The sequence below is a fragment of the Ictidomys tridecemlineatus genome, chromosome 8, assembly GCF_052094955.1.
Source record: "Ictidomys tridecemlineatus isolate mIctTri1 chromosome 8, mIctTri1.hap1, whole genome shotgun sequence".
Lineage (NCBI taxonomy): Eukaryota > Metazoa > Chordata > Mammalia > Rodentia > Sciuridae > Ictidomys > Ictidomys tridecemlineatus.
In genome coordinates this window covers 74,463,534-74,607,712 of record NC_135484.1, presented here as the reverse complement: position 1 = coordinate 74,607,712, position 144,179 = coordinate 74,463,534, and the positions used below count along the sequence as shown (strand labels likewise).

Here is a 144,179-nt window from a genome sequence, read left to right as displayed (position 1 = left end):
GCTTTGAGGCTTTGGGAGTTAGTATGAAAGATGGAGTGGAGATATGAGAGCATGGATCGGGTTGACATTGGGGATTCTGGTTGGGGGATAAGGGGTGCTAGGGTACAATATGGGGCAAGGGCTACTAATCGGGCTTCCTGATCAGCCCTTGAATTGCCTCTTGTGATAGGTGAAGAGTCATGTTGGTGTGAGCGACAGTGTGTGATCCCGATTTTAGTGGGAAGGAGTAAGGCTTTAAGGAGATCAGTGATGAGCTTAGCGTTGGTGACTGCAGAGCCCTTAGTTGTAAGGAGTCCTCTTTCTTTCCATATGGCAGAATGGGAAAGGATTATGTGATAAACATATTTAGAGTCCATGTATAAGTTTAGGGAATGGTCAGCTGCCAGATGGAATGCCCTAGTGACGGCTATTAATTCAGCTTGTTGGTTGGTGGTGTGTGGAGGCAGGGATTTTTGCCTCTACTATAGAAAATTTTATGCCAAGTGTGTCAGCCAGGGAGATAACAGCATAGCCTGCATAATGATGACCATCTAGTGTGAAGGCACTGCCGTCAGTAAACCAAGTGTAAGTGGCATCAGGCAAAGGCCCTTCGTGGATATGAGTGGGGCAGGGCATAAGGTTTTCTAGTACTTCAAGGCAGTGATGGGAGGGAGGTATTTCAGTTTTGGTAAGAATATTTGCTGGGTTTAGGGATGAGCAAGCCCTAAAAGAAATAGAGGGATCATGGAGGAATGAGACTAGAAGGGAAAGGAGGCGGCAGGGAGGAAGGGTCTTTAAGCTTTTGTAGGTGAGAAGATCCTCTAGAGTGTGAGGGGAAATGATAATAGTTTGTGCTCCAAAAGTCAGTTTCTTTGTCTCCTGTAGTAAAACGTGTGCTGCAGCTAGAGCACGCAGGCATGGGGCCCACCCCCTAACAGTTGGATCTAGTTGTTTGGAAAGGTAAGCCACAGGGGCAAAGGAGGGCCCTTTATTTTGACCTAACACCCCAAGGGCTAAGCCTGTTTTTTTCATGGACATAAAGAAGAAAGGTTTGTTGGATATCTGGGAGATGTAGGGCTGGTGCTTGGAGGAGGGCTTGTTGTATAGAGAGAAAATAAGATTTAGGTGATGAGGGAAGGGGCTCCTGTTTGTCCCCCTTGGCCATTTCATATAGTGGTCTGGCCAGGAGTGAGAAATTGGGAATCCAGGCCCTAAAATATCCTGCTAGACCCAGGAAGGATAAAATTTCTTCCTTAGTTTTTGGGATGGGGTAGTCACAAATTAGAACTTTTCGATCTAGAGTGATTGCCTTGGAATCTTGGGAGAGTTGGACTCCAAGGTAGGTGACCTGAGGTTGTGATAATTGTACTTTTTGAGGAGACATCTGGTAACCCGTGTCAGCCAGAAAGTTAAGAAGCGTGTTGGTGTCAGTTTTGGAAATGTTTAGAGTGGGACTGCAGAGGAGTAGGTCATCTACATATTGGAGGAGAGTTGAAAGGTGGAGGTTGAGGCCCTTTAGATCGGGCAGACAATGTCCGACGAAAGAGGTGTGGGCTGTCTCTAAAGCCTTGAGGGAGGACAGTCCATGTTAATTGCTGAGATTGTTGAGTATCTGGATCTGTCCAGGTAAAGGCAAAGAGGTCTTGGGAAGGTGGAGCCAAGGGAATAGTAAAAAAAGCATCCTTTAAATCTATAACAGAAAAATAGGAAGTTGAGGCCGGAATAAGGGACAGGAGAGTATATGGGTTTGAGTGGCCAGGTCATCCTGCAGCTAACTTTGTTTGGCATGCCCTGCAGACAGCTTACTCAGCCTGTCCTGCGCCTAACAAATTCCTAGGTCCTTGATGTACTTTGAGTTGAGATTTGTGCATGGTAAGAGATAGAGGTTTAATTTCATTTTGTTGCATATGGATCTCCAGTTTTCCCAGCACCATTTGTTGAAGAGGTTATCTTTTCTCCAATGTATGTTTTTGGCGCCTTTGTCAAATGTAAGATAACTATAATTATGTGAGTTAGTCTCTGTGTCCTCTATTCTGAACCATTGGTCTACCAGTCTGTTTTGGTGCTAATACCATGCTGTTTTTTGCTACTATTCCTTTGTAGTATAGTTTAAGGTCTGGTATAGTGATGCCACCTGCTTCACTCTTCCTGCTAAGATTGCTTTAGCTATTCTGGGTCTCTTATTTTTCCAGATGAATTTCATGACTGCTTTTTCTATTTCTATGAGGAATGTCATTGAGATTTTGATTGGAATTGCATTAAATCTGTATAGTGCTTTTGGTAGTATGGTCATTTTTGCACTGTTAATTCTGCCTATCCAAGAACAAGGTAGATGTTTATATCTTCTAAGGTCTTCTTTAATTTCTTTCTTTAGAATTCTGTGGTTTTCATTATAGAGGTCTTTCAGCTGCTTCATTAAGTTGATTTTTTTAATGCTATTGTAAATGGAGTAGTTTTCCTCATATTCCTTTCAGAGGATTTGTCACTGATATACAGAAATGCCTTTGATTTACGCATGTTGATTTTGTATCCTGCTACTTTGGTGAATTCATTTACTACTCTAAGATTTCATCTCACTCCAGTCAAAATGACAGCTATTAAGAATACAAACAACATTAAATATTGGTGAGGATGTGGGGAAAAAGGCACACTCATATCTTGCTGGTGGGACTGCAAATTGGTGCGGCCAATATGGAAAGCAATATGGAGAATCCTTAGAAAACTGGGAATGGAACCATTATTTGACCCAGCTATCCCTCTCCTCATTCTATAACCAAAGGACTTAAAACCAGCATACTGCAGGGACACAGCCACATCAATGTTTATAGCAGCACAATTCATAATACCTAAACTGTAGAACCAGGTTAAATGCCCTTCAGTAGATGAATGGATAAAGAAAATGTGGTATATATATATATATACATAATAGAATATTATTCAGCATTAAAAGAGAATAAAATCACAACATTTGCAGGTAAATGGATGGAGCTGGAGAATATAATGCTAAGTGATATTAGCCAATCCCCAAAAACAAAATGCTGAATGATTCCTCTGATTTAAAGATGCTGATACATAATATGCTGCTGGTGGGAGTGATTTAATGAACTCTAGATAGGGCAAAGGAGAAAAGGGAAGGGAGGGAGCATAGGAAAGATGGTGGAATGAGATGGACATCATTACTCTAAGTACATGTATGAAGACACGAATTGGTGTGATCATACTTTATGTACAATCAGAGAGATGAAAAATTGTGCTCTATATGTGTAATATGAATTGTAATGCATTCTGTTGTCATATATAATAAATTATGATTTTTAAAAAAAAACTTAAATAAATAAATAAAAATGCTCACTAGAGTTGATTTCACCTCCAATAAAGTATTGAAGACTTTGGGGAAGAAACAGTGCTATTTTCCCAGGATCCAGCCCCGACTCAAATATGACTCCGCTCCACCCATTTGATTCATCCTTTGGAGTAAAATCATAGAAACACATCTCTGTGGTTTCATGCAAAACAGAGGTTCTTCCACTTGCGTCTCTTTCAAGTCCCTTTCAAAGAAGATCCATTGTCCTCTAACATTTCAAAGCCCTGAAAAAGATGGCTTTGGTCAACCAAACAAATTCTTAACTTGAAGAAGGCAGGAGGGACTAAGCATCATTTCAAACAGCAGTGTTTCTAGAACACAACCAGAGAGCTCCCCACTCAAGCTAGCATACTCTTCTCCTTTTTTCCTTCCTTCCTCTGTGTTCAGCAAGTGGGTTTTACGAGCAACTTGAATATGTATGTTTAGCCCAGATTATTTGGTTCTTAATAATGCACTGGCACATTTAGATTTCCAGAGCACATTTTTGCTTTCTAAAAGTACTCTAAGAACTTTTTTTCCCCCTGATATGAATCCCCAGAACCTCTGAGTGAACAGAGCTGGCATGGGGCTGTTATGTGACAGTTGTCCAAAGTTAACAGCTTTTAGAAATTTTTATTTACCTTATTCTTCTGTTTGAATATACTTAGTGTTATTAAATTTCTGTCTGGCAGCAAAAAAAGTAAAAGGGGGGCGTTAATAAAAGTGACCACTTAAGCAATTTGGCCACTGTGACAACAGCTACCTAATATTGTATTTTATGTAATTGGAGAAGGATGCAGGAAGTCTGTGGAGGCATTAAAGGAAATCAAAGTTTGGAAAGATCATAGGAATTTTCCTTTCTGTTTTATTCCATTTAAACCACCATTATTAAGTAATTTCTTGACTGTCAACAATATACTAATTATTTTTTATGTTATTTGAAATGAATTGGTCTAGGAAAAGTCATTTATTTTAAACTCTTTTGGAATGCTTCTCCAGACCATATGCTCAGTTGTCATTAAGGAATTCCCAAGAGCTTTGGGGTCAAAGCTAAGCTCTTGAACCTCCGCCCTCTGGCCCTAGTCTTGCTCCAAAAACTCCTCCACCAATTTGATCTTCCAACCACAGCAAACTGCTTCTCCTAGTGCTCAGTTCTCAGTACCCTCTCATTGCCCAGGCTTGGCAGCGGCTCTTCTCCCTCCTTGGCAACTGTCCCAACTGGACTGCTGGTAAACCTCTTATCCCTTGAAATAAGCATTAGATCCAGCAATTCCATTTCTGGGTACATATCCAAAAGAATTGAAAGCAGTGATTCAAGTGGATCTTCATAATTTTTTCATCTTAATCTTATGTGGTCATTACCAGGACAGTTCACAGATATTCAACTTTGTCTCTCCTGATGCAAGATAAAATTGACTTCCCCATTGTGAATTTCTTCGGCCAATTAAATATAAGCAGAAATGATGTGCTTATCAAATCAGGAGCTTTAAATATAAATTCATTTTTCATGTATTCTTTTCCCTTAACCAGAAAGGTTCTGTTTGATCATCATGGTGCACAAATAAGAACTCCCTGGCACAGAGGGACCCCCAACAGACATGTAGTAAGAGCAAGTAATAAACTTTGGTTGTTTTAGGCCATCAAGATTTTTGAGTTGTTTGTTAGTACAACTATGCCTAACCTATCCTGACTGATAAATTACTAATGCTTAGTTTAGTGCATATTATATGGCAATTACTTGAGAAACTAACTTTAAAAGGAATGACTAATCACCCAGCACCTTGGGAGGCTAAGACAGGAGGGAGGATCCTGAATTCAAAGCCAACCTCAGCAAAAGCGAGGTGCTAAGCAACTCAGTGAGACCCTGTCTCTAAACAAAATACAAAATAGAGCTGGGGATGTGGCTCAGTGGCTGAGTGTCCCTGAGTTCCATCCCCAGTACCCCCTCCCCAAAAAAAGCATGAGTAATCAAACTAGTAAATTCATGAATACTAATAAACTATCTTCAAAAGACTAAATAAAATGGGTAGATTTTAAAGGTATTGGCAATTTAATTAAACTTAATTTGTAAATTGAGTGACCACTTGGGAATCAAGAGCAATAATGAGTCTGTAGTTCTATCTTCAGCCCTTATATCATTATTTATTAATTATAACAATAACTTCTTGTAATGCATTTTCATAGCTAATGGAGATTGTGTTATGTTTTTACACGCATTATTTCATTTAGTAATTGCAATATTTTTTAAAATGATAAAACTAATAACTAGAAAAGTTAAATAAATTTTTCAAGACCACAAAGCCAAGAATTGATAGGACTAGGATTTAAAACAGGTCTAGCAGTTTCCAAAGACTGTGCTTGTAAACTAGAGCCCAGGAGATTCTTTTCTTCCAAGACTGAAAGTTCTCCTTGAAGCTACAAATGTGAAAATAGCAATAAAAACAATGTTGCCCACCCATCTGTTTGGCAAAAATAAAAGACTGCTGTCATTCCCTGCTGGCAAGATGGCAGGACATTCTTCCATTATAGGTAGGACTGGGAAATGCTACATTTGTTTTTGGAAAGTAAGTGGTAATATCTTCTAAAATACACATACCCTTTTCCCAAAGAATCCAGCTTTGTAGAATCTAATGCCACACACACAAAAATAATGGCACTAATATGTGCAGATATATGTACAAGGATATTTTTAGTATCAAAATCCTGGGCTGGGGCTAAATGTCTATTAACAAGGAAGTGGTTGAAGAAAGTTCATTGGATCGGTTTGCAGTGGAATTAAAGATAACGAATGTTGCCCAGAAAGAAGTCCATGAAACATGATTGGGTAAACAAAAGGGTATTTCATGTAATGCCTACATTATAATTTATTTTTTACCAAAACAAATTCAAAGAGATCAACAGTAAAAATAACAACTGTGTATGTATGTTCATATGGAATGTAGAAGGACACACACCAGCTATTGTTAGTTTATGACCTCGAAGGAATGAGAAAGCCGAGGATTAACATTTTTCGCTTGTTATTTATGCAGATTCAGATCATTTCACTAGTTTCTGAGATCTGAAAATTTAACTAAAATGACTAATTGGCTGGGGCTGTCTTTTTGTTCCTCTCTTCAGTACAACTGGTATTGAGAGGCTGGCTCAGCTTTACTCTGAGGCCCCAATTTCAGACTCCACTCTCTGACAGTGAGAATCACTCTCAGTGAGTACTCCTGGGCCAGGACCCAGTCTACCCTACAGGCCTGACTTCTTGAAACTACAACGTTTGCCTTGATCTCCCAGATGAGGCCCTACGGTTGTTCACTGACAATCCCACCCCATGGAGAGTGTATGGGGTGTGTCACTCTGGCCCACAACTTTAAACTTTCAATAACATAATAACATGCTGTTTGCTTTTCATAAAAATTAAAATATGCAGCCAAAGCACTACAAGCATACTGCTGCATTTCATTGAACTGATTTTTATTTATATCTATTTTTATTTTTGTTTATTTTTTTAATAAAAATAAACCATTACCTCATGTTGGCAAGGCAAGCGCTCTACCACTGAGCTACAATCCCAGCCTGAACTGACTGTTCTTAAACTGACTTCTTAAAGATGAAGCTTTAAGGATCAGTCCAACTTTCTCTGAATGCAAGGAAGGCAAGCACCAAACACGTAAGTATACTTTTAAAATGCCTATGTCCTTGTAGTGTAAGACAGATGAGCATTCATCCAGTAATGTAAATTAGAAACAGTTTGATTCACCAAATTCTAAAAGCAAATTTCACAAGAAGTGTTGAATAAAAAGGTTATCTATTTAAAAAAAAAATAGACCTAGTTGCTTCTCTGTCCCAGAAGGAAGAAATAACTACAGTAACTGCCTTCTTTTCCTCTGTCCTTCACCAAAGAATTCTAATCCAGAATTGGGCTACTGTGGTAACTTGTGCTGTAATAGGAGTTGAATGAGCTCTTATAAAAATATTTCTTGACTGGTAAACTTTTGACTGTGTGTGTGTGTGTGTGGCACAAATAAGTAAATAAATGACTATCTTAAGAATGTGGTCATCATATTTTCATTAATAATCTATTGGATATTGTTATGGTTTAGATTAGATGTCTGCTGCATTGGGCAAAGGTACAACATATGCAGTTGAGCGGAGAAATAAAGAATTTCCACGTACTATGCCCTTTTCAATGCTTCATTCACTCAAAATCACTCAATACAATTTCACCTTATTGGTTCTTAATCAAGAAATGACAATCCTTAATGCTGAGCACTACAAACACAATAATTCAGACTAATGAAAGGAATAAACACAACTAATTCAAGGCAAACAAATTCTAAGTTAACTCTAAGCACTGCAAGCACTCTTAATCACAACAGACCTATAACAGACATCCCCTCTGCATGCTAAGCTTAACTGCTAGATTTCAAATCTTAAGTCTTAGATCTTAAGTCCAGCAGATGCACACTCACTTAGACCGCAGAGAGGGGGTCAGGAACCAATGGAGGCTTCTCCTGGTATGAAGTCGACAGCTGGCTGAGGAGACAGAAGTAGGGAGAAGTCGTCTTTCTCACCAGGGTCAAGAGGCTGCTGTAGAGTTTGAGAGCAATGAGGACGATGCAGAGGATCAGGCAGATGATGAGAAGAGTTGGGACATCAGTACAGGTCCTCATCAGACTCCCTGGCATGTGTGCATTAGTGTCGGCTGACTTGAATGTCTATTCATTTGTTCAATTTTCTATACTAAATTTTAGGGCTTCTGTGCACCCTTGTGGTCCCTATCAGCTATTACCAAGTTTCTTAGTGACATCTTACATCTTAGAATAGTCATATGGTCTGGTGGTTTCTGCCCTGATATTATCCTTCTGGCTCTTATCAGGGTTAAGGCAAATGACATGTTTTTATCAAGTGACTTCACTCTGACTCTTATCAGGGTTGTGGAGAGTTGACTATGCCTGATGACGTATTGGAGGGCTGTGTGGGCTTGTGCCTGGTGAGACTGCAGGTTTATTTTAAACTGGAGTTGCTTAGGCTAAGACCATCCAATGTCCCCCAAAAGCTCATAAGTGAAATGATGCAAGAAAGTCTAGAGATGAAATGATTGAGTTATAAAAGCTTTTAACCTAATAAATTCATTAATCCCCTGAGAGGGATTAACTGGGCTTAGCTGTGGGCGGACAGGTAGGGTATGACTGGAGGAAGCTGGGTCCCTGGGGGCATGCCTTAGGGTTAATATTTTGTCCTTGCCGAGTGGAGCTTGCTTTCTCTCTGCTTCTATAATGTCCTGAACTGAATCCCTCTACCACACTCTTCTGCCATGAAATTCTGCCTCACATGGATCCCCAAGGAATGGAGCCGGCTGTCTACGGATTGAGACCTCTGAAACCATGAGCCCCCAAATAAACTTTTTCTCCTTAAAATTGTTCTTGTCAGGTCTTTGAGACACAGCAGAAAAAAAAAAAAACTCACTAGAATAGAAAACTAGGATAAATTCCAAATGTAGTCTGGGACACAATTCAATCATCAATAGCAGACCCAGTGTACTAAACATAGTGAGTATGAGCTGGAGAATATTTTAGGAAGAAATAGCAAGAGATACCCGTCTCTTGTTGGTTTTTTAGAACTACTACAACAGATTGCCACAAACTTGATGGTTTACAACAACAAAATGTTCACAGTTCTGGAGGCCTGCAGTCCAAAACCAAGGCTTAGCAAGGCACAACCCCTGGAGAGGGCTCCTTCCGGCTTCCTCCAGCTCTGGGGACTCTCAGCAATCCACAGAAGCATTCTTTGGCTTGGAGTTACATCGTCACTCCAACCTTTGCCTCTGCATTCCTGTGGTTGTCTCTGTTAATCTCCTCTGTTCAAACCTTCCTGGTTTTCCCTGATGAAGGCACCAGCTATTGGACTTAGCCCCACCCTAAGTCTAGAAGGATTTCATCTCAAGATTCCTAATTAATTCCTAATTCCTAATTTCATTTGCAAAGACCCTATTTACAAATAAGGTCACATTCTAAGGTTTCAGGTAGAAATGATTTTTTTTGAGACGCTATTTAACGTTCACTTTCCAAATGTGAATATGAAATTAAGAGATGTTATCTACAGGAGTACTTCACTCTTCTCATTGAGAATGAGATGCTTTTATCATCTCATTTAGAGAGAGGACTATCTTCCAAATCTCAGCAGATAAGCCACAAAGTGTGATGAATAGCATCAATGTCATCCAGTTACTTAGAGTTACATCAAAAGAAAGAAAATGGTGTTCAAGGAGGCCAGAAGAAGGAAGTTCTATGAACCTCATGGTAATTTTGATACCATCCTAGGAAGAGAACATTCTGTTTACAATTACCATTATTAGTCACGTAGGACAGAATTGCTCAAACTGCATTTCATGGAAAACCAACTGTTCGTTTTGGGGAGAGTTTTCTTTGGGGATGGTACTGGGGATTGAATCTAGGGCCACTCTACCACTGAGCAACATCCCCACATTCCCAGCCCTTTTTTTTTTTTTTATAATTTGAGACAGGGCCTCATTAAGTTGCTAAAGCTGGCTTTGAACTTGCAATCCTACTGACTTAGCCTCCCAAGCCGCTAGGATGACATGCACCATCTTGCCCAATTCATGGAAAACCAATTCTATGGGTACCATCTACACACACATGCACACATAATTTTGTGCTCAACACTCACTAAATTTCATTTGTGAGGAGCAAAGTTGAGGATCTGTTCTTACCCTACTGTGACCTCCCCACAGGGACAGTGGTTTTGGAGGGCTGCACCACACATCCAGCTATGTTTCTCTCCCCAGTTCCACCCTTTTCCTATAGCCCACTACTCATGAAAAATGTGCACAGTTTCCACTAGTTTATAACTCGTAACAAGAGACTGAACTTTTCAAAATGTTTAGTCTCTCTCCATCAATGAACTGAAAGAAGCAGCTGTTCTCCTAAGTAAGAGAATAATTATTCATGCTAATATATAAATAAAGTGAAATATATACTTCAAATCACACAATAAATTTAAAAACTTAGACATGTAGACCAATGATACAGAATTTTAAGTCCCAAAGGACTTAAAATCAGCATATTACAGTGATGCAGCCACATCAATGTTTATAGCAGCTCAGTTCACATTAGCTAAACTATGGAACAAATGAGTGGATAAAGAAAATGTGGCATATATACACAATGTAATATTACTCAGCTTTACAAAATAATGATATTATGGCACTTGCTGGTGAATGGATGGAGCTGGACAATATCATGCTAAACAAAATAAACCAATCAAAAAACCAAAGGCTAAATATTTTATCTGATATGTGGCTATTAATTCACAATAAGGGGGTAGGCTAGGGAAGAATAGAGTTACTTTGGATTAGACAGAAGGGAGTGAAAGGGGGGAGGAGGCCTGGGGGTAAAAAGATAACAGAATGAATCAGACATTATTACCTTATGTACATACAACCAGTGTGATTCTATGTCATATACAACCAGAATAATGAGGAATTATGCTGTATTTATGTATTTATGTCAAAGTTATTTCTACTATCATGTTTAACTAATTAGAACAAATTTTAAAAGTGGGGAAAAATCCCAACAATAGTGTTTGGAAATGTGGACCTAATCTGAAGCATTCTGAACTTCCTCCTCTTTTCATTTAAGGTAAAGGAGATGTCTATATGTACCTCATTTAAAAGTTGCCACTCTTGGCTTCTTTGGCACACTCATACACACACACATGCAGTTGCTCATGCCACTCACTCCTGGCGGGGTGCCATGTGTGCTGCCTCACCATAATCACCTGATCACAAGAAGGAAGACCCTTGGGGCTGGGGATGTGGCTCAAGCGGTAGCGCGCTCGCCTAGCATGCGTGCGGCCCGGGTTCGATCCTCAGCAGCACCACATACCAACAAAGATGTTGTGTCCGCCAAGAACTAAGAAAAAAATAAATAAATGTTAAAATTCTCTCTCTCTCTCTCTCTCTCTCTCTCTCTCTGTCCCCCTCTCTCTCTCACTCTCTCTAAAAAAAAAAAAAAAAAAAAAAAAAAAAAAAAACAAGAAGGAAGACCCAAATGCTGGTGTATCAGAACAGAAACCATAAGACCAGGTAGCAAGAACAGGTCAATAAGAGGGGGCTAGGAGTGAAACCTGCCCTAACCATGCTACTTAATAAAAATCTATTGCATTTGGGACACCTTCAAATTTCCAGAGTGTTCTAACCAGTCTTCACAATTTAGACCATTCTTGTCAATGATCCTAAAACAGGCTTTGGCCTCTGAAACCAGCTCTGTTGAAATCATCCCTTGTTGGCAGAGTAATAGTGAGACAAAATTATCAGAAGTCAGTAGGATTAAGTAAGTTCACACCTGGGTGGAGAAAGGGCATCATGAGGGAGGTAGACATACTGGACCCCTAATAAGTATTTGTTGGATAGATGTATGTATGTATGCATGAATGGATGGATGGATGGATGGATGAATGGATGGACAAATGGATGGAAATAATCCCTGGAAGACAGAAGGTAGTCTAAATTTTCAATAACACAATAACATGCTGTTTGCTTTTCATAAAATTAAAATTGCTTAAATGTTACTTATCGAAATAATCAGTTAATTAGAATAATATAACTTTAGTTTCACAATAACTTCAAGCCATTATGTCTACATGTGTGTGTATTGATGATCTAGACCTATGTGTAAGTTTATTGCTATTCCTTGAGAGGTAATTAAGATTCCAGCTACTACCAAATTTCAGAAAATTACCTCTAATTTGTTGCACTTTAAGAATACTTCTATAATTAGTCCCCTTGCTATTAGTTAAGGTAAGACTGTGGTTTTGTGGTATGCTTTTTGTTTGTTGTTTGTTTGTTTTGTTTGGTGGTAGTGCTGTAGATTGAGGTAAGACTGTTTTTAACCTCACACTCATATTAAGTTTAAAAAAAAAAAACACTGAGCACCACAGATCTGTGCCATGGTAAAATGACATCATAGATGTCAAGGCTATACACCATCTGTGGGTTCTAATTCTGCATATGTGACTTTCCGAGAGGCTGTTAGCCTGGCTGGATCTTAGCCTCCTCACTAGTAGAATACTGTGTAGTTGACTGAAATAACTTCTTAATTCGATTAAGAAATATTTCTACATGGCAAAAAAAAAAAGTAATATAGCAAATGCTTTGTTCCTAGGCCCAAACATCACAACTGCATTGGTAGCCCTGTGAACTGCACAGATCCAAAAAAGTCCTCGACTTATAAAGGAGGCTCAGGCTGAAGCCAGCTCTGAAGAGCAAGGACACACGTGCCTCCCTATGGCTGCAATTACAGATACAGGATTCTAGACAGAGGTCCCCCATTTAGAATTCTGTTTTCACAGGGGCACAGACAATTGTCCAAGAGGTAAAATAAAACATGTTCTATTCATTCTAAAAAAAAAAGATACAAAGTCATTGAGGCAATGCTTGCTAAAGGTTACCTAAAACATGTTCTGCCACCTTACACCCATAAGTCTCCAGGCTACAAATGAAAGACCTAAAAATGCCCTGAAATTGTAACTGAGGATCTCTCTGAACAGAGTTCAGGGCCTCTCCCACTGGCCAAGGGTTGTAGGTCACCCATTCACTCACTCCAAGTAAGGGCCACTGACAGGACACCACACTCTACCCCAGAGTCTGGAGGGCACAGAGACTGACAAAGGGAGAGGATGCCTGGCCCAGAGATGAGAGGTTTCCACTAAACAAGCTGTACTCCCCAACATGATACAGACGCATGTTTCCCATAGCAGGAAGGAAAGGTAGCACAATGTCGCATCCAGAAGCCACCCCACTCAAGAATCCCAGAAGACATGGCTTGGTGACCTGGGCAGAGAGGGTCTTTGTGGGTGTGCACCACCAGGAGCAGGAGTGGAGGAGGTGTCAGAGCAAGTACCAGAGAGATTCCCTCATGGAATAAAGGTCTCCAAATAGCCCCAGATGTGTGCCCACATCACATGGGCATCTGCCACTGCCAGAGGGCACCAACTCAAACCACACACCAGTTAAGAGAGATGTTTCCTCCCAGTCCCCTCTGTCTTCCCCACAGCCCCTGAAGGTCAGGGGAAAGCACAGAGTGGGGTAGAGAAGTAGAAAGGAGGCCAGCACTGAAAGTTTCTGAGCCTGTCACATTCCAGAAAGGGAAGATGGAGGATGCTTTAAGCGTCTGTTTAGATCATACTGGACTCTTTAAGGACTTTTAAAGGAATTGACACCTAAAAGTGATATAAAAAACTGTAAGATCTACCCCCGCCAAAAAATATCACTCAGGCATAAGAAAAGGAAGTTTCCATAAGGCACATATGAAACAAGTGGTGTGAGAACATAAAATCATTTTGACACATTTGTTACATAAATATTTTGCCATATTTGCCTTAATTCATTAATACATTAAAAGTTCCCCTTTCCCAATCCCTTTCACCTTCCTCTCTGCCCAGGAGCAATCTCTGTCCTGAGGTCAGTGTGTAGTTTCTGCCCAAGTTTTTATAGTCTTCTAATTTCACTATGTATTTGAAAACAGTTTATAATATTTGTTTAAATGTTTTACATGCTATCCAAAATCCTTTCTAAGTATATTGTATATTGTGCCTTTTTAATTTTTACTAAAAGAAATAAAGGGACTTTTTAAATTTCTTATTTGCACTGTGTCTCACTGATCATGAATGAAAAACTGAAACTCAAGACATGACATATGGTCAGAAGAGTTAGGTCTGAGCAAACAGCTCTATCAAATTAAATGAAGCAAAGCCAGAAAGGTGCCCTGAGAGAATTCACTTGCAGATATAGCAGAAATCCAGTAGGGGGAGATATCGTCCAATAAAAAGTGCATCTACCAGGGTGGCAGTTTAAGATAATAATATGGCTACCTGCAACCTAATCTGCTAGAAGGTTGCATTAGAAAATATAAGGCTGATCAAGTGAGTTATTTTCCCAAGGTCACAAAGTTAGTGAATATTTTCTACTACCCTCTGGTCCTGTGCTCTGGTAGGTGTGTTAGCATCCCTGCTAATGACTCAGGAGACAAAGAATCAAATTGGTCTAAATCAGATCATTATACTTTTTATTAAATTTCTTATGATATTTTGTGCCAATTTTAAAACCTCAAAATGCTCAACTGAAGGAAAAAAGACAAATAATTTGGAATAAAAAATTACTAAAAATTATAACATTTTGCTGAAGCAGGATTGTTTTTTACTCCAGAAAAGAATTTTTATGGGCTGACTCTTTACATTTATTTGTTCTAAGCATATGTTAGTGTTGTATGAAATTTTTAGAATGACATCAAAGTTACATTCTACTGAATACCCAGATGACATAAAAGTATTAGATTAGAATAGTTTATACTAAAAGTCTAACATCTTGGTAGCTAATACTAGAAAGCAGAAGTCAACAAACAGGGCCAGAGTCTGCTTTTATAAATACAAGTTTTACCAGAACACAACTACACCCATTCATTTATTCAGTACATCCCATTCATTTATCCAATACATTGTCTTTAACTGATTTTGAGCTACAAGGGCAAAAAAGTAGTTGCCACAAACACATGATATCTTCAAGTTAACCTCTTGGCCTGAAAACCTAAAATGTGTACTACCTTTCCTTTACCAAAAGAGGATTACACTCCTATTATAAAGCAATGTTGTCAAATAAAACTTTCTATGATGATGGGAATGTTCTATATCTGTACTGCCTGATATAGTAGCCACTAATATATGGCTTTTGAGCACTTGAAATATAACTGGCAATTATACTTTGAACAGCAACTAAGGAACAGAATTTTTCATTTCGATTAATTTAAACTTAGATAAACATATGTAGCCAAAAGCTTGGCAGAACTAGTAGTCTAATAGCATTTGTCAATCTCTTGGCTTCCCACACTGCTGGCTGGGATGGTTCACAAAAACAGGTTGTAGGGCAGATTGTCTGAGGGTAGTGTCTCACAGACCCATGACTTTAGCATTAGCTATCCTAACTTGACTCACACATTCCCACAATTCCCACCTTCTTGAGGAAGATTATAATTTAACTCTTCTGAGAAAAACTCAGGTAAAGCACTCTCCCATTTCTGTCTTACACCTCTCTATCTAATCTCTATCAGTGCCTCTTTTAGAAATGCTCTGGCTGCAAGTAATAGAACACCTGACAGCGGCTTACACAATCAGGACTGGGTTTTCCCACACAAAGAAGTCCAGAAGTCAACAGCTTCTGGTATCTATTCAGCAGTTCAACAATGTCAGAGCTGGTATCTCTTCAGTTCTCTGGAACTCGCTCTCTTAGTTATAAAATGAGTGCTGCCACATTTAAGGTCAAGATTAATGGGACTCAGTATTGCACAAGAAACATTTTTTTTTTTAATCAGAAAAGTGAATGCTTTCTTAGATGACGCTATATACAATCCTTATCATATCAGTTTCTGGGAAAAACCAGACCTACATCATTTGACTACCACAGCTGAAGAGGCCCAGGAAGCAGGGAGCCATCAGCATAGACCAATGATGGTTGTCATGTAGGGCTGAGCATGCTGTCCCTCTGAAGCAGGGAATGGATATTGGCTAGACAACTATGCATTTCTATCAATTACAGTATGCCTTAAACCCCAAGGGTATCCTCTGATATAAGTTTGCAGGATTTCATGAATAGTTATGTGTTATTTATATCTATTTCTTAATTCAAAAATTACTTACTAATCACCTATTATATGCCAGGCATTGGGCCAGGGGTCAGGAAGGGGCAAAAGATGAGGCTGGACATGCTCATTTAGAATACAGAGAGTCCATGTAAAAGTATAAATGGAAGGTTTATAAAATAACATAAAGAAATACCAAATAAGCCACAGATGCATTTTTGAGAGGCTCAGTACCTTTGACCTGCAAGCTCTTCCTGAATAACCAAGATTTTTATCACATTTATTGCATATTTATCAACCTAGTTCTGATGAATGGTTATTTTTACATTTTCTAGTAAGTACAAATCTCAGTGATGCCAGTGTTTTAAGAAATATGCTACATTTTTTGTTATTTTTCTATGTAAATCTTCCATTGTTCTGGGGTGTCAGAAACTTTGTCTAGATGAATTTGTGGTTCTCTGGGCTTATGCCTCAGTCCAAGGGACAGGAAGACGCCTTTTGAAAGACTAAGCAGTCTAGACACAGAAGCACCAACTTAGGTGGGATCCCATTAGCCCCCTGCTTGTTGAAGACACATCCTTCATTCCCAGCTTTGTGGACACTTTGTGGACAATGTGTGACTTGCTCTGCGCTTCTGTCTGGTGAAGACTATCTGCAGCCCCTCCCCATGGTGATGACCCTGTGAGTCTGCTAAGACCCCTTTAGGCTCAACTGTCAATGTGGTGATTTCTACCCCCAAATTCTGCCACCTGCATGGGATGTAGTAGGAAAAGAGGGTACAGACTCACTTTTCTTTCTTTTTAGTACTGGAGATTGAACCCAGGAGCACTTAACCACTGAGAACATCCCAACTCCCCCTCCTTTTTTTTTTTTTTTTTTTTTTAATATGTTTTGAGACTAAGTTGCTCAGGACCTTGCTAAGCTGCTGAGGCTGGCTTTGAACTCACAATCCTCCTGCCTTAGCCTCCCAAGTTACTGAGATTATAGGTGTGCACCACCGTGCCTGGCTCATGGCCTCTCTTTCCGTGTTTCTGAATCCTATAGCTCAAATGAGGGTTTTGGTGCTCAATGGGACTCAGGCAGGAGAGCGAGCAAGGGGTTTTTTCTCTACCTACTTTTATCTGTACCCTCACAATCCCCATTCTTCCCCCCTGGAAATTCAGCAAACAACCTGATGCTGTTAGTTTTAATTTAGTTTGGTTTAGTTTTAATTTAGTTTGGTTTAGTTTTTTTTTCATATATTTTTGGTAATATAGTTTGTCCTCAAATATTTTCCATCCTAAATCTTTCAAATTGCTCAAAACCAGAGTCATCCACAAGGATAGAACCTCAGGAGTGTGGAAGAATTTCTCCAAAGGGGAGAAAGAAGAAAAACACTACCATGTCAAACCATCCCACTTCTCCCCACAGGACCTGCTCAATCCCAAAGCTCCCTTCCACATAAGCACGATCTGCACTTCGGAGATTTTGAAATTATTCTTCAGGGTTATATTAAAGTAATCATGTGCATATTCAGAAGAAATTGTGGGTAAAGCTCCCTATCACCTAAGGGACAAATGAATTAATGGATTACATCTTGAAGAATGAAAAGGGGCAGCAAATTGAAGGAGCTGGAGAAAATGCTTGCCAGATGGGACATGATAAGGCCCAGGTACAAGTTGTCACTGAGCATATTTAAAGAATTATGAGTCATTTTGCATAAGTTTGCATCAATTCTTGTCATTTGCAATAGTTACATTACATAAAGTCTCACAAACATTGAGTTAATGAATACTGAATCATTGCCCCTACAAATTCAGACTTAGGCCCTCAACAGCCTCTGGTCACAACACTATCATTAACCAGTCAATCCATAAGCTTTCTTTATTTTAATTTCTGTTTAAAGACACTTTATTGGAGATATGTATGTGTATATATATATTGTTGATTCATAAACACTGGACTCAAAGCCAGCAGCACCTTCATTCAGTGCCTGCATAAAGCTTATCTAACACGTGGATTTTCTCTCGAAGGCATGTCACAGCCTTCCCACACATCAAAGCACCCCACGGCATTTCAGCACAGCACTTAGGGACTATTTTACACAGAAAAAACATGGTACTAAATCAGCATCAGAAAGGACATTTGTTGACCACGTGAGGGCTAAAATCAGAAGGCAAAGTAGTCAGTACGTTGCACTTCAGCTAGCAACTTATACATCCAGGGACAAACTTTTCACCATTCTCTGCATGCATGTGTTCACCAATCACTGCCAAAATGCCACTGATGTTGATTTGGTGTTTCAGATGAACTTTTGCAAGCAGGCAAATTTGTAAATATAGAATAGAGCAAAGGGCAAGTACCATTGTGCTTTATGTTTGGGGTATAAGGCCAAAAGGCAGGTTATTAAAAGCTTTGCACATCAAGTTCATGAACATGCCCTCACTTGGGATGGGGTTTGTGGAAGAAACAGGTTGGAGGCATGACAGCGTAGTGAGTCACTGACCTCAAGAAATGGATTCCCTAGTATGAAGAACCTGGGTACTGCTTGTGGCTGGTAGAGAGACATTATCACAAGTTGACCCTAATTAATACTATCAGGACACACTCTGGTTTCATCAATATCCGAGGAGAGGAGTGTCATGATTCCTTTTTATGTAGCCACCAGAAACTGACTAGCTGCAGTTTCTTTGGGCCACAGTGTTGACAGTGTTAACATAAGAGCAACCTTTGGACAAAACTGCCCAAAGTGGGGCCACCAAGTAAAACTGCAGGAGGACTACAAATGACTCATGACTCCAGTGATTCCCTTAGGGAGGGACTTCAATAGTTTCTAGTGCCTCTGTGACTGTCACCTCTGTTCATTATGCTTCCCAGACTCAAGCTAGAGAAAGCAAGGGATGCCCTGTAAACTATCACAAACCATTTAGCAACTTCTGCAAGAGATTTTCTGGGAATTTCCATTTGACACTTGGGGTCAAAGTAAATATCCGTTAAAGCTTTACAATTCCTGGACAATGTTAGTTTTCCTGAAAAAAGAACTCTTTCCTGCAAGGCTCCTTATGCTTTAACTTTAAGGTTTAAAAAAAAAGTCAAGAAAAACTATAATTTTGGAAAACTATTCTCCATTTTCAAATCCTAACAATGAGATTTGAACAAATCAACATTCCAAATTCTTTACTGTAATCTAATAAGATGGGAGTAGGTGTTGTTTAGAGTCCCCTCATTTCTGGAATTCTGGGATGTCTGCTCTTTGCAACTTAGAACATTAAGCAAAGTCCACATCACATTTTAAATAAATATCCAAAGTCTGAGGCTCGAATTGCCATTGACAGATAAGAATGGATTCTCAGATGAAGCTTCTTATAACTTAGATCCACATTTTTTATAGCTATAGGCTATGAAAAACATGTATTGCCAGACTTTGAATATCACAAATGCCTGGGATAACCTATACAAAGGGGTAGAAGGCAATGACTGCCTAGGAGAGACAGAGCTCTGTGAATGTAGAAAATCAGAACTCCTGCTGGATTCTGTTCAGCTTTTCATCACTGGAGACTGTCTTTTCAGTGCAGGACACATTCCATTAGGACACAGCAGAGTTGTGAGTAAGGCTGGATTTTTGCTTTTGGTTAAATTGGAAGACAGGTGAGTAGGTCTAATTTAAGTGCTACTCATTTCACGAGAGACAATAGTGAACTGGGAGTGGCAGGAAAGAAGACAAGGAAAATAATCTTCACTTGGATTTGTGAGGGAATAACCTAATCAGCAAAAAGCAAAAGCTATACATGGGTTTCAGAATTGTGTGAAAGAATTCAGGTGGAGGAGTCTCAATACCTGCTGTTCCCCAAAAAATGAACCAATAAAATGGTCTTTGTGACAGTTCACATGGCAGCATGATTGACATGGTCACACCCCAGGTAAGGAGGTGGAGGTGGACTCCTGCTGCAGAGTGGAGCTTCACTGTACAGCCTGAATATGCTGACAGATAAAGCTACGAAAACAAAAGAAGCAATTATGGAGGAGGAGGAGGAGGAGGAGAGGGAGGAGGAGGAGGAGGGGGAGGAGGAGGAGGAAAAAAGCCAGAAATTAAAAGCCTGTAGAACACAGAATAGAAGCCATAACTGGTCTCAGGTAACTGTATTTTATTTTCTTGAGGTTGAATTTTTTAAAGAATTTTAATGTGTACTTTATGAGTGAAAGCCTAGAAGTCAGCTGGGCAGAAATTCCAGTTGAACAATCATGTCCTTGATACAATTCCACTCTGGAGTGGGGTGGGAAGGATATTAACTTTATGAATCATGTATTAATGAAACTTCATTCCTTTTGATGTATACTGAACCAAAAATTTTTTTAATTTCATGGGCAGATTACAGTAAGGACATATAATGTCTCTGAAATTTTACATGAATTCTTATAAATATATAACAATTATATAATTATAATACATAATTATATAATTATAATAATATATGTACATTTTTTTCCTGCAGTGAGATTTCAACAGGTTTCAGACAGGTTCAAAACAGGTGACAAGCGCTGGTGACAGTGGGAGGTGTACTGGCAAAATTTCATCCACAAAAGATATTAATCAGCAGAATCAATGTTTTTGGCACCTGAGACAATCCTATGAAAGGCAACCCTGTGCATGTGAGAAAACTGGTGGCTTGTTGGTAGCATCTTATCAACTGACATAACTACGGAGAGCCAAGAGATTTGTGTTTGGACCACACTCAGGATGCAGTTAATGATTAAAGAAGAAAAGATCTCCACAAATTAAAGACCTGATAGGTGGAATCTCAACATCTCCCACTGTGATACAGAATGAAAGCATTGATGTTGATTCAAACAATCTCTTTGCTGCAGCCACAGGAACAAGAATTAGTCCATCCCCAAGATAGATGCCTGTAGGCAATGATTAACAAAATGATGGTGGTGGGAGTGGGGCCAGTTATTCAAAGAGGGTTGAGGGAGGGTGTTCAATTATTTCCATGTTAGGAATCTCCCAAGCACAACAAAACCTTACCCATGTCAAATACTTTCCTCATCAAGACGCCTTCTCACAGAATCATAGGATTAAAGAGTGTTCTCACTGAAAGGAATGTTAGAAGTCATCAACTGAAGTGCTCTTGTTTTAAAAGACGTGGAAAAGTCCTTGTTAAGAGCAGGACTGACCTTTCACATCCATGATCTCTCCTTTGCATGCTTCCAAAATTGTGGTCTTTATAATTCACTTGGAAATTTCTCACATTCTCCTTCATGACACCTTTTCTAATAAACATGTGTTTGGGTGTTTGGCTCTATTTTATCCCTCATGGTTAAGTCATGGCTTCAATTTTTAGATTTAGTTCTCTGAAAGCTTTGATCAAACAACTCAGTAACTATGTACTAATTATATTAAATTCTCTGTTCCTGAGGGACATTACTAAATACACAGAGCATTTGTTTTTATCAAGAACATATTTAGAATGCTACATCTTCAGGTATTTTCCTATTTGCATAAATCACTGAGCTACTTGTTTGACAATCATGTGTTCAGGAAATGTAGATTTGGAGGAATAATATTTGAATCTAATAAAACCAATGCTTTTTTTAAGATAGAGGGAGAGAGAGAGAGAGAATTTTAATATTTATTTTTTAGTATTTGTCGGACACAACATCTTTGTTTGTGGTGCTGAGGATCGAACCCGGGCCGCCGCACACATGCCAGAAGAGCACGCTACCGCTTGAGCCACATCCCCAGCCCCAAACCAATGCTTTTTTTAAAAAAAATTTTTTTCCTACGGTGTTAGAAATTCCTAGAATTACAAATTTCTTTCCAAGTATACACATGACTGCTTTCCACCACTCTATAAAGCACACAAATCTCTTCCCTTCTAAGCAAAGCTGGGATGTACCTCAAGAAGAAAAACATCACAACACATGCCGAGTGCTACAACTCTTTTTAAGTTTCTGTTGCTTTTTTCTTGCTTCCCCCTGGGACAGACACCCAACAAGTTTTCTCTAGGCCTCAGAAGAGGCCTGTGTTCTCATGTTTCTAGACACCAGAAGCCCACTGCCCAAGACCTGGGATTTTCAACTTCAAGCTCATTAATATTAATTCATCCATTCGTTAAGCTTTTTAACAAGTGATTAAATATTTCTTAGAGTTAAAACTGGCATCAATGGGTAAAAATGACTAAAGTTTTAGTTCCATAGAAAGAAGAACTTGCCAGAATTTAGAATTGTCAAAAAATTAAATAGCCATGTTCAGACAAAACCACAGAAGGATATTCTGCAAAACACTGGTCTGGAGTTCTCAAAATTATTAATGTCAGGAACAAGAAATAATCAGGCAGAAATAGTACTCTAGATTAAGAGAGACTACATAAACTAGATTAACTGCAGACTAGATTAAAGGAAATGCAATACAAAATCTTTTAATGAATCTAGTTTGAAAAACAATAGTAAAGGAGTTAGAAGTGTGCCACCTCAAAGTCAATTTGGTAGAATGATTCCTTCAAGCTAAAAATCATTTGAGGAACTGCAACCTTAGGAAGAACACCTGACTTGCCTTTCCACCATGCAGTGAGCCACTTTCAGAAGGGACGTCCTTTACATACCATGATTAGAAAAGAGCTGTGATCACCAGAGACTGATGGTTGGGGTCGTTGATTGTTTCATGTCTAAAAAAGTATACAAGCATCAGACTTTGGTCATTACTTTGGATTTCACTCTCTTGTGAAAATTTTAATGTACAAGTAAAATTGATAAATCTTGCTTTTTTTTCTCTTGTTAATCAGTTCTTTTATTAACACAGTTCCTAGACCCAGCCTAAGAGCCCACATAAGGACTACTATCTTGGTGATAGAGGAGTCTCTCACTCCCCCACCATAATTATAAAGGACGCTACTGGGATAATTGGAGAAATTTGAATATGGACTTAGAGCCCCCATGAGATCATAGAAATATATAAATATTAAATGTAAGGCTAATAATGAGTGCTGAAGTTGCCAAGGAGGGACGTAGGATAAGAACCCAGCAGTCTATTTCCAGAGCCACCTTCACGGTTTTCATTCTTAAACAGGTTAAACAAACCATCAATCACCTGGTAGTGATTATTAGGAAAACTCAAACAATAAATGGAGGTGGAGGTGAAGGTCTGGGCTCTTCAAAAATGTTGACACGTTGTGGAAAACTCTACGATCCAAAGACTTGGAAACTGTTCTGGACTGCAGGAAAACAAGAAGCAGAGCCGGCCCTCGTGTTCGACAGATGTTCTGATGGTCATCACGACTCGGTGACAGGGGCTGCACTAGAAAGAAGAGGTCCCAGCCTTCAGGGCGGGCTGGCACAAACTCCCACCCACAGGGGTTCAGATCTCTGTATTGGAGTCACAGGTAAACACTTGATACTCAAAATGACTCCTTGAAGGTTTAAGGCCATCTCTTTGGTTGAAATATCTGATTTCATTTTATACCAAATTCTTCTGGTTAGGGAACGGCCACATAGAGGACACCAGGTACCACTCTGAAGCAGTCTTCTCTGCCGAAGTCATCTCACCATCCTGCCTGTGGGCACTCATCTCCCTCACTTTTAGTATAAGGGGATAAAATTTTAAAAATTAAAATCATGAAGAGCCCACTGATGTAGACTGAGTTCTTGCTTTGGGCCCCAACAGACCTACCAACCAAAATGGAGTCACTCATGCTACATTTCCACATCACCCAACTGGAAGTGAGTAGTTTATCTGACCTTTGAGAAATCAGAAGTGAGATGAAAACCAAGCCCTCAACAGGCTAGTTTTAGCCAGCCCAAGAACCAGGTCTCTTCTGCTTTTGCTCTTATAAGGACAGTAACCCCAAGCACTGAAGAGCAGATTGAAATCCTTGACAATGATTTAAATCAACCTCTTCCTGCAGCCACATGGACATGAATTAAAACATCTCTTCTAATCCCCAAGACAGATGCCTGTAGGCAATGATTAACAAAATGATGGTGGTGGGAGTGGGGCCAGTTATTCAAAGAGGGTTGAGGGTGGGTGTTCAATCATTTCCCTGTTAGGAATCTCCCAAGCACCACGAAACCTTACCCATGTCAAATACTTTCCTTATGAAGAAGCCTTCTCACGGAATCATAGGATTAAAGAGTGTTCTCACTGAAAGGAATGTTAGAAGTCATCAACTGCAGCTCCCTTGTTTTAACATATGTGGAAAGAGGCGAAATGAACTTTCTCCTTGTTAAGGGCAGGACTGACCTTTCACAACCATGATCCCTCCTCTGCATTCTTCTAAAACTGTGGTCTTTATCATTTGCTTGGAAATTTCTCACGTTCTCCTTCATGACACTTTTTCTAGTAAGCATGTGTCTGGGTGTTTGGCTCTTATTTCAACCCTCATGATTAAGTCATATTTTCAATATTTAGATTAACCTGTAGTAGCCTGCTGTTAACCAACGCCTTTTTTGTAGTATGCTCTTTCCTCATTCCTATTCAAGCTACTCTATAAGAATATTATTAGGCTTCAACATTAATTTGGGAGCAACACAACCTTTCAGGGCATAGCAAGTATCTTAGCCTGCTGCTCCTAAATAGATATTAAACACTGATAGACAACTTAAATGAGGCAACTTAAATCAAATATGTTTATTTGTCTAGTGATGTTAATCCAACATCTTAAAATTAGATTTTATAAAACCTCACTCGATCTAGCACCTCTTAAAAACTTTGACAACCCAAAACCCTAAACCCATGTTCGCTCCTGGCAAAAACTAGCTGAAGGTGAGGTACAGCTTCCTCTTTAAAAGGCATTGCCCTCCTCTGTGCCCAGACCCCTCTTCTCTCTGCTTTCATTTCCCTCCTGGGTTTCAATTTGACTTTCTTAATCAGGGCCAGAGAGGGTTGGGGTTGTAGCTCAGTGATAGCACCCTTGCCTGGCATGTGTGAGGAACTGGGTTCGATTCTCAGCACCACATATAAATAAATAAAATAAAGGTCTATCAACAAATTTTTTAAAAATAAGGGCCAGATAGATGGTAAGGGTTTCAGGCACCATTGAGATATATTTCTTTCATCCATAACCCCCACCCTAAACCCTCCATCATTGATATTTTTGATAGAATTCTCAAAGCTCTTAATAATCCATCACACCACTACCGCCTATTGTACTTACAGATGGGATCAGCCCACATTATGGCTTCCCAGACCCATTGCAATTTCTGACTCTCACTTTAAGGACTGCAAATATTATTTTAAAGCAGAAGATTAAAGCTGGAAGAAACTTGGGGATCATCTAATCCCTTCTTTTTATCAATGTTTGAACCAAGATCTAGAAAGACAAAGGAACCTGTGCAGAGCAACTTACTTTCATATTTCCTGGCATTTTACAGGGTTTATTCATTTATTCCTAGATTGCTTCAATCAATCCAAAAATAACTAATTCTTAAGAAATTTAAAACATCAAAAAAAATTTTTTTGCCTGAAATTAGAATAAAAGAATAGGAAGAAAAAAGAACCTTGTGACTTTTAAACATTCATTAGAACTCCAGGTCTGTTCTAACTAATAATATATTTTTTTAATGCAAGTAAGAGCTGATATCAAAGGAAAAACTAAAAGGGCAACATTATCATTGTTTTTTACATGACTTTGAAATACCAGTAAATGAATTCTCTGTGTATAAACCTCCCAGACCTAATTTACATACTCAGTCAACAAACTTGTTTGAAAGCAAGATTTTAGTTTAATTAGCTCTGATCTCCATCACAGACCTAGAGTCTGAAAACACTCCAGCCTGCTTTCCCTGTAATCTAGCCAGCTACTTAATTCACTGTCTTTCAACCAATGCCACTGTCCTTGTGCCGTTGATGCGTTTCTATGTTTCTATTTGCACTAGTTTATTGCTCAATGTGCCAGTTACTTGATAAGTTTATTTGTGTGCTAAACTCTCACAGATTTCCTTTGCTCTTTGTCCTTTAGTCCACCACCTTTTCTTTCTGCATTTCCAACTTCTTTTTCTCTTGGGCTGTAGATATTAACTTAACTCCCCTGCCGGGAAAAATTTTGCTATGGGCTACTAGTTGCAAAGACCTCACTTTGGAAAGACTGTAGAGAAAGGAGGTTCTGAGCCATGAACAAATGTACCAAGAATGTCTACATGCCACTTCTGCTTGTCACTTCTTTACTCCCTTGGCAGAGAATTAAAAGAAATTAAAAATATATCCTATTATGACAGAACAGTCATAGTGCTGTACAAATAGAAAAGGAAATGATTTCTCATTTCAAGGAGGAAGAACTTCATGATCCCCAAAGTAATAAAACCCACGACGCTGTCTAAACAATTGGCTCTTAAGCTCAAGCGGCCTGTGGCTTCTCTTGTACAGTCTCCCTGTGCCTGCAGTCTACACAGGTCAGTCTTTCCATTTTTTCTTAGACCTATGGCTTGTTTCAATCTTACTTTCTAACTCTGAAGGCCAGAACTCAGCTCTGATTCCCGCTTTTCTCCCATCACACTAAATAAATGCACCCTCTCAAGTGTTACTCAATCAACACTTATTGACAGAAACTGTGGTCAAAGGAGGTAAAGGTGGACTTAAGTAGTCTGGTGAGAATAGCAGTCCCGGGTGAGCACCCCAATTCCCTCAGCAGTATTTGCATAACAGGAGCAAAAGGGTCTTAACAAATTAATTAGACTATTAAAGTATATTCCAGGAGATGGTTATAGTATCTCTCAGGGCTACAAAGCTAAAATAACTTTTTATGACTCAAGTTAAAACATGTTCTATAACAGTCACTTGTTATGCAGCTCTGAGCCAGCATTCTCTTCATCAACTCTGCAGGCCGGGGGTGGTTCTTAGGCCTGTTCCCTCAGGCGAACTTTCACAAAAACCATGTGAAAATATTCTTAGACTTCTACATGTTTTTATTTTGTTAAGCTAGAAGTAGACTAATTCGTCTTCCCTTGCTCTTTTACATTTCCTAGAGAACACCCTAGTTTCAGTCTAGAGTGGGTTGACCCTGACTCAAAGGTTTGGGGAGCTGTGAGCTCTTAGATTTGAATCACATGTAATTCACCTAAGCATCACTATTAACTTATAAAAATATGTTGCTCATACAATGTCTTTAACATTATCTAGATTTTTTACAGTTATGAAAGATTTAAAAACAAAACTTCTAAATTCTGAGCTTGGATTGATCTTGACTTTTATTCATTTATCTTAACCCTTGACATTTGGAATAACCTTTCTCATAGAAATTAAATGAGAGGGCAAGGACTGGGGATGTGGCTCAAGCGGTAGCGCGCTTGCCTGGCATGCATGCGGCCCGGGTTCGATCCTCAGCACCACATACCAACAAAGATGCTGTGTCCGCCGAGAACTAAAATAAATAAATAAATTCTCTCTCTTTCTCTCTCTCTCTCTCTCTCTCTCTCTCTCTCTCTCTCTCTCTCTCTCTCTCTCTCTCCCCTCTCTCACTTTAAAAAAAAAAAAAGAGAGGGCAAGTAAAACTGTGATAAACTCGAGCTGATATTTTTCCAATATGCATTCTTTCCATTTACAAGAGCAAAATGTTCATTCATCCATTCATTCATTCATTTAATAAATATTCATTGAGCACCTGCTATATGCCTGGCCCTGTGCTGGTGGAGGGTACTATTGTAACAGAGGCAGGTCTCTGATCTGTGGAGCATGGATTCAATTACGTATGAACTGACATAAAGAGAAGAGGATGTGTCTGGGGGATTAAGATGAGTCCCCAGAAGGGACAAAAAGGATATTCCAGAGAAAACAATATAAAAAAGGTCTGCCTCACTTTCCTCTAGGAGGCAGCTGTGTAGGTATAGAAATCTCCACTGTAACTCATACACACACACACACACACACACACACACACACACACATGGTTCCATATTAAAAGCACAGCTGAGCTCAAAAGAAACAGATATCTTCATATGTCAGAAATGAACAGGGAATTCATAAAACAAAGATAAGCAGTTTTGAAACCACACAGCTTGAGAGAAACTGGATCACATATATTTATTATAAGGACTGTTGTGTTTATACTTTTATAAGAAAGGAGCTGAGCACTCAAGTTCCATATATATTAAATGCAAGACTCAACTATATGCTGTATACAAGTGAAGTGATGCACATTTCATAAAAAGACACAGGTTGAAAGTAAAACAATGAAGTACAGAGAAACCCAAATCATAAAAAAAGCTACATCAAACAAAATAGACTTCAGCACAAAGACTATCCTACGGATGAACAAGCATACTCATTAATGACAAGAGAGAGAATGCTAAATGAAAACAATAACAGAGAAATGAAAAAAGAAAGCATAATAGTTATAAATCTAATAAAAGCTTCAGAATTTATAAAGCAAAACTGACAAAACTGGCCCATCCACAATCACAGCTAGAGATTTCAACATTATTTTCTCTTTTATTTTTATTGATTGATTGATAAAGGGGAAAAAAAGAAGTTTTATTGCTTTACTAGCAAAGGAGAAACTCAGGGGACTCCTGACCCAAAGGCTGGATTCTGCCCATCAGCAAGAAGAGGGGACATTTAAAGAGGTGATTCAAAGGCTACATTCCACATGTTCTCTGTCTGGAGTTGTAATTCACTTATTAATTTGAGAGATGGTCATTTCTGACATTTTCTTCAAAATCTGGATTACTTCGTTCCTATGATGAGTGTGAACTCAAGGACAGAAAAATCTGCCTAAAATGGGGAAGAAAGATACCCCTGATTCCTCTGAGATTAGGGAGAAGGAGAGATGAGGGAGGAACAGGGAAAGAGGCAGAGAAAGAAACATGTTCATTTTAAAAATAAATTGGCTGTGACAGAGCATCAAGGGCTATATTCAAAGCATCAAGTGGACCACTGTGACATTTCCTCACTGTTAATTTCTACATTCCATTACTATGGAAGGCTGAGGATTTAACTAAGCAGGTAGGGCACTTGCCTAGCATGTGCAAAGCCCTGAGTTCAACCCCTAATATAAAATAAAGTTCCATTCATATGGAAAAATCAGCAAAAACATCTCCAAGCTACTTCCTGCTGAAAGAGGGCAAAGTTGGGGTAAGCAACCCAAAGTCCTTGTTCTCTATCAAATGGGGTGTGGACAGTTAAGGACATTCCTCATCAGAGCAGTTCAGAGGTCCACAGTGGCAGATGGCAGGTGACTGGACAAGGCATCCATAGAGCAGTGATCATGCTAAGACAACAATAAACAAGACAGCAAAGCATTACTTTTTTGTAAACAGCACAAAAGCAATTAATATTGCAGCCAGTCTCTGAAAACCATGAAGACAATAACTCATAATCATATTAGTGAAGAACATAACACATTTATCAGTGTAGGAGGTTAGGAATATTTGTAGGTCTGTGAGATGGGGCTCAAATTAACTCAAGATAAACTTGCAACTCTAGAGTCTTTTGTGAATATTATTATTAGTCACTCCCACACAAGAGCCCTTCCTTTATAGCCTCTAGTTTTACTTACTTTTGGTAGGACTGACACAAGTATACATCTTAAATTACATTAAAAAAATTGTTTTTCCCTTGAAATGTCCAAGTAGGACTGTGCTAGGCTGTACTCTCATGACAGGTGTTTAAGACCAAGTTGGTCAAAACTGACCTTATTCCTATCTACTTATAAAAGTCAGCTGAGACTCCTCAAAGACCACTCTTAAGAACATGTGTCAAGCCTCTTGGTTCCTTTAGCTTTCTTCTACCAGTGGTGCCATTTGCCAGGATGGGTCAGAGTCCTGCTGACTATATGTGGCTTTTCTTGGAAGCATCAGGGACATGTCCCTATCAATGACCCACCTCTTTGCAGAATGTGCATTGGTTGGCTTCCTGTTATCTAGGGTCCTTTTGATCTCCCTAATCATTGGGTGACTCACCAGAATTGCAGGGCACAGAAAGGGGTTCCATCATTCTCTGAGTCCTAACTGACCTTAGAATACAAGGGCCAAAATTCAGTACACTTTTCTCAATAATTCAAAAAGCAACTAGAAAAATAAATTAATATGGATATAAAATACTTGAATAAAATTATGAAGCAATTTGGCCTACTTGACATCGGATGATGGCACAGGTGGCATGTTCTGATTTGCGGCGTCACCCTTCTGTGAGGCATGAAGGCAGTATGTCTTAATAGGAATTAAGCTATCACAAAGGGAAAAAAATCTAGCTGAAGATCTCAGATACTGTACAACAATTAGATTAATAGCTCTTTGAAGACCGAAGCTACCTTATATTTTTGTTTTTAGCACCAAGAACATTACAGGATTGTTCAGCCAATCAATGGCCCTTTTGTAGCAGGAATTCCTATACCTGCCTCAATTATAGATGAAGTAATTGGGTTCAGAAGAACTTTCATCTTTGAAGGTCTTTCTGGAACTACAAAAGTCATACTTTGAAGTGATCAGCCTCCTCCCCTTACCCAAAACCCTATTCAAGTTCAAGTGATCATACTCATATATTCAACTTGTATATTGAAAACATTTAATACATTTTTAAGTACATTATAGAACTTTACTGAAAAAATTCTCATCCATGGAGCAATACAATTCTTCTTATGGGGATTTATACATCTCATTGTGGAGTGCTTGCTTAGCATGTGTGAGGCCCTGAATTCAATCCCCAGCACTACAAAAAGAAAAAAAATCCACATGAAAATATTTTTGAGATATCAGTTCTTCCAAAATTAATTTACTTTTAAAAAATTGTTCTAATTAGTTATACATGACATCAGAATGCATTTTGACACATTATACACAAATGAAGCACAATTTCTCATTCCTGTGGTGGTACACAATGCAGAATCACATCAGTCATGCAATCATACAGGTACATAGGGAATAATGTCCAACTCATTCCACCATCCTTCCAATCGCACTTCTTACCCCTCTGCTCACTCCCCTCTGACCAATCCAAAGTTCCTCCACTCTTCCCTAGCTGCCACCCCCATTATGAATCAACATTCTGCCTTTGGTTTTTTGGATTGGCTTATTTTACTTAGCATGATATTCTTCAGCTCCATCTCTTTACCTGCAAATGCCGTAATTTTATTCTTCTTTAAGGCTGAGTATTATTCCATTGTTTAGGTATACCACATTTTCTTTATCCATTCATTTGTTGAAGGACACCTAGGTTGGTTCCATAGTTTAGTTAATGTGAATTGAGTTGCTATAAACATTGATGTGGCTGCATCACTGTAGTATGCTGATTTTAAGTCTTTTGGGTATACACCAAGGAGTGGAATAGGTGGGCCAAATGAGGGTTCCATTCTAAAGAAAATATTTAATATTAGCGGTGAAAATATCAGCATCTTTGTCCTGACTGCACCACTAAATGGCTATGAGAAACTAAGCAAGTTGGGTCATTTCTCTGGGCTGAATAGAAAATGAGGAAGTGAGACTAAGCTGTTTCCCAGAACCATTCAGCTCTCAGTCTGGATGCCTGTGTGTGATGGATGCCTTTTCCTCTTCCTCAAGAGCTTTAGAACAATTCTGTCCTAGAGAAGAGTACTCCTTTCAATCCAAATGCAAATAATAATATAGAGTGAGCATAAATGAGCAGTTGCTGTCTCTTTACCCCACTAATGCAAAGTGCTACAAAGATTATAGTTTGATTCCAGAATAAGGCATTGAGGTTCATTCAGAGAAAAATCACCAGTATGACAGTAACGAAGCATCCTAAAAGTTAGTATCTTAAGACAACAACCATTTTATTTGTTCATAACTCTGAAACTAGCTGCAAGCTCTGCTGGACTTGCCTGCAGACCCTCACACAGCTGCAGTCACCAGGAGCTCACCTGGGCTGGATGCTGCTCTACCACAGCATAATTTGCACCTCTGAAAATTGGTACTGTCTGTCCAGTTGTCTGTGTTTCTCTAACAGACTAATAAAAGCTTCTTCATTTGGCGGCCACATTTGTAGAGCGCTGGATCTCTTGAGGAATAGCTTTGAATTCAGAATGCCTTCATTCCCCTGAATTCTGTTAGTCAAGCAACCTTTATGGCCAGCCCAACTTCAAGAGGGAGGAGAAACATCTCCATCAATTGATGGAAGATGACAGAGACACACTGCAAGGGAGAGTGAGGTGAGGAGTGAAGAAATTCCTAATCATTTTTGTAAACAATTGACCACACTGGGTCAGAGCATGAAGGCACGAGGTAAACATCTTTTTAAAGGATATATGTCTTTACTTACAAAGCCCTATGGTTTATTTCCAGTCCTAGGAGAGAGCAGCAATGATGCAGACTAGATGTCTTACCGATGGGGAAACCGCTGGGTCAATGATGAGTGTATATTCTGGTGTGCCCCATGGAGTGCAGGGGGGGATTTTGGTTTTGATTTTGGTTTTAGTTTGCAGTGGAATTGCATTCCCCTTTGCTCCATGGATAGAAAACCTATTGAAAGTAAGTCATGAAATATTGACCTGCAATAACACCTTTCTAGAGACAGTTACACCTCTGTAAGAAAAATACCATAGGAAAATCTGATTTACCCACAGCAAATAAGATTTGTACTGTTCTCTCTTTGCTTTAGTGCCCTCAAGTAAAAAAAAAGAAAAAGAAAAGAAAAGAAAGAAAGAAAAACAACACCTGTCAAACCCATTCAATTAAATTCAATAAATATGTATTTAATGCCTATGTAGTGTCCGGAACAAATCTCTGGAAATAAAACGATGCTGAAAGATACGTGACTTTTCTCCCATGCCTGACACAGCCCAACCTAGGAGGTTTCTTTAAATCCTGGAAATACAGGTCATTTCTTACTATTGTTACTATTGCTGCCTCAAGAATTCTCTCCCCCAGGATTGGCTGCCCCAGTTACCCCACCTTTCAGATGAAGATGACAAGCAAGACTTAAGCAGCTCCTTACTTTGGGGTATTATGGGGGCACTCACGCTGCTGCTTCTGAATAAAATGCCTTTCTGCTCTTCCTACCCATTCTCTAAGTCTCAGTCCAGTGTTTCCTGTTTGAAACACTGCTCCACAGTCTGGGCATATCTCCCACAAACGTCACTCCAGCTGTTACTGCTGGTTTACATATCCATCTCTTACAGGACTTTGAGCTGCTGAGTCTGAGAACAGGTACAGTTTCTTAACTCTATAAGCTAAACAAATATTCAATAAATGTTTGATAAGGGATTTAAGAAATGAATGAAAGAACAAACAAATAAGCCAAAGGGTCAAAACAGCGGTCGCTAGTTTGCACTAATATTTTGAACCCCTTGATGGGGAGGTCTCTGTCTCTCATTCAAAACAACAGAGCCTATCACCCTTTGTTCTGTCTCCTTGATTTTTCCTTCCTCTAATGGACTTGAAGAAAATTTTAAAATCCATCATCAATTTTTTATATTACTCTCAAGGGGATCATAGACCAATGACTTTCTAAACAAAGAAAGATCTCCATTTACAACTTTACACTGTTCTCTCTTTTTTAACCAAGCAATTACATTTCATGTTTCAATGTCTGAATTCTTTCTTCTTAGGCCTCATAACAATGTTAACTCCTATTCTGACAATAGTTGTATGTTTTACTTCAACTGAAATAGAATATAATTTTATTGGAATCCTGAAAGCATTCCAGTGAGGTTGGTTTTATGCAGGTACTAAACCATATTGAGAGAATCATGCTTAGATCTACCATCTTTGCAGCAATTGCACGGAGGAAGGGGATGAGGAAGCCTGGGGAAGTGGTGTTCATCTCTCAAGATGGCAGCTACAGGCAGCTGTTGAGGCCATAGAACCAGCCAGCTGATCCCTAATTCAGTAATTGCCAGTTCATGTGTGTCACCAGACTTGAAGAAACTGTTCAAAATGACCAAAAATAGAATAAATCTCCTCTCTCATTTTATTAAATAATAATAATATGGTAGCACAAGGAAATTATACCTTTGATAATCTAACAAAAAGTCCTTAGATTCCTTGCAGGTAGATTCTGCTACACAAAACATGACTGGCATGATTACAATAAATTACATACCTATGAGTCAGAAATTGTGTGGAATCTAAGTCCAATAGACGCAGCTAATTAAATCATAAAACTTGGAGCAGAGTTGGTTGAGTACTTTAAGCTTTGGTTATGTGTGTTTGTGATACTGGGAGTTGAAACTGAGGGTGCTCTACCAGGGAGCTACATCCCCAGCCCATTTAATTGTATTTTTGAGACAGGGTCTCACTCAGTTGCTGAGGCCAGCCTCAGACTTGCTGTTCTGTCTCAGCCTTCCAAGTCACTGGAATTAGAGATGTGCACCGCCATACCCGGTGAATACTTTAATGTTTTACATTTACAGCTACATTTAAAAGTGAAAATGATGAAATGAAAAAAAACATATGGAATGAAGTGGAAAGAGAGAGCAGTTCACAAGGATACTCACCTCTTTCTGGGGCTCTTCGGAAAAGTTTTTTTTTTTTTCTCTCATTTGACTTAATCTTCTCTGGAACAAAAATACATATTGCCAGAAAATCACTAAAAAGGAGAGTCTCAAGCCTTGACAATTATCTATTTTTGGTACCAGAGATTGTATCCAGGGGCACTCAACCACTGAGTCACATCCCCAGACCTTTTTATTTTGAGACAGGGTCTTACTAAGTTGCTATTAGGGCCTTTCTAAGTTGCTGAGGCTAGCTTTGAATTTGTTATCCTCCTGCCTCAGCCTCCTCAGCTACCGGAATTACAGGCATGTACCAACAGGCCTGGAAATCTAGGGTATTTTTTTAAGTGGAGATTCTCATCTCTATTCAGGCACACTTAATGAGAATCTCTTGAAGAGAGTCAGTACTTTTATCTTTCCAAATAATTCGAATGATCATCATTTGACAGTCATTGCTTTAGACTGGTGATTTAAAAAAAAAAAAAGACAAATTCCACATATATTGCTACAGGTTGAACAATGTTCCTTCAAATTTTATAGATTGAACTCTTAACCCCCAATACTTAGAAATTGGAGAGAGGTTCTTGAAAAAGTCAGTCCAGCTAAAATGAGGTCATTAGAGTGACCCTAATCCGATGTGTCCCATGTCCTTCTAAAAAGAGGAAATTAGGGCAGAGAGAGGCAGAAGGAAGATCATGTGAGGAAACAGGAAGATGGCGGCCATTACAAGCCAAGCAGAGAGACTGCAGAAGAAACTAACCCTGCTGGCACCTTGATCGTGGGCCTCCAGCCTCCAGAACTGTGAGGAAATAAATTTCAGTTGTTTCAGTCTGTGATATGTTATGGCATTCCAAGCAGAGTAATAAATGTACTTTCCTATTCCAAGAAGACATTTTAAAGGGTATTTTGTCTAATGAAAGAGACATTCTATTTCCCCATTGAAGGGGCTGCTAAGTTTCAGTTCTGTTCAACTTCAATGGGAGGAGAAGTTGCTAAGGAAGAAGAGAAAGAGAACAGATTCCAAAAAAATGATGAAGGTTAACCAAGAGCCAATCAGACAGGATAAACAACATTCAGGACCATTCAAACCATAGTCCTAAAGGAATGAGCTATAATACCATGACATCAATAGGAAACAGCATTCCCAGCAGAGAAACAATGAAAAGTAATACACAGGAAAACCTTCAGAGTTTTGTCTCAGCCTTCCCTCCCCAGAAGGAAACATTTTGTTTCATTCATGTAGTTAATACCTATTTTTAGGCTACCTCCTAGGACTTGGACACTCACTATAATCTAGTTATACAAAGATGATTAATACAGGAGTCATGTGGTCTAAGAATGCTAGTGTAGAAAACAGAGTTCTAGACCTGCCTAAAGGTCCAATCCCAAAAAAGTCCACTTAAATCTTCTTCAAGACATCTTCAGTTCTTTGGTTCTTGACCTCTTGGTAGAGCTCCCAGGTTCCCAGGTAGGAAATCCACAGCTGTCCTACCCCAAGAACAAGGGGATGGGTGTGTTTTCAATGACTGTGCCTCCTTTGGGTTGTGATGTAAGAGCAATACTTTTCCTATATCCTGACTCTAGCGCAGGGCCAGGAACACAGACTGTTCTCAACAAATATGTATTGGATTAATTAATAGCTGAATCAACTTTCTCAGCCTCAGGAGCCCTGCTAGCAAGTCTGGCATGCCTTCCCTCTCCCCTGCTCCCTGGAACCTTTCCAGACACAGTTTGCCTTAATGAAGTCTCCCAGAAAAGAGCCACGTAAGGCAGTGTGGGGAAGCAATTAGAAACAAAATCTGACTGGGCACATTGGTGCACACCTATAATCACAGCAACTTGGGAGGCTGAGGCAGGAGGATCACAAGTTCAAGGCTAGACTCAGTAACTTAACAAGGCCCTAAGCAATTTAGTGAGACACTGTCTCAAAATTAAAAAGAAAAAAAAATTAAAAAGTGTTGTGGACATTGCTAAGTGGTTAAGTGTACAGGTTCGATCTCCATTATGGGGGTGGGGGCGGTGGGCATGGGAATTGCTCTCAGTCCAGGAAGGTAAAAAAGAAAGAAAACAAGTTCATTACTGAATCAGTTTTAAACGAGAATGTCATGCACATCATAAACAATTCACTGAAAAGATTGCAATGATAGAAAGAAACCGTTTATAGAGATCAGCGGACACAATTCACTTATGTTTTCAAGATGAGGTTGCTCAATTTATTCATTATCTTTATGATCAGAGACAGGATTTGACGTTTGAAGTCCAGATACAGTTGAATAGCCAGGAGATTGGAAGATGGAGTCTTCCTTTCTCTGATTATTACACTTCAAAGAGATGGGCTACCAGGTCCATGAGGAAACAGTTATTCCTGAGTTATGAGACTGGCAAGAGGTTTATTTAGCATTTGGCCTTATACCAGCAAGGCAGCTCCGTCCTCCTGGAACCCCATGCTCATCAGAGTCTCCATAGGACTGGCTCGAACGTGAGTACGCAGGGACTTAGGTGTTCTGTTCACCAAGCACTACTGTTTGGATATTAAATGTCCCCCAAAGCCCATGTGTAAAAGGCGTGGTCCCCAGTCTGTGGTACCATTAGAAGGTGGGAGAATATCTAAGAGGTGGAGCCTAGTTGGAGAAAATTAGGTTAAGTTACTGGGGACATGCCCTTGAAGGGGATACCAGTACCTGAGTCCCTTCTTTCCCTCTTTGCTTCCTGACTGCAATGGAGTGAGCATATTCCTCTTCCACAAGCTCCCTAAAAGATATATTACCCCACCACAGGACCAAAAACAACAGACTGACTGACCATAGACTGAAATTTCCAAAACTTTGAACCAAAATAAACCATTCCTCTTTTCAAGTTGGTTATCCCAGGTGTTTTGTTACAGTAACAGAAAACTCACTGACATATCAGGTTTTCTAGCCCTGGCATTGTATTCTGAAGCCAACTCTAGGACAAAAAAGTGAAACCTCCTTCTGAAAAGCAACACTGTCGCTGCTTTAACCTTGAACATTCAGCAGCATGGCACAGATTTTGAAATTAGACAGGCCTGTGCTTAAATTCATACTTCACTATGTATGTTTTCTGACCTTGAACTAAAGAACAATCAATTTTTCCAATACTGTTTTTGTCTATAAAATGAAGATACTAATACCTTCTATAGAGAGCACATAGAAGGGTTATTGACAGCTCTTATTACTGCTATTGAAGCAAGAGTGTGTGAAGGTTTTGAGCACACACTGAGTCCAAATGCCTGCTGTCATCCACTTTAGGCAAAAGTACCATCCCATTCCTAAAGTTTCCTCATGGGTAAAGTACTTGGAAGAGCTGCTAGACCATGAAAAAATTCAATGTTGGCTATTATGTTTTTATTCTCATTAGTGTTTCCAAGATGCTCCGTGAACCTCCCATCTTAGCCAGCCCCCACCCCCCCACCTCTGTCTTTTATATGGATGAGAATTGGAGAGTGTTAGAGGTATAGTCTAATTCTGTCAAATTGTTTCTTTCATTTCTAATTAGGTAGAATTTTTGGAATTGCAAAGTCTCTGGAAAAATTATTATCAGGATTAAGCCCATTTAAAAGCAAGTGGAAATAATTTGAAAACCTAAAGAAGCATAAAATTCCAAATCTCAGTAGAGAGAAGGCCTCTGGCACGCGTACTCATTTAAAACTCACTGCCTTTTCCTTCTTGATTTTTTTTTCCTTTATTTGACAACTTCTGATTTTAAAGAGAAAAGCTTAGCCATTCAGGTCTAGTTAATACTTATTTAACAATTTACTTCACTTGTAACAGCACCAATTATACCCCCAGCTAGAGAATTGCTGTAATTGTCCTCCAAATATATAACAGTCACATTCTCTTCTGTTACTAGGATAAGATTGGATCTGGGGGCAAAGTTTCGCTACATAAATCACTGTAATCAAGTTCACTCTAACAGCTGATAAAATAGCATATTAGATGAAGAATATTTCAAAACATCTGTATTAATTAATCAACTGCAAGCTGTTTATTATCATTTAAATTAAATTTAAAATAAAGTTCTTTTGTAGTGTCTACTGAGACTAAAATAAACTGTGTATCTCAAAAATAAAGCAACATCCTAGAACTGATGGTATTGACTCCCAGATCTCAGCTGTTCATCTGTTCAGGAACTATGGTTAAAATTGTCTCCAGGTTTTATTTGGTCAAATCATAAGCCAGACATGGCAGAGGGTGAGAAGTGCAGCAGGTAGATAATAACATCATCTTTGGTGCCTCAGCCCAATGGAACACTGTTCAGTCTTTCACTTTTCAACCAGCGGAGCACGTGTCCCCTTTCCAGGATTGACCTTATACAGATTTGCATCCTAAATCTGTCATTTATTAGCTGTGCCACTTTGAGGCAACCAATTAAACTCTCTAGGCCTCAAATTTCTGTTCTTTAAGTAATGAATAGTGATAACTTTCTCCTATGTTTACTTGGGGAACAAATGTGACAGTGTGTGTAAATTTGTTCCTAAACACTGTGTCCACTTTAGGACTACATGACCTACTCCCCACTCCTTCTAGTCAAAGGATATATTGTCATCTCCAGACTACGGCACATTCAATGCTATCTTATGAACCCCACAGGCAACTAATCTAATTCCAACCCATCTTCCAAGTCTTCACTTTATCCTGCTTCCTCCATTGTCCTGCCATTCCATATTGCAACCATCTCTCCTTGCTCTGGAATCCCCTAGAGCTGGTATTTTTACACCACTCATAGTATGTGGGCATGTTCTGCGGGTGGTCCATTTTTTCTTAGTCCCATCTCTGTCTCCATATTCCATCCTTGAGAACTTCTTTGGTCAGCACTGGTGCCTTAGCCACACTTGTCTGCCTCTAGATTCCTCTGAAAGCAAACCCTGAAGCAACCCGGGTTTGGGTAGTTTATTGGAAAGATGATCCCAGGAAGACAAGTGGAGAAATCAAGTCAGGAAGGGGAGGAATACTAATAAAAGGGTACATCAATGAGCTGACTGTTACTGTGGCCTCTGGAGCTCAGCCCCACAGAGGTCCCTCTGAGAAGCACCTTTCAGAACTGTCCTACTAAGGAATGGAGGAGCTTAGAATATTTATTCATGGCCTCTCATCCCTATTGCTAAGGGCTTTCCTTGGAGCATCCAGCCAGCACTTCTGGCAGTCCTGAGTGGCTGAGTAAGCTCTTTTTTGCTGCAGGGGGGAAAACAGAGCCAGAGATGCACATAATGGGAAGCTGACAGTGTGTGCTAGAGCTCTCTGCTGTGGGTGAACTCAGCATTGGAGCATCCACACCTTCTGTTCAATTAAAAGCCTAGTTAGAAGTGAGTGAATGGAAAAGTAAATATTGCAGAAAGGCTGCCTACATCTCAATGCAAAATCACTTTCCTAACAACATTACACCTATTTCTTTTTATACCGCTATTCTATGTAACCCTTTTATAGTGTTCTGGGGCCCAGTTCTGAAATGTTTCAAAATAGAGATCAAGGACATTTTGTTTTCTGGTTCTGTTTGGGAGAAGGTACAAGTTCCTGCCTATTGCAGTAAGAGATGAAGGGGAATGTGGGAGCTAATGGCTATCATGTACTCCTCTCTCTCGCCAGACTCAGTGGCATATGCTTGTAATCCTGGCTGCTAGGAGGCCAAGCAGAAGGATTGCAAGTTTAAAGCCAGCCTTAGCAATTCAGCAAGGCACTGTTTTTATTAATATTTCTAAATAAAATATATATATGTAAAAAAGAAGGGTGGCTGGGAACGTGGCTCAGTGGTGAAGCACCCCAGGGTTAAAAAAAAGAAAAAAAGAACCTTTCTCAAATATTTCTTACAAGATGTACAGGTTCAAATGGTAAGTCAGCTCTCAGGTTGGAAAAACAACTTAGAATTTCTCAAGTTTTCCAAAGGTCCAATAGAGAGAGATGTGACTAACTGCTCACGTAGCCCACATCCTGGTGGTTCCACCTAATGAGCCATTTCTGCCAGCTCCCATCATGTTTTCCTTAGTCCTAGGAGGACCATGACTTTATGTTTTCATACATGGTTATTCCAGGAAGACCTCCGAGCAGAACAAACAACTGTGTGATTCTAACTCACTCCTACCGTCATTACTCTTCCTAAACACAGTGGGTGGTAACAAATAGAGGAACATAATTTGAGTGCCAACATGTAATACTTCTAATCAGGCTAACACAATTCACAAAGGAATTTCTTGGGAGGATGTCAAGCTTTACATCTTACATTTCTCTACATTAATAATAAGATTAGTCTGAAATCAGCTGATAAATGTGAAAACAGGAATAAAACCCAGAGTTCCTTATTAATTCTTATCCATTCTAGTCCTGTTGTTATGCAATATCCCCTAATATCTTAAATTAGAGCAAAGATTCTCAGATCAGGCTCAGAGTCCTTAAGGATGCATTAAAATTTGACCAGATCATTAGCACACACACCCCTATTTAGAAGGCAGCCTTTAATGAATATAAGCAATTCTGGGAAATCGTATATACTCTTATAACTGATGTCTCAACCAAAATGACAACCTGCATGAGTAAGTGTGCTGAGGCAAAAGGAAATGTGAAAAAGTCTGCTCAGGATTAACCTTTTTTGGGGGAAGGGACTAGGAAAGACAGTAGATTTAATTGGTCATAACTTTCCTAGCCTTGTATTTATGTACACAACCAGGGTAACTACACATCCTATTCCACCACAAGAGTGGGAATCTAATAGAATATGTCATACTTTATGTAAGTATATTCTGCCAAAATACATTCTACTGTCGTGTATAACTAAAAAAAAATTTAAATTAAAAAGAAGGTAGCCACACACAGTGACTAAGAATGTTTGAACTTCCTTGGGATTGGGGGCAGATGAACCTTCTAAAATTATTCCTGCCCGAACTCCCTCTTTCTTTCCTTTTTTCTCCCCTACCTCCTCTCCCTTTCTTCCTTCCTTCCTTTCTTCCTCCTTTTCTTCTTTTCTTCCTTCATTTCTTTAACTAGATTATGGAGCTAAGCTAAAAGAAAGTCATTTTATTCAGGTGGGCTGTGATTTCCCACCAGTTTTATTCGCAAACATAAAACCACCTAAGTCCTGCCAAATATTCTCAGTTCCCAACTTTTACAGCTACCTTCAAAGGACAGAATTCTTGAAGCCCCATGAAAACCAGGAAGTCTCGGGCTGAACACTCACACACTACACTTTTTTCTTGACTCTATTTTTAAGAAGCAAAAGTAAAAGGGAGGAGGACCCAAGAGAACCGAAAGGGGAAAAATAAAAACAAAAAAGTCCCAGACACAGACTCAGCAAGGCCTGAACACTCTCTAGGTGGAAGTTGAGAATAACCCTTAGCCAAGTGAATATCTTTGGGAGTGCTTAAAAATAGGAGTCATGTGGCCTGGGGTGTAGCTCAGTGGTAGAGCATATGCTTAGCTCTGGGTTCAATCCCCAGCACAGGAAAAAACAAAGATAATAGAAGCTGTGGTCACTAAGAAGCAATGTGTTCTCAGCTGCTGTGGGAAGAAAATGGCAAAGATTACACTGAATTCTGAGACCCTTTTACATGCAGAATTGTACCATAGAGCTCATTTTTTTCTCGCTATGATTCAAGAAGTCATTTTTATCCTGGCTCAAAGGGCTAAGCCTAGCTGAGAATTTTCTTGATTTTTCAGAAAGAAAATGAGCCCCTCCAAGCGATGCCAGCCTATGGCACTTACAGACTGAACACAGTCTGGAGGAGGAGGTGACTGGTTGCTCACAGAGTCTCTTCCCAACCTCTGGGAAACATGACTCCTTATTGATCACTGCCTCCTCTGTCCTCATCCGGAAGAACCCTAGTGAGTCATTAGAGTTTTATTTAACAAAATTGATAGGGCAGTGAAAGTGCTCAGCAGCTGCTTTTGTTCATTTTTATTACTATTATTTGCTTCCTTCCTTCATAATATCTTCCCATAAGAACTTTTTGGTGGGTTGGGCAATGCTCCCTGAATCCCACCTAGAATTGAAATGCACTTTCCTTCCATGATAAACAGTACTCCGGAACACAATACTTTATGAATTAAATGTTTGTCATTTGCCGTCAGGCCACCAGAGCCATGAATAATGTTCTTGGAGAATGTGGAACCTGAATTCCCAAAAAGGTCAACCTTACAGATGGTTGGCAGATGAACGGAAAACACTGGAGCCATCTCCTTTATTACCAGTGTCCACCAGAAGATGATTAGAAACAGACTGATGAGATAAACAATGTGTGTTCAGATCAAAGCCACCCACCCAGTGGAGGGGACAGGTGAAAATCCAGACTTCATAATGCCATAAGCCAAGTCCCTGGTTCTGAGACTGCACTGCAGCCTCAGTTTCCTTTGCATGAAGAAACCAGCCAGCATCCTCCTGATGGCAACTTAAAAGCAAAATACTCCTCTCTCATTTTTCACAAGACACCTACTCACATGGGCACATAAGTGATAATGGTTGGGTGCAAGGTGAGTATGCGCACATATGTATCACATTCTCATAGTATCACACATAGACACATACACACACACACATGGAACCCCATGGTCTAGGCCCCATGTCTAGATACCCCAGTTCCAGCCACCACACTGCACACTGCGTATAACACCTTCAGCAGGGCCCTGTCTTCCTCTGCTACTTCTGTCCTGAGGACCAGCCTCTGTCATTTCCAGTCCCTTCCAGAATTTTAGTGAATAAAAATCTCTTCACACAAGTAAATAATTGAACGAGAATTTGGCACATAACTGCACTTAGTGTCTCTTGGTGGAATATGAAAGGGAACAAATGAATACATGAATGAACAAAACTCAGCTGTGGGTATTATCAAAGCAGTTGACCTCTAGGATGAGGTGAAATTGAGCATTCTCACAGGATACATCAAAATGGACAAGTTGGCACAAGGAATCTGGCCCCCAACAAACTACCTGATAAGAGGAAATAAAAACCAATGTTCCACAGAGGTGGCCTGTAAGCTGGAATATTTTCTAAACAAATGAATATAGATACCATGTGAAGCTGGAGCCAGGAGTTAGTGAAGCTTCCCTAGAAAAGCAGATAGGAGTGCAGTGCCTCTGACGAGAAGGGAGACAACCAGGGGACAGGATTCCTGTCACCAGAGCAGGACTCCTTCCCTGCATCATTAGATAACATGGCCAGCCTTGGAGCAGAGCACAGAGATGTGGCTTTGGCTATGAATCCTCAGATTCAGGGAACACCTGTCCCTCTGCTGGATATGAAGGAATCATATTCTCAGGAAATAAAACTGACTGCATAAACCAGCACTCTGAAAAGTCCTGAGAAATGAATTGAGTTCAGTAGACACTCCATCAGCATCTGGAAACCACGCGTTTAAAGCCTTGAGAGAGGTACGCCCTGTGACTAATTCAAGATGGGCAACGTTGGTGCCCAGGTTTTTTTAGGCAACAGGCAAGTCCAATAGAATCTGAGGCGGGTCGCATAAATCAATTCCTTTCCCTTTGCCTTCTGTTTGCACCAGTCAAAAGAGATCTGGCAACAAATCAGATTGCCTGGTGAAGAGCTCTCAGACACCAGAACATGAGTAGGAGCTCCTGGTGCTTCCAGGCAGACAGAAAAGACAAGTGTCAGTCTTGATTGGACCCAGAAAAACCCCATGCCAGTCACCAGAGAACGTTTCATTTGCTTCTCTAAAACTAAAACAATCCCTCAAGACCACAGTCCCTAAAGTTTCATTCCAATTCATGTCCTTCCAGTCCAACTCAAGCACGTGGCCATGAATTCAAAATAAACAGAACTGGTTTGGAGAGCCACAGTGCTTTACAGAGAAAAACAGAAACCAATAGTTATTGTTAAGGGAAAAGTTGCACACATCCTTGACTCAAATCTGAGAAAAGGTGGATCTGAAACCCAACTGGTTTCACATTTGAAAACTTCCTCTTGCCCAGGTTGATCTTAATATTTTAATGTTTGATAAGCCCTTGCAGAGACTAGGTGGAAGGCTGCCCCAACTTCAGGCAGACATGGTTCTTCTCCAGCCCAGCCTTGATTCTGACATGGGGAAATCTGGAACCTGGAGATCCCAGCCCTTTGGAGACAGCCTCTGCATCCCTCCTGCTGTCTGGTCTTTCTCTACTTGAACTATCCACTCTATCGCACCTTTAGACACCTGCTTCCTTCACTAAGAACCTCTCTTACAGGGAAGCCACCAGCCACTCAGCCCCTTTATGGAAAACATAAAAACACACCTCAGAGCACTGGTGGCTGGTGGCGCCTCTGAGAGGCAGGGAGCAGCCTTCGGCAAGCCATGTGGGGCTCCCTTCATCTTGTAGGGTCCCAGGCTGACACCAATATATGCCCCATGGCCCTGTCCTTATTCTCCTCCTCAACTCTAATTCACAGTCCAACCTGGGAACACTGTAAGCATGTCCCAAATCATCTGGAGCTTCTTCACTTACAAAGAGCCTTGGGTGACAATTTTTCTAATCTTATCCTTGTTAGACTGTCAATGAGAAAGAACTAAGAGGAAAGCCCTAACCAGGGATTTCTTAGTCATGTCATCTGTTGATAATTTCAAATAACCTGTTTATTTTTTAAAGTGCCTTTCCTACCTCTTTTCCCCTGAATTTTTAATCAAAATTGAATAGATTTGGGCTGTTTGTGCAATAAAATGTATTTATTTTCCCATGACATTAAAATCAATTTTGAAACATTGCAAAGTCTGTATAATATGCCCATGTTTGGAAGTACCTAAGCAACTCACTCGGTCTGATTGTGATAGGTTCACTTAAGCATTATCTGTGTCTGGGATATGGCAAAGGGTATGTAAACAAATAAACTGAGGCCACCCATTCTGCAACCCTGAACATAGTTTAACATGCTCTTTTGAAGATGACTAAATATTCCAAATGGGTTGGGAAACATCACTTGCCCTGATACACCAAGGAGGAGGTAGTATGTCCAAGAGCGCTCCCAGCTCCCATCACCCCTTCTCTGCTCCTCTGTGCAGGAAGCTGAGTGATGGACCACATCAAAGGGTCCCTTTGCCTTCCAGAGAGCTTACCAGGGAGCTTGGTAAATGTAGAGCTGAAGGACATCCGAAGGAGAGAGGACAGATAGGTAATTGTTCTCTGACTTCCTTTCTGTGGAGTGGGCCCTTCCAAAAGGCATAGTTCCTTCCATCCCAGCTTCTCTCACGGCAGCTTCTGCATATGTTTCTCTGTGCTGCTAACCTCTCTCCCTGCTCCCTTTGTACCCAGGCTGTTTCTAGCCCCACACTGTATTTCCTAGAGGTTCCCAAATCCTGCCCACCACTTTGTAAACCGTCCCTTGATGAAACTCTTCTAAAGTTATCTTATTCTGTTTCCTATCTGCAGCCCTGAAAATACAGCAAGAGTATGCAAATATGAACACTCTTTTAATTATGGCAGGCCTGTGTGTACACAAAAAAGGGGTGGAGCCAGCTACAGGTTTCAGAGATCACCTGGGGGGGGGGGCGGGGGGGCGGGGAGGTTTCAATGGAGTGAGAAAGCCCTTACCCAGATCAGAGTGCCCACGTTAAATTAGACCACACACACTGCCTTCAACTGGCATCCTGTTTTGGCAACAAAACAACTCAGAGCTTCATTTGTTCATTAGGTAAATATTTAGTGAATGCTTATCAAAAACGTCTATGTGCCAGGCTCTGTTCTAAGTATCTCACTTCTCATCCTGCTTTTTATCTCAGTCATGAGACTAAAGGCAAGACAGACACACTCACACACTTACACAAGCACACACTTATCATTATCACCACCACCACCATCTCTTACCTGCCGCTCGACTTGGTGCCTCACCTTCAGCCACATTCCCCATCTTCCATCACCCAGGACCTTTCCTTCTTATAAATTTTACATAAGAGACCTCAAATTCCTACTTTTGACAGGCCCCTCACTTCCAGCTTTCTCATTCCCTCACTCCCATACTACCTTCCTCATTTCCTCACTCTCATACTGCCTTCCTCCTACCTCCTAGAGACATATAAGACTTTTAATCCCCTTTTATTTCCATTCATTTGCCCCGCCAGGACTCCCCTTCCTTCCTTGCTGTAGCCTCCACTTTCCTAGCAGGTCTCCCTGCATTCAGTGTCTCCTACATACAAATCATTCTCCCTCTTGCCATTGGGATGTATCTGAAGTTGTGTCCTCACATGCCACTCCCCCAAATTTTAGCAAAACATAACTATCCTGGATTCTTTCACCTTTCTTAAACTTGACCTAACCTCTGGGGCCTCAGACACCTTGGCTCCTGTGTATCTTCCTCTCTGGGATGTCCTCTTCTCCCCTTATCTTGGGAATCTCCTAAATAACATAGATTTCCCGTCTGTCATCCCCTTCTCACTTTGGTGGGTGAGGCTGAGAAAGAATTCAAAAGAAACAAAGTATTTAGAGGGGATTTTTACATCTCTGCAGTAGGTTCATCAAGGAAGCCCTCTCTCACAGATTGCCTACGTGGCCCAACACTGCTTTGGGGGCATGGATTCTCTGGAAATGCCTGTGATGGGTGTGGGGTTCTGCCTCCACCCAGTTCAAGCGACTGGCTTGCTCTGCTGTATCCCTGCTTACAACATCTGGTTCACAAGCCAGAACTACTTTTCATGTCCTAGGGCAGCCCTTTGCCCCTCACAGATTTGTTTGTTTGGTATCTGCTTTCCCCACCTATCATTATTTAAGTATGGCACTAGAACATTTCCAGGAACCTAGAAATGCTATAAATATTGCCTGAATATCTATAGATTGCTTAAAGGGTTCATTTTAGCCCTTCACACAATCACCAAGTCATCTATGATCCAAGCTGAAGAGGCCAGGGACATTTAAGTTCAAATCTGACCATATCTCTGATGCTCAGAAGTCCCGGATGCTCCTGGGCTTCTGACTGGTATAAATGCTGTAAAACACAAACCTTTTATCATGGCAAGAGGAGTGTGTTCTTGATCTGGCCCCTGCCTGCCCTGATGGTGTCATCTCTCACCTGGGTTCACATTTTATCCCTCCACCCCGCCCAGGCAATGGGAGCTATTACTTCCCACATCCCTCCCTCCATCAGCTCCTGTACACCCCTCCCTGTACCTTTCATCTCTCTCAGATCTACTCACCTTTTGAGCACTTGTTCAACTCCTATCTCTTCTACAAATTCACCCTTCTCACCTCCATCCCCATTAGTTTTAAAAATGAGTTCCAGGTCTTGGGGGAAACAGTGGGGAACTTGAATAGTCAGGTAGGCTATAAAAGCAGAAATGCAGGTATAAGAAGCAAGGTAGCGGGCTGGGGTTGTGGCTCAGTGGTACAGTGCTTACCTAGCATGTGCAGGGCATTGGGTTCAATCCTCAGCACCACATAAAAATAAATAAATAAAATAAAGGTATTGTGTCCAATTACAACTAAAAAAAATTTAAAAGAAGAAGAAGAAGAAGAAGAAGAAGAAGAAGAAGAAGAAGAAGAAGAAGAAGAAGAAGAAGAAGAAGAAGAAGAAGAAGAAGAAAAAGAAGAAGAAGAAGAAGAAGCAAGGTAGCATTCATGACTGTGGAAAAGTGGAATCCCAGGGCCATCACTGGCTTCCTCTTCCTGGTTAACATTTATTTAGCAGGTATAGGATTTTTTTTTTTCACAAAATGCTTTACACATTGGAATTAACTTAATCATCACATAATGCAATGTGGTAGGACTAGAGTGGTTTTCATTTTATAGATGAGGAAACAAAAACCACAGAGAAGTTTTAAAATTCAAGTTTCATAACCCCCTCAAGATCTTTCAGCAAAAAGTGGTAGAATCACTGTCTGGCTCCAAAGCCAAGTATTTCGCCAAGGCTGTTTAGTGTTAGTGGCTTCCTGCACAATGCCCTTCAGTCACAGAAAAAGTCATCTTGGGCATGACAGTCAGTGGGACCAAAGGATGGGCTTGCTCCTGAAGACCAGGAACCTCACTTTGCTTTGAGCTCCAAAATCATCAAGCAACCCTTTAATTATTGCTGATTCAGAAGACACTGGGCCTTTGGGGAAAGCTTGGATCACGGATGTAGGATTCAAATAAAGAATTGTACTCCACTGTAAATAGATAAGAAAGCTTTCTGGTTTGTAGATAAATTTGATCAGGTCAAGTTTGAATCCACTAAAAATCTGGTTTGGGGATCTTCTGAGTCGAAAGACAGAACTCCAACTGCAGGGACTCTATCCCTTCATTTTTCTTGAGCTCACCCAAACTAGCCTTCCCTCCTGATACTGCTACATGATTCTTTAATGTCATTAAATCCACAGATAATTGGTTTGCTTCACCTGAGCCACTGAGATTGAATCCCTTAAAGCACCACACTTCCCACCTTTTTCCAATCCCTCACCCTATCCTGGGGTAGGCAGAGCCTTACCAAAGAGACTAGAGGGCTACTGGGACAGGGACTAGACAGAGCAGTTATACCCAAATCTCTGCAACTGTTTGACATGTCAGTATTTATCAAACATAATAGTGAACATGGCAGGCATAGCTTATGTCTCCATCAACCAGTCTAATTGACAGCCAGATCACGTTCTGAAAGCAAGGTAAAAACATGTTGGCAAATAACGTATCAGCAACTGCAAATAAATAAAACTTGCATGGCAAGATTATAAAAGGTCAGTCCCAACATGTGCCAACTATTGTTACTTCTGAAGTGACATTAGGTATATCCAGAGTGTTCATGATGGTAGAAAGGTAGTTAGAATGGTGCTTCCTTACCTATCTTTCAACAAGTTATAAAAAAAAGCCAAGGAAAATGCTGAAGTGATTTTTATGTGGAATCTCTAAAAATATTGTCAGAGTACTACCTACAAAAAATTAAAAATCACAAGCAGGACTGAGGACTTAAAGCACAATGCAGCCACATCCTGGCTCCAGTTCTCAAAGTCCATGTCTAAGTGAGTGATGGGCCTTGGAAATGGCCGTGATAATAACTCACAGCAGGAACAGTGAGTACGATAGCTAGAAATTCTGGAGTCCATCTAGCTGACACATTTATACTTCATCTCCACAGTGATCCATCCCTTCTGACAACTAGCCTCCCAAAATATAAATGGACTAGTGTGATTTTACACATCCTTCAGAGGTTGCTCGCTTGGCAGTACCCTGCTAGATGTTGTCAGGAGAACCAACCAGCTTTACCATTCGGTAACATCAAGGCCAGAAAAAATGACAGTATCCAAAGTGCTCGCAAGTTTGCATGAACTAAAGATTTCCTGTATATGAGGTAATATTTCTGAAAAAGTAATAAGATTTCCCAAACGTTTAAAAATTACTGATGTTACAAGTAGAGGAAAACTGTTACAATAACGATCTTCACTTAAGTCTCAGATGTGCAAGAAAAATTAAATGAATTGGTAGGACAAATAAAAATTTTAAGAAGCTGGGGTTGTAGCTCAGGGGTAGAACACTTGCCTAGCATGTGTGAGGCGCTGGACACAGCACCACATTAAAAATAAATAAACAAAACAAAGGTATTGTGTCCACCTACAACTAAAACAAAAACATAAACTTTTTTATTGTTTTTTTAACTTTAAGGGAGTAAGTAAAGAGATCAGGAGGGAAGGGAGAGGCTGGGACGGGACAGAAGACAGGAAGGGAAGATGGAAGGAAAAAACCCCAATAGAAATTGATCTGTGACTGTTCTGTAACAATGGAGAATTTCTTATGTCAGAAGGCAAAGCTTGATATAAAACTCCTGGGGCTGGGGATGTGGCTCAAGCAGTAACATGCTTGCCTGGCATGCTCGGGGTGCTGGGTTCCATCCTCAGCACCACATAAAAATAAAATAAAGATGTTGTATCCACCAAAAACTAAAAAATAAATATTAAAAAATTCTCTCTCTCTCTCTCTCTCTCTCTCTCTCTCTCTCTCTCTCTCTCTCTCTCTCTCTCTCTCCTCTCAAAAAAAAAATCCTGAAAATTAAAGAGAAATAGGAGATCAAGTAGGAGAACAAAATAGCCATGTAAAGTGGATTATAATCTGGAAACATTTAATATCCATTCTTGGAGGGTACTGGAGTCCACAGGAGGATAGATGAATCTTTGCCCCACGAAGCTGAAGATAAAAAGGATGATCCAGACTTCAGTCCTGCCAACCCAAAGGACAACTCAGTGGTGGTATCCCCAGGCTCCTGTCCCCATTTTCAGAGAGACTCAAGTGTCTCAGAATCTGTGGCTATGCTGAGGATGTTTCAGCTTTCTTTCTTTCTTTTTCTAAAAAAAAAAAATAATAAGTTTTAGGAAAATATTCTTCTCATAATATTCATCATTGAGCTTAATAAGCAGACCTTAAAACTTTTATTAAAAAGGGTTATGACGGGCTGGGGTTGTGGCTCAGTGGCTGAGTGTTTGCCTAGCACGTGCAAGGCCCTGGGTTCGATCCTCAGCACCACATAAAAATAAACCAATAAAATAAAGGTATTGTGTCCAACTACAATTTTAAAAAATAAATATTAAAAGGGGAGGTTATGACAATAGCAACAAAAACAGTCCCCTGCCCTACTCTTTTCCAGACCAAACAGATTCAGTGGCCACCATTTTGGTCAGGGTACAGGACAGTTCCTTCACCCACAAAACTCCCTCATGCTTCATTTTATCTTTCAGGTCCTCCCTGAACCATCCATCACCCCTAAAAATCATGGATCTATTCTCCAACACTGCAGTTTTGTCTTTTAAAGAGTGTCATATACATGAAATCTCTGGTATGTAGCATTTTGAGACCAACATCTTAGACTCAGCTACTGCCCTTTGTGATCTATCCAAATTGTTGCCTGTATCAATAGTGTGTTCCTTATTGCAAAGTTGTTTCCATTGTATGACTGTACTACAATTCATCCATTCACCCACTGAAGGACATATGGGTTGTTTCCAGGCTTTGAAAATTATAAATAGAGTTGTCATACAAATTTGTGTGCAGTTTTTTCTCTCAAGAGCAAATACACAAGAGAGAAATTGTTGAATCACAAATATATGTTTAACTCTTAAGAAATTGCCAAACATGTTTTCTGACCACAATATGTAAGAACCTCAATTTGTCCACATTCTTGTCAGTACTAGGTATTGCCAATATTTTTAATTTCAGCCATTTTAATAGGTATGTAGTGATAACTATCATGCTTGATTTGCATTTCCTAATACCTAATGAGAGTTTGCATCCTTTCATGTGGTTATTTCTAACCTTGCGTTCTCTTTTATGAAGTATCTGTAGCTCGATTTGGAGAGAACTGAAATCTTCACTGTGTTGAGTATTCCAATCCACAAACACATTATATCACACCATTTTTTAAAGTATTCTCTTGGTATGATTTTAATTTTAAAATTGGTAAGGTTTGATTTATGGCAGGGAATATGGTCTCTCTTGGAAAATATTCTATGTGCACTTTAAAAGAATGTGTATTCTGCTGTTGAATAGAGTGAGTGTTCTATAAATGTCAATTAGATTCAGTTAGCTAATGATGTTCGGTTCTATAGCTTTGCTATAGATATAGATTTGTAGATAGAATCTATAAAACAAATCTATTTGTTTTATAGATTCTATCTACTACTGAGAGAGGAGTGTTGAACTCACAAGATATAATTTCTGGTTGGTCTGTTTCTCTTTCTGGTTCCATCAGTTTTTGTTTCCTGTATTTTGAAGCTCTGCTAGAAGGCAAATACACATTTAAAACCTTTATGTCTTCATGATGGATTGCCCTTTTAATCCTTGTCTGATATGTACGTAATGTTCTTTTTCATCCTTGGTGATTTTCTTTTCTCTGAAATATACATTGGTATTAACATAAGCAACTCCAATTTTCCTTTAACATGTCTTTACATGCTATATCTTTTCACATCTTATAACTTGTATGCCTACCTATTATATTTGCAAACAGCACATAGTTAAGATGTGTCTTATTCATTTTAACAATCTGCTTATTAGTATATTAGAATGACTTACATTTAGTGAAACTATTGATGTTTACAATTGTGTTTACCACTTCATTATTGTTTTTGTTTGTTCCTCAGTTTTTCATTTTTGTTCCCCCTCTCCTTTTGGGGGGAGACAAGGAGGGTTAAGCATCTTTTATTCTCCTATTCTAACTTTTCTATTGTGATTTTTCTTTTCCTTTTTATATTTGTTTTAGTTATAGTTGGACAAAATACCTTTATTTTATTTTTATGTGGTGCTGAGGATCTGACCCAGCACTCTGCATGTGCTTGGTGAACATTCCACTGCTGAGCCACAACCCCAACCCTCTATCATGATTTTTAAAAAATTTTTTTAGTTGTAGATGGACATGATATCTTTATTTTTTATTTATTTATATGGTGCTGAGGATCGAACCCAGGACCTCATGTATGCAAGGCAAGTGCTCTACCACCGAGCTACAACCGAAGCCCCCATGATTTTTTAACAGTATCTATTGGTATAATTTTTTTAGTGTTTGCTGTAGGAATTTTAAAACACATACTTAAAATTTTAATTTATTTGGGATCAGGAACCTTAGCACCATAAAGTTCCATTTCCCTTCCTCTCTTTATGTTAGATATAATATCTATATACCCTGAAAACTTCAACAATGTTACAATATGTTTTTTAAAATATGTTTTAAAGAACTCAAGAAGAGAAAAATAATCTATTATATCTACCCAAATATTCACCAGTTCTGTTGCTCCTTCTGCATCCTCAAAGCTCCAAGTTGCTTTCTGCCATTGTTTCTCTTCTGTCTGAAAAACTCCCTCTAGCAAGTCTTTTAGAGAAAGAATTGCTACTGGTTTAAAAAAAAAAAAATGATAATGTCTTTGTTCTACTTCCATTCCTGAAAGCTATTTTAGCCAAATATGGAATTCTGGGTTGACAGCTCTTGTATTTTAGCACCTGGAAAAGCTCTGGTACTTCCCTTCAGCCTTCATATTTTCAGATGAGAGAACTGCTGTGATCAAAGCTTTTTTCTTCTGTAGATTATGCAATGTTTCTGGATATTTCCAGAACATTTGTGGTGTTTGATGTGTTCTGTCATGCATTTCTTTGACTTTATTCCATTTAATTTATGCTCCATTTCTTGAATTATATTGGTATATGTCTTCCTCATAATCTGTGAAGTTTTCAGTCACTATTTCTCCAAATCATTTTTTTAGCACTACATTCTTTCTTCTCTCCTTCTGGAAATCCCAGGACACAGATATTAGAACTTTTTTCTTGCTCCACAGGACCCCAAAGTTCTTTTTGAGTTGTCCAGGTTGAATAAATTCCACTGATCTATCATTAAGTTCACTATTTCTTTGCTCTGTTAATTTCACTCTGCATCCTGTTTATGCATATCTTCCCCAAACTCCAACCTGTGCATGGGTTGATCTGCTCCTATTTAGCATTCCAAAGATTGTGAGAACTGAGTTAGCAGAGATGTCTTCCCAACTAACAGACTGATCACTGGGAGACATGCTCACAAGGCACATCTGAATAGCACTGAAAACCTTTGAAACAATAGCCACAACCCTGAGAAAGTAAGTTGGAAATTTGACTTTGACTTGTCTTAGCAAGTAGACTCATTCTACTGAGTCTTTCCAAATTTTAAATTTTGGTTATTTTACTTATCAGTTCTAAAATTTCCATTTGTCCTTCTTCGTAGCTCTTATTTCTATTTTTGTCTTGGTTCCGAAAGTGTTCATGCTCACTCCTTTGAACATTTTCATGCCAACCACTTCAAAGTCATTGTCAAATAATCCCAACATCTGTGTTGTTATATCATTGCCACCCATTGATGGGTCTTTTCCCATACAAATTGAAATTTTCATGGGTCTTTGCATGCCAAGTAATACTTGATATTTTGAATATTCCTTTATGAAGATCTGGTTCTTATTTAACTCCCTTGAGAGAATGTTTATACTTTTGTTTTAGTGGCTACTTGCTAAGACAAGTCAAAGTCAAAGTCCCAACTTACTTTCTGTGGGCTGTGGCTATTGTGTCAGTTCAGGTTTCAAAGGCTCTCAGTGCTATTCATATGTGCCTTGTGACATATGTGTCTCCTAGTTATCAGTCTGTTATCTGGGAAGGAACCTCTGCTAACTCAGTTCTCATAATCTTTGGAATGCTAAGTAGATCCACCCATGCTCAGTTTTGAGTTTCAGGGCAGATATATATAAACAGACTTATGGGGTCTATATCCTGAGCTCTTCCATCTCTCCCACTCTTTCTGGTTCCCCAGGTCTTTTTTTCTTTTCTTCAGTTCATCATCAAAAAAAATCACCACTTCTGCAATTGAGCCACATCTGGGACCCAAATGAAAAGAGGGGGAAAGGCTTTAAGATGGGGTGGGAGAGGGCCTCCTGGAATTGCAACTCCATTAAATAAAAAATGAAGGCTTCCCTGCCTTCAAGCTTTAGCTCCTACAAGTTAAAGCTGACCCTTTTTTTTTACTGCTGCTACCACTTTTTCCCCCATCACTCTGGATGGGGCTGAGATGAAAGAAAAAAATATTAAAGAAAATACAGGCCAACAGGTGATACTCTTACTCACTCTGAACTGTAAGTTCTGTTTTCTGTTCCTTACACTTGAACCAGAGGGATTTCCCTGGCTCACTCTTTCTGCTCCATAGTGCTTGCTTCTAGATTTTGACTGACCTGAAATCTGGCTGGAGATGCTAGAAGAAGAAAAGTATTGTAGCCTATTGCTAGTTGCTAGTGCTTCAGGTCTGTTAGTCTTTCCAGTCTGGCTACTGCTACAGGTAGAGAGGCAGCAGCACCATCATCTGAAGAGATCAACTGCCCTCTTGGTGGCAGGTTGACTTTATTTAACCCCATCAGTCCTCAAAGGAGTGGCAGTTCAGTTGGATTGCTAACCTTCCCTTTGCAAATTACAGAAAAACAGACCAGTTGAAATCCTTGAGGAGCTATTTCCAGAACATCTACAAAGAAAGAGGATTCAAAGGGCTCAAAAGGTAAAAAGCAATATATGCTGTGGTGTGCTGCCCAGACTCCCCCACTTCAGGACTGAAACACTCTCCTCTGCTAGGAGAGCTGCTCTCTGGGGGATATCAGCTGGGTTTCTCTGAAGGCATTGCTCTGAAGAGACAAGCCAAATAAAGCCACCACGTTGCCCAAGGCCACACCGTGTCCTAAGTTAGCCATGCCCAGTGGCAGATCAAGGTAGAAACATCAAGCTGAGGCCGTATTAATGCAAGGAAGGACAATTCTGAAGAGTCATCTCAGCTTTCCCATCCCTCAGTTCCCCATGGAGAAGACTCAGTCTTTACCCAATCCTATTTTCTTTGCTCCCCTACAAATTTTGAATGGAGGATGATCCCCACAGTACCTACGGCAAACAATTTGCAAACAAATTGTCTTAGAGTTTGCTTCCCAGGAACCAGCTATAATACTTGATCTAAGCCTGGTGTCCTCTTTGTGATAGGAAATAACTCAGGTGAATAAGAACGGGAAAACTTGTTCTGGGATCTTCTGGGAAATTTTTCTGGCACTAGAGAGAACCATAGAAAAGATGGTCTCTCTGTGAACTAGACCTAAACAAGGATTCCTATCACTCCAGTCTCTGGTGACATATTTTGACCCCAAGGACAACCAGCCTTAGAGAAAAGTTTATACTGTGATTAGAAGTCTGAGATGAAAAGAACCTGGTCCTGATGAGAGTGAGTCACCAGATCAACATATTCTGAAGGGCACCCCATTTTCAGACCCCTCTTTAGATCAGCCAGTATTTTTTTTGTCACAATTTGGAGCAGCTTGACGCTTTCTTCTTTGTTTGTTTCTGCTATTTGCAGACAAAATGTCTAACTGATATAGATGTATTCCTTACTGACTCTCCCTTTCTATGCTGTTTCTGGAGTAGATTTTCATAAACACTGAAGAGTTTGAGGAATTCACAACCTAGGCAATTAAAAAAAAATTGAACTACAACAGTGTAGGTAGTTAACGGTAAATTTTCTTTTTCTTCTTTTTTTTCTTTCTTCCTTCCTATTTTTCTTTTCTCTCTTTCTGAAGAGTATTGATGACACAAGAAAAAGAAGAAGGAAGAGGAGAAGGAGAAGCAGAAGAAGAGAGCCAACCATGGTGTTGTACACCTGTAATCCCAGTGACTGAGAAGGGTGAAGCAGGAGGATCATGAGTTCAAAGCCAGCCTCAGCAATTTAGTGAGGCCCTAAGCAACTTAGCAAGACCCTGCCTCAAAATAAAGCATAAAATGGGCTGGGGATGTGGCTCAATTGTTAAGTGCCCCTGAGTTCAATCCCTGGAGCAAAAGAAGAAGAAGGAGGAGGAGGAGGAGGAAGAGGAGGAGGAGAAGGAAGAGGAGGAGGAGGAGAAGGAGGAGGAGGAGGAGGAGGAAGAAGAGGAGGAGGAGGAGGAGGAAGAGGAGGAGGAGGAGGAGGAAGAGGAGGAGGAGGAGGAAGAGGAGGAGGAGGAGGAGGAGAAGGAAGAGGAGGAGGAGGAGGAGGAGGAGGAGGAGGAGATGATTCACTTTGTGTGCAAAAAAATAGAGGAAATACACCTTGTATGCAAGACCGTAGTGACATTTGCAACTGAGTTGAGAAAAATCACCCTAGTTTATTTTTAAGATCAAAGCACAATCTAGGCCATGAATTCGATATATAATTGAAACTTCTGAAAACTCCTTCTATAATAAACAGGTGAAGTCAGACACCTGGCAATTGGGAGGGTATTTATATGCCTGTGGAGGAGGAAGAGAGAGATTCTTGCAAATTTAGAAGGAAAACGCCTGTAAAACGGGATATGGTTCCAAAAGTGATTCAGTCTGCGACTTAAAAGACAAACAATCCATTATGACAAACCAAGAAATGTTACTTAACACAACACATAGTATCTTAACTCAAACTCTGAAGGTCAAAAAAGTATGATTTTATCAGAAATCATACCAGAAAGAAAAGAATTTTCAAGAAACAAAGGATTCTGCCCTTTCACAAAGAAAAAAAAAAAAAAGCACATTTGCCATTCCTCAAGAGTCAAGGATAGAGAGGCCACAGAACAGTCTTTGCTTTGATTGTGACTATTGTCTCCTTCTTATATCTCCTGAATTGATCATGTTCTCTTTTCCCTAGAACTTACCATTTCTAAACTGTTTCCTTGAGCATCTAAATACAAAATCGAATGAGTCTATCATTGTAGATAATAGACAAAACACGGAGCTGGATTTAGGAGATAGGCCTAAATCCCTGGTCTGCCCACAAACAAGCATTAAGAAAATCACTTCTCTTTCTGGATCTCCATTTCCTTGTTCCTTCTGTCTTCCTGATTATAGGGTCTTGGGGAACTGGGAGAAGCTGTCTGAATTCCAGGGTGGTTTGTGGCAATGATAACACATTGTTTTCATCCACCCAACCCACTGAATATTTCACAACTCAAAGCCTTAGCCCAATTTATAGCCGACATTACGTCCATCTGTTAAGGGGAAACTGGAAGACAAAGAGGTTTTCTCACAAATACCCAACACAGAAAGAACAAATCATTTTCTTCCAAATCCGTGATCAACCTTCATTCCCTTTTGGTGACCTGAGAGTGAATCTACATCATCAGCGTCAGGGAAAATGAATCATAACACCTTTATTCCTTTTTTGCTTGCATTTCAGAGATGATCCCAGAGGCTGTGATACAGTAAGTATGACTGAATTTTCAATAAACATAGTTTAGGTGGTAAGGAAGAGGGATTAGATGAACTGGAGTCCTTCAAAGACATATTCATGAGATTGCACCTTTAAATGTGTACAAAGATTTCATCTTGTTCTCAAGTGTTTTATCTTATTCTCTAATTGTAGCAAGGTCCCAAGTCCATGTCCTCAAAGCCAACTCCATGACTCATAAAACCAAGGATAGATTAGCGGGTTCAGGGTCACAACTCAACAAGAACAGAGTGACAGGAATCAGTGCAATGTTTTGTAAGACATCTGGCCTGGAAATTCAAAGATTCAATGAGAAACAACAGAGGAAGAAAGGGAGCCACTGAAGGTTGCTGAAGAAGCATAGCAGGCAGGGGCCCACCTTGCCTCCAGTGACATTCTAGAAACTATCTAGGAAATTTGACTATCAATCAACCACATGGTAAATACTACTGAATCAATGTGCCTTGAATGTGGGAATGATATCGTGCTTATTAAATAGGGAAATGAAAAATGAATTTCTTAGAATAGCATGGGAGTCCAATGTCATGATGCCTACATACTGCTCAGGTAACTTAGGAAAGTGCTGTAAGTGTGAGCGTGTGTGTATGTGTGTGTGGGTTTGGCAAGATGCCAATATCTAGGAGGGCAGCAGAATGTGTTTTAATTATTCTAAGGGTTTTTGGTTTTTTCAATTTCCTTAACATTCGAAAAATTTTTAAAGAATTTAACAAAGATATACAACCCAAATAGTCTCAGAGAACATGAAAATTCCCAGGGGTCCCATGGCTGCAGGCCTCTAGGATATTTTCTTTTCCCTGAAGTCATTTTGTTTCTAGTTCTCCCAACAAAAATCATGACTGACAATTGTCAAAGCCAATCACATAATTTAAATGTTAAGAAAAATTATGGAAAGGTAATATCTTATTCCTCATTTTGCAGAGGAAAAAAATGAAACACATTCAAGTTAGCTAATTTTCGAGTGGTCCCTGCAGGTGTCACATTGATAATCCAGGTTCATGTTCACCCCAGATCCTCTAGAGTTCCTCTGACCAACCCTCTTTGCCCACCTTCCAGTGTCTATAGCCTTAATTCTCAATGGGTCTAACCTGCAACCTTCTTCTGAAGACTAACCTTGGACTACAGGAGCCACTTCACCCAGATTCCAAATTCAAGAGAGCTAGGGTGCTAGGGAGTTAATCCCAGAGTGACCCATAGCGATTGCTACCAAATCAGCATCAAGAAGCCAAGAATTCCTTCTATTTTAGTTCATTCCATAAAATAAATCCTCCTCTCATTGTTGGCACTGTACTTTTGAAGCTCCACTGCTAATTCACCAAATCAAACCACTTGCCTCCTAAATATCCTGATATTATGGAAAGGTAATATTTTGTTCCTCATTTTGCAGAGGAAAAAACTGAAACACACTCAAGTTAGCTAATTTTCGAGGGGTCTCGCACATGTGCTTGTCATTTCGTCCCACGTTGCCAAGGATGAGCTGTGCTTTAGGAAACAGTCTCATAATGACAGTTTGGAGTCAATGATATAATGGAGTCAAGTGAATCTTACAGTTGCTACATGTCTAAAACCAAAACAGGCCAACAGAGGCCTTGTGGAGGTACCAAATCTTTCTTTATTTAATGCTATGTAGCTCATGTAGCATGGTAGGTATGTATTTTGTAGAAGAATACACAATGTTTACTATTTTTAAAATATCATTTGATTGGAAGGAACATTGGAGATTGTCCATTCTACCGACAGGAAACTCATGCATCAGCAAGATAACTAGGTCTGCACTGTGACCACCTAAGCTGTCCCAAAGTTCTTCCTTGTGAGAAATGTGTGTCATCATAGTGCCTGAACAAATGGAACCTACTCTTACTGTTTGGGAATTTCTTGTAATTCCCTCTCAAACCACAGCTGAATTACAGAAAGCTAAAATTGGCTGAATAGCCGTATACTCTGGATTCAGTAGTATCATTTTCAGGAGGTGATCAGCAAAACACGGAATAACAAGGGGCACCAACTGGACAGTGAGTGGGTACAGGCAGAGGTAGACGGAAGCCGCATCCTGAAGGAAACCCCCTTGCTAGGCCAGGTGTGAACCCTTTGGTAGCTGGATTGTGGGGAGGTCCAGGGAATTCCATGACAGCAGAGGAGCACAGAAGTAGGGCTTGTGGCAACAGTACAGAAGTCTTTCCATATTTGGCAATCATTACCACTGTCCTGCTGTGGGCCACCTGATCATCAGTTCTGGTTGTGTTTTAATGACAGAAATAATAGGAAAAAAAATCATTTTGAAACATGTAAGAGAGAGTATGAGAATGAACGAACTAAAACAAACAAAGCATAAAAGACAGATTCTACACACAGACATAAATTTTCAGAGAGAGAGAGAGAGAGAGAGAGAAAGAGAGAGAAGCGAAGCTCTGCATCCATGGCAACAAGAATTTGCCGTCAACCTCTGTTTGTGCTGGGCTTTGAATCTCCAGTCCCCCTAAGGCTATATTTTAAGGACTTTTAATGAAAAGGCTCTTTTGGTGCTTTCTGCTGTTGAGGTTGCTGGCCAGTCAGCCAGGAGCTGACATCAGGAAAATGTGAAACATTATTCAGTGAACAGGGAGGAAACTGGTCAAAGGAGGGAGGAGAGCACCAACAACAAACAATAATATGATTCAGGAGAACTGCCCAAGGGAAGCCACACTGGGCAAGATAAGGATGGGGGAACAAAGGTCCCAGGAGAACACAGCTTTCCCTTCTGGGATATCTAGAAGTTTCTAAGTCCTTGGGACCGAAAATCGTCCTTGGTCAGCAAAGCCCGGAATGACCAGCACCATCTCCTTCTCCTGGGTCAGCAGCTGCCAAGAACAAAGCACAAGTGTCACGCCAAAAGGAAAAGATGGTTGTTTCTGGGAGAAATATTTAGACCTGTTTCCCAATGAGGATTAACAAGGAGTTTTACTGTATTACTCACGATGGGCCATTTAAGATCCAAGCATAGTGAGAGATTAAGTTAACTAAACAGAGAATGACTATCCCTCCTTGAGGAAGAAATATGGCTGCAAATTCTAGGCAGGGATTTTTGGCCTCCAGGTGAACATAGAATACAAAGAAAGCCACACAAGTAGGAAATTGTAAAACTATGTGAGTGAAAAGTTAATCTTTGTCATTGCCTTCATCCATTTGGCCTTGTATAACAAAATGCCTTGGGCTGGATGCCAATAAACCACAGAAATGTATTGCTTACAGTTCTGAGGCTGGGTAGTCCAATAGCAAGATGCAGGCAGGTTTACTGTTTTGTGAGAGCTCCTGGGCCCTCTTCCATAAAGGTACTAATGCCTTCAGTGTTAGAGGAACCCTCATGACCTAATCACTTCCAAAAGGCCCTACCTCTTAATATATTATTGCTTTGGATATTAGATTTTATACATGGATGAGTGCACATAAATGCTCAGACCTTCTCAGTGATCTTCCATCACACTCACACTTTATCTCTAACAGAACTTGTTGGCAGAAAGAATTTTCCTGACTTAATTATGATACTAGTATAATAAGGGAAATCAAATGTCTGTTACAAAAAAAATTTTTTTTGCTCCTCTTGATGACCTCAGAGACAGAAATAATAGTAAATGCAGACAAGAGTTAGGGTGATGAAATAAGTGGAGAGGAACTTAAACAACCAAATTCAACTGGGCCCGTAGTTGCATGTGTCAGTAGCCAAACAACCTGAACAGAGGACAAATATAGGAAAAACAGCTATGAACCTAGGAAGATAGCAGAGTCCTTAAAACTCTGGTACCTTCTCTTCTCAGGAAAGTAAAGTGAGATCTGTACAAGCAGAAGCAAACCAAAGGACAAAGAGTAAGCCAAAGAAGCCAGAGTCGGAAGCAGCAAGGAGAAGAAGGAAGACCTTGAAAGTTGACCCCAACTTCCAGGATACCAAGGTGATGCCAAGACTTACATAGAGAAGCAAGAGCAGATAATTGGCTTTTAGAAACATACCTCATAGCCTCCATTTATAATGAGATCATTGATCAGTTTTGCCCTGAAATACCCCTACAATATTTACCTTTGTTTCTCGAAGGTCACTAGGGAAGAATATAATAGCTCTGATTTTACACTAGTTCCAAGTCTTAATAAAAAAAAATATTCAGCTAACACATGGCCATTTCCACCAATATTTTAATATAGCAAAGTATCACCAGCTTCAACACATTTTGTTTAGATGAGAAAAAAACATGAGAGTAAGTTACATAACTAACTAGGACTTCAGAGAAGATGCTTCCAAAACCTGCCAATGTGAAACATTTGAGTGAATCAATGTATTCTTGGAAATGTAAGCTTCACGTACCTGATTTATAGTAAAAATTATTAATATCTATATAAAGCATTTTTCATAAATATTTTACAGATAACATGATGAGAGAATTTCTCAACATAATCAAAATGTGTCCCATATATCTAATATTTTGCTTTGAACTGGAAATAAAGTGTAAAAGTATAGGCCCAGGAAGAACTGGTCCAGGACTCAGCAACATCATTTGCTTTGTTTCTAGAGACACCAATATCTTAGCTATTGATTTCTAGTTATTCTTCTCATCACATCTGTCCTGGGACATCTTTTTTCCTGACTAGCCACAATAATGGTAATTTCTCTGTGTTCTGAATATTTACAGTATCGTATGTTTGCTACCAGGGGTTCCAGACATGGGCCAGCGGAAATAAAATGGAAAGAGAGATGTGAGAGACAAGAGAGGGAAGGCAGGAGAAGGGGAGAAAGAGTGAGGTAGGCTCTGTGCTGGGCCCCATGTAACATCTGAAATACTGCTTCAAGTATGCATTGAGTGGCATGAGTGGAACTGGAGACCAAACCGGACCAAAGCAATCTCCTAACTTAGGAATTTCTGACTATAAAGTAACCAAAGAAATACCCAGTTGGTAAAAATTCAAAGGAATTAAATTAGTCAAAATCTGCTCTCAGAATTTTTTGGATGTTTGTGAACGAGGCATTGACAGTTTCCCACACTCATGGTCATTGAGTGCTTTTCACAGTGTTTCACTAGTATGGGGGTCCAGGCACAACCGAGGTGTTAATGAATCAAGAATCAGCATCTCTGAGATAAGAAGCCATCATCTTGATAACAAGAATTATGCCTCTTTGCTGAAGATGATTCTGGTCCTACTGGTGAATAAGACAGACCCTCAAAGAAGGGACTGATGGTTCCATCTACTCCTTTTTGGTCTGAAATTCTCCCCTGCCAGAGATATCCTGAGTTTTTAGTTTCACAAAAGTAGATTGCAACCACCTAGGAAACCTAGAATATTTGCCAGGTTTTTAGATGTAAGACAATTCCCTGGGGAAAGGTCCTTGGCCTGTCGTACTGAGAACAGAATGTGTTTCTCATGAATCAGAAAAGCCCTGATTCCAGAGGTGCACAGTACCACAGGCTTGACTTGTGCCCAGTCCTGATTTGTTAAGTTCCTCGTGACTACTAGGTTGCTGGTGGTCCTTGCCTTTCCCTTTTCCTGTTAGCCTGGAAACACTGTGCTGAGGGGAGTACACTGTTTCTCTCAGTTGGTGCACAGCAGGCTACTGGCATCACTGCCTGATGGTTTTGAGTCCAAGTTTGAGCCTCACAGAAAACACACAAACAAAACCATTGTTCTTGCATTTGATTTTGCAGTCCTGTGGGGGTGTGACCACATGCAGTCAAACTCTGCAGGTCCTAATCACTTCCCTAGCTTTAGGAGGGAGGGAGACATGGAGGAAAGGATGACACTGAAGTCTGTTCAGGAGTCAGTTCCAACCGTAATTATGTCCTCAGAAAAGTGGTGGCAAATCTATACTATAGTCAGTGCCTCCAAAAACTTACTTTTTGTTAGATTTCAATGAAAGAGTCAATTCATTTAAAAGGGGCAACATTAATAAATAGCAGATGATTTATAGGACATTTGCCACTAAAGTAAATGTTATGATTTAAAGAACAAAATTCAATAGAATTTTAACATGCAACATGGATTATCAGTAGATCTTGATAAATATGCAAATTATGATTCAATAAGTCTTGGGCGAGGCCTGAGATTCTGCATTTCAGGCCAGCTCCCTGGCCAGGTGAGTACTGCTGGTCTTTCGATCACACCTGTGAGCAAGACTCCAGAAGCATGGGTTAAGAGAGTGTGGACTGTGAGCCTCGCATAGCCTGCTCCAGAAACATTCAGATAACTTAATGCCAAACAGGAAGATCCTACAGCAAGTAGTTCAAATCACTCACTTCTGAAATATTTACAAAAATCTTTCCTATATGGGCCACAGATTTTTTTAAAAAGCTCAATAAATTCCAAAAGGAGAAATAACCTAGATAATATTATCTGATATTAGTATAAGATTGATTGTAAATAAAGGTCACTCTCCTCTCTGACACAACCCATGCATTCTCTCTTGTGGATGCTTTCCTTTCTCCTCCACTAAACTTTGCTATACTTATTTTAAAAATTGTAAAATAAAAGCACAAATCCACAAAATTAAGAATGAGAAATTGAATATCATGACCCATAGTGGGGTGATTTAAGATCCTTGTTAGTAAATTTAAAACTCCAGGGAAAAAAATTTCATGACTTTTGAGAAGGATTTAAATTTACCAAAAATAACTCAAGAAGAAATAGACTCATTACTGGAGACTATTTTTAAAGTTGCCTAAGATTAAATATCCCCCAAAATATAAAGAATAGGAAATTTTACAGAAGAAGTTTTTCAAATCTTCAAAGAATAAATATTTAAATGTTTGTTAAATTTCCCAGAAGGAAAGCTTTCTAATTATTTGTACAAAGTCATGTAACACAGATTCCAAAACTTAACAAAAACATGATAGAAAACTATATATCCCAATTTCACTCATAAATGTTGATTTTTAAAAACCCTAATTAGAATATTAGAAAATAAAAACAAATAATATTTTTAAAGGCCACACTTCATGACTAAAGGAGTTCAATCTGAGAATGCAAAATTTATTCAAAATCAACAAATCATCTTGATCAAAGGAAGATCAAAAGGAAAAAGAAAAAACAGTTAATTTCCTTAAAATATGATGTAAAAATATGTAAAATCCAACATCCAGAGTCAGGTGTGGTAATGGAGTATTTTTCAACCATAAAGAATGAAAACTTGTCATTAGCAGTAAAAATGAATGGAACTGGAGGAAAAAATTTTAATTTTGCATTGACAATTAAAAAATTGTTTTTGGTTGTTGATGGAGCTTTGTTTTATTCATTTATTTATACATGGTGCTGAGACTCAAACCCAATGCCCACATGTGAGGCAAGTGCCCTACCACTGAGCAAAAACCCCACCCCTTTGTACTGACAATTTTAATGATTTATTTCTTTTAGTGTTTCTAATGTTTTATTTCTAGAATTTTTTTGGCTTTCCTATATAAAATATCTGGAAATAACAAACTGTATCCTTCTTTCCAGTATAAATAATATTTAGTAATATTGGTAATCATTTTGTTTAATTATTCAATACATCCAGAACATTAAATAATAATAGTGGTAACAAACATCATTACCTCAATATAAATCTTAAAATTTTAGTCTCATAATGCTAGCTTTTCATATGAACAAAATTACATATAAGAGGAAGTGAGGGGAAAGGGAAAAAAACAAGGGAGAGAAATGAATTACAGTAGATGGGGTAGAGAGAGAAGATGGGAGGGGAGGGGAGGGGAGGGGGGTTAGGAAGAGGATAGGAAAGGCAGAAGAATACAACAGACACTAGTATGGCAGTATGTAAAAACATGGATGTTGTAACCGACGTGATTCTGCAATCTGTATACGGGGAAAAATGGAAGTTCATAACCCACTTGAATCAAATTATGAAATATGATATGTCAAGAGCTATGTAATGTTTTGAAAAACTAATAAAAAAAATAGAGTTCCCACGTGACTCAGTAATTTCACTCCTAGAGAGAATCGAAAACATATCCTCACAAAACTCTCTCCTAGAATGTGAATAGCAGAATTATCCATAACAGACAAAAGGAAGAAATAATCCAAATGGAGGGAGACTGCTAATGGAGGTGTTTCTTCTAGAAGTGAGGAAAATCTTAGAAGATTGACTTAGTGATAATCTTTCAACTTTCTAGAAATACTAAAAGCAATTGAATAGGACACTTTTAAAAGGAGAATTTTATGGTATGTAAATTTTATCTCAGTAAAGTTGTTACTTAAAAAATGGACTTACAAAATTGGGCATGGTGGCCCATGCCCGTAATCCCAGGGCTCAGGAAGCTAAGGCAGGAGGACACTAAGTTCAAGGGGCAGCCTTAACAACTTAGTTAGACCCCATCTCAAATTTTAAAAAGTAAATAAGGATGGGGATGTAGCTCAACAACAGAATGCATAAGACCCTGAGTTCAGTCCCCAGTACCGGGGGAAAAAATGTATTTACTGGTGAGTGTTGGGTAACATTTCTGTCTCTTTTGAAGGCATGGTGGAAACATTACTCTGGAGATTGGTTAGGGTCAGGTTGGAGGTTATAAGGCTAAGACAATAAAATTAGGTTAATCATCTCATGAAAATGGGATTACATTGCTGACCTATTTTAAAGCTTGTCAACCTGAAAATCTCTCAGCTAAGGAAAATCCAGGACTTTACAATTTTGTAAAAACACACAGAAGTCTGTGGAAATGGTACAAGTGGGTTAGTATTTCAAGCAGAGTGATCTTGAGCAAGAAACATGAACTATCAAGTCTTCACTTACCCCTTCTCAAAGACAAATAACCTGTGTGCCTGCTTCAGTTATAAATGAAATTTAATAGGTACACAGTGTTGGGCACATGCAAAAAATTTGGTGAGTGTTGATTTTCTATGAGGATCTATGTAAATCATTCTGCTAAGGGAAGAGGGGAACTCAGGCATGCTAATATTAGGCTTCCGCAGCTGCTCAGCTGCCCACAGGAATGTTCCTTGGCCTCAATGACTATCTGCCATTATTTCCACCACTAACTGACCTATCATTCTAGAGACCATAGTGTCAGCCTACACAGCTCTGAAAAAAAGCCAGCTCCCAGCCATCATCCTGCATCACCATATCATAAGGCAATCTCATGGGAACCTGTTCTGCAGTTTTGGAGAGTGAATTACTACACCATTTCTTTCTGCACAGAATGAGAAATTGTGCCATAGGGGAATAAAGAGCCTTATCCAAGATCTTAGAGTATGCTCTTTCCAATCCCTATTGCTTCCCATTCAAAAGAGACAAAAATGTATTCAATTTTGAGTTGACAGAGACGAGAGAGTGAGACAGATCGGGATATGCCAAACTAAGTGAAGTGTTTCATCTCTGTGCTTTATTAACCTGAGCTTTGAAAAGGACGCTATGAGAATTTAAAAAATAACAGCAAAGTGTTGACCCCAAGGCTTGCCTTTTCTCATATTTCCTATAGTTTAAAAAATATGTGTCATATGTGTTCTTTTCTTTAAAACATAGAAAGAAATATGTAACTATGGTTTTTCCACAAATGTTTACCCTGTTCCAAATTTCTAGTTTTCTGATAGAAAATAAAATGGTGGTTCAGAGTAAAAGGCAGCTCTGCTTAGAGACAAGAAATGGAATATGAATAATTAATATCATAACCTGAGGAAAAAACTCCAGAGTTGTTGTGAAGAGGACAGCCTACTGCCTGACAAAATCTCCAGAAACATGTCTTTGTAGAAAGCAAGGGAGTGGCCCAAAGGTGAAAGCAAAAATGCAAACACTCTGTAAACATTGGCAAAGAGATCCACAGGCATTGTTGGAAATATAACCTGGACCTGGGCACTGAACTGATACTTCCAGAGCAGGTGGAATCCTCATTTTTCTGCAACAGCAGCCTGTAACCTGTAAATTTATTTTAAAATAATAAGTCTGTTGCAAAAAGTTATAAATTTGCTAGGCAGTGTGACCCACCTATGATTCTTTGACTTCTAAACCATTCATATAGTGTCCCAGCTCCGAGGCGTAAGGCTTCTGAAATCGCCTGATATTTACTGGGGAAAAGACTAAGAATGGTTCTTGGTCAATTGTGTGATCGTTTTGAAGCATATGGTTGAAGAATTGGGAGCTCGAGTTTCTTCCTTTAGTATATAACTGGTTGAAACTCCTTAGAATACCCTTCTTCTTGTCTTGTTTTCTGTTTCCTGCTTCCAACAAAGAAAAATTCTTTTTTTGTAGTTTTTTTTAAGAAATTAAAAGACTGTCAATGTTTTAGAAATGTTTTTGAAAGAAAGGAAGAGAGAGAGAGAGAAGAAAGGGAGAGGGAGAAGAAAGGGAGAGAGAGGGAGAAGAAAGGGAGAAAGGGAAAGAAAGAGGAGAGAAGAAAGAAGAAGATTGCCAAACAAGAACTTGAAAAGAAACAGGTTGTGCTCTTTGTACAGAAGGGCCTCCCATGGTTCTAGGCCGAGTGTCTTGTTTTACTACTTTATGATAAAGGAACCTCCCCACTGTCTGTCAGTGCTCATTGGTCCTTGTCACTCACTGCTTGCAGCACAGCAGTGGCTCCTCATTACTTAAGGTTTTCCCACAACCAGAGAGGCAAAGTACTTATGAGACTCAGATCTCTGAATCATTGCATATTTAAAAGATTTTGTCAAGAGATAAGAACTTGAAGGAGAGCACTTCTTTGCCACTCAAAAACTTGAAAGCCCGATAAGCACTTGGAACTATGAGCAGGTTTGCTTTTTCTAAGAAAAAGAAGAAAACTCATTTTTTACTTTGAAAAAAAAAATAAATAAAGGATTATTTTTTGAGTTGTATCACCTGCCAGTGATTTATAATTATACGGAGAAAATGAATCTATTAAAAATCCTGGAGTCACCATTATGGATGCTACTGGAAAACAACATGGTTTCTTGAATAAGCTGACAATATGAAGAAGGGTTTAAAAAAGACAGAGAGAGAACACACAGGAATTGGCCTCCTTGTAACTTAATAAGACTATTTGTAAGACCATTTTAGAAGCACAGCAAAATTGAACAGAAAGTGCAGAGATTTCCCACAGGTGTATTTGCCCCCTTGCAAACACACACACACATACACACACACACACACACACACACACACCTTCCCCTATTATCAATATCCACTGCCAGAGTGGTAACTTGTAACAGTGTTTCCTCCATTTCCAGTGCTGGAGGTGGAAACCAGGGCCTCATGCATGCTAAACTGGAACTCTTCATCTGAGCCCCATCCCCAGCCCTGTAACAGCTGAGGAACATATACTTTTATATTATGATCACCTAAAGTCCATAATATAAATTAGGGTTTATTCTTAGTGTTGTACATACTATGGGTCTGGACAAATAGACAATTACATACATCCACCACTAAAATATACAAAGTAGTTTCATTGCCCTAAAAATCCTCAGTGCTCTGCATATTCAATTCATCCTTCCCTCCCTCTCAATCCCTGGCAACCACTGGTCCTTTCACTGTCTCCGTGGTTTTGCCATTTCCAGAATGTCATCTGTTTGGAATCAAACAACTTTCACCCTTTTCAGATTAGTTTCTTTCACTTAGTAAACCACACTTAAGGTTTCTCCATGTCTTTTCACAACTTGATAGTTTGCTTCTTTTTCACACTGAATAATACTCTATCATCTGAATGAGCCACAGTTTCTTTATCTATTCACCTGCTAAAGGGCCTCTGGATTTCTTCCAATTTTGACAATGTTAATAAAAATGCTATAAACATCCATATGCAAGTTTTTGTGTAGAAATACGATTTTAATCCATTTGAGTAAATATCAAGGAGTGCAATTGTTGGGTCTTATGATGAGAATATGTTTAGTTTTATAAGAAATGCCAAACTGTCTTCCAAAGTGACTAAGCCATTTGACATTTCTACTGTCAATGAAAGGGAACTCCTGCAGTTCTACATCCTCACTAGCACTGATGTTGCCCTTATTCTGGATCTGGACCATTCTAACAGGTGTCTAGTGATATCTCTTTGCTGTTTAAATTTGCATTTCCCTGAGGATGAATGATGTGGAGCATATTTTGTGGTTATTTGCTATCTATATATCTTATTTGGTGAAGTATCTCTTGGATCTTTTGACCACTTTTTAATAATGTTGTACTATTATTGTTGAGTTGTTTTAATGGCTCTTCATATGTTCTGGATAACAGTTCTTTATCAAAAGGACTTTCTAAGCTAGGCACAGTGGTGCAATCCTAGCGACTTGGGAAACTAGGACAGGAGAATCATGAATTGGAGGCCAGCCTGGGGAACTTAGTGAGGCTTTGTGTCAAAATGAAATAAAAAGGGATAGCCGGGCACAGTGGTGCACACCTGTAATACAAATTAGGGCTGGGGATGTGGCTCAGTGGCCGAGTGCCCCTGAGTTCAATCCCTGGTACCAATAAATAAATAAATAAATAGGACTGGGAATGTAGCTCAGTAGTAGAGCACTTGCCTAGCATGCACAACACCCTGGGTTCAATCTCCAGGACCACACACACAAAAAGTGTGGCTTTTACAGGGGTTTTCTCAGTCTGTGGCTTGTTTACTCATTCTCTTGATAATGTATTTCACAGGTTTTAATTTTAATGAAGTCCAGCTTATTGATTGTTTCACAGATCATGTCTTTGGAATTGTATCATCACCACAAGTAGGTTATTAGCTTTTCTTCTACATTATCCTCTGGGTTTTATAGTTTTTCTTTTCTCTCTCCCTCTTCTTTCTCTTCCCCTCCTTCACCCCTGGTACTAGGGATTTAAGTTGGGGGTCCTCTACAACTGAGCTACATCCCCAGCCCTTCTTGTTTTTCCTTTCTATATTGAGACAAGTTCTCACTCAGTTGCTAATGTCGTACTCAAACTTGCAGTCCTCCTGACTTGCTGGGATTACCAGAAAGTTACCACCATGCCCAGGTTTAGTTTCTTTGTTTTTTTGTTTTTTTACACTTAGGTCTCTCTTCTATTTTGTGTTAATTTGAGTAAAGAGGGAAGATACAGGTCACTGTTTTCCTGTGGATAGCCAGTTCCAACACCATTTGTTGAAGACTACCTTTTATGCATTGTATTGTTTGCTCTTTTGCCAAGGATCAATTGACCGTTCAGATGTTCCTCAGCTTACAATAAGGTTACCAATAAACCATGGAAGTCAAAAATGGATTTAATACACTTAACCTACCGAACATCATAGCTCAGCAGCACAGGACTTCATAGAGTTAATCTCAGGGTCATGTGACTGACGGGGAGCTGCAACTTGCTGCTGCTGTCCAGCACCTTCAGAGGGTGTCATACCACACACATCTCACTAATCTGGAAAAAGTCAAAATTTAAAATACAGTGCCTGCTAGATGTGTATTTCCTTTGTACTATTGTTAAGTTGAAAAGTTGTAAATAAAACTATTGTAAACAAAGACCATCCATATTTATCTGCATCTATTTCTGGGCTCTCTATTCCGTTCCATTGACCCATTTGTCTATTCTTTTGACAATATCATGCTTTCTTGATTATTGCAGCTGTTTTAGTCCACTTTGTGTACCTATATCATAAAAAAACCTGAGGCTGTGTACTTTATGAAAAAAAAAAGAGGTTTGTTTAGACCACAATTCTGGAGATTTAAGAGCATGGTGCTGTCACCTGCTTGGGTCTGGTGAAAGCGTCATAGATGACCTCACAATGGTAGGAGTGCATGCAGAGGATGGATGTAGATAAAATGCTAGGCTTCTCCCCTTCTCATGGGAACTAATTCAGTCCCCCCAGATCAGATATAATCCCACCAGAAAACAACCACCCATTTATAAAGGTGGAGCCCCCATGACCTATTACCCTACACGAGGCCCCATCATTGAATGTTTCACCACTCAACCCTGCCACAGTGGGACCCAAGCTTCAGCACATGAACTTTGATAGGTAAACTACAATTAAACCACAGCAGTAGCTGTACAGTAAGTCTTCAAGTCAGGTGTTGTTGGCCTTCTGACTTTGTTCTTCTCCTTCAATATTATATATTCTAGGCCTTTACGTGTCCACGTAAGCTTTGGAATCAGTTTATCCAGATCCACAAAATAATTTTATGAGAATTTTAATTAGAATCACACTGAATCTTATACATCAAGTAAAAAGAAAAGACATCTTGAAAATGTTTTGATTTCCTATCCATAAACATGAAATATTTATTAATTTACTTCATCCTTATTAATTATACAAATAAAAGGGTTTTGCTGTGACATTTCCAGACATACATCTATCATGTCCACCTTCCCTTCTTCTCTTTCCAATCCCTCTCCCCCTCTCAGCCCATCCTCTTCCCCGTTACTAATAGTCCCCCTTCTAATTTCATGTCATATTTTTAGTATTTTTTCTTAATATTTCCCAGTTTCATCCATTTTCCTGCAAATGACACAATTTCATTCTTCCCTATGGCTGAATTATACTCTATTGTGTGTGTGTGTGATTTTTTTAATCTATTCATCCACTGAAGGTTATGCTCACAATAACAAGGTATTGGCTATTGTGAATAGTGTCAGAATAAACATAGGCACACATGCTTTTGTACGCTGACTTCATTTCCTTTAGATACATACAAGGGATGGTATAGATGGATCATGTTGTAGTTCTGTTTTTAATTTTTTGAGGAACCTCCATAACGTTTTCCATAGTGGCAGTTCTAATTTTCACCAATGGAGTACAAAGAGTCCTTTTTTGGTCTGATTTATTGAACTTTTCATTTCCAAAATTTATATTTGGTTCTTTTTCAAAAACTCTCTTTATTCAAATGCTTACTCACATCTTGTGTTATCTTCCTTAATCCATTCTATCCCTATTTGTGTTCTCTTGGATTTAAATGATTGCTTTAAAAATATTTTTTTAGCTTCTTTATCCAGTATTTTGTCTACTTTGATATTTTTGGCATCTGCTACTGTGAAGTTATGAATTTTAAGAGGTATCATATTGCCTTGTTTTTTCATATTTCTTGTTTTTCTATGTTGAGATTTATGAATGTGTTAGGATGAGTATCTCTTCCAGTTTTATGTGAGGTCTTTCTTAGCAAGCAGCCTTCACCTAACCCTAGTTTGTTGTTTAGTTGAGTTTAATTCCAAATGGACTTCATAGTGTGGTGTCTCTGTGGCTTCTCTCACTGTGAGTACTGGGTTTGTTTTTTTGTTGTTGTTTTGTTTTGTTTTTTGATATTATTTTTTTTAGTTGTAGTTCTCAATACCTTTATTTTATTTATTTATTTTTATGTGGTGCTAAGAATCGAACCCAGGGACTCACATGTGCTAGGCAAGCACTCTACCACTGAGCCACAACCCCAGCCCCCTCGCCCCAGTACTGGGTTTTTAACACAGTGCATATCACATCAGAGCCTGAGGGGCCCACTTTCTCATTAAGTCTCATAAGATTGAGGTCCCTCTGGTATTTCAGGCAGGTATGGCATAGACAGCAGGGTAAATGGGGTACACCCTCTGTGGATGGAAGCCCATACAATGGGAATGGAAGCCCCTATGAGATGATAGGGGATTTTCAGATGTTATTGGTAATTGACTTTGTTACTTAAAAGCAATTCTGGTACTGGCTGTTTCAACCATTGTGGAGGACCTGAAGCTTTTATCTTCTGTTTAGGCAATGGTACAGATCCTAGTGTTCCACAGAGGGAGACGATTCCAGGGTCACAGTCTTCCCTCCGTGACACTCACTTTCAGTTTTGTCATCAATGTGCAATCTGATGGGGTGTGGAGTGAACAGTATTGAGGACCTTCATAGGTACAGTGTCCATACCAGTTGTGTTATTTCTTTCTGTGGATACTATGGTGATGAATGTCCAGAAACAGGCCATCAAATCCCCACTAGCCATACACCTTGGGGATGGGTCATCAGATGGGGACTTTTGTCCCCAGTTTTCTTTAAGTTGAAGTATTTACCAAGGTTTGAGCAGGACAAAACAAGATGAAATTCCTCTCAGTTGTGCTGGGGGTGTAGATCAGCAGCAAAGCACCTGTCCACTGTGCACAAAGTCCTGGGCTCAACCTCCAGCATCCACACAAGAAAGGGAAAAAACAGATAAAAAATAAAAACAGTAACATCAGCAACTACCAAAAAGATAAGGGGAAATAATATAGGAAAAATTTAAAAGTTAAAACGATGATAGAAATGAATTTTTAAGAAAAAAACAAAGAAGAAAAACAACTAAAAATTTAAATTAAGAGGAGAAAAGGAAAAAGGGAAAGCAGGTAAAAAAAATTAGAAACAAAAAAAAGGAAGAAAAAATAAAAAGAGGAGAGAGGAAAAAGAAAAAAGAAAAACAACATCAACAAGAAAAGTATTAATAGAAAATAAAAAGTTCTCCTGTCCCAGGTACTTGAGCGGATATCTACACCAATCAAAGCTTCTCTCTGAATCTTAAGCTGTGAATTTCATGGCAAGAGCAAAGCCTGGGTTCCCCCCAACCCTTTTCTTTTGTGGTGTTTACCTAGAAACTATTGGGAGTGCTGTGACAGTGAGTCAGTTGGAATTCCTCTCAGCTGCTTTACTCATCAGAAGGAAAAAGTGCAGAAAGCAGAGCTCCCAAGGACAGATTCTCCCTGGAGCTTTTGGGACTGTGCTCTCTTAGGGCAGAGAAAATGCCAGAGCTTCAGCATGTCAACAACTTCGTGTGGAATGCTCAACTGGCCTAGCAAAGATTCTCTCTGGAGTTTTGAGGGCTGCACACTTCCAGGGCCAGCCTAACCCCGGAGGACCTGTGCTGCAGACTGTCAGCAAGTTAGTGCAGAATTCAGACCCCCCCCCCCAAAGATTCTCTGGAGATTTGGGGGCTGTGATTTCCAAGTTTGAGGCTAATGCTGGCTCTACACTGTATTTCCAGCCAACCTTCAGGCAGAGAATGGCCATGGTGTCGCAAAACAACATGGGGCGCCAGGGGACCTGCACAGTTCTGGTGCTACCAGACATGGGTCCCACCAAAAAAAAAAAATCACACAACTTTCACACCCTCCAGTTTTGTCAGCTTTATTCCTGAACAACAAGTTTTGAAGGGAAGTTCTTTCCATGACCCTCTGCATCTGGTTTCCTACCCCATGGAATCTTCAGTGGGTCATGCCACAGTTTCTCCCCTGAGGAAAACTGACCCTCCATGCAACCACTGCTAACCCAGAACAATGACATGGTCTCAGGGGTCCCAGAAATAGGAAAGGGCAGGGGACTGTGACTTGAAGAGCAGTAAGCTTGGACAATAAGGCCCTTCTCAGAATGGCTCCAGGAGAACACACTGAAACATGCAGAGAACTCCAGAACCAGTTCACTGCGCAGATTTCAGGACTCTTTGCAGTTTAGACCATGCTCTATAGGATGCTGAATCCTGTGCTAGTGGAGCTCACTAGGGCTCTCCCTCCCTCACCTAGACCCCCAGCTACCTCACCTACCAAGCTGCTCCATGGTCAGGGCTGGAGCACTCCACTGCTCCCACTCTTCCACTATCGGAAATTTCTAGGTATCCCCAAGTCCTTGTCTCTCATCTATTGCCTTCCAGCTCTCTCCAGTTCACCCACCTCAACAAGCAACTACACTCCTGTTGTTTTGATTCTCACTTGTGGAAAAAGCAAGCAAATGCTGAGGATCTCTAATCTGCTATGTTGAACCTCCCTTTTTGATTTGTTTCCTCAGTTTTGTAGCTTTCCCTATGTAAGTCTCATACGTTTTTGTTAGGATTATATGTAGGAATTTCATTTCTGGGAAGTCCTAATGTAAAAAGCATTGTGTTTCTAATTTCAAATTTTACTTGCTCATTGCTGATAAATGGAATTATACTTAATTAACCTTGTATCCTTGACAGTTCAAGGTTTTTTTTGAAAAGGAAATTAAAGACTTGAGTTTTTAATCATGACCACAATGTGCCCTCCCAGTGTTGGAATCATTATGGACAATCATGAAACTGATTATGGTCTGAGTTTCTCAGGATAATAATTGTAAGACCATTAGTTGATTGTTTTAATACAAAATACCTGATCCACTAGCAGTGATTTAAGTCAGGAAATTGCCTACATTCTTGCTTGTTACCCTGATGGAATACAGCCTCAAGACAGAATTGGCCATTTCTCCAAGTATCCTTGGCTTCTTTTAGTGGAAAATAGTATTGCCACAGTTAGGAACACTGAAGTGTGTCATGGAGTCACGTTGTTCCTGAGCTATTTTAGTGGAAGAACTGAACAGAATTGTCATGTAAAAATGATTGCCTATTGAAAATTCCAATCTAGTTACAGCATGTCATCCCAACTACATTTATTGATTTCTTCTAAATTGAATATCTCAGGCTGATTTTTTCCTTACAAAATTAGGATAAAAAATACTTACTTTTTCCCACAACCTAAGTTAAAAAAATTTTAAAAAAAGGCAACTCTTACTAGACCCAAGACCCCAAGTCTAGCTGCTTGCTGCTCAAAAGGACTACTTGGAGGACTAGAGGTAGAGGATAGAAAATGAGTTTTATTCAAGAATTGGCATCTTGAGAAAATGAAGAGATATTGTCCTCCACGCTTCGTCAGGGGCACAGGAGCTTTTATACTAAGGAAAAGGAAGAGCAGGGGCCAAGGGGCAGGAAGGTTTTGTGCTAAGCGGATTCTTCCTCATTCAGGTGTGTGTCTCCTTTCCTTCCCTCCAGCCAGTGTGGTGCAATCAACCTTGACCTCCTACAGCTAGTTACAAACACATTACTTACTGCAAGTTAAATATCATAGTCATTTTGTGTTAGCTGATGCATATAATTAAGGAATAAAGAAGCCAATGCACATTCTGATGTTACCTGAAGGTCATTAGATCTTCTGGATTCTGTGAATTTAAAGTAAGATTATTTATCAGTTAATGTTTTAATGATATAGGTACAGCTTTTCTTCAGATTTTAGAATGGCAGGCAGAAAAAGGGGAAGAAAAATATAAGTTTTCCAAGGACAACTCCCAAAGGGAAGGCCACTTTACAATATTAATGTCAATAACAATTATGAATATATCTGAAAATTTTCATGTAATTCCTCTTGGTTTTAAAAAGTAGCTGTAATTATCTATTAACAGAAGGATCTCCTCTCATTTAAAAGATTGGGAAATTAGAGTGGATCAGTTTCGATCCAACAGTTTATTTGTCATCATCCTCTGGCCCATCTTTAACAACTTAATAGAGAGTTTTTAAAAGTCATGTTTTGAAATTTAAAAGACATTTTAATACAAAATTCTCAAACTTAGAAAAATATTTTTAACCAAAATCAAAAAAAGCAACAACACTCAAAAATGGAAAAATGAGCATATCACTAAAGAAAGGGTCAGTCTACAGGCCCAAGCTTCTTATCAATTCCTTGGCTGGTGTATGTTCTTATCAGGCCTCACGTAAATTTTCTTCTTGTACTTAAAACTCTAGTGGGGGGGAAAATCATTGACTTAAAACAGTTTAGTTCATATTATTTTTATAATTTCAATCACAGATATGCTGGCTAAAAAATCATCAAGTATATGAATCGAGACCTTCTATGATCTCTGTCCATAACTTTTTGGCATGACCCGGTTGCATCAGGAACAACACAAATTGGAGGAAAGCTGCCTGCAGACCCTCCTGAGGGATCACTTTTTTGCCCTCCTCTTTATCTTTCCTCTGCTGCCAAGGACTTGGGAGCTTTGTCCATCTCTGAGCTGTTGGAGAAGACAAAATACATCCTCTTCTGTGGTTTAATATATATATTGTACACAGTTGAATTCTAACACTTATGATATACTGTAAGGTCTTTGCAAAAACATGAGGGAGAGATATTACCATTCTTTCCCCACATTATTTTTTTTTTGTAGTAAGAGCTCTTTAAATCTACTCTTGGTGATTTTCAAACATGCAGCACATTGTTATCAACTATAGTTACCATTTTGTACACTAGATCTCTTGATTTGTTTCTACTGTCTATCTAAAATCTTGTATCCTTTGATCAACATGTCTACAATCCCTCCATCCCCAGCCCATGGTAACCATCATATATATATATATATATATATATATATATATATATATATATATATATATATATATATATCCTTCTCTGCCAGCTGGCATGCCCTTCTGCCTTCCTCTCTGCTCTTTTCACTCCTTTGACACAGTCTCAACTCCTAACATTGACCCACAAGGCCCTATAAGGCATGGCTCACCCATGAAGTTTCATACCCATGACCATATTTCACATCGATACAGTTTCGGGATAGTTTTATCTGCCTTCAGGTAAAAGTTTGCTGGGGCTGCCTCCTCTGGGCACATTCTCCAGCCCTTGAACGTGTACATTTGGTGTGTCCTGGGTTGGCTTGGGCCCAACCCACTCTATTACTTTTAAGTTATGTAAGAGGTTAATATATCTAACAACTATCTATGGACACAAAGAGACCATGAAAAATAAGCTGGAAAAGAGAACTCTGAGCTTCTGTAGCTACCCCCAAAATCCCAAGTGAATAGATGCTTGTTGGGTAGCAGTAAAACAGACAACAAGACCTAAATATTTTTAGTGGTCAGAGTACATTTTTGTGAAATAGAGTTGCAAATATGTATATTAAAAAACTGCCCATCTTGGGCAACTTATTTAACATGTTGAACCTCGGTTTCATTCCTACAAAAAGGGAATGATATCACATCATTATTCACAATAATCAAGATAAAAAATTAACCTAAGCATCCATTAACAAATGAAATAAATAATGGAACATGTTTCTGCCTTATAAAATAAGAAAGTATTGTCACTTTTGACAATGTGGAAGAACTGGGAAGTAAATATTATGTTAATTTAAATAAGCCAGGCACAGAAAGATAAATATCATATGATCTCACTTATCTGTGGAATCTGAAAAAAAGAAAGGAAGGATGGAAAGAAAAGATGAAAGAAGGAAGGAACTCAGAAGCAGAGAGAATGGTGGTTACCAAGGGCTGGGGATGGAGGGATTGTAGACATGTTGATCAAAGGATACAAAATTTTAGTCAGTAGAAACAAATCAAGAGATCTAGTGTACAAAATGGTAACTATAGTTGATAACAATGTGCTGCATGCTTGAAAATCACCAAGAGTAGATTTAAAGAGCTCTTACTACAAAAACAAAGCAAAACAAACCAAAAAAAAAAAAGGTGGAGGAAGAATGGTAATATCTCTCCCTCATGTTTTTGCAAAGACCTTAACAGTATATCATAAGTGTTAGAATTTAACTGTGTACAAAACTTGTCTGTAGGACTGAATGATCCTGAGCCAATTATAGCCAGGTTAAATGTTACACTAAGCTTTTCACAAATAAAACAAAAATCACATAAATATCATCCCTTTATCAAGTAACCCCAGTGTGCCAGGATGCCTGTGGCAAAGAGTTCCACCATGTATTCATCTCAAAACTGGTCTCAGACAATGGGACCACTCCTGGAGCCCCACAACTCTGGTGAGTCATCTGATCTGCTAAACAGAAGGAGTGGACCCTAGAGAACAAGAAGCCAACCAGTACACATTCTGCAAATAGGAGAGCCATCATCAGGGTGTGAAATGTTCCTGATGCTTCCAAAAAGAAGCCATGTATGAGCAAAAAGACCTGGATCCATCCTTGCAGATGGCACCACTGGTAAAGGAGTCAAGAGGTTTTACTCATGCTCTCAAGAGTGATCTCTGAAAAATCTCAGCTTACTCTTAAGAGTAGATAGGAACAAGGTCAGTTTTAACCAACTTGGTCTTAAATGTCTGGCAGAAGAGTATAACCTAAATACAGTCCTACATGGATATTTGGAAGGAAAAACAATGTTTTTTTAAATGTAACTTAAGATGTATTTGTGTGTCAGCCCTATCACTGAGCCATATTCTCAGCCCTTTTTTACATTTTATTTAGAGACAGGGTCTCACTAAGTTGCTCAGGGCCTCACTAAGTTGCTGAGGCTAGATTTGAACTCACAATCCTCCTGCCTCAGACTCCCAAGCCACTGAGATTATAGGCATGCACCACCACACCTAGCAAAGGAAGGGTTTTTGTATGGGAGTGCCTAATAATAATAATCACAAAGGACTCTATAGAGTTGCAAGTTTGTCTTGAGTTGATTTGAGCCTGATCTCATAGACTCATAAATATTCCTAATCTCCTACATTGATAAACTTGATCTGGTTTTCACTGATATGATTATGAATTATTGTCTTCATGGTTTTCAGAGACTGACTGCAATATTAATCACTTTTTTACTTATTGTTTACAAAAATGTATTGCTTTGCTGTCTTGTTTATTGTTGTTTTAGCATGATCCCCCCCCCCCCGCATGGATGCCTTGTTCAGTTACCTACCATCTGCCACTGTGGACCTCTGAACTGCTCTGATGCAGAATGCCCTTAACTGTCCCCCAATTTTGCCTTCTTTCAGCAGGAAGCAGATCGGAGATGTCTTTGTCCATTTTTCCATAGAAATGGAATATAGAAATTGACAATGGGGAAATGTAACAGTGGTCCACTTTATGCTTTGGATATAACTTTTAAATGGACATGTTTGTTTCTCTGCCTCTCTCCCTGTTTCTCCCTAATCTTTCTCCCTCACTAATCTCAGATCTTTGAGTACACACCCCCGCCATAGCAATGAGGTAATCCAGACTTTGGGGATGGTACCAGAAGATCTCAGAAATGACCATCTCCCAAATTAACAAGTGAATTGCAACTCCAACAGAGAACCTGTGGAATATAGCCTTTGAATCACCTCTTTAAAAGCCCTCTAGTCCTGCTGATGGGCAGAATCTCAGCCTTTGGGATAGGAGACCCCTGAGTTTCTCATTTGCTAGCAAAACAATAAAACTTCTTTTTCTTTTTTCTAAAAAAAAAAAAAAAGACTGACCTCAGATTTTTAATTCAGTTCACCTAAATGAATCCATTATCTCATCATATTTAAAGATAATTTTTATTTAAGACTTTGTGATAAGATTTAAAATGGGTTCTCATCACACACACACACACACACACACACACACACACACACACACCACTCAAACATATTACCCTTTAGATAGCTCCAGTAGTATACTGGTAAATATTTAACAACTGACTTTCAAGAAAAAATGCATGCATTTACACTGTCACATATTTATTATGAGTTTTACTGATAGAACTATTACACATAATTTACAAATAATAATGAAATATAAAATACTCTTTATTTGCATTCCATATAACTGATTCGTTCTAATAGAATACTTCATTAATTTTTGAAGAACTTTTGTATCCATAGCCAATCTCTGGTGCAACTCAACTATAATTTGACAAATACATTTATAAACCCACCTGTTTTCTGATAAGTTAAAAATTCATTTTAATCAACTTGATATTTTTGTTGTTGTTGTTAAAGTATTTGCCATTCCACCATAAATAATATAAATTAAAATAATATGTCTTGCTGGGCACAATGGCACACACTTGTAATCTCTGCTACTTGGGAGATGAAGGCAGAAGAATCCCAAGATTTGGACAGCCTGGAAAACTTATCAAGACGCTGTCTCTAAATTATTTTTAAAAATTAATTAGTTAAAAGGCTGGAGATATGGCTCAGTGGTAGAGTGCCCTTGGGTTCAATCCCCAGTTCCACAAATAATAAAAATAACAAAAATTAAATTAATTAATTAATTCAAACCTCGTTTAGCTTTAGCACTACATATGCTATTTATCATTGATGTGAACAAAATCTTTCCTGAATCAAGTAATAATATTTAAATACTGAAAGGCTCTGTCCTCAAAGTTCTTGTGTTATCCCCAATGTAATGACTATTGACACTATACCTTTGTATTTCCTTTGCAGTCTGGGAGATTAAATCTAGGGCCTCCTGATAGACAAGGGTTTTACTTAACTTGGGGAATCTCCTGTGACCCTGTGAGTGTTTCACATACACAGCCTGGCATTATCTGCAGCACTATCAGCTCTGAGATAGCTGGAGTCCAAGAAGGTTCCTGTTTTTTTTATTATTACTCATCTTCTTTTAGATTTTAGGATAGCACCACTTGACTTGCACTACTGAAGCAGCTACTCCATTTCCATAATTTAGAGGCAAGACTAAGCACATACATTAAACAACTGGGGGAAAAGTAAAAGCCACAATAATGTTGAGATTGTAGGACTAGACCAGGGATTTAAACCAGAGAAAACTCACTGTTGTCTGGAGGAGTCAAAGGTATTTCATGTTGACCTGAACTAGAACATAAAGGAAGGCTGGGCTTTGGCCTGAGGTGGCTGGGATAGTGGCATAAAGGGAAGTAAAGAGGAATAATTGTGGGAGGAATAGTAGAAGGTAGAGTTGACTAAACGGAGAATCTATAAAAGGCCGGGGTGTGAAGCATAAACTTTGACCAATGAATAATCAAAGGCCATCTTATCTCTGCATGCAAACAAATGGCTTTAGGAATGATTTTGGACTCAATATCTTTATTTATTTTTATGTGGTACTGAGGACTGAACCCAGTGCCTCACACTTTCGGGGCAGGCGCTCTACCACTGAGCTATAGCCCCAGCCCCTTTAGGAATTATTTTGAAGCAGAAATCTGGTAGCATCCCCACACAGGATTTCAGAATTTATTGTAGTGCTTGGATTAAAAAAAATGATCAATGATGTCATTTTGATATAATGCAAGATGGGAAGGCACTTCATGCATGTCTAGTTTTGCTAAAAATCCACAGCTGCTATATAATCATGAGAAAACATCAAATAAACTTCAACTAAGGGATAGTCCACAAAATTTAGTACCCTTCAAAAGTGTCAGGGTCACAGAAGACAAAAGAAACACTGCGAAAGTATCACAGAATAAAGACTCAGAATACATAAAAACTCAATGCAAAGTGGTATTCTGGATTGTGTCCTGAAACAGAAAAAGGACATTAAAGGAAAGGCTAGTGGATCCAAATTAAATCAGGAGTGTAGTTGCTAACTCTGTATATTGACGTTAATTTTTTTTTTTGGTTTCAATAGTTATGTGAATTAACTTAAGGGAATATGGATGAAAAATGTGTGGGAACTATTAGGGTTTAGATATGTTATCCCCTGAAAGCTCACATGTGAAAAAAATGTAAGAAGGTTTGGAGGAGAAATGATTGGGTTATAGCCTTAGCCTAATTAGTGTAATCCCAGGTGGGATTAACTAAAATGGTCGGATGTGGCTGGAAGAAGTGGGAATTGGGGCGTGGCTTTGGTGTATATATCTGGAAAATGGAATATCTCTCTCTCTGCTTCCTGATCTCTTATGAGCTGTTTCCCTCTGCCACATGCTTCCACCATGATGTTCAGCCTCACTTCAAGCCCAGAGGAACTGAGCAGGCCTTCTATGGACTAAGATCTCTGAAACCATGAGCCCTCTAATAAACCTTTTCTCCACTACAATTGGGCTGGTCAGTCTTTTAGTCATAGCAGTGAAAACGCTGACTAAAATAGGAATTCTTTATACTTCTTTGCAACTCTCATATGAGTAAAAAATATTTTGAGGTTATAATTTTTTCCAGTTTTCCTACTCCCATTCTAGTAAATTTGGAGGAGGCGGGGGAGAGCAGAGCAAAACTTGCAAAGCATGGCTTTATAGGGTGTTTCGGAAGGAAGGATCTTGAGCAGACTCGGCTGCTCCCAATCTATATGGCTTTTCCAGAGCAAATATTCACATTCTCTGAGCTTCAAACCCCATGTCTTAAAAACAACTTGCAAGGGACATCTTTTCTACAAATAGTACTGGGAAATCTGGAAACCCACATGCAAAAGAATAAACCTGGAATTTTATTTTACACCATTAAAAAAGTAGAATGAAATAAAAAATGTAAAAGTTTAAACTATAAAACTCATAGGAGAAGATATAGGAGGAAAGTTTTATGACATCATATCTGCCATGAGTTTTTGGACGTAACACCAAAAGCATAAGCAACAAAAGGGAAAAAATGATAAATCAGACTTCATTAAAATTAAATGTTCGGGCCAGGATGTAGCTTAGTCATAGAGCACATGCTTGGCATGCAGAAGGACCTGGGTCCAATTCCCAGAACTACCAAAAAAAAATTTGTTATCAAATGACATTATCAACAGAGTAAAAAAAACAACCCATTGAATGGGAGAAAATATTTTCAAATCAGGTATATGCTATTATCCAGAGCATATAAAGAATTTCTACAATCCAATTAAAACATAGGCAAAGGACATGAATAGACAGTTCCACAAAGAAAACACAAAAGAACAATAAGCACATGAAAAGATGCTCAACCCTAGCTTGATACATTTTGGAGAAGCGTGTGTAATCATTAGAGAAATGCCAATCAAAATCACAATGTGATGCCACTCCATATCCCTCAGGATGGCTATCATTTAAGAAAACCAGATGAAAATAAGTGGAGAAAGGGGAACTTTTGTGTATTACTGGCAAAAATGTAAAATGGTACAGACACTCTAGAAGAAAATGTGCTGTTTCCTCAAAAATTAAACTTAAGAATTATCCTGGGATCCAACAATTCACTTCTGAGTGTATAACCAAAAGAAGTAAAGGAAGAAACTTGAATAGATATTTGTACATTATTTTCATAGCAGCTTTATTCACAAGAGCCAAATGTATCCATCACCTGACGAATGGACAAACAAAATGTGGTATTACATAGAATGAAACATTATTCAGCTGTAAAAAAAAAAAGGCAATTATTACTTACTGTGTACAATAAGGATGAACCTTGAAAACATTCGGTTCAGTGAAACAAGCCAGTTACGAAAGGACAAATAGTGTATACTCACATTTACAGGAGGTACTTAGAATAGTCAAACGCACAGAGACGGAGATTAGAACACCGGTTGCCAGGTGTTAGGGAAGAGGAAATGAGGAATCATTGTTTAATGGCTACAAAATCTCATTCTGGGAAGATGAAAAAGTTTTGAAGATCAGTGCCCGTGATCTAATGTCACTGAACTGTACACTTAAAATGGTTAAATAGCAAATTTTATATTATGTGCATTTTCGCACTATTTAAAAAATCTTTTAAACAACAGGACTAGCTTGATGCATTTTGGAGGAGTGTGAAGAATACCTAATGGGGACACAAACTAATTCTCATTCTCATTTCTTCCCAAAGCTGCTAGAGTGTTGGTTATATTTAATTCGAGCCCTGGAATCAATCCAGAGACATCCAGAGGGACATTCTGCAGCAATTTTAATTCAATAATAATGAAATGTTTGTTATATGTATTCCTATTATTGCCTTCCGCCACACACACACACACACACACACACACACACACACACACACACACCATCCTTAAAACCTCAAAAATAGAACAGAAAAAAGAGATTATCAGAAAAGCAACGGAGGACAGCAGAGTGCCCAAAGAGCTGTCCGAGAATTCCTTCACTACCCCAAACCCACGCCCCACGCCCGCAGGATCCGATTAGCTTTCCGGAGCTGTCCAAGCATCGCTGTGCTGTCTTATCACTGAGATTTTAATCGCAAATAAACGAGGGACTGCATCTCAGTGATTTCTTAGCTTCTGAGAGACTGCAAATCTAAGCACTTTAGACTTGCTGAACTCTCAGAATTACACAGGGCGCCACATCTTAAAAGGAACTTTTGGCTTCCGAAGCCCAAATTGCAAAGCGCTCCTCTTTCCTGCCTCGCTCCTTACTTTGCGCCCCCACCGCACGCGCACCGACTTGCTCATCTTTCTTCCCGCCCCTTCTTTTCTCTCTTTTTGCTCTTCAAAGTGATAGCTCTTGCAACCACAAGTCCAACAGAAATCATACACTCTCGTAGAGAAACCCCCAAGAGGCGAGGATCAGTGAGGATCCCCACACTGGGCGAACCGTTCCAATTCCTTCCGCGCATCGGGGAAACAGAAAACCGCCAGCAGTGGGGTTGCCGATGCCCAGGCTCCCGGGATCGCTGCCGGTGCCCGCTCACCGCCCGGAACAACTTCCTCACTGTTCCTTTAGTCAACTCTTGCCAGCCCCTAGCGGCGCCCAGGACTCCAGGTGCCAGGGTCGGATCGGGTGACTGCGCGGGCGTGCGTCTAGCCCTCCCGGTGGGCCTCCAAGCATTAGGAGGACCCGCCCCGGTCCCGCCCCTTCAGCCAGGGCGCCTAGCCCGGCCCCGGCTGCTGGCCTGCACTCGCCGGCACTCGCCCGGCCCGCACGCAGTCGCATCGGCTCTGCGCGTCGCAGCCATGGATCCCGCGGCTGCGCCAGCGTCTGTGCTGCTGCTCCTGGCGCTGGACGCACTGCTGTGGCCCGTAGCTGGCGCCTGGGAGCTCACCATCCTGCACACCAACGACGTGCACAGCCGGCTGGAGCAGACCAGCAAGGACTCCGGCAAGTGCCGCAACGCCAGCCTTTGTGTGGGCGGTGTGGCGAGGCTCTTCACCAAGGTGCAGCAGATCCGCCAAACCGAACCCAACGTGCTATTGCTGGACGCCGGCGACCAGTACCAGGGCACCATCTGGTTTACTGTGTACAAGGGCTCCGAAGTGGCGCACTTTATGAACGCTCTGCGCTACGATGCCATGGTAAGAGCTCCCAGGTTAGGAGTCCCAGACCCAGTTGCCAGATGGACAAGGAGCCGGTGGCACTGCGTGGCAAGAGTTAGACTCCGACCAGTGTGTAGATTGGGTATAAGACTTCAGACTTAAAAGTCTTAAACTGATGTTTGGGCCCTCAGTATGAGATGGGGTTATTTACAGGAGCGGGATCCCTCTCTGCCTGTAGGGTTTTGACAGTTGTTGAGGACTAAGGGCTGAATAGGGCCCTCATGCATTTCTCTCATTTACTGCTGAATTTTCCAAATAATGCCTTATCTCAATTTTATTGAAAGGGAAGCTGAGAGTCAAAGCTAAGTAAATGATGCAGGTCACCGGCACCAAGAGGAAAATAATAAGAATGGACACCGGGTCCTTTGACCCTGAAGCTTGAGCATAATAAACTCACAGCCTTGAGTAGATTTCCGGCTCAGCTACTTTCTCTGTGACACTCCCTGTGTCTCAGCCTACAGCCTCAAAGCATTGTCTGTATAGAGTATAGTCTCTAGGAATGTTTGTTATTTACCAGACACTGCAGTGTAGGTTCAAAAGAAAGAAACTTAAGAGAGGACCAAAATGCTGAAACTCTTTGAGATTTTAATAAAATCAGTTTGACAACAGAGATTTAGGAAGAGAGCCCAACTTAAGAGACAAGTGGCTCTCAAAACATGTAAAGAGTTTAGTCCACCCTCCCAAATATTTTGTAAAATGTGATGCTGTGTTTGTTGAGCCAAATTCTAGAAAAAGGGACAGGAAGGGGGTTACACAGTAATAGATACAGGTAACTGAGATGTATGTATGGTGATGGCTGTTTTAAATCAAGCCATGGGCCAAGTTTAACCTCATGTTAGTCTACAATGAAAGAATTCCACCACACTGTTAAAAACAAACAACAAGCTAGGAACAAGACAACTTAAGAGTTTTGGAAGAGGAAGAACAGAGCAAAATTCCCAGGAATTTGTCAAGTCATGTATGGAAGGGAAGGGAAGGTGTGGCTGGGACGCAGAAGGCTGACAGTAAGTACACTTTACACAAGAAGAGCTCAGAGGTCAGGAGAACTTCTGGATACTTGGAAAAGGGAGGATAGGAAAAGATGATAGAGGGCATAGTTGTTTAGTCATACCCCCACCCCAAGAAGAAAGCTTATTTTGGAGAGATGAGGGAAGGGGAAAGAGTTCCCTTTGTTCTGATTGTTGGTTTAGAGATTATTAGGGATACCCAATGCTGTAGCCATTCAAACAGGTCCCTAAATTTCCAGAGTTGGGAGCGGGGTGCTCACCAGCATCTTTGTCAAGAACTCTCTGGTCTCTTTGTCTTTCTATTTCCACAGCCAGATCTTCCAGATGCTTTGCAAACAATAATGCCAACTTAAATGTTTATATAATTGAATTGTTACTAGTTTAAGTCTCCACTTCCTTCCAGAGGAGTAGAATAAACCTTAAATGAGTTTATTTTGATTTCACACATCAATCACAGAAAACAACTTTTTCCTCCTCAGTTGTGTAAGCTCCCTCTGGTGAAAAAAAAAATTGAAGGCTTCCTAGTTTTCCTAATAATAATATTTCACTCTTTAAACCATATTGAGCTCATGATGTTGATCGTCATATCAAATGTTGATGACAAGACAGGTGAATCTAGAGTGATCTGCTACAAGTTGCATCCCATCTCCTTTGTGAAAGTTTAAAATACTTTTTGTGGAATGAAATTACTTTCTTTCAATATTGTTCAAAGTAATTGGACTGGGGCCTGAGGAAAATAGACTCCTTATACAACATTGGCAGGGAGTAAAGTGGGGAGGAGGTTGAATGGCAAGGTTCATGGTCATGTTTCTGATAGCTTTCCATCAGGACTTACTCTGCACAGTTTATGGATGTTTGATAAACATGATTTGAATTGCATTAAATCCCAGTTCTTTTCTTTTTTTCTTTTTCTTTTTTATACCAGAGATTGAACCCAGGGGTGCTTAGCCACTGAGCCACAACCCCAGCCCTTTTTATTTTGAGACCCAGGGGTCCCGATAAATTGCTTAGGTCCTCACTCAGTTGCTGAGGCTGGCTTTGAACTTTGCAATATTCCTGCCTCACTTTCCTGAGCCTCCAAGATTACAGGCATTCACCACCATACCCAGCAAAATCCCAGTTCTTGTATTGCTACATCATATGATACAGCTCTGCTGTATTCCATCTTTGAGTTGTTGTTTTTTGTTTGTTTATTTTGTTTTTACTGTTATCTTGCTATATTATAATAACCTTCAGGGAATTTGTTGTATTCTGCTACAAACATTTCTCCATTGTAGCCACCTGCTATGTCTCAATTATCAAGAGACTGAAGTTTCAGGGTGGAAAACGGCTATGAAGGGCATTTTCAGTTTCCTGTACATGGGATCTGGTTTAGAGAAGCCACATCTGAGGACTGGAGGTTGTGGAATATAAAGCCCCTGGAATCTAGCTTAGTCCCAGAAGTGCCCTAGAGCAAGATCCTCCAGGATGATGTAGGCTTTCTAGATCTGCGAGCAGCTGGAATAGTTCTGACAGCTGTGGAGGCCTCAGGGCAAGCCTGGGGATCCCATGGACTCAGCTACTTGGCTGAACACTAGGGGAAGGGTGACAGACTTTGCTAGTTGGTGTGGCTGTCTTAGCAGATCCATGAGGAATGTGGAAGACAGAGGCTGCACCAATGGTATACATTAGCCTAGTTACTTCACTGAGCCTCTGTGTTCCTCAACTGTTAAAACAGAAATGATAATCCCTACCGTGTAAGGTTTCTGTGAGAAGTACCTGAGAATAAATGTCAAAGGCCCTATCCTCCTGTGGCTCACAGTAAGCACTCTCTAAAGGTCAGTTCCATATGCCCTGGGGGACAAAGAGAAGAGAAGGTTTGAATTTGGATCTGTCAGTTTATCTGGTTCTGACAGTCTGGCACAAACCACCACCTGCCTCCCCTCCACCATCTTTCCTAAATCCCATTGTCTAACTATTCTTAATATTTACTCATTGAGTGCCTTATGAAATCTCCTCAAAGCACAAAACTGAAGGTCCTCACAGAGGTGATATTCTTGCCCATGGTCTATAAGGAAGATAACTATCCGTGGGTCTCGATGGTTTCCCAGAGGGTGGCTTTTTATTTACCTGGTTCCTGCTTCTGAGGCTCTGGCTGCTGAGCCCACTTTCTGCTCCCAAGTGCTTGACCCTGCATCCAGTTGGGGACCATGTCCCCTGCCTTTAACACACTCAGGGAACAGTTAGACTGAATAGGTCTTTGGCTGCAATTTCCACTTCCTAAATAGGCAGCCAGTCTAATGTGTTTGATTTATATGGCTTTGTTTCTGTGTGTACTTGTAGAACCTTTATGTGCTTATATTTTAAAATTATGTAAATAAACAGTCCTCTTATCTTATTCTGTTTCTATTCTCCTAACTTGTTTTTGTAATTCCCACACATCACTTGGCATTTGCCAGTACCTATATAACACTGTGTGCAGTGCTCCGTGGTGGTCATGCATTTTACCCAGCCATTGCAGCCAATGCCAGTCGAGAGATAGTTTCCCTGAATCACCAGAGAAAAGATTATCTCCAGGAGAGAGTAGCAAGGAGTTCCTTGGAGAGTGAGGAGTATTTGACCCAGGATCAGGGGATCCTTGACAAATATGATAGAAAAGAATTTCAGCATGTGTCCCTAGAGACACAGAGATCTATTTAGGAAAGCCAAGAATATACTTCAAGAGAGAATTCAGGCCATCTTGAGAGTGATAAATGGGTTTTGGGAGTCTCCAGCTCTTTTTTTTAAAGGCAACTGGATGATGGGTGGGCATGAAAAGGTATTTAAGGATGACATCAGTCTGATCACAAGACAGTTTCTGACAGTCTGTTCACTGTGCGGATCCTTAGGCTGATATAGTCTCCATTATCTGATCAATAATAACACTGGAAAGGCACCTAAATTAGCAGTTCCTCAAAATAGCATATTTCTCTTTGCCTTTTTGGGGAGGGGGCTAATTAACAGTGCACAAGATAATTATCATAAATTGGTAAAATTATGCTAACCTTGAGATTTACAGATTTCCCCAAAATTTGGGAGTGACAGGACTGGGAGAGAGACTGGTTTGGGGAGAGATAGGCCTGGAAAAGTAGTATGTGGAACTTTAAATCAAAAAATATTTTTCCTTTCCTTGCTCTATGACTCTTTTCTACCTATTTTAAAATATCTTCTATCCTATCTTACCTGACTCACAAATTAGGCTGCTTCAAATATCTTCCTGCAGGATTTCTTTGATTTCTTTGAGATCCATACCCAAAAGCAAAGTTGCTGGTCACAGAGCACATGTATATAGTACTTGACTCGGGACTTCCACATTTCCTTTCTGAATGACTAGAGTTCCTGCCTACCTTGCAACCCAAGCAAAACATGTAAATACCTATATATTTACTCATTTTTCATAGCATAATTCAGTTTTCCTGTTTCACATTTTTTATCTTGTGTTTTTCTAATAACTAATGAACTGGGACAACTTTAGATATGTTGGTTGACTTTTTAGGTTTTCTCTTCCCTAATTGTTCACATCTTCTAGTCTTTTTCTTTAGATAAGTCTTGCTTAGCCAGACATGGTGGTGCTCACCTGTAATCCTAGCTACTTGGAAGGCTAAGACAAGAGGATCACAAGTTCAAGGCCAGCCTCTGCAATTTAGCAGGACTTTGGAGCAGGGGATGGGCTGAAGATGTAGCTCATTGCTTTCCAACCATGAGTGAGGCCCTGTATTCAATTGCCTGTATTGTAAAAGAAAAAAAAATGATGTTTGCTTTATTTTTCTTAATTTTTAGCAGTTCTAGTTATTATTTATGATCAGTATTAGACATTGTAATTATCTTCCAATTATGCCATATCTATCATGATGTCTTCCATTAAACAGAAAATCCTTCATTTGGTGTAGTTTAATTCATCTTTTTTTCCTTCTGGTTGGTGCGTTTGAAAGTTTGTGTAGTAGTTTCCAAATTTGAAGTTTGCACCTCCAGCACTACTCACTGGAAATTCAGAGATTGTTACTGTTGTCTTGGCCTTTTAAGAAATAAATCTATGCTGATTACAGTGGTTTACACCTGTATCACAGCAACTCAGGAGACTGAGACAAGATGGTCTAAAGTTCAAGGCCAGCCTCAGCAAATTAGCAAGGCCTCAAGCAACTTGATGAGACTGTGTCTCAAAATTCAGATAAACAAATAAATAAATAAGATTGGGGATGTAGGTCAGTGGTAAAGCCCTCCTAGGCTTAATCCCAGTTCCGGAAGGAAGGAAGGAAGGAAGGAAGGAAGGAAGAAAGGAAGGAAGAAAGGAAGGAGGGAGGGAGGGAGGAAATATCTGATCTTTAGCTATGCCAGTCCCCTCTGGAGGCCAGCAGTTTTTCACATACGTTGAATCTGCTTGTCTCAGAGGCTCTGTACATGTCTGAACACCTGGAATCCTAAGGAACTTTGTTTCAGTGAGATGTTTTCATTCCTGAAGGGGCAGCAGTATGAGCCACAGCTGTCCAGGCAGGAGTCTGCAAGATGAACCAACCTAGACTAGAGTGGTGTGGCAGAAATCAAGGGGGGTGAGGTTGTCTAAGTCTTACAGGCCACCTGAGAAGTTAGACCTCTCTTGTTATGCTAAACTGTGGGATTTCTGAGTGGAGGGTAACTGATGTAATAAAATATGACTATTTGTTCCTGTCACAGAGCTCATAACACCTAAGAAATTTCCTAAGAGTTCTTGGTGTTCACAGTGAGCCCCTTTTGATAATACCAGAGTTTAAGCTAATGAGGTTACGTAGGGTAGAGCCATGGAGACCCTCTAGGTGGGGCCAGTCACTAGAAAGACCAAATGATTAGAGGATTAGAGAGTTGGAACTTCCAACCTCATGCATCAGCCTCAAGGAGGAGAAGAGCTAGAAACCAAGCTCTGTAAAAACTCTTGACGGAAGAAGTATAAGTCGCTGACCATACAGAGGTTCCTGGAGGGGAGGCATGCCCTGTGAGGGCATGGGATCTCTGCAATCCACTCCCCATATCTTGCCCTGTTCATCTTTTCCACTGGGCTATTCCTGAGTTGTATTCTTTTATAATAAACTCTTAATAGGAAGTTTTGGAGTTTTGTGCATTGCTCTAGCTGATTCTCAACCCTGAGGTTGGGGTCATGGGATTTATAGCTGGTCAGTTAGAAATATGGGTGGCCCAGGCAAGCCTCTCTCCTGATATCTGAAGTAAGGGCAGTCTTGTGGGACTGAGCCCTGTAATTTGTGGGAAATGCCAAATCCAGATAGTGTCAGCATTGACCTGAGTTGTTCAACAACCAGCCAGTGTTTACAGAGTTTTGGAGGATTGGTCCACGCGAGAAAAAACCTTCAGCTATTTAGAAATCAGTTTGAGAAAATAAACAGAAATTAATGGGAAGGAGAAGACACCAGAAACTGGAAAGAGACTGAGAAGCAATCTGTGGGTGAGGTGACAAGGACCACATTGTGGTGATGGCACAAGGCTGAATCCACTAAACTGGCTTCAATAGGCAGGTAGCATGGCACTGAGCTACAAGGTGCCTTGGGGATAAGACTGTCTGGATCACGTCTTCTCTCTGCCACATGGAAACTATGGATAGTGAGCGGGTTATTTAATGGCATGACACCTCTGTTCCACATGTAAAACGTTAAGTGATGGCGGGCTGCAACCCAAAGGTTGCCATGGGATTTAATAGGGCTGACAATGCATGCAAAGTTCTTGGCACAATACCAGCCCACAGTCAGGTGTCAGTAGTGCTGGCTATTCTCACCTGCTGTTGGCAGAGGTGGCCCAGGAAGCATGTCTTTGACAGATACCTAAGGGGGTTCAAGCATGGGGCTCTGGGAAAGTCAGCAGGCTTTGATATTACCACACAAGGGTGCGCTTCCACTACTCATGCTCAACCTCATCCTGATCTGTTTTCTGTTGCTATAACAATACCCAACACTATAAGGGGGAAAAAAGGATTTATTTTGATTCACAGTTCTGAAGGCTGGGAAGTTCAAGATCAAGCTGACTGCATCTGGGGAAGTTCTTCTTGCTGGGTGAGGCTGTCTGCAGTTTCCTGAGGTCATGCAGGGCATCCCCATGGCAAAAAGGGCTCATGTTAGAGACAGAACCAAACTAGCTTTTGTAACAGATCCACCCTCAAGTTAACCCATGAACCCATGAATGGATTAATCCATTCATGAAGACAGTACCCTCATGACCTAATCACCTCATAAAGGTCCCACCTCTTTTTTCCCCCCACCTCTTAATACCTCACAATGAAAATTAAATTTCACTGGGAGTTTTTGTGGGGCATGGAAGTCGTTGCACCCTCCAATAACTGAGGCCTACTACTTCAAGCACTTAAATACAATATGAAGGCTTTTCTCTGGACTTACTGGACATGCCTGATCCTTATGGAGCTGGGGCAAACAGAAACAGTGTAGAGGGGTTTGAATGGGTGTCAGGACACAAGGGTTTACTTTTCAACACTTCTACTCTTCATCTGTGTGAATCGCTATTGGATACCTCATCTATAAGATGGGAGGGTTGGAAAAGGTAGTCTCTTGCTGTTACTTCTCAGCACCTCTGTCCCTGTCTAGCCCTTTCTCTTGTCTCTAACTGCCAACATAGCTCAGCTTGTCTCGGGACTTCACTTAACACACAAATCTAAGTTTGTTTGACAACTTTCCTGTTTCTCTTCACAGCTACTTTTAATATGTTTTTTTTTTTTTGGTACCAGGGATTGAACTCAGCCAACCCTATTTTGTGTTTTAATTAGAGACATGGTCTCACTGAGTAGTTTAGTGCCTTGCTGGCTTTGAACTCTCAATTCTCACACCACTGGGATTATAGGTGTGCACCACTGCGCTGGACTGTTTCTCTCTCTCTCTCTCTCTCTCTCTCTCTCTCTCTCTCTCTCTCTCTTTCTTTCTTTCTTTTTCTATTTGAAGAAGGTGGGGATACAGCTATTTCTTGTGGAGAGAGAGTTTGTGTCTTCTCCCAGGTACCTCCAGTTGTTCCCTGTTTCCAAATGAGAGGTCCCAGAATGCTCTCTATGCAGTGTTAATAGCAAAAATGATGGCGTAAGGAACAGGAGGAGAAGCAGCCCAGTTTCCAGCCTGTGGTCTTTGAGACTCATTTATTCATTCAGTCACAGATCTTCATTCAGCACTACCATGTGCCAGGCTTTGTGCTAAGTGCTAAGGATGGTGAATAAGACCTGTTAGGGTGAAACCCACTGTTCAAATTATAGTAGATGCTGCAACACCCATTTGAGTCCTTGATAACTACACGGAGGCTGGGTAAAAACTTTGAAGGAGACAGGGAAACAGCATAGCATAAGTGATTGAATTCTAACACACATGGGAATGCTCGAGGTAAAAGTCTGGTCCATAGAAGATAAACATGGGGGCCTCATCTTTACCATCTGTGCCCAAATCATCAGAGAGCAAGTTTCTTCTTCTCAAATAACTAATCCCTACAAAAGAAGTCACTTTACATTCAAGTGTTGCAAGGTCTCTCATATGAAGGAAACTCTTAGAATTACTTCAGTAACAAAGTCCTGTTTGGGGGAAGGCAAATTAGCAATGCTTGTTTGGGAAGCTTGACAAACAGTTATTCGTGGCAATCATTTTTTGTTTGATTGGCTTTGGGTTTTCAATTATGTTTTGGTTTCCCTCAGTGTTAAGAATCAAACCCATGTAATGGGATTTTTTTTTTTTTCAGAATGGGAAGTAATTATTCCCCCAAAGCTCAAACTTTAGAAGTTGCCAGTGTCTAGAAGTTTGTGGTTTCCATGCCTCAGAGATGGGAACAGATCCCAACAGGGGCTGTGACCACAGGCCTCTGCTTCTTTTGTTACCGTCTGAGTCCCAGACTCTGGGGTTGGATGAGACTGGGCTCAGGTGGGTGGGTTGGGGTGGGGTGGGAGAGCAAAGGCACCTTCTCAGTTCATCTTGTCCTTGTCCTAGCATCTGTGTTTTATTAACTAAAAATGGGAAAGAACCAAATAAATATTATACTGGGAACTTTCTGTACTTCACTCACAAATACATCTGAGAGCTGTGTAAATTCCTTTAGTGTTTTACTTCCTTCAGCCACATAACTAGAATTTGAAAATTATCTTAACACTTCTTTTCTCTCACTTGAATAATTGATTAATGCCATCTGAATATTAGCTGGAATCCTCTAATCCTTCAGAAAGGTAGTTAAACCTGTGGGGACCTAATTTAGTTGAGCAGAATTTCTAAATGTAACAATAATGTGCACATTTTATATATTTTATATCGGTTCTTTTCAATAGATACAGAAAACATGAAATGCTTTCTGTTAAGTATTTGTTGGTTCAATTTTACAGCAAATATTGGTGAGCAGGTGAACTAGGTTGAGCCCAAGATCTTTTCTGCCATTCCAGGGCAACACACCCTGACCCAGAACTGTGGGCATGAGGGCAGCCCAGCATCAGAAATAATCCACAGTGACTGGGCACAGTGGCGCACGCCAGTAATCCCAGCGGCTTGGGAGGCGAAGGCAGGAAGATCGAGAGTTCAAAGCCAGCCTCAGCAAAAGTGAGGCACTAAGCAACTCAGTGAGACCCTGTCAAAATAAAATACAAAATAGGGGATGTGGCTCAGTGGTTGAGTGCCCCTGAGTTCAATCCCCAGCACGCCCCACTCCCCCAAAAAATAGTGCAAGTAATACATCAATCAAACAAACATAATTTGGAATCCTTCCATCTTAAAGATGCTGTTGAGTGCCCCTGAGTGACTGGCAAGTGAGCCCTATTGTGTAACAGTCTAGACTCGCTCCTTAAGCTTTACATCATAGGGCCGACTGCGGCCTCCAGTCCTGAACAGATGAGCTGGTATATAAGTGACTAGCCAAATAAATGTGGCAAATAAAAGGTTTCTCACATATAGCTTTTTGACATTATTACAATTGATTTCTGTAGATTAAAAAAAATCTTCTTCTGTATCATGCATACTCCACAGCTCTTAAATCAAGTCTTCTTTGTTTCCTGACATGCTTAATCTTCTTATCTTCATTCCCTCATTCATTTTCTTTCCCTCAGTTGTTTCTACCATTGGTGTGATTTGCCTGTGAACCTTCCCTGAGCAACCACATGGAGTTGAAGCTTGTCCTCTGAGCTTGATGAGCAGCATGTGGTTTCATCCTCACACATATTTCTTCCAACAGTTCCCATGGATTATGTATATGTGGGTGGAGGGGGTGGGGGTTGTGCTAAAGTTATGCTAGATCCCTGCCTGCCCTTCTAGCTTCCTGAGGACAAGTGCTGTGGCATTGTTACTTGCCTTCTTAGAACCTTGTGAGAAACTAGTGAGAAGATAAGTGATTCCCATCTCTTCCATGCACATACATTAGCAGCAAATTTGACAGAGTAGTTAAGATTCTGGCTGCTAAACCCTCACTTACCTTTGCTCAAATTTTAGCTCTGCCACTTGCCAGTTGTAGGAGCTCTCCGCCTCAATTCCCCATCTATAAAAAAAGGAACTAACAGTATGCACCTTACATCTTATAAGGATTGAACGAGTTAATACACGAACTAGACGGAACTCACCTGTGGTAGCAGTCTGAACTGCTAATATTTCTTTTTGCCTTTGAAAAAAATTTTATTTTTTGAAATTCCTTTATTTAAAATTTTTATAGTCCTCTGGGAACAAAAGACCAAGGCTATGAAATGTCCCCTTTCTGATTCAGATATGGGTGTCCTTTGATAGAACAATTAATTGGTCACCTTACCAGATTTCTAAAAAAAAAAAAAAAAAAAAAGACTTTGACAAAATTTCATCTTCGTGCTAACTTCCACTGTGAAATCAAAATGATGTTCACATACACACACACCAGCAGTGCACACAGAACAGTTCAACAAGCTATTTCCAACACCCCCCCCCCCGCCAAATGTTCTCCATTCACTAGAAAGTGCTAGCAGGATGTTAGTAGAAATATGAAGGTAAGTTGCAAGTTTAAACATGGGGAATGAAAACAAGAGAACCTGGGCAATTGTCCAGAGAGGGGTTGCTGGGAGGTCAGGCTGAGAATTGGGATGTAGTTGGCTAAGCTTTTCACCTGTTTCCTAGCAACTTGGTTTCTCTCATTTTACCACAGAGATATAGCCATTTACTAAGTTTATTTCAAATCCTGCCATCTGAAAAGGTTTAATGCCTCACACAGCAAAGCATAGAGTAAAATGGAGCGGGTGGAGTGAGTGGTTTTGTTACTCATTCAGTAAACATCTGTTGGCGACTGGTGCCAGCTGTTTGGTGTCACCAGGGGTCCAGGGGCAGTTGATGTGTGAACAGATGGCTACAGCCCGACAGGTGCTATTAGGGATGAGGGTGCAAGGCACGGGTGGATGCACCCAAGAGATGTGCCGTGGATGTACCGTGGAGGTCTCCAGGAAGCAGCTCAGTGCATCTGGAGGATTTAGTGTTTCTGGAACTGAGGGCACCTGAAGTTTAGGCAGAAAAAAAATGATGCAGCTCAGAACATTTCTGGGAAATCAGGGAGTGTCTGTGTGTTATCCAAGGAGTTGGGACTTATTTTGGCGGGAAGCAGGCAGCCCTGGGGTGACCTAAAGCAGGAGTTAGAGGCAGGCAGAGCTGTGTTTTGAGAAGCTCATTCTGGTGTCCTGTGGTGATGGGATTCGAGCTGGGTGGATCTGTGGCTGACGGACTGGCTAGATGAGGGGGAGGGGTGACCAGCAGAGTAGGCAGTAGGAATGTGATAGAGAAGGAGACCACTGAGGGGTAAGGCAGGATGAGAGGCATCTGGCCTTTTTGGCTGTGGGGTGGGAGGATATTAAAGGATAGGGCTTCTCAATACTTCTCTCTTTCTCCATGTTTCCAACACCTGGAATGATATGAGTCTTGAGTGTCTCCCCCGTGGGATCACTGTGATAAGTATTCTCTGCCAGTGGTTGACCTGACAGGAGGACAATGGCCAGTGCACAGAGTGGGGTGGGGAGCTATGATGACAATGGAGGAAAGGAGCAGTGACTACAAAATTGCTGCAGTCAACTCCATAAAGAATCTCCTGAAATAAGAAAAGAGAGAGTATCAGGTGTCTATTCCCATGTCCCCTCCCAGGCCTGCATGTTTTCGTAATGTCTGTGACCCACTTTGCTTTGTTTCGAGCTGGGAGGCCAAACGTGAAGAGGGGAGTCTTCCCAACACTTGGAAAAAAATTTAAAATTTCTGATATCACTTGGAATGAAAGTTTTGCTTCAGATCCAAGCAAACAGACCAATGGGGCTGTATCAGGAACTCCTCAGAGCTAGTTCGATGAGCCCTCCTCACACCTATATTTGTTTGGGGACATACGTTGCCCAGCTGAGAAAGCAGGCTCTGTCTGAGACAGTCTAACTGCTTTTCGGCCTTTGAGGTTTGCTCAGCTTTAGGGGCTTTGTGGCTTGCTTGCCTTTTATGGTCCGGTTTCCTGCTAAAATTATTTTTCATTTTTCTGTGGTTCTTATGCTTCCTTATCAAAGGCTTTCAAAGTAGAACTCTGCGTGGTACCTGAGACAAGAATGACTATGTTTTGTAACCCTTTTTTCTCATTACAACACACATAGAAAATGATATTGTGTAGAATTTTGGATCTCACAGATGAGGCCACCTAGACCAGAGGCTTTCAGCCTAATAACTCCAGAATTGTTTCTTTTTACTTGTTTTTTCTCCCTACCAGTTACTTATTTACTTCTTCATTCATTCAATGAATATTCTCTGTGGATTTTCTTTTAGATACATTTTAAATGGGCTTGGGGGATAAATTAATGCATTGTTTAATTATTTAATAATAGAGAGGTTTGGGGATCAACACCTGTAACTGATGAAGTCAGAAGATTTCTCTAAAATATTCCAGAATAATAAAAGACTTCCATGGAAAGCAATCCAGCGGCCACCAACCTGTGTCCCCTTTTGCAGGCTGTTCCAGCCAGCGTCAGGGCTCAGGCCTTGATCCTCATCCTGCATCAGCCACCAGCTTCGACCTGTTCTCACCTTAAGTGTGTTTGTTTCTCTTATTCACACCCTGAGCTGGTTCTCACCATTTCTTCCTGTCCATTTCCTCAATAACAATGTGAGACTTTATTTGTAGGTGAAAAGAATAGATGGATAAATGGCAGCTCCACCTGAGCAGACCGTGGGAAAGAAAAACCATAGATGTCTGACCCACTGAATCAGAGGACAGTGTGGTCTGGCAGCAGAGTTTCAACATGACTGCTGCCTTTGGTTGTACATCCCATCCATGGGATCAAGTCAGAAGAACTTTTTTTTTTCTTGCTTAAAAGTGTTGCCGCTAGTATTTTTTTTACTTGCTAAAGATCTATTTTACTGTTATTAAAAGCCAGGAAATAGATAACAATTATTTTCTTAGTGAATGGATAGAAAATAATTTTACCTCAAGTGCCATTTCTAGTTGATTGATATTTGCTCCCTGCATTGTCTAGATAGGAAAGGATTGTGAGGCTCCTTCTAAACTCCATGGGAAAGACCAGCTCAATCAGTTGGGATCTGCCATGGACAGGAAAAAAGTTCAGAGAGTCAGGTATCTCTCATTTAATTTGGCATCCAAAAGATAATGGAATGCTTTGGGGGATGGGGGTTAATGGGAACTGAACTGAACCCAAGGGCGCTTTGACTAAGGTGCTGAAGGTCTTGCCAAGTTGTTAAGATTGGTCTCAAACTTGCAATCCTCCAGTCTCAGCTGGGATTACAGGCCCAGCTTTGAATGCTATTTTGAATTATTTTTAGCATATAGTGTATTGGAAACAAATAAATGGAGATGTGATCACCTCATAATTACCTGTTTTTTTCCAAGTAAGGACATGGGTTACTCCTAAAAGGAAAGTAGATTTTTGCCTGTAACAGAACTCATGTGGATTAAAAGCCAAATTTTAAACACAAGTTGTCCTTTATTCCTAATTGCAGGGTGTTTTTTTTTTTTAATAACCCAAACAAGAAACTTGGCATCAGAAGTCTTAAAATAGCCTCATTCCTCTGTTGGTGAATCATATGACCTGCTAGGTCTTACTCTTGGTCAACAGAAGTTTTTTCCAAAGCTGAAGAACTTTCATAAATTATCTATATTCAGTGTAAATTTTAACAAATATCTGCAGAAGGTGTTAGAAACATCAGACTGTTCATTTAACAAGAGGATTTTGAGATACAAAAGTATCAAATATTTTGTTCTTCACATTTACATTTTTTTTCTTTTTTTCTTTTTTTTTGGTACTAGGGATTGAATATGGGGGTGTTTAACTACAGAGCCATATCTCCAGCCCCTTTTATATTTTGTTTAGAGACAGAGTCTCCCTGCATTATTTAGGGCCTCACTGAGTTGTTGAGGCTGGCTTTGAACTCACCATCCTCCTACCTCAGCCTCCAAACTGCTGGGATTACAGGCCTCGGCCAATGCACATAGCTTACATTTTTTTTTTATGAAGAAAAATACATTGGTTTTAATTCATGAATTCTAGGGTAACTTAACAGGATCTCATTAATTATGTTAGTTTGTATTATAATGTTAGTTTAATATCTGTATTTTATTTTATTTTTTTAAACATCAGAAATTTATTGGTTGCTCAAAACATTACATTGATCTTGACATATCATATATCATACATTTGTTTCAAATGGGGTATGAATTCTTATTATTCCCCCATGTACAGATTGCAGGATCACGTACAGCCATGTTTATACATACTGCCACACTAGTGTCTGTTGTATTCTGCTGCCCCTCCTATCCCCTTCCTATCCACCCTCCCCTCCCCTCCCCTTTGACTTTATATGGCAAGATAGTGTTCAGCTGGGCTCAATGGAGAGTAGGGAAAGTTTCTTTCATGTAAAAGCACCAGGGTTTTTTTTTGTTTGTTTGTTTTCCTTTTTCTTTTTCTATAGTGTTTTAGGCTTTGTCCTGTAATAAGAAAGTGGTGGGGGCAAAGAGCCAGGCCTGGAGCAGATGCTCATGTTGTATTTCTGTGATTCTGGTGTTGGAGATACTGAAGGCCATTTTGCTAGGCTCCACTCTTAAATTTCAGGAAAATGCATTTGGCGAAATTTAATGTTGGTAGTAAAAATATACAAGGTTGTTATGGGGATAAAATAGGGTTAATGAATGAATGAGTCAGTATTAGAAATGCAATGTTTGGAAAGCAAACAAGGGTGAGGAGAAAGAGAATATGATTTAAGATCATGGAAATCCATTGCCTAACATGACGGTTAAACAATAAATAGCAAGTACAATTTAGCTATAAAAAATTTACAAGCACACATGAATAAAGTTGGGTGAGCATTTTTTAGAGAAGACCAAAAAAGGAGGAACAAGAGTACAGTTAGCCCTTTCTAGCTGTGGGTTCCAAATTCATAGACTCAATCAATAGCCTCTTAAAAATATTTGGGGAAAAATTGTGTCTGAATATGTACAGATATTTATCTGGCCATGGTTCTCTAAATGATAACAACTATTGAATAACATTTGCCCTCTAATAGGTAATATAAGTAATTCAGAGATGATTTATGGGAGGATGTGCATAGTTTATGTGCAAATACAATGCCATTTTATAGAAGGAACTTTTCTTTCTTTCTTTATTTCTTTTTTTTAAAGAGAGAGAGAGAGAGAGAGAGAGAGAGAGAGAGAGAGAATTTTTTAATATTTATTTTTTACTTTTTGGCAGACACAACATCTTTGTTTGTATGTGGTGCTGAGGATCGAACCTGGGCTGCACACATGCCAGGCGAGCACGCCACCACTTGAGCCACATCCCCAGCCCTAGAAGGAACTTTTCTATGAGGGATTTTGATATCCTTTAGGGTCTTTGAACGAATCCTTAGTGCATACTGACTATATCTACTCTGTATGTTGGGTTTTTATTGCTTTATGTTCTTCTTTTAGGTGATCTTTTTCTGGTATATTCCCGTGTTATTAATAAAATAATATCAATGAATAAGTAGATCCATCTATTTAACCCTTTTCTTGAGTGCCTGCTGTGTGCCTGCACTTTGGGGGGACTTGATATAACTAGGTGAGTGGCATGATCCTCCTTCTGAAGACCTTATGAATCATTAAGTTCTAATAAGTGCAAGAGAGTAAACACAGGTAGGAGGAAGTCAAAGTGAAGAAATGAAAATACAAGTGTCTAAAGAAAATAAATATTTATAGAGGGAATTTTCTGCTGCATTAATCTTTGTGGAAAAATTATAAAATTGTAGGAGAAAGAAAAGACACATAGACTATTCTGTTCATTGGCCATTGAACAATGCACTCTCCTGTGCTCCAGGGACTGGTGGGTGTCAGACTACTCAGTGGGCGAGTGAGAAGTCTGCTGGGCTGCAGAGGGATGGGGTTGAAGAGAGAAAGACATCAAACTCAGAGCCTCCAGGAAAGCTTCTTGGGAAGTCTGTCTCCTAGTGGCATCATCAGATTTCAGGAGTCAAAGGTTTAACAAGGCACAACATGAAGAAGGAATAGCTTATCCTGCCTATCCATTGTCATTTATCTGTTATATATACAAAGGGACAAAGATAAGAAAGCATGGAAAACTATAAGCTGTTAGGAAACAAACAAACCTTGCTATTGCTGTGTGCCGGGCCTTAGGCAAAGCCCTTTCTGGCCAAGTATGGAGGTTCATAAATGGAAAGGAACAGAAGTGGTTCTAGCCCCAGCTCCACCACTTACACTTGTGTGACCTCCAACAGTTCCTTTAACTTCTCTAAGTCTCAATTTCTTCATCTGTAAAATGAGCCTGGCAATAGCAGTACCAGCCTCACACAAAACCAGCCTTTCTGTAGAAAACCTTTTGTTATTGTTGTTGTTTTAGTGCTGAAGATTGAACCCAGGTCCTCCTGCCTACTAGGCAAGTGCTCTACCACTGAGACACACCCCCAGCCCAGATCACTTTTCATTATGCTGGCATGAAGCAAGTGTCTAGAGAATGCTAGTTCACTTTAATTACCACTTTAGTTTTATTCATTCATTACCCTTTCAGAAGAAACTGCCAGAATGTGCCCCAGGCCACTCACTGTTCATAAGTAGTAAAACAGCTCTGCCTGGTTGCCTCACACATTAGGAGGCGGGTGTTAGAGATAGCCTGCAGGGGAAGGCGAGACCAGAGCTCAGAGAGCCTCTGAGCCTCTGGATGTTGGATTTCATCCTACAGGTGCATCTGTAGGACCTTCAGATGAAGATCGACAAACTCAGATTTGCAGTTTAGAAAGATTATTCTAGCAGCAATTAAGAGTGGTTTAGAGAAGGGAATAGGGATGGCTGAAAGTCCAGCGAGGAAGTCATTGCCTTAGACCAGGGGGAAAAGGCACTGAGTACAGTGAGGCAGGAGCAATGGGATGGACAGAAACAGGAGCATTTAGGGCAGGGGAAGGAAGCAGATAGGAGGTGAAAGAGAGGAGGGAGAAGGAGAGATGAGTTGCTCCAGGCTTTATGGCTTTGTTGACTGGGTGCGCAATGGCACCTTGGACCCAGAAGGGGCTTTGATCTTGGCAAGCTTGGGGTACTTTGGAGTCATTGAGGGGAAATAGTCAGTTGACATACAAATCCAGAAATTGGAAAAAAAATCTGACTGGAGAATTTACTTTTGGGGTTGAAGGTGTGAATGTGAATGAGATCATTTAGTCTTTCTGTCCACATCATGGAGCACCATGGATCAGGGCTCCTCTCCCCACGAGTTTAGGAGGAAAAAGACAATCAAAGTCATTATTTCCAGGAGACTTGTACTCTAGTAGGGTGGTGAGGAGAAGTCATTAAATAAGTAACAAACAAGTGAAAAGTGTAACTTCAGCCATTTCAAATGCTAGGAATATAATGTTACAGGTTGGATAATCTTTTATGAAGAACAGTAGAAACATTCGCTGCAAACAGAACAACCATACAGTTAAGCAACATAATTACTATACTATAACAAAGAAGATTTATTCCACCATGGGGAGAAAATTTTCTGTGCAAAGAGAGCACCAGAAGAAAAAAATAAACAAACAACCCCCCCCAAACCAATTTCCTAATGCTAGGAGAACCTTAAGTCTAGATCAGTTTTTAGAAAGGAACTTAATTAGGTAAGAGTAAGAGAAATAAAAATCAGTAGGTCATCAGAGATGAGGGGGAAGGCAAGTTCAAAAATTTAGAATTTACTAGGAGAGGCAGCTGTGTGGGAATGTACAGATGTTGTGTTGCTTTCTCTGCAGAAACATACACCCATGGGAATGTTTGCACAACCCTATAAGTCACTGGTAGTCATTGAATGCCTGCATGCCACAAGAGGGGACTATAGTGCTGAGCAGGACAGAGAGGGTGGACCATGGTGGCTCAGCACCTGGTCCAACCAGGAGACAGATGTAAAAGAATAACTCTACAAACATACCATTGTGGGATGTGAAATTTGCTAGGAAGAAATGGGTGAGGCTGAAAAGAATATACTCTGGCCCTTGTTAGCTTAAGGGATTGCTAGCCAGCCAGTGCCTCCAGGCTCTGCCCAGCTGACACCCAATGACAAGCAAACTTGGATGTGATATTTATAAAGTTTGAGATTGTCTGGTTTGAGTACTAAGTCAGCAGAATAGTCTGAGCAAGCATGTGAGTGCCCAGGGGAGATGGGTGTATCCAGCAGGCAGTGGAGGAGGTGTTGAGTGCTCTGGGAAAGGCAGGAGGCATGTCATGTTTCATGAATGTGTCCCTGTATGGAGAAGGTGCTTGAAATCATCCCTGCTCCCTGTGAAGCCTTGTGCTCAGCGTGGGTCCAGAACCTGCTGACGGTCACATGGTCATTTCAACATGAAGTTCATTCTCAAAGTGAAGCTGCTGAGAACGGAAGAAAGGGTGGCCTGGAGCTGATGGAAGGAAGAAGCCAGTGCCATACAGTAAAGTGTGGGCAACTAGCTCTCCAGTGACCCTTGGGCATTTTGATGGCACCTTCATTGATGGGCTGAGACCTGGGGGAGCAATGATAGACCAGCTCATGATCTGAGTGTCCCAGGTCCATTCCAGGATCCCTCAGTGAAATCGTGGAAGTATCTGGCTGCTGGGTCTGTCTCATAGAACTTAGGTAGTTTGGGGAACCGCTAGGCTATAATATTTTTAAAGTATGTTTTTATTGGAAATTCCAGAATACCTAATTCTTTTTGGTTTTTTTCCCCTTTTATCTAGGCACTGGGAAATCACGAATTTGATAATGGCGTAGAAGGACTAATGAATCCACTCCTCAAGGAGGTCAACTTTCCAATTCTTAGTGCAAACATTAAGGCAAAGGGGCCATTGGCATCTCAAATAGCAGGACTTTATTTGCCATATAAAATACTTTCTGTTGGTGGTGAATCCGTGGGAATTGTTGGATACACTTCAAAAGAAACCCCTTTTCTTTCAAATCCAGGTACTTTCTACTTTTATGCACATGTGGTTTGAAAATAGATGGGTTAAATCAGACCTTGGTAGTATTTTTATGGATTGTAGGAAAAATAAGAACAACTGGGCAAATGATGCACTTAGGATGACATTGAGTCTATGTTCTAAGTTACTTCTTAAAGACATAATGCCTTCTGCTCAGTGAACGCTTTGTTGACATAGAAAGTATCGTTGTTTAATTCAGTGCATTCAAAACCAGAAGTGAAGTCTGGCAGGGGCTGTTCCTATAGATCTCTGGCCCCTAATCAAGCCAAATTTTTCTAGTCCTAGTGACCCAGGCATCTACAGATATATAATTTGTATTTCTAGCACATTTAATTATTTTAATTAGGCAATGGAATTCCTGCAGTGTAATTCTGCCTGTGAGATAAGAAGGAAGATGTTTAATGTATCATAAATTGGTAAGGCAGTGGAGAAAATTGAGCAGGAAGGAGAGGGCAGGTGTGGGCAGGAGCATATACCTTGTCATGTTAAAGGGACTCCCAGAGAAAGACTTAAGAGAGGGCTGACCAAAGAACCTTGGGCTTCTTGGGGTAATCAACAAGAAGCAGGCTTCTCATGTTAGACTACGGTGGCAAAGCTGTTGCAACTCTTGATTTTTTTTTGGGGGGGTGGGGGTAGGTGGATATTGAGGTTTGAACTAAAGGGCACTAAATCACTGAGTCACATCCCCAGCCCTATTTTGTATTTTATTTAGAGATGGACCTCACTGAGTTGCTTATTACCTAGATTTTGCTGAGGCCAGCTTTGAACTCGAAATCCTCCTGCCTCAGCAACACCCCCCTCCCCACCAAGCTACTGGGATTTCAGGTGTGCACCACCACACCCAAATGCAACTCTTGATTTTTAAATGTTGCTTATAAGTTATGACAACACAGCAAGTCCAAACCAACTGTGAGTGGCTAATTTTCAGATTGTCTGGTTATGATGTCAGCAGTGTCGTTTATCTTCAATGATAATTTGCACATGTGGAATTGAGATGGCGTTAGGACTCCACAGAAGCATATGGAAACTCCTGAACATCACAGTGTAAGGAGATGTAACAAGGGATGCATTTTTAATAGTCTTGTTGTTCTTTGGAGAAAAATATTTTTCAAGCTGGAATTTGCAGACTTTCATTTTGAAACTTCTTTATGGGATGTTCTTTTACTTCATAATCTTTTTTTTTTCAATTTGGCATTTTAATTTTAGTGCTGGTTCTTAGAAATTAGGGTAAGGAGTCTGGATCAACTAGAGGACTGCCTTGCAGCAGAGAACTGGGTTCAACTTTAGGGCAGTGTGTCAGCATTTTCAGTGACCTTCATGCTAGTCAGAGTCAAATAACTCAGAACTTGCTGAGATTCAGCTACAGAGACTAAGGAACTGGTCATGTTGAAGCCAAAGTGCACCAGGTTGAGCAGCCAGACCCATACTTACCAACAAGAGATTGTTTATTACCACTGAGTTTAAGTATAAGCAGCAAGTGAAGAATGTACACATTTCCAGTGCCAGCAATGTTTAGATGAGATCCCTGTTCAACGCAGATGTCAGTAATGCTCTAGTGCTGACATCATCCTTAAATGAATAGACAAAGTTATCAACTGCCATGTTGAAATTATCATCCAAGAACTACTTGCTGATAGATTTATGTTTGGAGGCTAATTATCCCAAGTTTCCAAACACAGCCCTGGAGCTGCTTCTATATACATCAGGTTTATATGCTCAGACATTTCTGCATTGACATTATGGAAGTTTACATGTAAAAAGAGATAAACAAACCATGTCTGTGCTCTCCTCATAGTTTGGGATTGAGCTCAATTTTAAACTAATGCAACATTAAGTAAAAGTAACTGGGAATGTGGATTTGAAGTTTTATTAGCTTCAGTAATGTATAAATACATTTTAGTCTTAATTGAAGAGTTTTAACAAATTAAGTTGTCCACTAGGCACAGTGGTACACACCTGTAATTCCAGCAATTTGGGAGGCTGAGACAGGAGGATCACCAGTTTGAAGCCAATCTAGTTAATTGAATGAGACCCTGTCTCAAAATGAAAATATAAAAAGGGCTGGCATTATAGCTCAATGGTAGAGCAAGCCCTGAGTTCAATCCCTCAGTACCACTAAACAGAGAAATAAAACAATAAAATAAATTAAGATGTATATACTTAGCATGTTAGTATATAAAATAAGAATATAATCAAAACTATTTATTTTGTCTCTTAGGAGCGAATTTAGTATTTGAAGATGAAATCGCTGCCTTGCAACCTGAAGTAGATAAGCTAAAAACTCTAAATGTGAACAAAATTATTGCACTGGGGCACTCTGGTTTTGAAATGGATAAACTCATCGCTCAGAAAGTGAAGGGTGTGGATGTCGTGGTGGGAGGACACTCCAATACTTTTCTCTACACAGGTAACTGTTTCAAAAGACTTGCATAGGCCAAGATGTCCAGATAAGTTACTTTGTCTTTTTGGCCTTCATAACTGCTGTTTTTTATTTCTATTGTTATCTAATATGCAATATGTATTTTATAATCTATAATACATTGTATATATGCAGTAGATATGGAATAGGTATGTAGGCATTTTTACTCAGAGGCATTCCAAGAATTTTTTGGTTTTATGATTATTAATTCCATTTATTTATGTATAAATACATACAAAACACACATATAAAAATATTACCAAACCCCATGCAAAAGTCAGTTTATGGATAGACTTATATCTAAAGTCAATATGTCATATAAATTTTTTAAAATTTTTTATTGGTACATTATAATTAATACAATGGAATTCAGTTTTACATACTCATATGTGAACATGTAGAACAATATCACTTGGTCAGTTTTGTTCCCTAGTATCTCCTCTTTCCCTCTCTTCCATCCCCTTCCTCTATTCTACTGGTCTCCCTTCTATTTTCATGGGATTTCTCCGCTTTTATCCTTATTAAAAAATGTTAGGGGCTGGGGCTGGGGCTCAGCAGTAGTGCACTTTCCTGGCATGTATGAGGCACTGGACTCGATTCTTAGCACCACATAAAATAAATAAAGGCCTATTAACAACTAAAAAAAATTTTTTTAAATGTTAAGCATAAACAAAATAATGTAAGTAGGGCTTGTATTGCTGATGGTGACAGAACTGGATTTGTAGGTTGCACAGGTAGCAGAGACTGAAACTCTGGGTTTGGGTTCTTACTTTCACTCTCCTGAATGCCAGGACTGAGGTCTCTATTCAGTGCATATATCAATAATGCTCTAGTGCTGACATCATCCTCAAATGAAAAGACCAAGTTATCAACTGCCGTGTTAAAATTGGAAACCCCGTGTGGCTCCTGGTGCTCAGAGGGAGATGTGTTCTCACCACTGACCTAACTGTCCCAGCTTTTTACTTAGAAATTCTAGTTATAAAAACTTTTGTTTTTGTTTTTTTCCATTTTGAACCTATGGTCTCCCAAAATGTTTGAATCTGCTGGTTCTGTCTTTCCCACCTGTACCTTGAACTACATTGATCTTTGAAGAGCACACAAGAAAAGGAGGAAGAGGAGGTCTGGCTAGTAAACAGCATGTTCATCAGCAGCTGGTCTCCCCTTGGAGAGACTTAGGTGGACTATATAAAGGCATCCTGCTTTTATAATTTTGCAAAACTCAAAATATTCAAATAATAGGAAATATCAAAAAATGTTAAATGTGGTTATCATCAAGACAATAGTTTTTATTTTTTATAGTACTTGTAAGTTTTTTCAGATACTGGATATGTTACTTTTGCAATCAGAAAATGAGGGAGAGGAGGGGAGGGGAGGGGAGGGGAGGGGAGGGGAGGGAGTCAAGGGAGGGACAGACAGACAATATTGAGTCAGAAATCCTCATTCCTGATTACCTTAGCTTCAAAATGGGGATGATAACTTTTGAGGTGCATCATTGTGGTGAAAATCATGTGAGGTGGGATATGAGAGTGCTTTTTAAACTGTATGTAGCTATGCCCTGGATGCAGTGAAATGGATGTAATTTTTTGCTTACCAGTAAAAATATGTCAATTAAAATTAGGACTCACAAACTAGGGCTGGCCTTCACTTAAGAACATAATGCCAATATTCATGTTGTGCTAAGTCAACCCCTTCACATGTATTATTTTATCTTTTTGTAGTTACTTACAGTTAAAGAATAACTGTAACTACAAAAAGATAAAAACTGAGCTTTACCCATTAGTGGTTTTAAAAGCAATTTGGTAGCTTATGACACGTAGCTTTTTTAAAAATAGACTGGACTAAAATAGACTGGGCACTTACATTGTTTGTAAGAAGGATAAATATTGTTACACAGGAAAAGAAGTGTATTAAATGGTGAGACTAGCCCCAGGCACATGGCAGACAATCAGTAAGTGTGACAGAGATGGTGATAGACAGTGCTGTGAACTTTTTTCTTTTTTTTTTTTTTCTGGTGTTGGAGATTGAATCCAGGGCTGCTCTACTACTGAGCTACATTCCTGGCTCTTTATTTTTTATTTTGAGAGAGGATCTTACTAAGTTGCCCAGGCTGGCCTTGAACTTGCAATCCTCCTGCCTCAGTCTGCTGAGTTGCTGATATTATAGTCATGTGCCACTGAACCTGGCAGTGATAGGAACTTCTTGGGATAGGTATCATCATACCATCTAAGAGTCACTTTAGTAGCTCCAGAAGTATTACATAGACTAAGAGATTCAAGACCAGGGAAAATCCCAGCAGGTCCCTGGGCAGAAGTTATGACTCTGAAGTCCTACTAACCCCACCACTATCTAATGGTGGAATCCTGCTTGTGCCTCTTTTCCCTCATCTGTAGAATAAGGGTGGTAAAAAGAGTACCCATATAAAGGCTTGTTGGGATTTTGATACATGTAATGAATGGATGTAGGTAAATAGCATCTGTCTTAGTCTTTTTCCACTTGTATCATGAAAGACCTCAAGCTGGAAACTTTATTAAAAAAAGAAATTTATTTTATGTACAGTTTTGGAGGCTCAAAATCCAAGATCAGCCAACCTTATCAGTTTGGCCTCTGACAAGGTCCTTTTGGTTGTATCATAACATGGCAGAGAAGGAAAAAGGGAAATGGCCCTATGCAGAAGAGGCCAAGTAGCGGGGTGGCCTCACTTTCTAAGAACCCACTTCTCCAGAACTATCTGGTGCCTTACAACAGCTGCATTAATCTCTTCCAAAAATGATGCCCCAGTGACTTCATTCCCTCTCACTAGGCTCTACTTCTTCTTCCCCTTCTCTTTCTTCTTCCCCTTTCTCTTTCTCTTCCTCTTCCAGTATTGGAGATTTAGCCCAGGGGCACTTTACCACTGAGCTACATCTCCAGATGTTTGAGAATAGAGTCTTGCTAAGTTGCCACCACTGTCCTTGAACTTGTGATACTCCTGCTTCAACATCTTAAATAGCTGGGATTACAGGCATGAGCCACCACACTTGGCTTAGGCTCCACTTCTTAAAGGTTCCACCACATTTCAGCATTGCTGCACTAGGGACCAAGCTTCTAGCACATGAACCATGAGCGGACAAACCACATCTAAACCACAGAAGCCTCAGAACAGGGCTAATACTTCCACACAGCTCTTACAAACTCATTCTATGAAACTACTATTACTCTGCTACCAAAACCTGGTAAGGACACAGCAACAACAAAAAAGAAAACTATGGACCAATATTCTTGATAAACACAGATCCAAATATCCTCAATGAAATACTTTAAGTTGCAATTAGTATCATATTAAAAAGATCATATACCATAATCAAGTTGGCTTCATTTCAGGGATGCAAGTTTGGTTCACCATACACAATTCAATGCATACAACACAGCACATAATTAGAATGAAGGATAAAAATCACATGATCATCTCAATTGATGCAGAAAAAGCCTTTAATAAAATTCAACATCCTTTCATAATAGAAGCCCTGAATAAAGTAGGTAAAGAAGGATCATATTTAAACCTAATAAATCCTATTTATAGCAAACCTACAGCCAAAATCACACTGAATGGGGGAAAAACTGAAAGCATTTACTCTAAAATCAGAAATGAAACAAGGTGTCTACTCTTATCACTCTTATTCAGTATAGCACTGAAAGCTTTAGCCAGAGAAATCAAGAAAGAAAAATAAATAAATAAAATATAAATAAAAAATAAAAAGTAGAAAAATAAGAAGTAAAATTATCTCTTGTTTGCAGATGATATCTAGAAAACTCTAGAGTACACCAAACATCTCTTAGAACTGATAAATTCAACAAAGTAGCAGGATAAAAAAATCAATATGCAAATATATAATTTTCCTACACAGCAATAATGAACTTTCTGAGAAAGAAATCAGCAAAATAATCCCATTCACAATAGCCTTTAAAAAAAATTAGGAATAAACCCAACTAAGATAGTGAAAGACATCTACAATGACAATTATAAAACTCTAAAGAAAGAGATTGGAGAAGACACTAGAATATGGAAAGATTGCCTACATTCACAAATTAGGAGAATTAATATTGTTAAAATGACCCTACTATCCAAAGTGATATACAGATTCAGCATAACGCTCATCAAAATGCCCAAAACATTCTTCATATAACTAGAAAAAAATTCTAAAATTCATATTGAAACCCCAAAGATCCAGAATAGCCAAATAATCCTTAGCAAAAACAACAATACTGAAGGCATCACAATGCCTGATTTCAAAATATAGCACAAACAGCATGTATTGGCATAAAAAATAGACATATAGACCAATGAGATAGAATAGAAGATCCGAGAATAAATCCATGCATCTACAGCTATCTGATTCTTTAAAAAGAGCCAAAAACATACATTGGAGAAAGGACAGACAGCCTCTTCAACAAATGGTGCCAGGAGAACTGGATAGCCACATGTTGAGATTGAAACTAGACCCCTATCTCTCACTCTATACAAAAATCAACTCAAATGGATCAAAGACCTTAATGTAAGACCTGAAACCTTGAAAACTGCTATAGGAAAACACAGAGGAAATAATTCAGTAGACTGGTATAGACAATGATTTCCTGAATAAGACTCCCATGTAATAAGAGTAAACAAGAGCAAGAATTGACAAATAAGACCACTTCAAATTAAAAAGCTTCTGCACAGTGAAAGAAATAATCAACAGTGAAGAGAGAGCCTACAGGATGGGAGAAAATATTTGCAAGCTATTCATCTGACAGAAGATTAATATCCAGAATATGTAAAGAATTAAAAAAATTCAACACCAAAAAAACAAGTAATCAATCAATAAATGAGTAAACAATCTGAACAGACACTTCTGAGAAGAAGTACAAGTGGACAATAAATATATGAAAAAATGTACAACATCTTCAGCTGTCAAGGAAATGCACATCAAAACTATATTGCTATTCTATCTCACCCCCATCAGGATTGCAATTAGCAAGAAAAAAAAAATAACAAATGCTGGCGAAGCTGGAGGAGTAGGAGAGGGGAAGAAAGGAATACTTACACACTGTAGGTAGGACTGTAACTTAGTACAGCCACTATGGAAAACAGGTTAGGGGTTCCGTCGCCCTGCAAACAAATATAGAACTACCATATGATCCAGCTATACCAAACCTGGGTATATACCTGAGGCACTCAAAGTCATCATACGCACACTATTGCAGCACTATTCACAATAACCAAGCTATGAAACTAGCCTAGATGTCCATCAGCAGATGAATGGATAAATAGAATGTGGCATATATACACAATTGAGTGTTATTCAGCTATGAAGAATAAAATCATATCATTTGCAGGAAAACTGATGGAACTGGAGATGCTCATGTAAAGCAACAGCAAGACACAAAAAAGACAAGTATTGCATATTTTCTCTCTTCTATGGAAGCTAATGGATCGGGAAAGATAAAAGTATTAGCAGGGCTAGTAGGGAAGGGTTTGGCAGAGAGAGTAACAGGGTGGATACCATCAAAGCATGTTATACACATGTTTGGAGATTTCAAAATGAAATAATTATCTTGTGCAATTAATATGCACCACTAATAACATTTTTGTTTGAAACACCCTTCCCCAAGGCTTTTCTCAGTTTTTCTGAGACACTGTCAGATTCCTAGGACATGCAGGAGCTGGTTATGTCTCCTGTCCCTTCACATTAGAGAAGTATTCTAAAACATTTTTGTCTGTGATCCATAAAAAGAATGACATTTTACAGAAAGACCCAACACACACATGTATATATTGTGCATGTGCATTCACATACAAAGACACACATTCACACACGTAAGTGATATGAAACTTTCACAGAATGCAATCTGATTTCTGTTCTCTGGTTTCAGTTTTTTAAAAATATTAGTTACTACTCATTAAATTAATTTCCTTGGATTGTAGCTAATGAATATTTTTGAAAAACTCAGCTTTAAAAAAAGAAAAAGCCTCAGCTTTAAATGAAGCATGAAGCAGACCATGAACCATCCAAGGAGTCTCACCCCTCCTTCATATGCTGAAGTCATCCCTGGGTCCCTGTCTTATCTCCATGCCATTTAGAGCACCAATGGGACAGCCTAAGGCAATCGGCAGTTTATAGCGAGCTCTGCTGGTCTGAAAGGGCTATGTGACACACCTGCCTCCCATGAATCCTGCAGCCTACCCTCCTGCTCTTGTCATTGTTATTCCAGCCAATGAAATCCTACAACAGAGGATAAAAGAGAGATTTGAGGATAAAAATTATACTTGGTTTATCTCTAAATCTTGAAGTAAATAATTACAGTTTCTGAGAAAACTGGCGTGACTGAGTCTTAGTCATTGATTTCACATTTCTTAATGGCTTACCAAGATTAAACTTGTTCTGAAACTCTTCTGTTCAACACTGGTTTTGAGGATGGAACCTAACAATGAAAGGCAATGCTAGGGCATTTTTGCCCATTTAAATACATTTTCCCTGCCTTAGAAAAAAAAAAAAAAAAAAAAACTCCTCCAAATCATTTTATGGAATCCACAGGAAGTTAAGATAATGAATCTGTTAATCATGTTTAGTTAATATAGCTAAAATAATACATCCCTCGGAAATTTAATTCTTGTTAAGAACCATCTCAGTGTACACGTGCATGCACACACGTGCACACACAAGCCTGAAAGAAAATTTTCCCAAGTACCTAGATGGCCCTCCACTATTTTTTGTTCTATTATTTAATTTTTAAATATCCATCACCACCTACTAGTTTTATTGTATTGTAGCTAGCCCTATTTTTAAAAATCTCAGCTCTCAACGATGCATGACTAATACAGCTCATGACCTGCTTCTCTTCAAATGCTGAAAGTCATTCAAGGTTCCTTCAACTGTCCTCCTCTGCTAAAATCACCTGGCCATTGCCTGACCATCTCACATCAGAGAGAAGAGGAATCCCCCCCCCACCCCCACCCCCGCCAAGCTTACATAATGTTAAGGCTGCAATGACAAGGCCAGAATGCAAATGCTTTCTCTAAAGGAGCTTAAATCTTGGAGTCCTTCAGTGGACCCCAGAGGCCTTTGGAGAAAAATGTAGTAAAGGGAGTGCAAGTTGAAACCTGCAGCAGGTACACCAAGGGAATCTGTTCCCCTGGAGATTCTTCAAGGAACTCGTAAGATGCTGTCTTCCTGATTGCCACCAATATTTTAACTAAAGTTTTGGTTCTACTAATCAATCTGGTGAACTGTGGCCTAGGGTCAGTTTCTGTATCTACAGAGGTGGTTAGAATTGTTAGTGCTGTTAATGGCTTCCCCTCTAGAAACTCATCCATGCATAGAGCTTAATTGTTTACTTTTCAAGATTTGAGGAAATAAAATTTTTGGTAGAACAATTTGTAACTTCCTTAGGCTACTTCAATGAACTTAATTCTCCTCTAACCCTTCTGAGGCTCATATCCTGTCCCCTTCTTATCACTATCAGCTAATGGCCTCTAAGCACACTCTCACATCACCAACAACTGAGCACTGGCTTTTCTGTCTTCTCCTTTCCAGCTCCTGCCTCCCTTCTGGTGGGGTGTCCAAGTAGATGGCTGATGCACCCATGAGATTCATGTTTCCTTGATTCTCTTACCCCAGTGACTGTCCCCTACACTCCATTGTAAAAATTTCACTTCTGAAGCAAAGGACTGAAAATTAGTCATTGCCAATGTTGCTCCAAAACTCCACTCTCCAACTCTTTTGCCCTCTTATTTCTAGAGTTCTCCAGAGTTGGGCTTTAGCATTTGCAAATCCTTCAGTCTTGAACTCCTCTTTCCCTGTCAATCCAGCAGCCTTCTCATCTCTCCTTCCTAGCCTGGAAGCATTCATTTTATATATATATATATTTTTGGTCTTCCACAGGAAAAATTTTTTAATATTTATTTTTATTTGTTATAATTAGTTATACATGACAGTAGAATCATTATATTCTTTTTTTTAAGTTTTCGAGAGGAATTTTATTTTATTTTTTTTAATTTTTATTGTTGGTTGTTCAAAACATTACAAAGTTCTTGACATATCATATTTCACACTTTGATTCAAGTGGGTTATGAACTCCCATTTTTACCCCGTATACAGATTGCAGAATCACATCGGTTACACATCCACTGATTTATATATTGCCATACTAGTGTATGTTGTATTCTGCTGCCTTTCCTATCCTCTCCTATCCCCCCTCCCCTCCCCTCCCCTCCCATCTTCTCACTCTACCCCATCTACTGTAATTCATTTCTCCCCCTTATTTTTTTCCCTTTCCCCTCACTTCCTCTTGTATGTAATTTTGTATAACCATGAGGGTCTCCTTCCATTTCCATGCAATTTCCCTTCTCTCTCCCTTTCCCTCCCACCTCTCGTCCCTGTTTAATGTTAATCTTCTTCTCATGCTCTTCCTCCCTACTCTGTTCTTAGTTACTCTCCTTATATCAAAGAAGACATTTGGCATTTGTTTTTTAGGGATTGGCTAGCTTCACTTAGCATAATCTGCTCTAATGCCATCCATTTCCCTGCAAATTCCATGATTTTGTCATTTTTTAATGCAGAGATACTCCATTGTGTATAAATGCCACATTTTTTTATCCATTCATCTATTGAAGAGCATCTAGGTTGGTTCCACAGTCTTGCTATTGTGAATTGTGCTGCTATGAACATTGATGAACATCGATGTAGCAGTGTCCCTGTATTATGCTCTTTTTAGGTCTTTAGGGAATAGACCAAGAAGGGGAATAGCTGGGTCAAATGGTGGTTCCATTCCCAGCTTTCCAAGAAATCTCCAGGCGGGTGGACAAATGGTACAGAATAGAGGACACAGAGACCAATCCACAAAATTATAACTATCTTATATTTGATAAAGGGGCTAAAAGCATGCAATGGAGGAAGGATAGCATCTTCAACAAATGGTGCTGGGAAAGCTGGAAATCCATATGCAACAAAATGAAACTGAATCCCTTTCTCTCGCCATGCACAAAAGTTAACTCAAAATGGATCAAGGAGCTTGATATCAAATCAGAGAAACAGCGTCTGATAGAAGAAAAAGTTGGCTATAATCTACATACTGTGGGGTTGGGCTCCAAATTCCTCAATAGGACGCCCATAGCACAAGAGTTAATAACTAGAATCAACAAATGGGACTTACTCAAACTAAAAAGTTTTTTCTCAGCAAGAGAAACAATAAGAGATAAATAGGGAGCCTACATCCTGGGAACAAATCTTTACTTCTCAACTTCAGATAGAGCCCTAATATCCAGAGTATACAAAGAACTCAAAAAATTAAACAATAAGAAAACAAATAACCCAATCAACAAATGGGCCAAGGAACTGAACAGACACTTCTCAAGGAGGACATACAATCAATAAACAAGTACATGAAAAAATGCTCACCATCTCTAGCAGTTAGAGAAATGCAAATCAAAACCACCTTAAGATACCATCTCACTCCAGTAAGATTGGCAGCCATCATGAAGTCAAACAACAACAAGTGCTGGCGAGGATATGGGGAAAAGGGTACTTGTGTACATTGCTGGTGGGACTGCAAATTGGTGCGGCCAATTTAGAATCATTATATTCTTAATCATGCCATGATGGACACACAGGAGGCAGGTGTCCAGTATTGTTGCCAAATGAATGTTAACAGAGAGCCTTTCAAAGTTTAATTTTTAAAAATTCGATTGTTAGGTTTTTAAAATTAATTATCTAATATTCATCACTTCTGGATTCAGAAGCACATTTGTTGAATATGAAACTCAATTTTTTTTCATTTAAAGAGCAGAAATTACATTGATAACTACAGAATTTTGTTCTTTAAACAAAAGGAGTTGACATTGTAATTATAAAGAAGACAGACTAAAAGAACCTGCTTCATGCTCTTGACTCTACAAGGAGCAGATGCTTCCCTGCTGCATTAGGATAAGTGGGGAGGGCAAAAGACTTTTGTTATAAAAAGCATGATTATCGAAACTCCAGCGGTGGAAATTCACAGGCAGATAAACAATGCTTGCAAACAACAAAATTAGAAAACATATTATTATTAGAAAACCATATTCACAGGACAAGGAAATATTGTCCAACAAAGAACTGTTTCCTTTGGGCATTTGATAGGGACTGCTGACATCTGTGGTTTATTAAGTAAGCTGGAGTATCAGCAAAGAGCAGAGGTGTGGCTAAAGCTTCAAAGATGATTTCCCTCAGTCTTTTTTGAATGAGATAAGCACTGGGACTTCCTTGTTCCATTGGTCACCCATTCAGGGCATTCAGTAGACCTGCAGTCCTAGCCCAGCCTCAGTATTTGCTTCCTTTACAGAGCAAAGCCAGAGATTTTTGTAGGCACATTAACACCAACCTTGCTTTCTCAGATGAAATGAGACTATTCAAAGCCAAAATCTAAAAAGATTGACTAAAACAAATGATAGTTAAGACCCACTGGCAGGGCTGAGGTATGAGGAAAGTTGACGACAACCATTGTGAAATCCTGGGACCATGGGACAGACACTGGATAACCAGAAGATGGCAGTTAATGATTCCTTAGTTTTGCTGCCTGGTGATTTTCTGCAAAAGTTAGCATTTCTTTGACTTTGTAGGAAAACAACTTGGGGACTTTGACCTCTGCAGACAGTTCCCTCCTTGGCTCCTCACTGCTAGTCATCTGACCTTGAACTTGTTAAATACTCTGAGCTTGAGCTTTCTTTTTTAAAAGATAGAAACAGCTATGTAGCTACTTCTGAAAATTGTTATAGGAACTAAGAGAAGCCTGACTAATACACATGTTCTAAGTACTAAATGAATGATTTCTCCCTAAAATATATTCTGCCACCAATTTCCCTCTTATTGCTACTCATGTATTTTTAAGATTGTGATTTTTTTTTAATTTTTTATTTATTTTTTTTAGTCATACATGACAGTAGAATGTAATTTGACATATAATACATACATGGAATGTACATACATCAATCATATTGTCTATTCTGCTGCCCTTCCCATCCTCCCTACTCCTCCCCTCCTTTCCCATCCTTTCTCTCTATCCAATCTAATGTGGCACACTTTTTTTTTCTTAAGATTGTGAAATTTTAAGGGCAATTGAGCCTATGAATAATTTTTTGCTTCATTTACCAAATGTTTTGTAATGCTAGTTTTATTTTTTATAATAAAATTTTTAAAAAACTCTCTAAAACCTGTAAATTTAACCATTAATCCCAAACCTGAACTACTATATTGTTATTAAATTTTTTAAAAAAAGTTCTCCCAAATTTGAGAATCTGACCCGAATTTTCTAAATGAATCTTCTTCCTTTTAAACGATAAGAAACTGGGGGTATACTGGTTTAAACCAAGCAGCCTAATGAGGCTTCTCTCATTTACTTGCTTTTAGGCTATTAATTTCTTCCCAGACCAGAAACATTTGTGGGTGGGGATTGGTAACTGTTCATCAGTAAGAGAATATCCCAGTAGTCAGCCATAATGTGTAGTCAAAGCTGTGCCCCCATCCCAGATGTTCTCTGGGTTCTGGGGTTCTGCTAGTTAGAGGGTGTGTACCACACCCCTTTGCTCACCTGCAGGACTGGAATTAGCCCTTAAGCCCTTTCAGTGACTAACACAGCATTTCATACTATAAAAAGCCACTCTGGGAATACTTTCTCTGACTAATGTGTATTTTCACTTTAAAAAAAAACATGAATTTATAGTCACACTAACCTTTTTAATCTTGACAAAAAGTCACTACTTCTGAAAAGAGCATTGATAATAAATGGAACTGGCTGTGAAGATGAAGCTCAATCTCTGTCTTTCTTCCGTTTCGTTTAAATTCTGCATGTGAACAGGCCTTAGTGATGGAGCCAGAGGAGATCTATATTGCTGTGGTTTAATTTTTTTTTCACTTGTTATATAGACCTCTGCTCTATAATGTAAAGAGAGAATGGGAAATCAGGTATCTGAAATACTACTGTGCCATGGGGATGGTCACATTCCATGTGGAGACAAAAGGGTAGCAGAAAGATGCGGCTTTGCACTATTTCTCTGTTCTGTCTCCACTGAGCAGCCTCCTGGCCTCATAAAGATGAAGTACATACCATAGGCCTGGCCCTGCCAGGCAGTGGAAATCCAGAACTTTGGGAGCTCCTTGGAGCTCGGCAAGGTCTGGCTGAGTGACGGATGAGCTGCGTGCCTGACTGTTCCTACCTGATGGGGGAACACTTTTGCCTGCTTTGACCCTGCCAGGCAGGCCTTGGGACATGCAGACAGCCTGAATTGCATTTCATGAGGGGTCTGTACCCATTCTGGGTACTGCTGGAAAATGTATAATATCTTTGTGACCTCCCAGTTGTATTTGAAAGGCCAGGGTAAGAATTTGAGCAGTAAATTGAGATGTGTATTAGTAACATAGTTTTGTTATGAGTAATAAGTAGTTCATGATCCCTTGAAGTCCCTGAAGGAGATGGGACAATGTGGTACAGAGATGGCTAAAGAGACAGTGACTGACACTAGTTGCTGGAGCCTCTTTCATGGGTTGTGATGATGACAGAGGGCTGCCTCTTTAACACCTGGATCTGCTCCTAGGTGAGACATAGCAGAAGTGGCAGCTGGGTAACAAGAGCCCAAGAGGAGCTGGTCTCAGAGGCCCCAATGCTCCTGTGTGGCAGGGAACCTAGAGCTGGACTCTGGCCCCCAGCAGTAGCTTTGGCCTGAGCAGTTCAGCTCTCCTGCTCAATGGCTTGCTTTGGCACAGAGGATTTCTTGTGTGTGAAAGACACTCATAACTTTAAAAGAGAAAAAGTTAAAGGATTGTTATTTGAAGCCATCAATCAAACATTTTGTTTTATAAATTTAGGAAACAAAATTAGTCCCAAGAGGCTGATCTCCCAAAATCAAGAGGGGAGATTGAGGTAGCACCAAACCCTTTCTAGTTTTCCAACCCCTGACTCAGGCTCCTCTTCACTAGTCCTCCACCCCCAGACTCCATGAGTTGAGAAAATTGAACTGAGAGGGGTTAAGGAGCAGGGTTGGTACTCAGGCATTGATAACTCCTACACATGGATTTTATCACAGGGAAAGAAGCATAAAAATCTCCTATGTTAGGATGCATGAGAACTTGGGTTTAATCCCCAGCACTGCCAACATACACCCCCCTCCACCACAACCACCTCCACCACCACCAACAACAACAACAACAAAATGCTTGTTTAATCTATGGAAAAGCATTTGCTAGATTACTTAAGTCTAGTCATTGTCTTGGTCCATTTTGTGCTACTATAAAAGAAGACATAGAGCAGATAATTTATAAAGAATAGAAGTTTATTTGGCTCAGGGTTCTGGAGGCTGGAAAGTCCAAGACTGAGGGGCTCCACCTGCTGAGGGCTTTCTTGCTAAATCCTAACCTGGTGGAAGACATTACAGGGTAACAGAATGTGCAGGAGGGAGCAAGAGCAGCTGCACTCACTTATATAACAAGCTCCAGCCACAGGAGGGCCAGCCTTCATGCCCTGATCACCTCTTAAAGGTCCCACCTCTCAACACTGTTGCCTTGGGGCTTACGTTTCCAACATAGGAACTTCGAGGGAGACATTCAAATCATAGCAATCATTCAACAAATACTTACTGAACACACACTATGTGCTAGGCAAACCCTGGGGACACTGTTTCCACTGCCCTCATGGAACCTATCTTGAAGGGGATACTGACCTTGGTCACATTTTTAATGCATAATTATGCAAATAATTAAATAAATTGTGGTATATGTGATTACAAAGTATGCTGTGAAGAGAGAAGTACAAGATGCTAGGGGTGTGGCTCAGTGGTAGAGCGCTTACCTGGCATGGGTTCAATCCCTGGCACGACAAAAAAAGAAATGCTGTGAGAGCCTACCCTAGGAGAAGCTGACCAAAAGAATTACCAGTGAGTGTTTCCCTGAGGAACTGACATTAGGACCATGATCAGAAAGACAAACCCCAAGGGTGAATAATCATCATTAGTCTTTATTGAGCACTTACCTTGAGTCAAGCTTCTCCTGGTGCATTATCTTCTTTAATCCACCAAATAACCCTGTAAGGTTGGGTATTGTTACTTTTTTCCATCTTCCCCATGATTAATAAGTTGAAGGGAAAAGATGTGACTAATTCACCCATGGGCCTCTGGCTCCAGTCTTACTTCCTGTGTGAAGGCTCTTGGGCAGTTGGGTATGGTCCAGGAATAGGAAGAGGACAAGATTGCTGAAGGGCAGAGTCGATGTTCTAGAAGAAGCTGTGAAATAAGAAAAGGCCACCCTGTCTAGGCCTTACAGTTTATGGTATTCGTATTATGGTCAATGTTTTCCCTGTGGCCAGTAGGGAATATCTGAACCAGGTTGTACATGATCATATGTGTGTTTTAGAAGGATCACTCAGGCTACTGTGTGGGGACTGGATTAGAAAGAAGCAAAGAAGAGGCCAGCGAGGAAGCGCTGGCAGTAGCCCTGTCAGGAGATAAGAGTGGCCAAGACTGTGGCTTAGGTGGGGAGATGGTGGCAAGGAGACTGATGAAAGCGGTGTGTAATGGGAAAGCAGTGTGTGATGGGAGTGAGCCCTTCTGAGGTGTGTAAAAGAGAAGCTTGAGGCTCTTAGAAACAATGATTTGTAATAGGTTGATTACTATTGTTTTTATCCAGTCCTTTTTATGAGGGCCCCAATTCAGAAGTCATTGAGTTGGTTCTCACATGTGTCAAAGCCACAGTGTGCAGGAGGAAGGCTTCATCGCAGATCACACAGGTCACACTAGTTATGCTCCCCTACAACCCAGGGGGTGAGTGCTGATGAGAAACAGGTTTGACTCAAAGCCAGCCTGGAGGAGGACAGAGGAGACCTCCCTGTCTCAAATCTCCATCTTCATGGGCTCAAGGGAATGGACAACTTTGAGGAGAGGGGAAAAGTGGACAAAAGGCTGGAAATTTGGGCTGGGAGTGGGGCTCAGCAGTAGCACAATTGCCTGGCATGTATGAGTCGCTGGGTTCAATTCTCAGCACCGCATATAAATAAATAAAGGTCTATCAACAACTTAAATTAAAAAAAAAAAAAGACGGGAAATTAGTAGAATTCATCTTCTTCCCAAGAACCCCTCAGCCTCTCAGTGAGAGTCTCCACTGCCTCCTTAACACATCAAAGGGAATCTTGACCTCCTGGAATCAGCATCTGCATTTTCTTTTTTGATGTTACCTCTTGAGCTGAGGACAGGAGAGGGCTTTTTTTTTTTTTTTTTTAAGAATTTAGAGTACCATAAGTAAGGAATATTAAAGATGAGGGAATAGATTAGGGAAAGGTTGTGAGAGGAGAAAATCAATATAAGAAAAATATCTTTCCAAGGGAATTAGAGGAAATAATTTTGTTTTAAAATGTCTCCCCAAATCATTCTGCTACAATAGCACAGACTTCCTTAAATCATCTTATAATTCAGGCAGTTGAAAACCACATCAAAAGTCTGCCCCTTGGTACCTCTGTTAACACGTGATACCAGGACAGTTGTGTAGATCACAGGTTCCCAGGGCAGGATGCCTTGAGGTTCCCTCAAACACTGCACTTTGCTACCATACGCCTCTTTCCCCAACTCCAGATATCAGTCCACTGCTCTACCACTTCTCTGTTTGGTTCCTGGAGGAGTTATTAGCTAGATGACTGGAACAGGATCTGGTGGACAGTTTCACTCCTGCCCAGAAGATGAGTCAGGTTTCCAAAGACAAAGATGTGGCTCTGTGTAGACAGAGTATTTTGGATGTAAGAATCCTTGGCAGAATGGCATGGAATGGTGTGGAAAATGTGAAGCCCTGGATTGTTTTCTCTGCCAGTAGTTTTCTGAGATTGTCAAATGTACGAAGCAGACAGGGCTCTGCTATGGAGGAGTCTGAGATTAGCCAAACTAGACCTGCTATTGCCTCAGCCACACAGGAAGCATCCTCCTTATTCCTGATTAGATCTTTTTAAGATACTGAGGGAACATATTTTTTTCTAATAAGAGGAACATCAGGGTCTTTTGTAACTAGAGAATGTTGCCAGTCCGATGGGAGCTGGGTTTGCTAACTCCTGTTTGCATGATGAGCTGATGAGGTACTTGACCAAATTTCAGATTCATAACTTTTACATTCTGTTTAAGTTCAGATATTTCTATGGAAGACAGAAAAATAAAGACTAAAAAATAGTCAGGCTTGCCATTCTTTGGGGTTTCCAGGAAACTGCCAGACGGATTTTAACAACTACACTTTTTCCCTCTTGGAAGGGGCGTTCTCCGCCACCTTGTGGAAGTTTGGGGAACTACACCTTTCTAATTACCTGCCTTCAGAAAAGGAAAGACAAACCCCCTGACCCCCTGAAATACAGAGCAGACCCCAGCTTTGACCTAAAGGAAAACAGGACAAACAGAATGAGGACAATTAAAATTTTCATCTTCCCTTCTCCTCTACCATACATCAGGTCACCTGCTACTGTCACAAGCCAACATCTTCCTGTCCGCTTTAAGGAAATGGAACGAGATTCTCACTGATCTCCAGTTGGGCGCCTTTTTTTAAAAGTAAAGTTCCAAGACTTTTCTTGATTCATCTTTTCTTCACAGAGGAAGCAAGATAACAGGACTTCGAAGTTAGCAACAGCTGTTTCTTGTTAGTGAGGTGCTGGTAATTTGCAATTGTCTGTCCCTTGGTACCTCTGTCTGTTACCATGTGATACCAGGACAGTTGTGCAGATCACAGGCTCCCAGGGCAGGATGCCTTGAGGTTCCTTCAAACACTGTACTTTGCTACCATACGCCTCTTTTCCCAACTCCAGATGTCAGTCCACAGCTCCACCACTTCTCTGTTTGGTTCCTGAAGGAGTTATTAGCTAGATGACTGGAACAGGATCTGGTGGACAGTTTCACTCCTTCCCAGAAGATGAGTCAGGTTTCCAAAGACAAACATGTGGCTCTGTGTAGACAGAGTATAACCATGTGCCCCATGGTTATTACCCTGGAAGGGGGCTGCCACCCCAGTGTGTCTTAGGTGAAGAAAAAGAGCTGGGGACACGAAGGTGCAAAACTGGGTTTGCTTGTGATTTTGTAAGTGACATTTGGCAATCAACTTGCAGACTTTATACAAATAACACATGGTAGGCTGTGTTGGGTTGTGGAGAAAACATAAGATATAGTGTCTGATAGCTCTGGTTTTCAATCAGCTTCCTATCACATACTAGTTGTGTGACACTGAGCTCTTCACCTATGACAGTTTTCTCGTCTGTGACCTGCTTATTATAGGACCTGCTTCATGGGAAAGTTGGAGTACTAAATGAGATATAGCCCAGGGCTTGGCACATGGCCCATTCTCAGAACTGGGGCATGTGTGTAATCAACATATGCTGAAGTTCTCTAGACCCTCTGTAAACATCTAGTAGGAAAGACTAGTCGTGGGTGTGATAAGGAAGGTAACAGAAACAGCAGTGGGGTCAAGGGTATCTTTATAGTCTCCAAGAAGATCCAGCTATGTCATTACTTCTGTGGAGGTAAGATATGAACTACCATGTGCATTAAGGAGGGGTGTAGTTAAAGAATTTAAATGTGCCAAGTGATGAGACGCTGGGCACCCCAAGCTCCCTACATGGCCACACTTACCCTCCTGCAAGCCCATGTGTAGGAAGCCTCTGGTGATTGACAGCTTCCAAGCTCTCCTTGGTGCCCCCTTTGAGACAAAACACCTACAAAATATGATAGGTGTGAGGGTTTAGCTGGGAAAGAAAGAGTGCAGCACTTACTGAACACGGCTCTTCCAAACAGCATCTGAGGGGATGGAGAATTTAACAAAACCCAAGATGGTCTTTGCCATTTCTGCTCATCTTCCATGAATGATTCTAAGCTCTTGATCGTGTGCCCAGAGTTTCTAGAAATTGCCATCACTTTCTAAGGGAAAGAACTGTGTTGCGTATCCACTATGCCGCCAGGCACCATGCTAGGAAGCTTTGATATTTTGAGTCTCAACAGCCCTCAATGATTCTTGAAATAAGAATTGTTATTTTGCCCACTTTACAGGCAAAGAAAGTGAAGTGCAGTAAAGTGAGGTGGTGTGGCTCATCTATCTAGCTAGGGGGAATGGAGCCAGAGCCAGAAAGGAGGTAGGATCATTTTAGCAATATTCCATCTTTGGGGCCCCAGAGCTCCCAGCACAATGCCCTAGACTTAGGAAGAACTTAGTAAATGCCTGGTGAGTTGAGAATGGAAAAATTCATGTGCCAAAAGGGGCATTCAGAAATGGGCAAATACCCAGGCAGGGCTTTGAAAGAACAGCTATGTGGAACAGCAGCTGGTGAATCATCAATTTAAAACTCACTGTCATCTGCCAGGGGCCTGCTGGCCTGCAGCCAGCCGCATACAAGGACTAACTTGATCAGCTTTGGCTCTTTTATTTCAGGCACTGCACCTTGTACAGAGGTGCCTGTTGGGAAGTACCCATTTATAGTCACCTCTGATGATGGGCGGAAGGTTCCTGTGGTCCAGGCCTATGCTTTTGGCAAATACCTAGGCTATTTGAAGGTTGAGTTTGATGAAAAGGGAGATGTCATCACTTCACATGGAAATCCTATTCTTCTGAATAGCAGCATTCCTGAAGGTATGTGAAATTCAGAGGAATATTCTACCAGTTCAAAAAAATAGGTGGCTAGATTTTACCCTTTCTTTGTTTAATGTTTTCAGGAGAATAGAAAAATCTAGCTTCTTCCTTGAGTTTACCCTTTATAGATAAGGAAATTTAAAACTCCCAAAGGCCAAAAATCCCCATTTGCTTATTCAAGTCCTTTCAACATCAGACTTTGTACTTCATGGCTTCTTCTGCCTTTTAAAAAGCTTGATTCTGACAAGCAAAAGCTACTCTCAGCTCAGAGAAGAGCTAATTATTAAACCAAAGGGCTTCAACTGGTGAAGAGCAGGGCTCAAATCCTGGCACCCCATCCAGTAAGGGGCTGTGTGCCATGGGCAAGATGCCCAGGTCCAGTGGTCCTCAGTTTCTTTATTCATCAGATGAAGTCGTGTCTTTCTTATTTTTTTTTGTCTGGGACTCAGAAACAAAATAGATGTTCCTAAGGAAATTTCATGGCCAACCCAAAACGTACACACATATGGTTAAGAAATGTGTACTCACAGTAGGTAAGCTGGATAAAATCTGATTTCTCCTCCAGAATTTCCCCATTGTGAGATCTGCTTTAACTACAGGCTTCCTCCCTCGCCCCCCTCCCTCCTTCAATCCTTCTTTTCTATTCTAGATGCAAGCATCAAAGCAGACATTAACAAATGGAGAATAAAATTGGATAATTATTCTACCCAAGAACTGGGGAGAACGATTGTCTATCTGGATGGCTCTACTCAATCATGCCGCCGTAAAGAGTGTAACATGGGCAACTTGATCTGTGATGCTATGGTGAGTCCACTGCAGGGGCAGAGAAGGGAGGGAAGGAAGATGGGGAGAGGAAGGAAGATGCAATTAGGGACAAACTGATAGTTGCAGAATTGGGGTTTTCTTTTACAAAAAAAAAAAAAAGACAAAAGCTTGGCTGATTTTGCACTGAGTAAGGTGGCAAGGTGCCTGGACCACATTGGGTGACAATTACTTTACAGAAATTAAAACCTCTATTTTAAAGTGTCCTTCTTGAATGTCTGAATTTGGGGTATTATTTTCTTTCTGTAAGATGAGCTAAGGACACAGATAAACTCAGCCAACCTGAAGAGAGATAAAACACATCTGTTTTATCTCTAACTTGGCAAGACTGATTTTCTCTGATCTGTTCACTTGGCTTCAGAGAACCTGACCTTGTGTCTCTGAAACCTCTTTCCCCAAATGACAGCACAATTATTATCATAATAATAAGTCCTTTACCAAGAGTGGAACAAGATTACCCCTGAGGAGCATTTGTGTGGGGGCAGACTGGCCTTGGTAGCTTCCTGGGAGTCATGCTGAACTGAGGTCTCCCAGGTCAGATACACCACTCCCACAGGCTCACAGGGGCACCCAGGAGTCTGTTCCTTTGTCAGGGATCAGCATGTAGTGCCCACTGCCCTGTGCCTAGAATATAATCACACCCAATAAAGGTTTGCCAAGTAAATGACAACATTCATGCTTTTAAAGATAAGAACCATACTGGCTCCTCAGCATCCTGCAGTTAGTGTGAGGGAAGCCAGTTTGTACATGTTTAGAGAAAAATCTAAAGAAGCACCCCAGTCTGTTAGCCGGGCTTACCTCTCTGTTAAAAAGGCAGGGGCAAATATAAGAGAACTTTTACTTTCTGGACTGTATTTTTTTTAAATCATTTTATTTCTTGTAACTAAACATATTTTATAAAATTAAACATATATTTTATAAAATAAAAGTCAGAATGGATCTGATTTCCCTTTTTTAGAACACTTTCTCTGTGTCTCCAAAATTGCCAGGTTGGGACCTGGCTAGGGACATACACATGGAGGCTGGTTTCTGATAAGCATGAAGTCTTGTACCGAGCGGGCTTGAGGTCCCTGCCTGTCCTGAAGGAGACTATGAGGAGCAGCACTGCAGGCCAGTCCACACTAGAGCCATCTCAACACCAGGACTACACCTTGAGAGACCATTTTGCTAAGGCCCACCAGCCTGAAAGGACAGGGGTTTTAGGAGAGGGGGCCAAGAGCTTCCCATTCCTAAGAGTCTAAAATGGGACTGGTCACAACATCATATTTTTGCTTCTGATTAACAGAGGATAAATAAACTAGTTAAAGATAAGTAGTTTAATAATTGTTTTATGACTAATATCGCATAAAACTAGTTCTGACTAATGACAGTTGAGGAATCTCTGGGAACAGAGAAGCAGGGAAAGAACAGTTTTATTTTCTCAGGAGAACTAACCAGATTCCTGGAACTGATCCTGAGGAAGAAGACTCAAAACAACTAATGTATATTTTTGCTATTATTGCAGATTAACAACAACCTTAGACACCCAGATGAAATGTTCTGGAATCATGTGTCCATGTGCATTTTAAATGGAGGTGGCATCCGGTCACCAATTGATGAACAGAACAATGGTATGCTCTCCAGGCCCAGCATCCCTGGCTTTCTGACCCACTTCCCTTCTGAGGTCCCTGCACTGATACTCCTCTGCTCACCTGTGCAGTCAGCCATGTAGCAAAATGTCAGTGTCTTGGTTTGGGTTAGCTGTGAGTCCAAAAGACACACACATGCATTCTCATATGTATTCACACATAGACACAGCAGTGAGGGTTAGCAGAACCCAAGCTTGGTCTACATTTCTGACTTGCAAAGCTAAATACTAATTGCTGCTGATTTATGCAAATTATTGACAGCCTCCACCTTGGCATCTGGAAAGAGAAAGATATAACTACCAGTCTCTTGTGCTAGAAAAGATATACAATTGGTTTAAGTTGGTATTTTAGCATATTTACAGATATCCAAGATTATATCATATGGTAAAACAAATTGACAAGACAGATATATCCATGACACTCTTGATATACTGTCAAATCCAATCATTATTAGTGTAAGACCCAGAGCTCATTTCATTGTCAAACAGAGACAGGTGGCAGAGACATACTGCCTGTCCAGAGAAACTGAGCAAAGGATAACAACCTACTAGAGATACAGCCCTAAACCTGGATATCCAAGGCTAAGCCACAGCTGTTAGTGAGCTCCACCCCTGCTCAATGTGGACTGTAGAATAAAGGCTTTTCAGTCCATTCCTTCCATAGTTGTTGCTCTAACAGCCTCATATCCCCCTAACCTCCTCTGCTGACCCTGAGAAATTTGTCTTAGGGTAAAGAGTTTTCTCAAGCTACTTTCCTTCTTCCCTCATCTGGGATTGCCTTCAGGCACGATTACCTGGGAGAACCTGGCTGCTGTGTTGCCCTTTGGAGGCACATTTGACTTGGTCCAATTAAAAGGCTCCACCCTGAAGAAGGCTTTTGAGCACAGTGTGTATCGATACGGCCAGTCCACAGGAGAGTTCCTACAGGTGGGCGGTAAGTCACCCATCCAAGGTGATACAGGATTTCTTGATAGTTGGCTCATTTTTGTGCTCACCAAGACAGGACCTCTGTGACCAGGCTTGTTTGGGGTTTCCCCACCCAACACCTTTACCTCATTTTTCAATGGTCATGGACTCTTAGACCACTGAGATTAGGCTAGGATCAAAGCCCCCAAACAATAGGCAATATTTGCTAAATCTGAATTGGATCTTAGATGGGCCCTCCACAGGAACTGACCCACTAAACATGAAGCAGGTCTTTTGCCTTAAGGTCTATTAAAATCTTAGTTGTTTAAACATTCAATATTCTTTGTTAAAAAAAAAAAAACTCTCCTCTATTCTAGTCATTAATTGCCTGGAACCATGGGGAGGCTCATAGGAATGCAGTGTCTGGGAGGGGAAGCCTGCACAGGCACTGGAACCTGACTCTAATCCTACTATGACCTGGCAAGTCCTCAAGTATCAAGTGCAATGAGAAAAACTGTCTCACTATTTTCTTGGATTACACTGAATATTGAACAGAAACAAATGCTTGTCATATCAGTAAGGGTTTCTGAAATGATTTCTCTAATAATTAATTTCACAGAGCAGTGAATTAATCCTTAATCATCTTATTTTACTCCAAGACCATATTTTGCACCCAGTTTTTGCCTTTAGGTCACAGTGGCCCCACTTGACTTGCTTTGGCGAGTCTTCCCTTTGCAGAACAAGTTGCTGCAGGATTGAGCAGCTGCAGGATGGGGTCCTGGCCCACTGTCTATAGGGTAACCTGACATCCAGGCATTTTCCCAGGAGGGAGCTAAGGAAACAGCAGGTCTGATAGTTTTGGCAAAGTGCTGGGTAGCTACATTCTTTTGTGAAAATCACCCAATCCCTATTTATTACGTTTTAGTCTTCAAAATTATTATGAATACTCTGTACCTCTCATATGTTTCTGATTTTCCAAGCCACAAGTTACTGGAACAATTACTCAATATTTAAAAACTGGGGGTGAGGAAAGAGTTGTGGTTTCCCCCTGCAGAATCAACCTTGCCCATTCTAATCTAGAGCCATTTTCCCTTCCTGTGGTTCTCACGTCTCCTAGAGGGTATCAAGGATGAAGCTAACCAAGAAAGGGCAGCAGCAGTGTCACGTCCATTCCCTTGATGAAATTTCACTTAAGTTTGAACTAATGGAGAACCAAGCCTAGTTCCAAATTCCAGATGTAGGCCAAAATCCCCTTCTTAGTTAATAGAAGTCTCTGGTTGGATCCCGTGAAAACATATAGATTCATTTATTTTCTAGGAATCCATGTGGTATATGATCTTTCTCGAAAACCTGGGGACAGAGTGGTCCAATTAGATGTCCTTTGCACTAAGTGTCGAGTACCCAGTTACGAGCCTCTTAAAATGGATGAGGTATATAAGGTGACCCTCCCAAACTACTTGGCCAATGGTGGAGATGGATTCCAGATGATAAAGGATGAATTATTGAAACATGACTCTGGTAAGTAGACCTGTCTCTTCCTCTCCTTATCCCAGAGGTACTCAGGAACTACAGAACTGGGCTGGGAAGAGGAGCTACTTGTGGTACTTTGCTATGTTGCTGACTCCCTCTTGGTTTGCTTTGTTTGTTGGAAAACAGCATCACTGCATCCAGGAAGGCAAACATATCCATCCAAACCCAGGGAAAACCTACTTTTAAAACAGAAATGCTTAAAACTTTTAACTACCTCTAAGCCACTATTTAAAGTGTGAAATATAAATAAGTCTTGCATTTATAGAAAAATCACATCTCTGGAACTTTAGATTTTACATGGAAGACCATCATATTAAATAATCTAAATTTTCTTTCTTTAATTAGCTTTCACTGTGAACAGGTCAAGTAGGAGAGGATGGGTAAGTCCCTCTCTTCAGCACAGTGGATTAAAGGAAATTTTATAAGAACAACCCATACCTGATGTTAGATGACATTTTTCTCATTGAGTATCTTTATACACCAGCCCCATTCTTGGAAATCCAGTTGAGAGCCATCCCACGTTCCTGAAGTCCACTGACATAAAACTCATTTCCCCTTCCTTTTCCTAGGGCAGAGAGCAGCACACTCACGACACACATACAGCTTCTTTACCTCTCTGGGAAGTTCACCCAGGTTTCTCCTTAGCTTTACTATGGTGGGCTTGCCATTTTATTTGTTTATTCTGAGGAGAGTAGGAAATGGAGGGTAAAAGCAGAGGCAGGCCAAAGGAGGCAACCTTTGTGGGAGAAGAGGTGTGTCCCCTTCTATCTGTTCCTTGATAGAAGATTGAAAGGCAGGCTTCAAAGCCTCACATGACACAAAGAGGATGTTGGCTGTGCATCACTGAGCTCCACACTGATGGCTGTTGGAAGAATTACAGAAGTCCAGGAAGCTCTGGGACCTAAGGGTTTTCTACACATTAGAATAGTTTGAGGAGCATTTTAAATTAAATACCAATGCCCTAGACCTAGCTCTTAAGAGATTCAAATTTAACTAGGTTAAATTACAATCTTCCAGCAATTGTAATGTAATGACCCAGGGGTGAGAACCACTCAGAGAGTTCTTTACCTTTGGGAGTGCTCATTTCTAGATAAATTTGGGTTTCCATGGGTATGTTATAGCTATAAAGTAGTATTTCTTTATTATTTCTTCCCTCTTTTGGAAATGAAACCTCCACCATCCCATCAATTCTGTGAAAATAATTTTGAGTAGGCAAGCAAAAGGAAACCACTTTTATTTCTCAACTATTTGCTCTTGACCCAGTTCCCTAATGCCCTTTGTTCAAAGGATATGTCATGATCTCTCTTGAGACATCTTAGATCTGAGATATCTCTACTTCTCCCAGTTACCCAACATTGACCAACAGGCACATTTCACATCTGGAACATCAACACCAAATCCTTTGCATTTATAATCATCAGTGTTCTTTTCTAAGACATATTATTGCTGGAATTAACTTCCCTTTTATAATTACAAAGGGCTTTAAAGAAATATATTTTTACATCCCTTTTCTCTGTAAATTGATAATTACTTTCTCTGTAGATTAAAAAAAATATGTATTTTTCCAGGTGACCAAGATATCAACGTGGTTTCTCAATACATCTTAAAAATGAAAGTAATTTATCCAGCAGTTGAAGGTCGGATCAAGTTTTCTGCAGGAAGTCATTGCCATGGAAGTTCTTCTTTAATATTTCTTTCATTTTTGGCAGTGATCCTTGTTTTATACCAATAGTCAACAAAATCTCCTTGCCATTAATGTGAAACTGACTTTTTTTCTGAGAGATTTTCAGACCTGTCTCTTAGGACCTGGCTTTGTGATAGCACAGACCTACCCGTGGGCTCCTAGAAGCTGAAGCTTAGAGCATTGTGAACACAAGAGACTGATATCATCACTCAGGATCAGCAACTTAGTGAACAGATAGAGAAAGAAAATAAATAGGGCTTTATCAGGAAAAACCTAACCATATTTAGTTACATATCCAAATATTAATAAGAATTTAAACTATAGAACTTTAAACCATAAAAATTATTTTTTCCTTTATATCCATTTCTAATCCAACAACTTATGTTTACATAGAACTTAATAATTTATAAGGAAGTTTTAAATACATGGTCTCATTTAATACCCATTACTTTCTTTGGGGGGTTTTCCCCATTTGACACATGAGGAAACAGAAGCTCAGAAAAGGGTTGACTTGATGGAGGCTAAGGGACACATCCAAGACCAGACCTAAAATCCAATGCTATTTCAAATACATCAAGTTGCTGTCAGTCTGATACTCAATAGTCTCCTCTTTCTGACTATCAATGGCCCCAAGTTCATGGATGAGAAGTCTTTACTTCTGGTCTCAACTGGCCCCAGCCCACGCCCATTTTGCCTCCTGCTGTAGTAGCAAGTTCAATGAGTAAACACAGGATAGCACTCTCTGTCTCATCACTATGTACCTTTGATGAGTCAGCAAACAAACTGTGAAGCAGGTAATGGGAAAGACCAGAGGTTTCAAAAGGCAGTCAAGGGACAGGAGATAAAGGGGAGGGAAGAACAGGATGCCAAGACTGACTTAGATTACAGAAAAGAAAGAGCTTTATAAAGGGTGTTTAGATGTTAGATAACTATTTGCCAGAGAGGATCAGCATGGTGCTTGACAAACAGTATTGGCTGTTATTAATTTTATGAGATTCCATCAGCTCTGCCTCTGTGCTCTTTCCTTCTTTCTTCTTAACATGAGTGTCATGAGAAGAGAACTTTGTAAAATAAACTAATTCTAAACCTGCACCTGTCCCTCCCCAAGATACCAGCACTGTACTTACTCTAGTCACACTACACACATTATGGAAAATCCAGAGTTCTGGAAGACAACTGATTTTAAAAATTGTGTACACAGATATTTGAAGTCACTCTGCCTCAAAAAATAAACAATCACTGTAAGTCACTCTCAAGTCCAGATATGAGAACATCTGCAGTTAGGGGGCCCCAGACTGGATGCTCAGCAAATACCCATACTGATGAAAGAACAAATACTTCCCTAAGGTGGTAGTGGGTGCAGGTGAGCCTGCTTAGATGGCATCATTAATTCAACAAGCAATGGGAACCTTCACCTTAAAAATAGCGAGCACAGGACAGCTGGAAATTTGGAGAGGGAGTATGTTTGTTTCTCAGTGTTTACAAATATTAAGTACTTTTAAACTTTATTATAACCTTTTTATAAAGTTTGTTGCAGTAAAATAATGCTTAGTTCTGTGCATATAAGATTAGCTATAAATCAATAAATATCAATAAGAATGTACAAAAAAAATAGAGAAAGGTGCGCATTTGGGGTATATTTTTTATGCTTGGCCAGTAAACTACGATAAGTCTTAGAGCACATTTTTGTAAAGAACATTTTTGTAAGTTTTCTAAATATGTGTATATGTATTGTGCAGTGGGGTATGAGAAATGACCTTGGACCACTTTGTAATTGTAGATTCCAAACAATAAAATTGAAATATGCTCCTTCGTCTTTGGTGGTTATTTCTTCTCAGATACCTGTAACCCAAGACAACAGATTGAAGAAAAACTCTTGAAAATTTTTCACTGGTATCATTTTTCTTATCATAAGCTCTTCGCCATCTGGTAACCCTTCTTTCCCTCCTTCCACTCCAAAAATGAGAAGAAAAATGCATGCCATTTCTAAGAGAGAAAAGTAATTTTTAAAGGAAGACTACTGTGTTTTCTGGTTTTGTTTACAGAATCTAATAAAGAAATGGTTTTGAGGCCTGTACATGATTTCCTAAAAACAAAATGTCTGAGCTAGTGGTGTGGATTATAGTTAACTTAAATGAACTGGTCATGAGCTAGTGGTGTGGATTATAGTTAACTTAAATGAACTGGTCATATGCCCAAGAATCTTTCTCAAAAATTCCAGTAATGCAGTAGACTGACTTTGTTAACACCTCTATCAGCCATATTAAAACAACTTAGAGTTAATAAAAATTAAAAAACAAACATTTGGTAGCTATCTTAATCTGTTTGCACTGCTATAACAAATACCATAGAATGGATAGTTTAACAACAACAGAAATTTATTTCTCACAGTTCTAGAGGCAGGGAAGTCCAAGATCAAGGTGCTGGCAGATTTGGTGTCTGGTGAGGGGCTCATTTACTGCTTCACAGATGGCACTCACTCACTGTGTTCTCACATAATAGAAGAGGCAAGCCAACTCAAGGGTCCTTTTTGTGGGTATTTATCCCATCTCCCAAAGGCCCAACCACCTAATGCTACAATGTTATTAGTAATAGTGAATCTTGTAGTGATGCAAACATTCTGACTGCAGATAAAAAACATTCATTCAGCAGTTTGCCACAAAAAAGTAAGGTGGGTGTCTCAGAAGGAAGTTTAGATTGTTAAATTAGAAAAAGTTGCTCCTTCGGGGAGTATGACTTTTGATGGATGTATGGCTTGGCAACCATAACTATTGGCCCAAATTAGGAAAATGTTCCTTTATTAGTATTATTTTCCTGGGCTGCTACAACAAAAGACCACAACTGGATGGTCCAAATGACAAATACTTTGTCTCACAGTTCTGGAGCCTAGAAGTCTGAGATCAAGTTGGCGGTGTTGGTTCCTCCTGAGAACTCTCAGAGAGAATCTGTTCCATGGCTCTCCCTCAACATCTGGAAGCCCCAAGAACCCTTGGTTTATAGATCCTATTGTCTCCACGTCTTTACATCCTCCTCCCTCATGTCTGTCTCTACCCAAACTTCCTCTTTTTATAAGGTCATCAGTCAGACTGGATAAGGGCCCAATCTAATGACTTCATCTTCATTATCTGCATAAACCTATTTCCAATTAAGGTTACGTTCACAGTACTTAGGGTTAGACTGAACTCCTGCCATAGAACTTTCCACATCATTTGGATAGACACAACTCAATCCATAATCCTTCCCAGAATGATCAGCTGCAACACTCCTAAACCAACCAACGGATTCTGTGTCCTAAATATTTTGCAAATGAAAGGTTATATTTAATTTTTGTGTGTGTACTGGCAAAACAGGATACATTTTAGGTTCCTTTGGCTCCACTCCAGCAAAAACAAAAGGAACTAGTTTTCTTATTTAATGCAGTCAAGAAGAGGCGCTTTCGACTTTAATAACAAATTGGAGGAATTCAAATATCTAGTGAGTCATGTTTCTGAGAATCTAAGAACCTAAACAATTCACACAAAAAAACATTCAGTTAACCAATAAGTTAGTTAGGGCATGTAAACAATGAATTCACCTGTGACAAAGATGCCTGGCATACTGAAAACAGCAAACAGCAATGAAAATTATTATTCATTAGAACAGGTAGATGCAAAAACAAACACAAATCTCTGTAAGCAGAGACAGAATATTAGCTAGTTTTCAAAAATCATCAAAAAGCATAGACAGCCAGCCTAAAAAATAGCCAACAAGAAAGGAAGTGAGTCATAGCTAAAATCCTGGCACAGGTGTGGTCCTGGTATACACACACCCCTGCACTGAAAGTCCTGGACCAAGGTTACAGTGCTGCAGGGCTCACCTCCAATGCAGGGAACACCTAGGAGGGGCCTTGACTGCCCTTGTGCCTTGCTATCTTGTTTCCATCCAGATGGAAACATTTAAACTAGTTGAACCTGATTCAGGCCCAGAATGCCTTTCATAAGGTAGACACCTGACAAATTAACTCTGGCCTTTTAGCTTCCATAGTGGAAACTAACAGCCCCTCTTCCAAGTACCATGGGCTTCTGCTGTTCTAATTCTGGACAATCAAAATTGGAATGTGAACTTGGGTCAGGCATGGTAGTGCATGCCTATTATCCCAGCGGCTCAGGAGGCTGAGGCAGGAGGATCAAAGCCAGCCTCAGCAACTTAGCAAGGCCCTAAGCAACTCAGTGACACCCTGTCTCTAAATAAAATACAAAAAAGAGCTGGGGATGTGACTCAGTGGTTAAGTGCTCCCAAGTTCAATCACCAAAAAAAAAGGTGAAATGCCCGCTGTGAATACTCTAAGAATTTTCATGTACAAAAATATGTATAAAATGATATAAAAACAAAAAACATTAACTTCTGCCTTGAAAACACTATTGAGTTCTTAACTTTCTCCCCAACTATCTAAATATTCATATGTGTGACATCCAGATTTTCATGAATGCCAAAAATGCCTTTTTTAAATCTGGTTAAAAAAAAAGAACTATAATTTGTGTTTGAGTAATAAAATTATCCTTTAGGATATTTAAATTATTATTTTGTAATAAAAATAAAAATTTTAATTGAGCTTGTTTTTAATTGGATTTCTAAAAACTAAGTCATACAGATTAAGTAAATAAACTTTATAATTTGAAGAATAAACATTTTATTTTACTGATAAAATTGTAATCTTGGGGTTAGAATTGTGGCTCAATGATAAAGCGCTTGCCTAGCACATGCAAGGTGCTGGGTTCAATCCTCAGCACCACATAAAAATAAATAAATAAAATGAAAGTATTGTGTTCAACTACAACTAAAAAAAATTAAAATATCATAATCTACATATTAGCATAAATACAAATAATGTTCCTGAAAAACCTCACATAACTTATCACACTGTTAAACTTTGATTGCACGATTGCAACTTTTGTGTCATAACTAAGAAATATTTATACTCATTCCTGCTCTTCTACAACACAGATAATATTATTACTCTGCTCAACTTTTCTTCATCTAGCCTTCTGTTATTCCTCATTGAAAATCTATCTCTGGATAAAACTGAAAACATGAGGTTAAAAAATCTGAGATCCCAGGCATTACTGTAGAATAAAGTCATAATGAAGGAACTAGCAATGTAACCTGTCACTGTTTCTCTGGAACTGCAGCATGGAGAATACAGGCCACTGCTTTCTTGAATAGCTTATCAACACTTAACTCTACTCCTCCCTGTCCCATTAAGGTAAGCCCATAACAATGCAGGTAAGTGAGGCTGGTGTTACAGAGCTCATGTGGAAGCCAATAATATTCACATTTTAAATATGTTAGAAAATAATTTCTTGGATAGAAAAATGAATCACACAGACACTTCCATACTTAAATTTTATCACCTGTAATAGACTGTCACTCAGTTTGAAATAAATCAAGATATGAGTCAATATTAAAGCTGAAACAACTGCTAACGTCCATCAGGTACTAGCCGTAAGCTTAATGCCAGGCGTACCTACTTGAGGGAGAAAAATGCTTATTAGAAGTATTAATACACTGTAAAAATGACATGAATACACATTTGTGAAAGATCATTATTAAGACTATATGAATATTTTCAACTTCTAATACAGAAAATGAAGACAAAGAGTACCAGTGAGCACTTAGTGTAATTTGACAAACCCCAGTGCTTTAGAAATGCCATTCCCTCCTAAGTCTCAGCTTCCCTGACCACCTTAACCTAATTTATATTTGTCAGGGTCCACACAGCCACATCTCTTTACACTTGCCTTCCTTGCATTATTAAATAGAGTTAAAAAACAAACAAAAATGACCAATACCCACCTTTTATTTTTTAGACATTTTTAAGTTTTTAATTGTTTCCCTCACTTTCATGTACTCTGTTGTTTTGAAATGAGCTTGACGTATCATACACATTTTCTTGTTCTATCTAAAAATATACTTTTGGCCAGGTGCAATGGCACAAGCCTGTAATTCCAGCAAACTGGAGATGGAGGCAGGAGGATTGCAAGTTCAAAGCCAGCCTCAGCAAATGCGAGGCACTAAGCAACTAAGTGAGACATTGTCTCTAAATAAAATATAAAATAGTGCTGGGGATGTGGCTCAGTGGTAGAGTGCCCCTGAATTCAATCCCTGGTACCTCCCCCAAAAATAAAATAAAATAAAAACATACTTGTATTTTAAATTTTTAATTTTAATTGATAAATTTAAAAATGTATATATTAATAGTATAAAACATGATGTTTTGAAACATGTATACACTGTAAAACAAATAAGTCAAACCTCCAACCAGTCTTTAAGCCCCCTCATAATTTTTCAGTGGTTATACGTAACAGTCCCTTTTCCTTTCTCTCTCCCATCATCCGTTTCTGCTGCTCTTATTTTCCTGATATGCCTCTTTATTCCTCTGGTTTTGGTACCTGAAAGGACAAGCACGAGCGAGTGGTATCCCAAGGTGAGTGAGTGGTATCCCAGGGTGAACTGACTGATCATCTTACCTGTAGAATGGTTCAGGACCATGGCTAGAGGTGAGTGCCATGGTCTCTTCATTTCTTTCATTTTGGTAAAAGCTATACAAAAGGTGAGAGACCTCCATTACGGACCATACCCCTGCCTCCTAATATCTTCTTGTACATTTTCCCTTAGCTAACATCCCCCAAACAGTCTTATTGTGTCTATCACTTTCTTTTGCCAGGTACTGCTAAGCCATAAACAGAAGATACAAGGATGAATAAGACACATCCCTGCACTTAAGAGTGTTCACAACTGAGTAGAAGAGACAGATAACTAAATTAATATTCTCCCCAAGTACAAATCCATGTGACTATTTGTCTATATTAAAGCACTATGAAACTTGTACACATTTTTAATTTTCAAATATTTTAAAAGATAAGAGAACTATTAGAAAACTTTCCAAAAATTCATAGCACCTCATAAGTATTTTTTGAAACCTTGGAAGAAAAAATTAATAGTCTCCACTCTCTCCCCTCACTCTGGGAAGAGTCACACTCTTACTTTAGGAGATACTATGCCTCTCCTAGCCCACATAGTTCTGGCAGATTGACTAATTACAATCTGACCAAGCCCTAAGAATTATATCCTTGGTCCAAGTTATTGGCTCAAGGATAGGCAGGTGACCTGTCAAGACAGTAAGAATCCTTCAACAAGCTTTTATTTCTTTATAAATGCAGAGAGACACAAACTCTCCCCCCTGTATCATTGTGTGATTCTACCACTGTGTGTAACTGTCCTTCCCACGTGAAGATATATGAAATGACAGCCAACAAAACAAAGCTGAAACAAGTACTAGGCATATGTCCTCAGGGAAACCTGATACTATACTATTTAAGTGCTGAGTAAGTCCTGAAGCCAACTCCATTACTGCTTTTCTGTAGTTTGTACTTTTTTTCCCCTTTCTTTTTTTTAAAAGCAAGATATGTCACTTGCAATCAAGAAACTAACCTATCTCAAACTAGAAGAAAATGTCATAAAGTTTTTCTGGGCACAGGTATATATAGAGAATGAGGAAGAAGGGGAGGTAAACTAGATGATTTTAAGTAACATAAATAAAATCCTTTAGCTAAAATTGTTTTTAATTTTGTACTATTAAAATGGCTCTGATGACCTGCAGAAAGCTATCTAAAACACATTTCCGTAAAAATGAAATTTTATTGTCACTAATTTTTTCAGTACCACTTTAAAAAAAATTAAATTCATATAAAACAATTTGGTTATCTCTTCTCCACTTGTGAGAGTTCCTAAACTTGTTTCCAGTCCTGGTTGATGAACACTTCTAACCTGCTCAGGGATTCTCTGCAATTAAAGGGACCCAGAGAATAATTAGTTTTGGAAACCAAAGTTTCTTAATAGTGCAACAGGAAGAAACATGAAGACTAGAGGATTCCGAAATGGAAATGAGGACAAACACCCCATTCGCAATATCCTCAAAAAAAATAAAATACTTGGGAATCAACCTAACAAAAGAGGTGAAAGATTTATATAATGAAAACTATAGAACCCTAAAGAGAGAAATAGAAGACCTTAGAAGATGGAAAAATATACCCTGTTCATGGATAGGAAGAACTAACATCATCAAAATGGCAATATTACCCAAAGTTCTCTATAGGTTTAATGCAATGCCAATCAAAATCCCAACGGCATTTCTTGTAGAAATAGATAAAGCAATCATGAAATTCATATGGAAAAACAAAAGACCCAGAATAGCAAAAACAATTCTAAGCAGGAAGTGTGAATCAGGCGGTATAGCCATACCAGATTTCAAACTATATTACAGAGCAATAGTAACAAAAACAGCATGGTACTGGTACCAGTGGTAACAGCGGGTGGACCAATGGTACAGAATAGAGGACACAGAGACCAATCCACAAAACTACAACTTTCTTATATTTGACAAAGGGGCTAAAAGCATGCAATGGAGGAAGGATAGCATCTTCAACAATTGGTGTTGGGAAAACTGGAAATCCATATGCAACAAAATGAAACTGAATCCCTTTCTCTCGCCATGCACAAAAGTTAAACTCAAAATGGATCAAAGAGCTTGATATCAAATCAGAGACTCTGCGTCTGATAGAAGAAAAAGTTGGCTCCGATCTACATATTGTGGGGTCGGGCTCCAAATTCCTTAATAGGATGCCCATAGCACAAGAGTTAATAACTAGAATCAACAAATGAGACTTACTCAAACTAAAAGTTTTTTCTCAGCAAGAGAAACAATAAGAGAGGTAAATAGGGAGTCTACATCCTGGGAACAAATTTTTACTCCTCACACTTCAGATAGAGCCCTAATATCCAGAGTATACAAAGAACTCAAAAAATTAAACAATAAGAAAACAAATAACCCAATCAACAAATGGGCCAAAGACCTGAACAGACACTTCTCAGAGGAGGACATACAATCAATCAACAAGTACATGAAAAAATGCTCACCATCTCTAGCAGTCAGAGAAATGCAAATCAAAACCACCCTAAGATACCATCTCACTCCAGTAAGATTAGAAGCCATTATGAAGTCAAACAACAATAAGTGCTGGCGAGGATGTGGGGAAAGGGGTACTCTTGTACATTGCTGGTGGGATGCAAATTGGTGCGGCCAATTTGGAAAGCAGTATGGAGATTCCTTGGAAAGCTGGGAATGGAACCACCATTTGACCCAGCTATTGCCCTTCTCGGACTATTCCCTGAAGACCTTAAAAGAGCGCACTACAGGGATACTGCCACATCGATGTTCATAGCAGCACAATTCACAATAGCAAGACTGTGGAACCAACCTAGATGCCCTTCAATAGATGAATGCATAAAAAAATGTGGCATTTATACACAATGGAGTATCTCTGCATTAAAAAATGACAAAATCATGGAATTTGCAGGGAAATGGATGGCATTAGAGCAGATTATGCTAAGTGAAGCTAGCCAATCCCTAAAGAACAAATGCCAAATGTCTTCTTTGATATAATGAGAGCAACTAAGAACAGAGCAGGGAGGAAGAGCAGGAGGAAAAGATTAACATTGAACAGAGACAAGAGGTGGGAGGGAAAGGGAGAGAAAAGGGAAATTGCATGGAAATGGAAGGAGACCCTCATTGTTATACAAAATTACATATAAGAGGTTGTGAGGGGAAAGGGAAAAAAAAACAAGGGAGAGAATTAAATTACAGCAGATGGGATAGAGAGAGAAGATGGGAGGGAAGGGGAGGGGAGATAGTAGAGGATAGGAAAGGTAGCAGAATACAACAGTTACTAATATGGCATTATGTAAAAATGTGGATGTGTAACCGATGTGATTCTGCAATCTGTATACGGGGTAAAAATGGGAGTTCATAACCCACTTGAATCTAAAGTATGAAATATGATATGTCAAGAGCTATGTAATGTTTTGAACAACCAATAGAACAAAAGAAAGTTCTTAGCTTCTAGTTCCAAAAAAAAAAAAAAAAGACTAGAGGAATCTAAGTTTGAGTTTTATCTTCACAGTTCTCTCTCTGGCCCCAATATTCTCACCTACAAAATAGGAGTAACACTTTCACAGTTAACATGACAATGTGATACTGTATATTAAAAGCCTGGCAGATAACAGGGAATGCATTTTAGCTCCTTTCCCCTTTTATAATGTGAATGATTTATTAATTTTGTATGAACAGACTTTTATGCATCATATTTTCCTTAAATAGAGCCCACCCATTGCTATGAACTGAACGATGTCTTCCCCAAATTCATACAGTGAAATCTTAAATCCAAAAGTGACTGTATTTGGAGATAAGAACCTTTCATGAAGTAATTTGAGTTAAAAAAAAAAAAAGGTATAAAGGGTGATACTCTAAATGTGAAGTTAGCCTGATTAATTTTTCTCCTGTGCCTGAGAAACTAGTAAGAACTTAAGCTTGATATTAAAGCACTAAGAAAGCACTAAAAAACTTGTACATATTTTTAAATTTTCAAATATTTACAAAGATAATAGAACTATTAGAAAACTTTCCAAAAATTCATAGCACCTCATAAGCATTTTTTGAAACCTTAGAAGAAAAAAACAAATAGTATAACTAAATGTTTCCATTTCCCAATTATATTAAGAGTTCCCATATTATGCAATTTTGTGTCTAATAAATGATTGAAGCTCATACAAAATATTCAACCTTGACAACTTTGTTTCAAGAAAAGAAAGTATTATTAACATGGTAAGGAATTCCAAGTAGAA

General features: G+C 39.7%; 1 protein-coding gene and 1 long non-coding RNA gene across 2 annotated transcripts; one reads left to right on the top strand and one right to left on the bottom strand.

The window, feature by feature from the left end:
- Positions 1 to 84,446: 84,446 nt before the first annotated feature.
- On the bottom strand, positions 84,447 to 86,099 carry LOC144366142 (uncharacterized). The gene is made up of 2 exons (XR_013425016.1): positions 85,668 to 86,099; positions 84,447 to 84,785 (listed from the first exon to the last, which is right to left on the bottom strand). It is a non-coding gene; the product is annotated as an uncharacterized LOC144366142 (long non-coding RNA).
- Positions 85,992 to 135,272, top strand: Nt5e (5'-nucleotidase ecto). The gene is made up of 9 exons (XM_005324744.5): positions 85,992 to 86,425; positions 105,619 to 105,841; positions 108,077 to 108,265; positions 126,694 to 126,891; positions 127,541 to 127,695; positions 129,218 to 129,323; positions 130,125 to 130,274; positions 131,564 to 131,764; positions 133,345 to 135,272. The coding sequence occupies exons 1-9, from the start codon at positions 86,087 to 86,089 to the stop codon at positions 133,506 to 133,508; spliced, it is 1,725 nt and encodes a 574-aa protein (XP_005324801.3). The 5' UTR covers positions 85,992 to 86,086; the 3' UTR covers positions 133,509 to 135,272.
- Positions 135,273 to 144,179: the final 8,907 nt, after the last annotated feature.

Bases quoted from the DNA above. Each gene is read 5' to 3' on its own strand.
- Nt5e (XM_005324744.5), top strand. From the start codon at position 86,087: ATGGATCCCGCGGCTGCGCCAGCGTCTGTGCTGCTGCTCCTGGCGCTG. The intron at 127,696-129,217 runs GTGAGTCCACTG...CTATTATTGCAG, and splicing joins ACTTGATCTGTGATGCTATG to ATTAACAACAACCTTAGACA. The intron at 131,765-133,344 runs GTAAGTAGACCT...GTATTTTTCCAG, and splicing joins ATTATTGAAACATGACTCTG to GTGACCAAGATATCAACGTG.